A 144,179-nucleotide genomic window follows, 5' to 3' on the forward strand; every position below is an offset into this window, starting at 1 on the left:
AAAATGGTTATTATTTTTAAGTACTTGAAGGGCTATCATGTCTAAGAGGGATTAATTTTGTTCTTCTCAACTGTAGAGGACAGTAGAAGTTGCAGAGATGCAGGTTTCAAAAAGATAGAAGGGAAAAATTCCTAGTATCTCTTATTGCTTTTCAGTCATTTGCAGTTGTGTCTAACTCTTCATGACCCATTTTGGGTTTTCCTGGAAAACCTCTAGAGTGGTTTGCCATTTCCTTCTCCAGCTCATTTTACAGATGAGGAAACTGAGGCAAACAGGGTGAAGTGACTTGCCCAAGGTCACACATCTTGTAAGGGTCTGAAGTCAAATTTGAACTCAGGTAGACGAGTCTTCCTGATTCCAGGCCTGACACTTTATCCATTGGGCTACCCAGCTGCCCTCCTAATATTTAGAGTAGCCCAAAATGTGGGACAAACTACACCAGAAGGAAAAGAGGTCCTATCACTAGAGGTTGGAAGAGCAGCTGTCACACAGATTATAGAAAGAATTACTGCTTTGGTTTGGGTTGGTCTAGATGTCTTCAGAGATTCCTCCCAGCACTGAAATTTCAAGATTCTAGGATTCAACTCAATTCAACTCATTCAACAAGTATCTATGATCATCTTTACTCACTTGCTAAGTATTAGAGTACTTCAAAACTTACAAAGATGAACCATTCCATTCAACAAACATTTGATAAGTGCCTACTAAGTATAAGGAACTGTGGGATCCAGAGACGAAAATAAAAAAGATCCTCCTTTCATGAAACTTATTTTCAACTGAGGGAATGCAGCATGTGCACAGTATGTAGGTATATACACACAACAATTTCGAGAAGGTTCCAACACCAACTGGAACTGTCTAAAAAGGCTTCCCAGATGAGGTGGTACCTGGGCTGTATTGTGAAAAACACTAGGGATTCTAAGAGGCAAAGGTGAGGAGGGAGTGTGTTGCAGATATAGGGGAACACCTTTGTAAAAGCATAGAGATGGAAGGTGATATATCTTGTAATTTCTATATCTGGTTAGAAAATCTAGTCCAAGCCTGACCACGAATTAACTATGTGACCTGGGAAATAATGATAATAATAAATGATGTCACACATAAGGCACAATGCTTTCCACAAATTATTTCATTTAATAATTTGGGTAAGTTACAACTTCTCTAGACCTGAGTTTTCTCATCTGTAAAATAAGCAATAGGTGATACCTCAAGTCCTTTCCAAATGTACAATTCCACGACTTTAGAACAGGAAATGACTATGGTAGCTTCATAACTTCCACAGACCTTACTTTTTATTCTCTAAGTATGTGTTTTATGGATCTCATACTCAGCTTAGCAATAAAACTTAGTTTATTTTAATAAGACAGAAAGAAATAAAATTCAACCAACACTTTATGTATAGAGCTTACAATAGTAACATTTTCCCAAACCATGTAGTATGCTTTTATTGTCTTTTCTCTTCAGAATCAATCAAATGGTCCACAAAAAGCACCTTTTACGTGTCAGACATTGGCCTAGATGGTGGGGATAAGAAAGAAAGAAAGAAAGAAAGAAAGAAAGAAAGAAAGAAAGAAAGAAAGAAAGAAAGAAAGAAAGAAAGAAAGAAAGAAAGAAAGAAAGGAGAAGCAATCAGGGTTAAGTGACTTGCCCAGAGTCACACAGCTAGTAAGTGTCAAGTGTCTGAGGCCAGATTTGAACTCAGGTCCTCCTGACTCCAAGGCCAGAGCTCTATCCACTGTGCCACCTAGCTACCACTGGAACTGTCTTTTATGTTTCTTTGTGTCCCCAGCACAGTACCTGGCACATAGTAGATGCTTTATAAATGTTTATTGACTGACTGAAAGATACATACATTTTCCAGACATGGCTAATGTGAGAATTTGTTTTGCTCAACTTTGAACGCTTACAAGGAGGGTTTTGTTTTTATTTTTGTTTTTGCTCAATGGTGGGGAGGGGCACAGCGGAACCCAAGATTATAAATGCTTGTAAAAATACATAAATATATTTTTAAAATGTGAGTAAGTCCTCCAGGAATGGAGTCAATAGGAGTAGCTCATTCAATCAGGGAAGGAGGAGCTCCAGCTCTTTCTGTGTGAGCTGCTTTTGCTGTTGTTGAGCCATTTCTGTTGTGTCTGACTCTTCTTGACCCCATTTGGGGTTTTCTTGGCAAAGACACTGCAGGGTTTGCCATTTCCTTCGCTAGCTGACTTTACAGATGAGGAAACAGAGGCAAATAGGGTTAAGTGACTTGCCCAAGGTCACACAGCTAGTACATGTATGAGGCCTGATTTGAACTCAGCTCTTCCTGACTCTAGACTCAGCACTCTATCCATTATGCCACCTAGCTGCCCATCTTTCCTCAAACTACTATTTTTGAATAATCTAGTTAAAGATTCACTGAGTGAACCTATTGGTTCAGGATCAGTTACCACTGGCGTCCATGCTAAGAAAGTGCCTAGATACAGAGAGATGGATTTAGCCAGTGTAGTTAGGACAAGTTACAAGAAGGGAATAATACCAGATGATGATTTCTTGCCAAATAAAACTACAAGAAAACATCCTACAAAATGATTGATTGGGACCAGGTAAAATTAGCTAAAAGGAAATGTGTGATGTAGATCTGAGTTCAAGTTATAGCTCGAACCATGACTTGTATAACTTTGGTCAACCCACCCATTTCATCATCTATAAGATGAGAGGTTGGACTAGGAGTCTCTGAGGTCCTTTCCAACTCTAGAGCTTTGATCCTTTGCTCCTATTGACCTACAATTTATACATTAGTACATATTGTAATTGCTGTGTTGGATTCCATAATAGCCATTACTTCTCTTGATATAATGGTGCCACACTGACACGTGCTCACTCTGTGACCCTGGACAAGTCACTTATACTCTTGGTTCCACAGATAACTCTCTAAGATGACAGATTACAGATGAGTCACCAACCTGCAGTGGAAAAAGGGATTTCTCGTCAAGGGAGTTCTCTATGCCAATAAAATTATAGGTCTAGTTCTTATCCTCCTTAGTATTGAGATGAGATAAGAAAGTGGATGTGGGAGGAGGTCAGGGAATAAGGGGGGAGACTAAGGTTCAGACATACTTTATCCAATATGATTGCCATCTGCACACTCCACATTCCAGACTTATTTCTGTCTCCCCTGAACATTCCCAAATTTTCCTGTGCTTTTACTCACCTCTTTCCTATACCTGGAATGTCCTACCTCTCTGTTTTTACTCACAGAATTCTTAAAGACCACTGGATTTAGAGCCAGAGAATCTGCATTCAAATCCCTGCTTTGACATTGTTCTAGCTAGGTAATATTGGACAAGTTATTCAACTTCTCTGAGCCTCATTTTCCTTACTTGTAAAACAAAGGGATTGGACTAAAAACCTTTTAAGATTTCTTCTGGCTCTACAACAATGATCTGTAAAACCCAACTAAAGTACTACCTCAACCACAGTGCCTTCCCTGATCTTCCCTGTTGTTTATGACTTTTTCTCCCGCATGCCACTTGGTTGAGACTACAAAAGACCTTCCCTTAGAATCAAAGAAGCTCAAAGTTGGAAGGGTACTCAAGGAGGCAGGTAGGTACCACAATGGACAGTGCTGGACCTGGAGTCAGGAAGAACTGAGTTCAAATCTAGGCTTGGATACTTTACTAGGTAGGTAACCATAGGCAACTCTGCCTCAGTTCTTCATCTCTAAAATGGGGATAGTAATAGCATCTGCCTCTCAGGGTTGTCATGAGGCTAAATAAAGATAATATTTATGAGGCACCCTGTAAATGCTACTTTTTTACTTCTCTATAGTGCATTTGTCATGTAGTATTATATTCCCTGACTTGCCTATAAGTTCTACAAGGGCTAAACTCTGTTTCTCCCTATTGCTTAAAGTAGTGTTCTCTATGGAGTAAGTGTTTAATAAGTGTGTGTTGAATGTATGATAAGTAAGTGTGTGTTGAATGTATGGATTGAACAAGTGGGATGTTCAAGATAGCTATATCACCAAGGAACTGTGATCAGCACTGAGCAAAAATGTTCTCCTTGCCTGGAGATTTCATGCCCTTATGACCCACTGGGATCTGCTTTTGGTCATTCTCAGCAAATAAAAGTTTTCTTAGTTTCTTAGAGTTTATACCAAACTGATCCAAATTTGGCCAAGGGTTCACCAACCTTACGGTAATTCTGGGCCAAGTTTCAGGTTCACAGAAGAAGCCAAAGCTAACTGGAAAGTTTTGCTTTGCTTTCAAATTTCCTTCAATGTTTTTCGCAGCTTGTCTCCTACCACATTATTATTTAAATTCTACACCTTAAGTGGGGAAAATGTATAATATGTGAATATTTACATTATAGACACTTTAATAATATTTCATTTCTGCATGAGCATTGCCAAGATAGTCAAGCCAGCTTTTTATTTATAAAGACTTGAATATATAAATCTGAGTGATAACTGTTCATAAAATGATATATTAATATTTCTTTTACTTACCTCATTGGATTATTATGAGAAGCAACAGTATGATTTCCCCAGCATCCTCTGAGTGCGTTAGAGAAAAGCTTATCAAGGTAAATACAAAGGATGATTCTTTCGAGCTGTTCCCCATTACTTCCTTGCCCTCCCCCATCTGCCCTCTATTTTGGCATATTTTCCTCACATTCTGTCCCACATTTGGCCCTGAGTCAGTTGAAAGCTGTGCAAGTTGTTTCTTCATTCCCATCTGAATTTTAGCTTAGCTGTGGAGCTGTTTTCCATGTGCTCTTAATCATTTGTCCATGTGTTACAAGATGAAAGGGACAATGCATTTTGCCTGAGCAGGATTCCTTGCGCATGCAGGGACTTGGTGGAGTAGAGGAAGTCTTTGGGGTCCTCCAGTGGGAAAGCTCTGTTCAGACAGGTACCCCCACCCACACTCATGACAACTGAGAACACTGCACTTCCATCACAGAAGTGACAGGGGAAATTGTTTCCCAGCTACAGAAAGTGGTGGTCTCATTAGTTTATATTTCAAAGGAGAGTTAGTATTGGCAGGGAGCTACCAGTATGGTGATATTCATAGACTAAGTGAGAGAATGTGGCTAAGTTCAGAAAGGGAGGTTCTTGATATATGAATAATACAATGTATATTTGTTAATTTTTATATTACTATTAATTTTAATATTATGGGCAAGGCACTACAGTAGGCACTGAAAAAGACATATCTATTTCAACATCTCACAATATCTATGTCTGTCTCTCTATCATCTATCTCTGTCTATCTATTTATTGAATTCCTACTCAGCCTTTAAAGTCCAGCTCAAGTGCTTCCTTCTCTCTAGAAACCTTCGCTGATCCTACAGTCAAGAGTTGTTCACTCCTTGAACCTCACTATTTGGACCACTTTGATGAACTTTTGTATATTTTATTGTACACTGTATTTGTCCTATTCCCCTACCAGACTGTAAACTCCATGAGAGAAGAAAATATATCTTGTCTAAATTTGGTAACTGCTTCAACCACCTAGCACAGTTTCCTGTCCAGTAATTATTTAGTTAATGTTAGTTGAATTGAATTGGGAACTAAGACAAATAAGGAATAGTCTCTGCCTTGGGGAGAATTTGTAATCTAATAGCAAGTTATTCTGATATCTCGCTAGATCAAGAATAATTCAATTTTAAAATAGAATGCATACCCTTTGATCCAGTGATACTGCTACTCTGCCTATATCCCAAAGAGGTCAAAAAAAGAGGGAAAAGACCTACATGTGCAAAAAAAACTGGGGGGCTCTTTTTGTGTTGCCAAAGAGTTGGACGCTGAGAGTGTACCTATCAATTAGGGAATGGCTAAACAAATTATGATACATGAATGTGATGGATATTATTGCTCTGTGAGAAATGATAAAGGGGATAGTTTCAGAAAAACCTGGGAAGAATTGTGTGAACTGATATAGATCAAAGTGATCAGAACCAAGAGAACAATGTATGCAATAACAATATCGTAAAGACAAAAAACTTTGAAAGATTTAGGAACTCTATTCAACACAATGACCGTCCACAATTCCATAGGAAGTCATTAGTTGCTGATGAGTCCATACCTGCTGGACTCACAGGATACCACACACAAGTGATGGTGAAGATTGAGAATGTGGAACATACTCCTGTACTGAACAATGGATCACAAGCGACAGTTATGTTTCAATCATTTTATGAGACACATAGGAAGAAAATACTTTTGTAGGCTGTTATAGGATTAGGGCTTTGTGGAACAAGTAACAAAGAGTACCCATAGTGGGGATATATCCGATCAAGTTGGAAGGTTCCTAAGGGAATTAATGGTGTCAATGGTGAAGGAGGACACTGGGGCTCTGGTACATCCAGATCTACTAAATATTGTTGGAGGATTAGCATCCCTTAGAATTCATTCAAATCTATCTAAAATACTAGTAGTATATTCTAAGTAACAAAGTGGGACCCAATACCTAGCATTCATGTAACCTCTGCAGAAGCTTACTGAAGAGTAGAAGGAAATGACAACACTCAACATCAAGATGATCTCATTATCTTCCCCACCCTGTCCCCCAGTTTTCTCACCTCTCTACATGTTCAGAAGACTTCCACACCCTTCCAGATGTACACGTTGTTTCCTCTTCAACCAAGATGAGAATAAGTTTTCAACATTACCAGCCTTTCTCCCTGACTTGTTTCCTCTGTATTAGTTCACAACCCATTTTGTAATATAATTGCTCCCTTTTACCTTTTCCCCTTCAGTTTTGTTTTTTTTTCAGAATCACTCCCCATACATACATAACTCAGCTTCAACCTTTCTTTCAAACTACCTTAGTAATGATAACTGTTTTAAAAATTCTGATAACATTTTCATATAAGTAAAACAGTTTGACCTTAAAGAATGTCTCATAATTAGTCTTTAATGTTTTCCTTATATTTCTTCTCAATCTTTTATATCAAATACCTGAAAATCTTTCAGTTCATCAAATGTCCATTTTTTTCCATTCCAGATATACTCGACTTTGCTGGGTAAATTATTATCTTATTGGCCTTTAAGACTGAGAAGTAAAGCCTGGGAAATTTGATTGGTGACTCTTCAGAGGTGGAAGAATTGGTCAGTCGAGGCAGAAGTTCAGAAATAGCATATGTAGGTTATTTAGAATCCTACTTACTGACTTCCACTTGAGAGGTAACACTGTAGGAAGATTCCTCTGTCTTTAATGAAAAATCTTGGAAACCATCTAAAAGAACTGCTAATCAGTGGCATTATCACAGAGTTCAACAGCCCACAAACATCAGCCATAGAAGTGGTAGGGAAGAAAAGTGGATAGATATAACTATACATAGAGTATCAGATCCTGAACAAGAGAATTAACATAGACAATTTCACCATGCTAAGACATCTCTGTTAGGCAGTCCCTGGTTTTTGGTGTTTGATTTATGTAATAGATATTATCAGATTATTGTAGCAGGGGAAGGCAAGAAGATAGCTTTCTTAAGTTAGATTTTACTAGTTGCTGAAGGCTTCATGAAGTCATCTGCCAATTTCCAATGACTTATAGAAAAAGTAGATGAAGACATGAATTTCTTGGAAGTATTAGGGTACCTAGATGATTTCATTGTTTTTGAGAAAACACTGGGAAGAGCATTAAGAGAGAATAATGAATATATTAGTGCAGCTAGAGGAAACTATCAATTGATAAGTGTATGAATAGGCAAAGAGTATCCACTAAATCAACACCACATACATATGAGCATCATCTTAACAAACACATCATTTAACGTGTTAAATAGGAACAGCAATTACATACACTTCACATTTATTATCCTGTGGAATATAGTATGCTGATCATGAATGAAAGAATACCTATGGGAGGATTCCAAAAAAGGAGAAAAATTTAAATCCTGAATGGAAGCTCCTACGTATGGAGACTTGTGAAAGTATTCATGTGTTGTGATGCCAGACTATTAACACCATACTCAGGGGCAGTGAGTCTACCTGTACCCCGTAGTCTGCTACTGACCAGTCTTCCTATAAATTTTCTTTCACTGAGTTCAAAAGCAACCTAGTGGATAAACTCTTGAATAATCTCAGAAATTACCAAAATTGCAAACCTCACTAATTCATTCAATGTCTACTCCTAAGTAAAGTGGGTAGACATTAGTCTTTTCCCATGATCTAGTTTCCCCTCTCTCAATTTCCAACAACAAATATCACTTTTAATGCCATGTACTTTATTAGCAGAATCAAGCAACAAATAAATATAAATAAACATTTAAACAAAGTGTAGAAATTACAGTGGGGTTCACAGTCACATCTGTTTTCTGGGAAAGCAGTACTGCTAACAGTGTTTCCCTATCCTTCACTGTAAATAGTTACTTTATGGGTTTAGCCTGCTCTCAGTTCTAATCCACTCCTCTGCTACATGTCCATATTCTCTCTTCTTTCTCTATGGTTCTCATACTCACATGCCTGCATTTTCCTCTTGCCTCTCAATCTTCTCAAATGGTACCTCCATGCTTGGGAAAAAGTCCCTTTCTTAAAATCACTGGAACCCTAAAGCAAACTGAGCTCTCCAGAACTAAGTTCTCTTTAGGATTTATGTTAATACAGTGCACCATGGATTCTCTCTCCTTCAGAAAAGTCTTCCAAGGTCTCCATGATAATATTAAAGGCACAATATTAGTATCCAAAGTCTGCAATGTTGGGTCTCTATCACAGGTAATGTCAAACAAGTTAGTGTGTTGGGCAGGTTTATGAAAGAACACAAATATGAGTCAAAGAGGATGAGTAGTTGATGGGTTGTTCTACGCATCATTACAAGGACTAGTCATATCAACTCATCATAGTATTGAAATAACATAACACATCTCTACAATGCTTGGAGGTTTGCAAAATGCTTTCCTCTCCAACCTTATGAAATAAGTAATATGAGAATCCTTACTATTATTTGACAGTTGAAAAAACTGAGGCCCCGCTAGGTGAAGGGAACTTGATCAAGCTTAATCAGATAGTAAGCATGAAAATCTCAACTTGAACTCAAGTCATAAGTTTGCCAGAATCTGTATCAGGAGATAACGTGTTGAGCAAAACTCACTAGATGATGAGACATACCGTAAATAAGGAGTTTGGTGTGTTTGTTGGATTAGATGATCTGGGATTTCTTGGGGATAGGAGGATTGCAGTGCGTCCTGGAAGTTAGAATCAGGGCAGACATGGAACTGGAAGAGAAAAGGAGGCTGGTAACTTTGCATAGCCCTCCCTCACTTAAATCCAATTCATTTGCATGTCATGGCATCACCTCCCCGATGTCATGGTTCTCTTCAAGAATGAAGGACAAAGAAGAACAGCAACAAGACATTGGTGAGGTTTTGGATTGGGGGCAACCCAAGGGAAGGTGGGATAGGAGGAGCAAACACGAAAGCCCTAGGAGCCCGAGTTAGCACTTAGTCATGAAAACAAAGTGAGAGGGTGCCAAAGCAAATTTTAATGACTTCACAGTTTTGCATAAGGGTTATCTGAGTTCACTGTGAGTATGCTGTTCAGTCATAAGTCATTTGAACCTGAAGTGAAATAATAGACACACACAAGTTTGGAACACCCCATAATGAAGTGACACTCAAGGAATGGGGTGTAGATATCTGAGAAGACACTGTCTATTACAGAATAATGGGAGACTGTCTCATGGTTCCATTTAAAATCTCAAGAATCATTCAATTTCAAACTGGTTTGGGGAGCCTAAGGGCTAAAAAGAACGAAATTAAGTGGGAGGGTTTGAGGTTAATCAGATTATTGTGGTATGGCTTTTATCCTTATTTCTTGTTGACTTATTATGCGCCTAGTTTTCCTTGGGTAGTTATTGAGACATACTGTATGGACCCATTTTCTTAGGATATACATGAGTGTGAGTGTGTACATATGTGTGTAACAGAGACACAGTGTAATGTACACATATATGAATCTTAGTTATAAGTATATGAATGACAAATATATAATGCATTAGAGTTCACAAGATACTTTACATAGATTATCTCATTTGATAATTTATCTCATGTAATATGTATATATGTGATTTCTATCAGGCTGTAAAGAAAACACTATTACTATGATTCCATTTTATTTACGTTAATATATTATTATATGCATATATATGACTTATTATATGTGCATATATATAGGTACAAACATGCACTTTACTTTCCAAAAGCACATACTTGCAAATCCTAACATACCACATTCTATATTTGGATTTCTGGTCTTTATGCAAGCTGTCCCACATCACAGTAATGCATTCCCTCCTTACCTCTGGCTCTTAAAACCTCTAGCTTCCTTCAAAACTTGGTTCAACGCCACCTCCTCCCTGAGACCTTTTCTAATCTCCTCAAAATTGAGTTGGGGGTAGGGGGAGGCAACACATGACTGCTCCTGTATATTTTGTATTTATCCCATAGAATGTAAGTTTCTTGAGGGCAGGGACTGATTGGTATTTATCTTTGTATCTGTAGCACCTAGCACACACAGTACTTGATGCAGACTACAACTCACAGTGCCAACCCATCCCATGGTACTCTCCTCCATGTTGTCCTTTAAGTGCACATAGGGGGTCTACCAAAAGTGCTGAATTCTTTCCTCACCTTTTCTTGACCTAAAAAATAATTCCAGTAGAGCTCAGGAGATGCCATTCTCTCTGCCTACTTACCCACTCATAAAATATTCTGCTTCTCAGTTCCTTAGATGTAATATGTTGAAGCCAGCTCTTACTCACTTAGATCATTTCCATTGCCATCCACGTAACACTAATTTTCATTTCTTTGGAGATGAGTGTTACACCACACCAGTAGAATATTGGTATTAAAAATATGGATTTTAGGTTTTTATTAGTTTCTAGGAGAATTTTGGGATTATTAACTTTGTGAATACACACGTCATGTTTTTTTTTCTGTCCAGAATGTCACATTAAAATAATTGCCTACTGCAAGATTTTATTGTTCACCAAATTGGAAATTCTAAAAACTAAAGGTGAGATTAATAAAATTGAATTGAAGAAAACCATTGAATTAATAAATAAAAGTAGAAGTTGGTTTTGTGTGGAAACCAATAAAATAGATAATGGTTATCTATATAATAGATAATGGTTAATACGATCAAAAAAAGAGAGAAGAAAATCAAATTACTAGCAACAAAAATGAAAAGGGTGAATACACCACTTATGAAGATGAAATCAAAGCAATTATTAGGAGTCATTTTGCATAATTATGTGCCAATTCATTTAACAATTAAGTGAAATGGAAGAATATTTATAAAAATATAAACTGTCCAGATTAACAGAAAATGAAATAGAATATCTAAATAAACCTATTTTAGAAAAAAAAAATGAACAGGCCATAAATGAGCTTCCTAAGAAACAAGCATCAGAACCAGATGGATTTACAAGTGAATTCTGCCATACATCTAAAGATCCACTAATTCTAATATTAAATAATTTGGAATAATAGGCAAAGGAGTCTTACCAAGCTCCTTTTATGAAACAAATATAGTGTTGATACCTAAACTAGGAAGAGCGAAAACAGAGAAGGAAAATTATAGACCAATTTCATTAATGAATATGGATGCAAAAATTCTTTAAAAAAATACTAGCCATGAGACTACAACAATATATCACAAAGATTATACATGGTGACCAAGTGGGATTCATACTAGGAATGGAGGGATGGTTTAACATAAAGAAAACTGTTAACATAATTGATTATATCAATAATAAAAGTAACAAAAATCATATGATAATATCAATAGATGCAAAAAAAGCTTTTGACAAAATATAACACTCCTTTTAAAAACACTCAAAAGCATAGTTATAAATGTTTTTTTTCCTTAAAATGATAAGAAGCATCTACCCCTCTGCATTTCGGTGACAGCAGAAAGTAGTAGGCCTTTATGAAAAACTGCCTTCCTCAGACTTTAGGGCAATTACAGTCACTGCAACACTAGGCCAAATGAAATCAATTCTCTTTCTTACGCATCAGAAATTGTTCAGCTGAAGCCTTCTTTAGGCTGACTGCTTCGAATTGCCACAACTCCAACTGGGCTGCCTTTCTGCCCCTTTTCAGTATCTCCAGTTCTTAGGTTCTTCTTCCTTTTCTCCTGTTGTCTTTCATGATTCTTGCCCTGTTTTTGCTGTGTTCATTGGCTTAAATGAGATCTTCTTGACTCTGTGATTCACTTTTTAACTTTAAAAATCACACTCCTCAAATTAACCCTATTCGATGGATAGTCTTTGTTAAACCCTAACTCCATTTCCAAGTGATTATATGGTTTTAATTTTCTTTGTTTTACTCTCCGTAATTGCAAAACCTGTAAATAAAAATTATTAGCCAAGCCCCTCATAACTCAGCTCCCAAAATCTCTACCAACTTGGTGTGGCTCTTGAAACTGTTTTGCTTTTTAATTTTTTTTCCAGTTTTTAATAAACAAAGGATCTTTCTCGGAGTTTTTATAATGTGAAATTACTCTTAACACTAGCAAGGCATTATTCCACCATGTTAACAAAGATTCAAGTCCTCAAATCCATGCAACAGATTATCTTTTCTCTGTAATTGTCCAAATCCCGTGTGAAAACCATTTCTTTATACATGTTTTTTAGCAGTTCATATTAATTTTTCATATTAAGTATCAAAATGTTCATCTATAACAGCAGCAATAACTACACCCTTTGACAATTAATAGAAAATTTCTCCTTTATACAAAATCACCTTTTCCCCCACCCTTTTCCATCATTAACAGCTCCTTAGGGAAAGGGCCTTAAAGAGGCAGATTACTTTACACCTAATTTGCAGGGTTGTTATGATAATCAAATGAGATTACCAGATGAATGCACTTTGGAAATGAAAGTGGTATAATCTTTCCTTTGTATTTGGTCAGCTGTGCATATATGTTCATGTGTATTGCTTGTGCTTTGTCAAGTGAAGTGGATGATGTCCAGGAGAAAGGCGTTATTGTCAACTTCTCATTGGTACCTGTGAACACTGAACAGACTCTCCAATATTGATCTATAAAAGATGTAAATAAAATGGGGACAGCAGTAGGGACTATGAATTTCTGATGTACCGAGTTCTAGGGCTCAGTTTTATTTCCCATATTAAATGTTGTTGTTCGTCCTTTGTCCTAGAAGTGGACCAATGACACTGTGAGGGTGATGTCTGGAATTTCATGTGAATTAGATTTGAGTGAGGCAGAGCTGTGCAAAGTCATCAGCCTCACTCCTTGATGGCTATTTGAGGTCAAGGTCAAGTTCTTCATTTGGTCTGTGTATCCCCAGCGCCCAGCACAGTATTCTATACATGGTAGGTGCTTTGTAGTGCTTATTGAATTGAATTGGATTGGACTAGTAGATTCTTCCTCATTTGAATTCTTTAAGCAAAGGCTGGATAACCATTGGTCAAGTACATTGTAATATATTCCTATTCAGGTACCGATTGGATTAGCCAGCCTCTGAGATTATGTAAAGGGAGGAAGGGTGAAATCGGTCTTTTGAATTACTTTAATAAATTACATTCTAATCAGCGGTTCTGATTACATTCATGTATATGTGCAATGTATACATACACGTCATGTGTATATGTATTCTATACATAGGTATTATGAGTGTATTTTGTGTATATGTATGCATTTGGTGCATTTGTATAATTATATGTGTATATGTATAGTACATGTATATATTAGCCTGCATATATATAATTATATAGAAATGCATATGTATAATATATGTACGTATTAGTCTATATATATCTTTTATTGGGAAAAGAAAGATAAATTCATGTACATACACATATCTTCTGTATATGTATGTATACAAATTATACATATATTTTAAATATTACTTGTGCGGACATTTATACATAATACATATTGTTTATATATCATCAACTAGGTGACCCAGTGAATACAGTGTTGGACCTGGAGTCAGGAAGACCTGAGTTCAAATTCAGCCTCAGAAATTTACTAGTTGTATGACTCTTGGCCAATCACTTAACCTCCATTTGCTGTAGTTTCTTCATCTGTAAAATGGGGATAACATTAGCACCTACCTCCCAGGGTTGCTGAGAGGATCAAAAGAGACAATATTGTAAAGTGCCATGGAAATACAACTATCATTATTAGGAACAAGGAGCAAGCATATAGTCAGTGGAAGGAGCATGGGAGCTAGAGTCAAGAGACTTGGGTTCCAGTCTTGACTGTGTCACTAGCTAGCTTTCTGAACTTGGCATGGTCCTTTCCCATCTCAGAACTTCAGTTTTTCCATCTGTAAAATGAGAGGATTGAAGAAGAAAGTGCCCAAGTTCCCTTCCAGCTCTAAGATTTTATGATTCTTTGACAGAAAAATTAGCATTACCTTCGCTATTTCCTGTAGGCACAAAAGATGCCTGAGAAGCAGTTGTCTAGTTGTTCACTTGTTTCAGACTCTTCATGACCTCATTTTAGGTTTTCCTGGCAAAACTGCCATTTCCTTCTTCAGTTCATTTTTACAAATGAGGAAACTGAGGCAAACAGGTTTAAGTGACTTACCCAGGGTCACGCAGCTAGTGTGGATTTGAACTCAGGTCCTCCTGACTCCAGGCCTGATTCTCTGTTCACCGAGCCACCGTGTTGCCCGCTATTGGCGTACTACATAGTCGATACTGGCTATCATGGCCTTTCTTCTCTTCTGTCGTTAAAGTGCAGCATGGCGCCTAATTTTAAAAGAAAAATGAATCAAAATTACATTTGATTTGAGAATCTTGTGTGGGTGCGTACACATATGGGCCTCTGAATCTTGTGACATCCCAAAGAAATAATAGAAGATATACTAGGGTTTCTCAAAACCAGTGCCAAGAAGCACTGTAGAAATGAGGGACAGAGTCACGCTGAGTGTAGAACACTGATGCTTTCTAAACTCTGCGGTTGGTCCAGGGGGCAGGTTGACCACGCTTATGGCCACAGACTCAGGGCCTCCTCTCTCTGGAACGTCAAGTAGTAATTGCTCTCACAGCTGTGTTATTCTTTTGGACCAGACAATTTCCCTGATGTTTTCAGATGCTTCCCCCCTGGTCTGCTCTCCATTTGCCTTCACCAAATTGGGAGAAATCTGAATGTCCATATTAGCTATGGATCTGGGAGCTGATTGTTTTTCTTAGGGAGCTACAAAACGGTTGTTCCATTTTTTGGGTAATTAATGATGAACACGGTCAAGTGAATTTATTACCTACATGAGAGGAACATAGTGGTGAAGAATGATCTCTCCCTAGCAGTACAATATAGGTTGTCAAGGAAACTTGATGCTTTAGAGCAGAGGTGTCAAACAAGCCGCTTGTGGCTTGCAATGCTCCTGAGTGCAGGCAGATTAAAAGGTTCTCTCCAGGAGGACACCAGTCTGTGACACAAAAGACAGTACTGCAACGTCTAACCCTTGTTTTCCAACCTGAGCAACATGCCCCAAATGGATTTGCCAAGATACTTCTCCGTGTTGAAAAACGGGAGTTGAAGTTGACCAAATTCTAGAATTAAATAGAATTTAAATCGCCAAAATTCAATTTGACAAATAATTATTGAATGCTGCCAGGTAGAGAGCACTATACTAGGCTTTCGGGGAGGCATGAAATTTACGTAAAACTCTGAGAGGCGGCATGCCATAGTGAGCTGGTTTCAGAGTCAGAAAATTTGGTTTCAAGTCATGTTGCTGACACATAACTGGTTGTATCACTTAACTGCTCAGTCCCTAGGCAGCTCTCTGAAAGGGAACCATTGGGAATCAGAGAATCTGAGTTCAAATATCAGCCCTGCTATTTGTTACCTGTGTGACCTTGGGAGAGTTACTTAATATTTTGGGGCCTCAGTTTCCTCACCTGTCAAATAAGGGGGTTGGATTAGATAATTCTAAAGTTCCTTCCAGATAGAAATATATGCCCCTATGATCACCATGAAGCTTACAAGGGATATAACACACATTCATACAACCACAGTACATAATAATACATAAAGTATGTTTGAGAGCCAAGAAGAAAAAAAAAACATTTATTATGCACTCACAGTATACAATGGATTGTGCTCAGTGGTGCACATAAATGACAAAGGCCATGCTCTCAAGGGATTTATGATCTGTGGGGGAAATGACAAATACACAAGAAGCTATGATATCTTTCAGAATGAGGGAACGTATGTTAGCCCTCATTTTTATTGCATAACCTTCTGAGAAGGTACCTAGGAAAAAAAATCCCCACAGCCCAAGTACATGCTGAATTATCATGACAAAGAAAGAAATGCTTTATTATGTGGCTTTTTACAATGGTGATAGAAGGGAGGAGCAAAAGAACCAATCTGTGGCTTACATTTTAATGTATAACTCTGTCAATGGTGGAGTTGAAGGGATTCTACTTTGGGGTTACCTGCAGTCTGGTTTCCAATCTGACCATTCCCCTAAAGCTGTTTTTTCCAAGATTACTGCTAATCTCTGCTGCTAAATGTGATGGCTTTTCCCCCAGTCTTTATCTGCTTTAAGTTCTCAGCAGCTTTTGGCAATGAAAACATCCTTCCTTAGTTTCCATAACAATGCCCTTTTCTGATTCTTCTTTTGGTCTAACACCTGCTTCACTGTCTCTTTTGCTGGAATTTCTTCTATCTCCAATCCTCTAATCCTGACCACATCCCCCAAATCTCTGCCCTGGGGTTTCTCTTTTCTCTCTATTATTTGTCCTTTTACCTATCTCTTCAGCCCCTATAGCTTTACTGCTAACTCCCAGACTCATACAACCAGCCCTCATGTTTCTCCCAAACTATAGTCTTGCACTAAAAACTCCTGCTGAACAACTCTACCTGGATATCTCATAGACATCTCAAGCTCAACAAGTCCCAAAATGAACCCAATATTCTTCCCTCCCACAAACTTTCCCTTCCTCCATACTCCTCGTTTCTGTCGAGAGTATTACCATCCTCCCAGATTTGTAAACTTCAAGTCATCCTTAGTTCTTCCTTTCTCTTTGCCTCCCATATCCAATTACTAGTCAAATTTTATTGATTCTACCTTCACAATATCTCTTGAATGCACCTCCTTTGTTCTATTCATAGAGTCACCAGCCTACAGGCCCTCATCATCTCTCACCTAGACTATTCCAAAGGCCTTTTTCTTCCAATCTCTCTCATCTCCAATGCATCCCACACATACCTGTTAAAAATAACCTTCCTGAAGACTTACATCAACTGATGCTGAGTGAAGTGAGCAGAACCAGAAGAACACTGTACACAATAACAGGAATGTTGTATGATGATCAGCTTTGACAGACTTAGCTCTTCACAGCAACACAATGATCTAAGACAATTCCAAAGGCCTCATGATGGAAAATGCTATCTACATCTAGAGAAAGAATGATGGAGCCTAGATGCATATCAAAGCATACTTTTTCTACTTTTTTTGTTTTTTCTTTCTTGTAGTTTCCTCATTTTGTTCTGATTCTTCTTTCACAACATGACTAATGTGGAAATATATATATATATATATATATATACATATATAATATGATAGTACATATATAGCCTATATCAGATATCAGATTGCTTGCCATCTTGGGGAGGGGAGAGAAAAAAAATTTGGAACTCAAAATCTTATCAAAATGAATGCTGAAAACTAAGAAGAAACAAATAAATTTATAAAATAAAACAATCTTCCTGAAGTTCCAGATAGGCCATGCCATTTTCTATGTAAGAATTATTCAGCAGTCCTTCATTGCCTCTAGCATAAAATAAAAACACTTTAAGATGTAGTTCCAGCCAACCTTCCCTGGCTAATTTCAGACTACTCTCTTTCAAGTACTCTACACTGTGAACAAATTACACTGTTTGCTCTTCCTTGAGCACAGTATTCCGTTTCACAGATCGGTTTCTTAGTACAGGCTATCATGCGTGCCTGGAGTTCATGCTCTTCTCACCTCTCTGTCTTAAAATCCTTAGCATCCTTCAAAGCTTAGCTCAGATACCACTCCTTAAGGCCCTGGTTCTTAACCTTTTTTTTTTAAAAACAACAACAACAACAACAAAACTCCTAAAATTATTTTTTAAGATCAAAGCCCCTTTTGGAAGTTTGGTAAAGCCTGTGGATCACTTCTTTGGAAAATGATTTTAAATACATAAAATTAAATAGACAAGGAAACCAATTATACTGAAATACAGTTATCACAATATTTTTTAAACAAATGTAAATTCACTGTGTGACCCCGAGCAAGTCACTTAACCCTGATTGCCTCACCAAAATAAATAAATAAAGCAAACAAAAACAAAAACAAAAACAAACAAACAAAAATACCCCAACCAAACCCAAATTTAAATTCAAAGTCCTTCCTGCCTTAAAGGAGACTTTTCTTGATCTCCTGAATTATTCGTGATCTCTTCTTTTTCAAATCCTTGTGTGTTTTCTTAGCTGTTTCTTACCTCTAAGGACCTTAGAGAATGCTTTTTGTTCTTATCTTTGTAAGCATAATGCCTAGCCCTATACTTTGCATAAAGCAGATGCTTAAAGGGGGTTTGCTGAATAAATTGTTAGATAGAAGAGAGTTAGTTGAGCAAGGAGAGAAGCTTTCACTGAAGAGTTGGAACTGGAGCCAGGGCCTTGAAACAAGAGAAGGATTTTGACAGGCAGAGATAGGAGAGGCATGGAGAATGTGCAGAGGTGGAACAGAATGAGAGGAAATTAAGGAACAGTTTGGGTGGAATGTAGAATATGAAGGGAAGTAATAGAAAGCAAATCTAGAAAGGCAAATTGGAGCCAGATTATGAAAGAACACAAATGGTTTGGTGGTGTTGTTCAGTTGTGACCCCATGGGCCATACTGTTCGTGGGGTTTTCTTGGCAATGAGACTGGAGTGGTTTTCTATTTCCTCCTCCAGTGGATTTAGGCAAACAGAGGTTAAGTGACTTGCCCAGAGTCACACAGTTAGTAAGCTAGTAAGTGTCTGTAATTAAACTCAGGTCTTCCCGTCTCTAGGCCCAGTGCTCTATTCACGGAGCCACCTAGCTGCTTCCTAGGCAAACAAGTTGACTTGCCCAAGGTCACACACCAGTAAGTGTCTGAAGTCACATTTGCACTCAGGTCTTCCTGAATCCAGGCAGCATTCTATTCACTGCCATCTAGTTCTGTTTCTGTCTCTCTGTCTCTGTCTTTCTCTCTCTCCTCCGTCTCTCTCTCTCTCTCTCTCTCTCTCTCTCTCTCTCCTCTCTCTCTCTCTCTCTCTCTCTCTCCCTGTCTCTCTGTCTGTCTGTCTCCATATATATAACCACATATATGTATGCATATGGATGTGTGTCTGTTAAATAAAAGTATGTTAAATGAAGAGTTTATTTTTTTATCCTAGAGGCAATAAGAAGCCCCAGAATTGGTTGAGTAGGAGAATCAGGTGGTCAATCTGCTCTCAAAGAAAGTTACTTTGTTGAACGTATGTAGAATATACTATATTGGGGAAAGACTTGAGACTGGGAGACCAATTAGGAGTCTGTTTCAATAATCCAGGAAAGAGGTAATAAGGGACTAGCCTAAGGTGATAGCTTTTCAAGTGGAGAGATGTAAAACTTGGGCAACTGATTGGATATGTAAGGCAAGGAAGAGTGAGGAGTCAAGGATAATGCTTAGGTTACAAAACTGGGAGACTCTAAAAATGGTGTGACAGAAATAGGGAAGTTTAGAGGAGGGCAGGGTTAAGGGAAAAGATGATGGGTTCACTTTTGGACAGGTTGGATTTAAGTTATCTTTGGGACATCCAGTTCGAAATATCTATCAGGAAAATAAAGCTCAGGGAAGAGAATGGGGCTAGATCTAGAGATCTGGGAATTATATGCAGAGAGATGATAGTTAAACCCATGGGAAGTGATACAGTTTGCCAAGGAGAGTACAGGGAGAAGAGACAAGTTAGTAAAATATTCTTTCCACAATATCACAGTAATGTATTCAGATTTGTCTTAGATATTTTAATGATTAAAAATACTAATTCTCTCTCCCCCAATTGTTTTTAAAAATGTATTGATACATTTTGTAATGACACAAGAGATTCAAAAAGCCCACGCTGCAAAGTATATTTCCTGAGAAAAAGATAATTGATTCTTGAAGTAGTTCTCCAAACAGTACAATGCATAACCAACCAGCTGTTGATAACACTTCTTGGTTTAGAGTACGGGAAATAAAGCCCAACAATTAGTTGATTGAACCAATACACATTTTAGAACTTCTCTTAGCTCCTAGACAATAGCTAAACAATGCATCTAAACTTTAGCTAATTACCCCCTAGGTAATAGGCTTTCACTAGGGTCTTCGAAAATACACAAAACACAAGAAAAAAAGCAGGAAGCCATTAGCACTTCATAATTGAAGTCAACAAGAGATCTGTTTATTTTGCCAGACTCTAGGCCATCTGCTTTCCCACCACCACCAAGGAAGTCTTATATATAGCCACTTCCTCTTTCTAGGCAAAATCCACTGAATTGTCCTCGTCTTTCCTTTCCCCCTACCATCTTAGAAACTAGAAAATAACTTGAAGAAAAAAGCATGTATCTCCTGCTGCTTCAGCTGCTGGTGATCTCAGGTCTGGGAGAGTCCAGGCAACAAATGCTGACCGGCATAGACAAGAAGATCCAGCATCCCTCTCATGCTGCAGATGATCAGGGCTTCGGAGCACTATCGACAGACGTTTTTGAGGAGTCCCAAGAAAAGCCAGATTTGTTTGTAGCCATACCCCACCTGATAGACCCTGAGCTGACAGAAACTCCCAAAGAGCAGAAAGACATGTTATTCAGGTTCATGTATACCTCTGAAAAACAGAAGCCAGAGAGGCATCTGGACATAAGGGATCCTGCTAGAGAGGCCTTCAGACCTAGGACTCCAGCAAATGCTGAACCTGATGGCAAGGAAATCGAGAAACCCCATCTCCAGGAAGAAGCACAAAAATTCTGGCACTTCTTCTTGTTCAGAAAGAGCTCAGCTTCACAGGAGGTCATCCTGCCCATCAAAAGCAATGAAGTGTACCAGGAGACCTGCAGGACGGTACCCTTCTCCCAGGTAAGTACTAGAATGAAATAGAAGATCAGGATTGAATTTGCCTGGTCCACATACCCTTCTCTCTGAGCTCACAGTTTCAGGGTTCAGTCATAAACCAAAGTCTCTATTAAAGCAGTGACTTTGCTGATATAATGTATGGGAAGCGCTTTACAACTATAAAACTCTATATAAAAGAAAGCTATTAATACTACTACTATGTGTTATTGTTATTGTTGTTATTCCTTCATCAATTTCCTCCGATACTTTCTAGCTTTATCTTGATGAGGGGCTAATGGTACAACAGTAGGAATGATTACGATGCCAAAAATACTAATAATTAACATTACTGGAAATGGATTTGACTCTCTGAGCTCTTAGTTTTGGTCTTCAGTCATAAATCAAGGTCTCTTTTAAAATAATGACTTCGTTTACACAATGGGAAATGCTTTTGTAACTATAAAACTCTATGTAAATGTAAGCCATTACTGTTTTTACTATTATTAGTCCTTTATCAATTTCCTCAGAGACTTTCTAGTGTTATCTTGATACATAGCTAATGGTAAAAAAGTAGAAGAGATGATACTGAAAATACTAACAATTAACATTATTGGAAATAGGCTTCACTCTTCCTTTTGTGTTGAGAAGGAAGGAGAGAGGGCTTCTATTCGTATAAGACAGCAGAGAAACATACCTCCAAACAGCGCTCCTAATTGCTGTTATGTGAGCTAATTCATGGTTATCATTACTAGTCGACATTATGAAGATAAAATCACATTCTATGATCCTCTTTTTCCAATCTGGGTGTTCCTACATTCCGAATATTAAATAAAAAATGAGAAGTCTGAGTTACAGATGTGACAGGTTGGGAAGCAAGTTCTCAAAGGTAGGGATGCTGAACTGAAAGCAACACCATGTCCCTTAAAATTTTATAGTCTAGTAATGGTAGCCAATTAAAGCAGACAGTATTACAAGGTAATTGACTGTAGAAGGCATTCTGCCTGAGAAGGCAAGGGTATGTAACAATGACAAGTCAATTATGAAATAATAATGACCGCTTTGTAGCCTGTGGGCAATTAGAAAAATTGCTCATAAGAAGCAGGCAGTCAGATTCCCTTCTCAACTCTTATTTTGAATCTATTGCTAATTAAATTAAAATGAAAAAATTCAATATTTCCATATTTTGAAGGACACATGAGGCCAGGTAGACAGGATCACGTGGGGGCAAAATATTATAATCTCAGTGGGAATTTCCATGTATTTACAACATCTCTGCCACATGGTGAATTTACAAGCTCTTCAAAATAGAGGAGAATGAAGCTTGTTATGTTTTAAGCTTTAAAATTATGTGTTATAAAATAGATAATAGAATAATGTTGATTGGTACCTCCCAAATAAAAAGTCTAACACATTCAGTATTTCTGCGTGTGTTAAAAGGTAAAGTACAACATTTCTTTTAGTATTAGCTCTTTCCAAAGGCTAATTTTTACAAAATGATTTATTCAACGGAGAAAGCTGTTTTGAGCTAGTTCTAAAGTATAAGTCTATTCGAAAGTTGATGGGAAAGGCTTTTGAGATTTGGGTCTTTATTTCTCTGTCTTACATCAGAGGGTGTTTTTTAACCAGAGTGAAGCTATTGCTAGCTATCAGATCTATGTTAAAATGACTGGTTAATCAGTAATTGAAACCCATTTGCCTTTTTAGACAATCGTACATGACGACTGTGAAAATGTAGTCATTCAAAACAACTTATGCTTTGGGAAATGTCGGTCCCTTCGTCCTTCTGAGGCTACAGCTCATCACCATGCCTTCTGTTCCCACTGTTCACCTACCAAGTTCACAACAAAAGAATTACTGTTGAAGTGCACTGGACCCAACCCTGTGGCCAAGGTGGTGATGATTGTGGAGGAATGTCAGTGTAAAGTCAAGCAAGGTCAAGACGAGGAGCATCTTCATTCTGACTCTCATGCATGAAAATATAGCCAGAATTAATCTGTTCAAGCACGATTTTGTGAATTTGGGGCCAATGTTCTCCTCTCCCAGAAGCCAAAAATGAAACAAAGGTAAACAAATTGGCCTTTAATAGCCAACCACCTGTGACAATGGGGAGAAGCCCAATTGTATTCGGCCTTTGTCAGTTGACTGAATATTTCCATGGATATGAGGACAATTTGTCTGGTCTCTAGCTTGGGGTCCTTCTTCCCATGTTAAGTTGTCTCTCTTCTTCGAGAAGACTCAGATTGACTTCATGGGCTTCATATCTCAACTAACATGATCTTTTGTGACTTGCAGCCCACACATTGTTGCTTGTGTACCAAAAGTTACTTTTTTGCATATATTTGTATTTTTGTCTCTGTTTACATCACAGAATCTGGGGTCTTCAGACCATAGATTTCAGGGGAGATGTGAACTTGGGAAAAAATACATTTTTGTTTTCACTAACTTTTGTCTTCCTTTGTAATCCTAGATGTTTTAACTATGCATTTAAAAGCATGATCCTGAGAAGAAGTCAATAGGATTTACCAGACTGCCAAAAGGGTCTGTGACAAAAGAATGTTGAGAACCCTAGGTTTGCACAGTGTTCCCGCTAGTAGATTATAAGCTCTTGGAGAGCTAGGTCTAGTTTGCCTTTAACTTTATGTCTCTAGTGACTAGAACATTGCCTATCATACAGTATGCATTTAATAAATTCATCTTGAATTTAATTAAATGTTGAAATAATTCTTCAGAGTTTGTAGGTGAAAGGGGATTCACCACCAGTATCAACTACATGCCTGTGGGCAAATAAAGATTAAATGAAAGTAAGTTTTTAGAGGTAGCTAAGTGGCTTAGTGGATAGAGCTGCTGGGTCCAGAGTTAGGAAGACCTGAGTTCAAATCCAGTCTCAGACACTTGTTAGCTGTGTGACCCTGGGCAAGTCATTTAACCTCTGTTTGCCTTTAATCTACTGGAGAAGGAAGTGGAAAATCACTACGATATCTTTGCCAAGAAAACCCCATGGACAGTCGTATTGCCGTGTTATTAATCCATGGGGTTACGAAGAATCAGGTAGGCCTGAACAACAGCAAGTTTTTGATTTAGTTAGCAGATGGCATATCTAGGTTTAGATGAAGATTTTCTTCTAATGTAGAAAATGCAATATGTGTATATCAGTTATGAAGTGATGCAATTATAAATCATATAAACTCAATGAAATTGGGGGGAAATGGCCAGTATTGGAATCTGGAAAAAAAATTTGTTACAAGTTTTTAAACTTCTCATTTTATCATTATCTAAAATGTTAGAGCTAGAAGACACCTCAAAATCGTTTAATGCAATCATCACATCTTTATAGATGATCAAACTGAGACCAAGGAAATGACCTGCCCAAGATCACACAGGTATAGTCAGGGTAGAATTTGAACCAATTTATCCTGATTCCCTGTCCAGGAAGTAATCTTTCCAGTGTCCCAAGTTTACTGGCCCTGGCACATAGACCAGCACTTAAGTTCCAAACTGAGGGATTTTCCAGTAAACCATGCTGCTTTTCTGTGCCATTTGTAAAATAGCCCACATGTATGTGCTTAGTGCTATCACCCTGTACAAAGTTTTTTGCTTATAACTTCCCATTCGTTCATCTTTTTGCTCTTATCTCTCTCAGTCTGCTTTTTGTGATCTTGACAGCAATATGTATTCTCTGTGCAAAGTTTTTTGTTTTATATAATATATACCTATTGTACAGCAGCCATTCCCAGAGTGATGACTTGTCTTTGAGTTTGTGAATGATTTGTTTTCATTTATACCTTAATGGATCTCTGATACCTTCAATGTGGGTATCCCTTTCATTGGTGCAGATCACAATGCAGCCATGCCTTCTCATGCTGTGCAAATTTTTGTCCATGTTCTCCCATTCACCTTCCCTACAGGATTGTGCAGCAGAGACATTTCTCTAGGTCTTTTTATGTTTTGTGAATACCAGGGTAGTACCTGACTAGCTTAATTCCTTTTCCTTTAGGTAGTTCCTCCATGATATTCATTACATAACCACTGTGCAGAGCATCGCCACAAATTTGTTGTGATCTGCTTCTACATACCATGTGTCTCTCCATTGTTTCTTAAGGCACCCTCAATTTAAAATCTTTGCAAAATGTGGTTTTCTAGAAGCTACAGTGAAAAATGGCTTTTTGTCCCAGGGAGCAGCTTGTGTTTGTGGAAAGCCCTTTACAATTTCCCAAATCCAAACCATCATTTTCTCTTCCTTCTATGTAATTCTCCACCTTTTCTGTTTGTCCCAGATATATAGAAATATATCCATACATTTCAGTTAATATTGATGTACTAACTCAATGGATTGGCTGGCCATCCTACTATAAGACACAGCCTGCACATTAGATAGCTTTTCATACATTCAGCTTTTTCTTTGTAAATTATTAAGCCAACCTCTTTTGAATATTCATGTATCTCATCGAGGAGGCCCTGTAGTGTCCTGGGGCTTGATGCACAATAACAGTATCATCATAAAAAGGAAAACAAAGTATCCCAACATTAACAGAGAAAACTCTCTTCCGAAGTTCATCTATGCCTTTATCACTGACTTCCATCTTGCCCTTGTCTCATTTCTCAAAGAATTCACTTGATTTTTTGGATAGTTTTTGTAGGAACCCCAGGATTTAAACTGGCATAAATTATGACAGATTCCCCTAGTATAATGGCTCATTAGTTGTGTTTTGCTTTTGTTTTTAAATAAATCAGTTTATATTTTTAGCCTATTTACTTTGTAACTGAAAAACTAACAGGGCCTACTGAAGAAGCCAGTGCAGCCAGACAGGGTATATTCTATAACACATTTGCATACATATCATACTCACAACATGGCTATACATGTGACATTTATATCTGAAAATATTACACCCTTTGGTGTCCAAAGACAATCTAATTGGCCAAGATGTGATCATAAGGATAAAACTGTTCAGCGTTAACGACCTCCCAGCTGGTCAATATATTTTGGTGCCAAAAGCTATTGACCAGCTGTCCAGTCTTCAATTGACTATGCCTGATAATGTGGTCCTTTCTCAGCCAATTGGATCATGCTTTTGGTTTCAAAGTCTTCCATGTCTCCTGATTGCGTATGTATATATTTCTTCCACTAGCCTTACAGAGAGATTTTTTTTTGTCACACAATTTATGCCATATCTGATATTTCTTTTTTTAAATAGCCCATCTTTCACTTGTGTTTAAAAATCATAAGATGATTTAAAAAACTAAACAAATGCATATTGATTGCTTACCATAAGCAAAGTGCTACGGAGGATGAAGGATGAATTAGACATAGTTCTTGCTCTGATAGAGTTTATAGTCTTGCAGGAGGAGATGAGACTAATTTCCATAGCTATAATACAAAGAAAAATGTGACAATACAATAGGTGAAATACTAAAGGAGTTCAGAGGAAGGAGAAATTATTTCTGGCTTGTTGAAGAAGGTAGCCTTTGAGATGGTCCTTAAAAGATGTATAGGAGGTAAGCATGTTAGGGGGAAAGGGCAATGTGAGCAGTAGCACAGAAGTGGGAAAGCTCATGGTCCATCTGGGAAACAGCAAGGAGAATCCAATTTGGCTACCAGGTAGAATAAATGTAGGGAAATAGCATGAAATATGTCTGAAGAGAGAGAGCCTAAATGCTAAGCTAAGGAGTTTGACTCCACTTTGTAGGCAATAGGGAACAATGATATTTTTCAAGCAAGACATAACAGTACCATGCTTCTAACATTACGGACAGGCAAGGGAGAAATAGAATTAGTTTGGGCCTAGAAGATCTGAGCTTAATTACTCTGTCCCTAAAAAGTTACGTGGCAGGTAAGTAAAAATTTTCTAAAAAATGGAAAATATGCCCAATTCCTCTTGTACTCATTTAAATTATGATACTGACATCAGAAGCATCATCAAGCATTGGTCACCATATGCCTTCAGAGTAGACCTGTGCATCAGAAAAGTTAATCTGACTGCTGTCTAAAGAATGGATTGAAGAAACAATAGACTGTGGTAGAAGTCCAGTTAAGAGATTATTGCAGTAATCTAGGTGTGTGGCAATGAGGACCTGAAACAAGTGGCATGAAAATGAGGAAGAGAGAATAAACATGAGAGATAGGGTAGAGTTATGATTGATGGCATACAGTACACAAAGATATACCAGAATTGTCATAAGTAATGAGAAGAAGATGTATACGAGAGATGTTGTGGAGGTAAAAATGACAAGCCTTGTCAATGGATTGGTTATATGGAGTGGGGCAGCATGAGGAGTTGAGGATGACTCTCTCTAAGCTTGTCAACCTGGGTGACTGAAAGGATGACGATGTCCTCAATAGAAATAGGAAAGGTCAGAGGAGGAGTGCATTTTGTTGGAAAGATAATGAATTTTGTTTTGGACATGTTGAGTTTGGGCTGCCTAGTAAAGAGAGAGAAGAGTACCTATTAGAGAGAGAAAGGGAAGAGAACCCAGGACAGCTTTGGGGTATGCTCAAAGTTACAGCGATCAGAGAAGGCTTCCTGGAGAAGGCAACGCAAGCTGAGCCTTAAGTTGAGTAGTATTTTAGTAGGTAACCATAGGCAGGAGGGAATAGTGTTTTAAGTGGAGGAAACAGCATAAGGAAAAGAATGGAGACAGGAAAACAAAAGGTATATAATATGTTAGTTTGGTTGAAACGAAGGATTTATGTGTGTGAGTCATGGAAAAATAGCTAGGGATCTGATTGTAGAAGGTCATTGAGGAAAAAATACATATGGCTTTTAAACCTTATCTCGTACCAGGGTATGAAGGTAAATGCCTCACAACCACCTATCTAGGGAAAAAATGTAAGCAGGACACATTTTTAAGATTAATCTGTACTCTAAACACTTCCTTAAATCTAGAAAATCAATAAAACAATAAGTCAAACCCAAAGTTTAAATGTTCACATTAAGCCAGATTGAGCTGGCTCCAGCACACCCTTGTCTCTAGGAAATAGGGAGCCATGGTAGATTCTCAAGAAGACAAATGATATAATGAAAATATAGGTTTGGGAAAATGAATTGGCAATAGTTTGTTGTACAGTTTAGAGAGGACAAGGCTGGAGCCGATTTGGAAGGTAAACTTTTTAAGCACACAATGCCGAGGTGGCTAAGCTTTACACCTAACTTAGAATTTAAAGTTAAGTAGAATAGCTGAGTAATAAAACTTAAGTAAAGAAATGATCCAGTAACTTGTAATTCTTGTTTGCCAAAGGTGTGCCTCCCCAAATGTACCCCTATTCTTCTACCCTTCTTCCGTGAGGAGGGCCAGAGGTTTTCATTCCTTTGAGTTTTCTCTTTCTTTCCTCTGACAGGAATAAGCCACCAATGATGCATGCATTGGTAGGAGCATGAGCCAATCTCCTCTGAGGGAGTATTGCCCTTCCCTCCCTTGTGTCAGACCATGGAAAGATCTGTTCTTTACCCAACCTCCAAAGAACAAGAATTTCCAGTAACTCCTTTTTATTTTTACTCATCATTACATCATTTCAAGGAAGCCTGCATTCTGCCCATCCTTCGGGCAGAAAACAGGGGGAAAAGTAAGCTCCTATGTTGATCCCTAAGTCACATCTGGACCCATATCTCCCCTTCCCACATTCCCATTTCCCACAGATGGATGCCCAGAAAGAGAAAGAATTTGGTTTCATGGCAATTATTATTCTAACTAACATCCCAGAATAGGAATAACAATCCAAACTTTTGGGGTTACTATGGAATGATAATGATAATAATTATTATTATGATAAAATTCACATTTATATGGTGCTTTACAATGCATAGTACTTTACTTAACAGCAGCCCTGGAAGACAGAGGACCATTCTTAGCATCAGGTAGAAATGATATGGTACTGAAGGAGGTTTCAAATGCAAAGATGTCAGAAACAAATAATTCTATGTGTTCATTCACCCAATCATTTCCAAATATGGTTGTAGGTTCCAGGTTGCTTGATTCCCGACAAAATTGTTCAGTAGAAAAAATTAACTTTGTTGCCCTCTTGCCCTGCTTTCAAACCTGATTCTTCCCTTCTGTTTCTCCTTGTTCCCTCCAGCTCAGTGTCCTTGAAATGCCTGCAGCTACTAAGGATTCTTTAATTGAAACTTTTCCTGACTTTCTTCCCTACTAACTCAAACCTACCTCATTTGTCTTCCAAATCACTCAGAACTGTGATCCCTGCTAAATATGGAGCCAATCTGATATACAATAATGTTACTCTTCCTCAGTTAACATATTTATGGGGGGGGGACTCCGTTTTTTTTAAATTTAAATAGCATTTTATTTTTTCCCCCAATTACATATCAAGAAAATTCTTAGCATTCATTTTTACAGGATTTTGAGTTTCAAATTCTTCTCCCTCTCCTCTTCTTAAAGTGATAGGCAGTTTGATATAGTTTATACATGTGCTATCATGTAAAACATTTCCATATTCATCATAGTTGTGGAAGAAGAAACAGATCAAAAGGAAATAAAACCATGAGAAAGAATAAAGTAAGCGAAAAAAATGTGCTTCGATCTGTATTTTGAGTCCCATCACTTCTTCATCTGGATGTGGATAGCATTTTCCTTCGTGAGTCCTTCATACTTGTTCTGTATCATTGTGTTGCTGAGAAGAGCTGAGTCATTCATAGCTGATCATCACACGATGTTGCTCATTCAGTTAATTTATTTAAAAGGAGCTGTACAGACACAGTGCCTTAAGGAGTAACCTTAATGGTGAAAATTTCAGGCAACATGGCAGGCTAGTGGAGAAGATATTTTGGGAAGCAGATGGTGGTACTTTTGACACTCCTCAAATCATACTTTGTAGGTAGGCAGGCTAGGGCAAGCCTAGGGTGGATTTCACAAAAGATGAAAGGCCAAGACATTCATTCCATTTGGCCCACACAAGCCAAGGTGAAACAGACAGGTCATACAGCTTTCCTGGGGATCTCCCACGCATTCTTTAACTATGAGAAGGGTGAAATGTCCCTCCTTCCCTCCTGGACAACATCAAAGAAAACCATCCTCTCATTCTCACTATCCAAATTCCAATGATTATTATGAGCAAAGAGAAAACACATCATTAACAATAAAAATGGTTTGTGGAATAAGATTTACTCTAGGAGTAAGTGATCAGTAAAATTCCCTCCTGCCATAATTAAAGAGTTAAAATTGGAGCATAGCTTCACGCTTTAGGGGAGCTGTAAGAAATAGGAATCATGGGAGTTGTAGTGCAACACTTCTGTTGGCTTTCTAATATTGTCCCCATAAAATGGCATCAGCTGCTGCTACACATGGTCTGATTTTAGCATGCTGATTTAATATTTACAGGGTGCCAATAAAAGATTTTCATGATGACAGCTGGTGGCTCCCGTGACAATTCATAAACAACAACACAACACAGTGCCCAGGATGCTCTAGGAAAAAGGATCTGTCATAGAATGTTTTTTTCATAAGCCATGAAGGCACATGGTTTGTTTCCTGGCTACAGGTTTTTCCTTTTCTACCAAACCTGGTTTCTACAATGCTTTCCTATTTGCATGCATAATCCCTTGCTGCCATAAATCCCTAGGCTCTTCATCTAACAGGAAATGTGAAAGGAGGAGAAGTGAACAGAAAACAGCCAGGCTGTTTGCAGGGAGATGGCTGAGCTTAAGAGTGACATCTGTGGGAAATTACAGCAGTGGTAGTGAACAAATCTACTTTATTCCACACTGTTAGTCAAGGAAGAGAAAGCAGAAATTCTGTGTATTTGGGAATAGAAAGTCAAGTGATATGAAAAATCTAAGTAGCCAATTTTGCCTCAGAGGAAGTGGGGTCCTTTTACCATAGGCCTGACTGGATTGTGTCATTATGTCAGAGAATTTTAGAGCTAGAAGGACTCTTAGAAATAATCTCATCAAGCCCCTTGGTTTGTGACTCCTCCTCCCCCACTTTATATACAGATTGAGAGATAGAGAAGGTACAGGCTCTGTCCAAGATGACACACAGAAGGAGGGGCAAAAGAAGGACCAGAATCTAGATCTTTTGGCTCAGTTCCCTTTCCCCAGACCACACTGTGTTTGCAGTCATTGCTGCTTTTGTCTACCAGGCCACCATGCCTCTCCTTTCTCGACACATACTCTCTGGAGGTCCTTTAAATTTGTTGTTACCACAATTGTTAAGAGTCAGTGTGCTTAGGGTGTTAGACTTGGATTCTGGGAGATGTGGGTTCAAATCTCAGACACTTACTAGCTATCTGACCCTGAGAGGCCTCAGTGGCCTCATCTGTAAAAAGTGAATGAATAGTCATAGCGCCTACCTCACCCGGTTGTTAGAAGTACAATATATAAAAATGAAAGCAGTTAATGCATTGACGTATATACATACATACATACTGTAACGCATGTGCATAAAAGTATATCTGTATACATACATACATACAATACGCACATGCATACATGTGTGCATATGTATATATGCATCTATGTATACATAAACCAGGTAAGGCAAAGGCTTCTGGATGTGGAACCAGATGACGTCAAAGCAAATTCATGGTGGCCTGCATTTGTCCACGTGTGGTTCATTTGGGGATAATATTACTTATGTGCCCCCAAGAGGGTAAGGTGAATTAGTACATTTGGAAACTAACAGAAGTTAATTTGCTAAAGTGCTTTAGAATCATAAAACACAGCAGTAAGTGCTGTGATTATTTCCTCTGGCACCTGGGTTTTTCTTGAAGTACACGTGCTCTCCTCTGAGGCTATTTTGCTCCCTTAGCAAACATTATCTCCACATGAGTGATGGGGGCTGTCTCCTTATCCTTTGCTGGCTCAGATCACTCTCCTATTGCCTTCTCATCCCACCCATTCTTTTCTCCTTACAGCCTGTTGGCCTCTTAGGCAGTCTTTCCTAAGATCCCACCTCTTGCTACAGCCTTTGCCACGTCAGTTTGTCCCTTGCTAAAGAGTCAGAGCAGAAAGGGCCTCTTCCCTCACACATTTATTTGCGCTCAGGGCTTCAGACTGGACCAATCTGCCACTGTCAGTGGAAGTTTTTTATTTGATTTTCATATAATAACAGCTACTATTTATATACGACTTAGTATGTCTGGCACTGTGCTAAGTGCTGTACAATGATTATCTCATTCGACCCTCACAACAACCCTGGGAGGTAGGTGCTATTATCATCCCCATTTCACAAATAAGGAAACTGAGGCTAACAAACAAGAGTTAAGTGACTTGACCAGAGTCACCCAGCTAATAAGGATCTGATGCTAAATTCGAACTCAGGTCTTCCTGACTCTAAGCCCAATGCTGTATCCACTGTCACCTAGCTGCCCCCTGAAGCTGGAGAGGGTTATCTCCTTTTTTACATTTCCCTAGAATACTTTGAATTTTTTTCTTTGTCTCTATCACACTTTGGCTTGTAATATGTATGTGTATTTTATATTCGTCTTAGTGGACTGAAGCCTCTAGAAGGCAGGGAGGATGTCACCCTTCATCTTGGCATCCTCAGTGTCTCATGTAGTTACTTGTACGTAGCAGGTCATTAATAAATGTTTGTGGAATTGTTTTTGGTGGGTTTTTTTGGCTTTTAAAGTCCTTCATACATAACCTGGTCCCTTCCTACCTTTCCAGTCTTCTTACACCTTATTCTCCTCTGCAAATTCTGCTCTCCAGTGCCATTGACTTCTTTGCTGTTCCTTGAACAAGACGCTCCCAACTGTGAATGTTTTCACTGGCTATGTCACATGCCTGGAAAGCTCTTCTTCTCTGCTGTCATCCTTGACTTCCTTCAAGCGTCTGCTGTATAGAGTCTTTATCATTCCTCCTTAATCTTAGTGCCTTCTGTCTGTTAATTATTCCCATTTGTCCTCCACATATCTTGTTTGGACATAGTTGTTTCCATGTTGTCTCCCACATGAGACTGGGAACTTCTGGAGATCTGGGACTGCATTTTGTCTTTCTTTCTATCTCAATCTCTTAGCACAGTGCCTGGAACATAGTAGGCACTTAATAAATTCTACTTAACTGACTGAATTGAATAGTCTTTTTTTCCCCTGTTCTGTTCTCATAGATTTGATTTAGTGATAATTCCCTCCTGTATTATTCAAATAGATTCCACCTTTTTACTTAAAACAAAAAAGCGTTAACCTGTGTCTTGAAACTCTGTCTTTTCTCACTATTTTTCATTAATAAACATTGTCTTGTTCAATACTCTGCCCTGTTCCCTATACCTCAAAATAGTTTGTTCATCAGAAGAGTGTAGTGCCCTGTATTGGAAATAAGACTGAAGTTGGAGTCAGATGGTCTGAGAGATTTGAATCCTGCTTCAGACACTTATTTGCAAGTCACTTAACCAAGTTCAGCCTCAGTTTCTTCACCTATAAAATGGGGGAAATAACAGGGGATTATTGCAAGGATTAAATCAGATTTGTGTAAAGTGCTTTGCAAACCAACTGCTTTGCAAACCAACTACTACTACAACTAACCTAACAGCAAATGACATAATGTGTATAAATCACTTGGCAACCATTAAAAGTACCATATAAACTTCTCTTATTAATTAATCTAAGCTCCACTCTGTTGCTAGTAATTTTCCTAAATTGTAGGTCTGCCCAAATCACACCTTCTCTCTCCCTCTGCAGTCCCCCTCCCCCAGCTCCATAAACTACATCAGCTCTCAACTACCTCCAAGATCAAATATAAATCTCCCTATGAGTGGGAATTGTTTCATTTCCACCACCTAGCACAGTGCCTGACACACAGTAGGAACTTAATAACACCTGTTAATTGATTGATTGCTTAGAATTTAAGGTCCTTATAATCTGACCTCTTCCCTCCTTTCCAGTCTTCATATACTTTATTTCCCTCTACACATCTAGCCACAATGGCACCCTTACTGACTTTCTTGAACATGACGTTTCATCTCCCCTCTCCTTCCCTTTGTATTTGCTGTCCCTGGTGCCAAAAAAGGATCTGCTGTCTCACCTGCCATCTACTTTCTTTCTATATTGCATGCAGTCGGTTATTTAAATGTTGGCTTCCCCATTGGAAGGTGAGGTCTTTGACGGTGGGGGCTGGCTTTTGCCTTTCTTTGTACCCTCCATACTAGGCCCTGTGCCTGGCATGTAGTAGGAGATTAATAAATGCTTATTGATAGACTGTTATCCCTTCTTTACTTAGACCTATGATTTCGTCTGTGTGGATATTCCTTCTACTGACAGAGATAGCTACCCTTCTACACCTTAGGAGACAATCTTCACGAATTGCTAAGGAAAAATAATTACACCTCTGGTGGCCCAGCTTCTGATCCTCTCCAAACCTAATCTTCCGAGAGTGTATATACACTCCATTGTTGAACCTACCATTGGAGAAATCTACCAAAACTTGTGCTCTACTGGCATAACCTTTGAGAATCCAAGGTCTCTCTTACACTAACGCAAAGAATTAGAGTCTAACTTTAATAAAAGCATTTTGTTCCTAGCCTTCTGGGGCAGTCCCTTGTAGTCTCTACATAATCTTGCAGGCTGTCCCTCATATAGCCTATGAAGCAGCCTTCTATTTCGCCCTAGAAGGCAAGAAAGCAATATGATATTATTTAGGAAAAAACCCAACAACTTGTACCTGTTTCTCTTCATTCTTATAATCTACCCTTTGTTTATTATTTCCTTTTATCCTTTCTTTTTAAGCAAAGTAAGCCACAAATCCCCAGTTGCATAATTTTATATATTTAAACTTGGAAGGAACTTCATATATCATCTAATTCAGATGAGGAGACTGGAATCTAGAGAATTTAAGTTACTTCCCCAAGGTCACATGGGTCATACAGCCACTACTTTGTTGACTGCGTTGGGATATAATTATGTAAGTCAAAATCTTTCAGATAACACGTAGTTTTTGATCATGGTTTATATATGAATGAGGGAACTGGTTAATTAGTTCAGATTGTAACCCAGCTCAGATCCAATCCATCCATGAATCAAATATTTACTGACTTCCTCCTATATGTGTCTCCCACCACTAGTATGTAAGCTACTTGAGGGTAGAAATTTTCTTTCTTGTATTTATTTCCAGTATGGCACATTTGTTCAGTTATTGTCAGTAGTTTCTGGCTCTTTGTGACCCCATTTGGGGTTTTCCTGGCAAAGATATTGGAGTGGTTTGCCCTTTCCTTCTCCAGTTCACTTTACAGATGAGGAAACTGAGACAAACAGGGTTAGGTGACTTGCCCAGGGTCACAAAGCTAGGGAGCAAGTGCTTAATAAATGCTTCCTTCCTGCCCACACCTATTCCATCAGCTAAGACACTATGCTAAGTATAGCATACTTAAGATTCAATCCTTGGCGGCAGTTTTTAATCTAGTTATCTGACTACAGTCCTAACTTGGTAACTATTAACTAAGGTTGTAAGCCCACATGAATGGTAGAGAAAATAAGCATAGTAAGAACTCAGGGAAGGGAGAAATTATTATGGCTAGGTTGGTAGGTAAATGCTTCAAGGAAAAGATGAAATTTGAGCTAGGCTCTGAGGAATAGGGAAGATTCGGATAAATGGAAAGGAGGTGGGGGGGGGCAGAGCATACATTTAGAGAAGCGAGCAACTTAAAGTGAGGCCAGAATGTGAAAGGCAGCATTGAATAAACCAGCCAACTGAAGTGGAAGATTTATATTAAGAAGTCAGGGGTAAGGAGAAGGGTCACAGACTGAGGTTTGAATTGTGTCATACCATTTATTGTAATTGTTATTTTTACCTATTACTGAAGTCTCTAAGGCTCAGCATTACCTCAAATGTGCCCAGCCTTCCCAAGTGGGGAGGACTCCCTACAATGGACTCTCAGAATGCCTATGACTTAGCTTAATGATGAAGTCAACTCGTACCAGAGGAAAAGTGAGACTTTTTTTTTTGGTGAGGCAATCAGGGTTAAGTGACTTGCCTAGGGTCATACAGCTAGTAAGTGTCAAATGTCTGAGGCTGGATTTGAACTCAGGTCCTCCAGACTCCAAAGCTTTATCCACTGCACCACCTAGCTGTCCCGACATTTTTCAAACTTTAAAATACCTTTTATTTCATTGAATGTGAATACTCTCATCATTGGTGCAAATAGTAATTTCATCCTTACATTAATAGATAATTTCCTGAGTTACTGAGGCCAAGCTAATTATTGACCTTCAGTAATGAGACTCAGACTTGGTAAAGCTGGACCTCAGTAACAGACAAGCAATTCACCCTGAGGTGGAAGATGTAGAGATAAATTTAGATTTCATATTAGGAAAAAAATCCTAAAAATGAATCTGCCCAAACATAGAAGGGACTATTTAAGGAGGTAGACAGTTTCTTCTCATTGGAGGTCTTCAAGCAAAGGCTGATGGTAATTTGTCCAGTATATCAGAGAATGAATCCTTTTGGGGATGTGGCTTGGACAAAAGAGTCGCTGAGATCTCTCTTAACTCTTGACATTCTGTGATTCAAAGCCTTTCCAAGTGGGTCCTCCTGATAGAACTTTCATTTCACAGGCTTAGCGGCTCAGAGTCTACAGTTACCACAATGAGGCATCCAAAGAGGTTAAAAGTGAAGGAACTAGACACCCAGTCCTCCTAAATCTTAGCGGCTTCTCTTTGAGATTGTATCCAATTTATCTTGTATATATCTTGCTTGTACATATGTATTTGCATGTTGTCTCCCCATTAGATTGTGAACTACTCCCTCCTTTTCTTTATATCCTTAACACATATGTATATGCTTCTGGCGCATAGAAGGAGCTTAACAAATACTTGCCGATTGACTGAGAAACAAGAAAACCTGGTTGAAATAAGTTGTGCCCTGAATTGGGAAAGGCTAGGTTGCTTTTCTTGACCTTTGGCATATGGCAGAAGTGGGGTGGAAGAGGTAGAGGCTATGTGATATTGTGGAATGGGCAGAGGATTTGGATTCAGAGAACATGGGTTCGAATTCTGACTCTGATCTTTCTTGTCCTGGGTGACCCAGAGCAGGTCTATGGAGATGAGTGTCCTCTTCTGCAAAATTAGTGAGGTCCACTAGGTCACCCCGTGAGCTCCCTTCCAGGTCTAAATCCTGTGATGCTCCAAGTCTTTCACGCTTAAGATTCCGTGAGTGACCTAGAGAACCACGACATTAGGAACAAAAACGAAATCAATCGAGGACGTGCTAGGGGGTAGGAGACAGAAGAGGATCATAAAATTGGGATTTGAGAAACGCTTGGAGATGATATATTTCACTCCAATCATTTTACAGGTGCAGAGATTGAGACCCAGCTTGGAAAAGTGACCTCGACGCCTGAAATGGAAGAGAAAGTGATTCTCTCTCCAAATCTAATACTCTGATGACCGTCCAAAGGTTACCTGAAAACCCCTCGTGCTGAGTACCATGCGATGCACACCGTAGGCGCTTAATAAATGTTTGTTAGATTGAATTACCCAAAGCAAAAGTTACTTTTCGGGAATGTAAACAGGGTGGGTATTGACTGTTGAATGTGAAGTTGGTGGCACGGCCGGGGGGGGTGGTGGTGGGGAGAGGTGGGGTGCGGGCTCGATGGGACTGGGGGCGCCTTTCCTGCTTTAATCGCGTTTCCTCGCATCGCAGGACTCTTGGCCCTTGGCGGACGCCGTCCCCGCTCCCGGCTCGGAGCTCCAGCGGTTACGGCGGCGGCGGCGGCGGCGGCGGCTGAGGCTCGGCCGTTCTGCAGCCCTCGCCTAGCGGCCGCGGCGGCCCGGTCACCTGCCGGCTCGGGGCAAGGCCTCGCGGAAGCGGAAGAGGGGTGTGGACGCGGCCAGGGCGGCGGCGGCTGCACTAGGAGGAGGCGACTGCGGAGAGCAGTTAGTGGCCGCGATAGCTACGGAAGAGGCGGCCGAGCCGAGGGCCAGGCCGAGGGGAGCGCGGCCCCCGGCGCCCCCGGTGAGTGCGAGCGGGCGGGGGGCTGCCCCTGCGCCTCGCCATCTTCCTCCTGGGCCCCCATCCTCTCTGCCCCCCAATCCTCCTAGGCTCCCGTCCTCTCTGCCCCCCTTTCTTCTCCGCCCCCCGCGTCCTCTGCTGCCCATTCTCCCTTGGCCCCTACTGTTTTCTCTACCTGCTGTGTCCCCTCTGTTCTCTCTGCTCCTGCTTCCACTTCTGCTCTTTTTGCCTCCTGGGCCACACTGTTCTCACTGCTCCCCATTTTCTGGGGTCTCATCTTTGCCTCCTCTGCCCTTCTGTTTTCTCTGCCCCCTAGGCCGTTGCTGTCTTTTCGGCCTCCTATGCCCTCTCTGCTTCTCTCCTCTTCCCCTTCGCCCCAATCTCCTGGGCCCCCAGTCCTCTTTGCCCCCAATCTCCTGGGCCCCCAGTCCTCTCTGTCCCCTAATCCTCCTGCTGGGCTCCTCGTTCTCTCCACCCCCTATTCTTCCTCTTGCGCGCCTCCCCCTCTATCCTCCCCCCCCGCCTCTCTGCCCCCCTCTCTTCTCCGACCCCCCCCAGTCCATTCCCACTGGGCCCCTACCGTCTTCTGCACCTGCTGTGTCCCCTCTGTTCTCTCTGCTTCTGCTTCCTCTTCTGCTCTTTCTGCCCTCTTTGCCTCCTGGGCCCCTCTGTTCTCACTGCTCCCCATTTTCCTGGGTCCCATCTTTGCCTCCTCTGCTCCTCTGTTGTCTCCGCCCCCCCTTTCCCTAGGCCGTTGCTGTCCTCTCGGCCTCCTGTGCCCACTCTGCTTCTCTCCTCTTCCCCCTCCCCCCAATCTTATTCATTCTTTGCTTCCTCCAGTGTTTGGCCCATAGTAGGCACTTAACATTTATTTACTGGCTGACTGAATCTGTCCTCTATTCCTCCTTTACCTCCTGCCTGTATCCTCTTCCTCCTTTGCCTCCTTTTCTTACCTCTGTCTCCGATTCTCATTCTTCTTCTGTCACCTTTTCCATCTTCCTCTTCCTTTTCCTTTCTCCTCTTCATTTCTTTCCTAATCCTTCTGTTTCCCTTTTTATTTATCTTCATTCACCAGTTCCTATTCTTTTATCCTTCTATTCCTCCTTTTCCTTTTATTCCTTTTCCTTCTATTCCTTTTCCTTCTCTTATCTTAGCAGTATTCATATCCCCAGTAGTCTTCCTTTTAATGTACTTCCTTTTGACCTGATTCCGTCTCTCTTCTGATTTCTTCTATTCTTGACCTCTAAAATTATCTTCTCTTCCTCTTCTTCCTCTCTCTTTTCCTTCTTATTCTTTTTAATCCTTTACTTCTTTTTGCCTCATTCTCTTCTTTCTGTTCCACCCTCTCAGATTCCTATACCTTTTTGTTCTCCTGTAGCCTCAAACCTGGTTGTCTGTTCCCCCACCTGCCAAAATGCAGAGCCCTCTAGCTAGATTCCTTTCGCATTTCCCTCTTCACTCTCTATTCCTTCTCTTTCCTTTTTTTCCCCCCTTTTGGTCTTCGTCTCTTAATTTTTCTCTGCCCATGTTCTACCTTTTTAAACCTTTATCTTCAGACTGCTCCTTTTCCCTCCATCTTGTGTCCCTGGACCCTTTGTTGAAGAAAAGTGTAAAATTTTCCGAGGGCTTCCTTTTTCCATTTCTTTGTAGATATTTTCTGTAGTTTTAATTAAAATTTCAAAGGTTAAGTGTTGCCTGCTTGCTCTATCTCAGTCACTCTCAGGACACTGTGGTCTAGGCTTGATAAAATGAATTGAGCACTGGACTTGGAGACAGCAGTCACTTATTAACACTGTGACAACCACTGAGCCTCAATTTCCTCATCTGTAAAGTGAATATAATTATAATAGAATACGTATTATAATATATATGTTATATATATAATATAACTATACTCACTGGGTCATGAGAACAGTGTTTTGTAAAGTACACAGCAGTATAAAACTATGAGCTATTATTATTGTTAGTGCCATAAAACTTCTCAAAAATGTTTTTAACAGATATCATTTGGAAAGAAGATTTCTTAAAACTAATGAAGATAAGATATGATGGAGCAGACTAGGTGTTAGGAGGCCTAGGTTTAGTTTGAATTTAGCCACTGAGTGGAAGTGTGACCTTGGACAAGTCACTTAGGCCTTGGGGCTTTGGTTTCTTCATTTGTAAACTGAAAAGTGGGAGATGATCTTAGGAGCTCTTACATTTTTGATTCTGTGGTTTAACTTAGACCAGAAAATTAAGCAGTTACAGCCTTTTGAGGTATGTGCTGTTTTCTCCACGGGTTTCAGAAAGGTTAAGTGAGTTGTCTAAAGTAGTACAGGTGATAAGTAGTAAAGCTGAACAATTCATAGTCCTTGGGCTCTTGCCACTGCACCACATCTGCCTTCATGCCCTCTATAGCTCTTTAGTTAGCCTGGACTTAATCTTACTCTTTAATATAAATCATAGCTAGAGTTTCTTGTTCTGAAGTCTCAGTTACTTGTTAGTTTTCATTTGTGCTATGATACACACACACACACACACACACACACACACACACGTTTTCTTTTTGTGGGGCTGGTATTCTTGAGTTTTAGCTGTATTTCTTGGGCAAAGGAAATGGTTCTAACAGATAATAGTTTGCAAGTTATAATGATGAAAATGATTTTGAATAAGTGTTCAGGACTTTAGACTCAGTATGTGAAACATACAGCATATTTCTTAAAAGTTCAGAATTGTTATTTCTCATCAGGCGCATAGATGGAATTGAAAGGGAAGAAACTGGGGTATCAGAATGTGAAGTGATTGACCTAAAGTCCCACAGGTAATAGGTGTCTGAGGTAAAATCTGAATCTAGGTCCTTTGGAGTCCAGAGCCCGGGCTCTTTTCACTGCACCAGGCTGTTTTGTAGACAGGGAGAAAAAGAAACTTAGGGCCGGTCAATCAGCAAGCATCTATTAAATGCTTGCTTAGTTCGAGTTAGGTGCCAAGCACTGTGGAAAAACCCTGGGAATACAAGAAAAGACAAAACAGCCCCTGCCCTCAAAGAACTTACATTCTAATGGAAGAGAGAAAATCTAAATAACTAGGTACATGGAAGTTATGCCCAGTAGACAGGGGATAGATAATCTTCAAGGGGGAAAATATTTGCAGTGGAGAGGGTAGGAGATGGAGAAGATGGGGAAAAGCCTCTTGAAGAAGGTGGTATTTGATCTGATACTTGAAGGGACAGGGAAATCAGGAGGCAGAGGTGAGGAGAGAAAATTGCACACATGAAGTACATCCAGGGCAAAAGCTAGAGAGCAGGCCTCCATTCTAATGCTGTTGTACCATCCTACTGGCTGTTCCTTGCTTTCTCCCGAGGTAACAGGAGATGCCTGCGGCCCTGTCTGATAAATGGTATAATTAGGAACAGAACCCATATTTTATCTCTGGGTAGATTTGAACCAGTAGGTTACCCTGACTCAGGCTATGCTCATGAATAGTTTTGAACCCTGGATGCATTATATAGCGTTATAGCATTGGACATGGATTTATGTAAAATATCAATTTAAAGAATCATTATTAGGTTTCTGTTTTAAAATCATAATTTTTAGATTATAATTTTACAATTCTATCATCTTTTGTGTAATCTTTTGACGTTTAGCCTATTTAAATGGATAGAATTTTGAAGCTTTTATAGGAAATAAGAACTAGGGCATATTTGAAAAATAGCACATAATAATTACTGACATATAAACCTTTAAAAGTTGAAAAGCACTTTACATGGCATCATATTGTATGTACTGATATGTAACATGTTGACATCCTCTGTAAAATATTAAGATTCTTGGTGGCAGGAACTTTCCTTTTTGATTCTGCTTCTCCAGCTGTGTCTGATCACTGTAGGTGACAGCTAATAGGTGATTAATATGTGTTTGTGATTGATCAGCTCATTTTATGCTCACAACAGAGCTATGAAGTAGGGATTGCAGGTATTATGTTCATTTTGTCATACAGCTAATAAGTGACAAAACCAGGATTCACACCCAGGCCTCTAACTCCAAATCCGTTACTTTTCTTTTGTGTCACTCTCCCTTCCAGTGACAAATCAGAGTAAAACTGTGCCCATGGTGCCTGGTGGCTGAGATTTGTTTAATTTACCAAAAAGTAGTTGAAACATTTTGAAGATGTGGTTTTAAATTGACTTTGCTAATACGCTGAAAAATTGTTTGTCTGCAAAATTTTTCATCCTCCTCACATTCCTAATGCCCTAATAAAGATGTACGTCTTAGTACACTACTACTGTGAAATGACAGAATCTCAGAGTTGGAAGGTTGCATGCAGAACTACAACATTGTTCCAATGCTGTGAGTAATAATACTTACTTTTACTTCTTACTAGCCATATGACTTTGGACAAGTCACTTACCTTCTCTGAACCTCACCTTCTTCATCTATAAAATGGGGGTAATGATGCTTTCATTACCTGTTTTACAAAATATTCATGAGTTTTGTAAACTATAGACTGTTATTTAAATGTGAACTATTTTCATTATTATTGTTTATCTTCAGATTGATTTCTTTAAACTGTGGCCTAAACTCTTCCAGGTAATGATAGTCATGATAACAGACCTTCAGATTTAGCTTTAGGTTTTACAAAGCTTTTTGCATTATCTCATTTGTATCTTACAACGTTCCTGTCAGACGGTATTATGAATTCTCTTATCCCTTTGTTCACAGATGAAGATTCTGAAGCTGAAGAAGTTAAGTGACTTCGGCAGAGTCACACAGCTAGTGAGTGCCTGAGAGGGGTTCAAACACATATCGTACTGACCTTAGTTCTGAACTTGATCCACTATACCAACCTGCCTCAGGTAAGGTTCACAAAACTCATTGCAATGACCCAATATTCAAAGTGTTGTGGATCGAAATGAAGACAAAGAAGAAACTGATTCAGCTTTGGTAGTGTGTTATTGGAGCTTTCTTTTAGAGTTCATATAGGAGGTGGGTCGATGCAAACTTTCTTCCCTCAAACACAAATCTTTGTAATAGACAATTGTAGTTTCTGATTGGGTATAACAGACAGTGAACCAAAGTATCTTTTAGTAATGCATTGGTCGGCTGACTCTGAAAGTGAGGGAAATTACCTTTTAAAAAAATTATGTTCAGGGTGCTAATAAATATACTTTTTGGACTGTTTATAACCTTTTCTAGCAGTCAGTGAGTAGACATGTTACAGGAGAAATTGAATCATATCAACCTTGACAGTCTTACTATAAATGCAACTAGATAAAAAAGTTATAGGTAAATGGACAACAGGTTCTCCTTGGTCAGATAAGCAAAGGGATTGGCAGAGTTGTTTTCATTTTGAGTCTTTAGGCAACAAAAAATATCATGTTAGGGGACATTCGATCATCTTAGGTTACAGTGTTCCTGATATGAATTTGCAGAAAGACCAGCATAGATCAACTAGTCCATTAAAAAGCCATTATCAAGACACTGCTATGTGTCAAATGCTGTCCTAGGCACTGATATTATAAATATGACAGTAGAGAGCCCCTGCCCTCAAGGAACTTACATTCTACTGGGGGCACACATGTGTGCACATGTGTGTGTGCACATGCCCACATATATATACACAGAATGTTCACAGAGAAGTAAATGTAAGATATATTTGAAATGAATCCACAGTGATTTGGGGGTTGGTTTGTGGAGACTTGGGGATGTTGGGGGGGGGGTCAGGAAAGGCCTCTAAAGCAGGTGACACTTGGAGCTGAGCTTTTAATGCAAAATAATTGGAGCTTGTCAACATGTATTGAAGAGGATGAGCAAATTATGTCAATGCAAAGGTTGTCTTAGGATAAGACAGTGAAAATTATGATTCATGTATTAGAAATGAGAGCATCAAAGGCTTTCAGACAATAGGGCACCCTTATGCCTCTATGACATGACTTTCTTGGAGAAGAGAATTGTGGATGTGGTAGATGCCAACAAAACAATGAAATCAACTTTATTTTAACAGGTAGGAAATAATCTGATTATTGATGTCGAAGTCATTTTTCCAGATCAGTTTCATGTGAACAGTCTAATTATTGACTTGGTAAGGCAAAGATCAAAATCAGTATCAAATTAGAAGAAAAAAAAAGAAAAGATATAGCTTATAATTGAGCTAACTCAATTAAACTCAACAAAAATGAAAGCCTAGGAATACAAAGACAAAACTTTCTTGCCCTCAGAGCTTGCATTCTACTGTGAGTATATAGCTTATACACAGATAAGTAAATAGAAAATATATACAAATTTCCTCATCCATTAAATAGCAGTTTAGACTTGATAATCTCTAAGGCCCTTCCTGATCTCAATCTATGATCCTATGATGCTATAATTTCAAAAGTAAAAGAGTATTTTTATGTGAGGGGATCCAGAATGGCCTTGTGTTTGAAGTAGCACCTGAACTCACTTTAAAGAAAGCTAGAAATGCTATGAGGCAGAAGTAAAGTAAAAAAACAAGAACAACAACAGAAAGCCACTTCCTGAGAAGAACTTTGGTTGTACTGGGGGATACAATGTATGGCAAAGCAAATAAGAACAAAATGATTTGGAGAGGGATAGACTAGTAGTAACTTGTAAGATCAAGGGAAGGCTTCATGGAGGTGGTGGTACCAGAAGTGAGAAGGCAACAAGGATTCATAAAGGCAGACATAAGAAGGAACTTGCTTGAGGCATGGGGAATAGCTTATGCATGGGCATGGAGGGGAGAGATAGAATGCCAACTGTAGTGCATCACAAGTAGGCTAGTCTGGCTAGAGTGAAGAGTTTGTGAAAGGGTTTGGGGCTATATTGTGAATGCTGGACTGAGGAGTTCATATTTATTCTAGAGGCAGTGGAGCCTCACTAAAGATTTTTGAGTCAAGGTGTGTCTTGTCTATGCCTTGGGAAGATTATTTTGGCAGTTATGTGGAGGATGGATTGGAAAAGGCAGATATTAGAAGCAGGGAGACCAATTGCAGGGAACCACTCCTGTGATTTCATTGTTTTTTGAGAACTCCTGCAAGAGAAAATTTCCTCTACCAATACATGTTGGCTCCTTCTCTGCAATTTACAGTCTTACTTGCCTAAAGCACTGAGAGATTAAGTGACATGCTTAGGGTCACACAGCCAACTTCTGTTAGAGGCAGGGCTTAAATTACCTAGATATGACTTCAAGGCCAACTTTTTAGCCACTCTACTATGGCTGCCTCCCAATTGGGAGGTTTTTCTAATAGTCCAGAGGAAGCTGAAGGCTTCAACTAGGGCAGTGGCTGTAAGCAAAAAGAAGTAAAATCGAGAGGTGTTGTGGTAGTAGAGTTGAGATGATGTGGAGATTATTTAGATGTGGGAGAAGAGGGAGAGGGAGGAGTCCAGTATTATTCCCAGGTCACCATCCTAGCCCCTGGCTTGGTAGTAATGCCTTTAAAAGAAGGAGGGTCAGGGAAGACAGTGACTTTCACTTTGCCCCTTGTGAATTTGATGTTTAGTTGTCTAGCAGTCACTCAGTAATGTGCGACTGGAGTTGGAGAGATTAGGGCTAGATATATAGATGTGGGATTAATCTGTATAGGAATGATAATGAATTCTGTGGGAGCTGATAAGCTTGCTAAAAAAGCGTCAGGAGAGAAGAGAGCCCAAGACAAAAGTTTTGGGGACACTTATGGGGCACAAGAAATAGATGGTGATCCTGCAAAGGAGCCTCAGAAGAATTGGCCATAGAAATAGGGAAAGTAATGTCATGAAAACTCAAGTGGGAGAATATAGTATTCAGAAAGGAGAGTGGGTGGTCATACAGTGTGGAAAGCTGCTGAGAGATCAAGAAGGAAGAAGATTGAGGAAAGTCTTAGTATTTGAAAGATTAGTTACCTGTGATAGAGTAGTTTAACTTAAGGGGTTTCAGAAGCCAGATTTCAAAGAGGAGAGATGAGAGTGAGAAGTGTGGTAACGAAGACAATGAATGTAGTTTTTTCTTTTTTTTTTTCCCCTATAAGTGTGACTGTGAAAAGGAGAGTTTCAGGGTAAGGAATAGGAGAAGGGAGATAACTGAAGGAGGACGTGGTCCTGTATATATTTATTACAGTTGTATAATTGGGCAGAAGATGGAGGAAAGCTCGTTAGAATATAATTCCCTAAACATTGGCAATCAAGAATTTCAGGGGAGATAAGGAGACTTTTTTGGTAAAACTACAGAATTGAGTCATCTGTTCTTCTTAGTCTTGAGGTTAAAATCTCTACACCTGGTATTTTCATAGAACTTTTAACTACTACTTCATTCATTCTTGTGAGGCATGATTTTTTTTTATTAAAACATTAATAGGCTTTCATGGAGAACTGTTATTGGATATGGATCCATTTGGTCAGATGTAGTATTAAAGAATGAAGAAAGAAAAAATTCCTAATTAGTGCTACAGACATTACAAGTAATTTCCACCTCAGCAAATTTGCTATTGGTAAGTTTTTGCAAGTCAGATATTTATATTTTTCAGTTGATTATTTTTGTACTCTTTTTTGATCAGAGTCATCTTTGATTGGTGTTTGTTAAGTTAAAGACTGAAAAAAACAAATGAATGGGAGGACATGTAAACTGATAACAATGGAAATAAGCAGGAAACTGGGAAAACAATATAGGGTATTGTAAAAGTCTTAGTGCAGTTGTGAGCTTTAATAACTTAAGAAATATAAATGTTACAAACTTACAAAAACATCATTTGAAAACTTAATTATTTTAATTAATTTAGTTTTTTTGAAATTTTGAATAGCACATTTTAAATTTAAATTTTAACAAGACCAGTTTCCCTGTTATTATCGCATTGTGTGTGAGACAGTTTCTGGATGACACTTTCTTAGACAGGTAAAGGACTTCCTCTTGTTTGGCTATCTAAATGACATGATTTGTCTCCTTTAGACTTTTTCTCATGTCACATTTGTAGTATATATATCAAAACCTCTTCCTATGAATGTTCTTAAGACTAGGATGCAGCTAGGTGGCACAGTAAATAAAACACTGGGCTTGGAATCAGGAAGATTCATCTTTGTGAGTTTAAATATAACCTCAGACACTAGCTGTGTTGCCCTGGGCAAGTCATTTAAACCTGTTTGTCTCTGCTTCCTCATCTTTAAATGAGCTGAAGAAGGAAATGGCAAACCACTACAGTATCTTTGCCAATTGTTGAATTTTAATAAGAAATATCAATATTTTAAATAATTAACATTTGCAGTATTATTTTGAGAAATTTGCAGCATTTATACTTCTAGGATTATTAAAGCTTAAAACTGCACAAAGAATTTTGGGATACCCTGTATTGTTTCCCCAGTTCCCTGCTTACTTTTCATTGTATCAGTTTATGTCTTTCCATTCATCTGCTTGTTCTCTTTTTATCTTAAGTTAGCATTTTGACTTTCTCATTTAACACATTAGAAATGAGGTGTTATGGTCCAAACTGTCATGGATGATAAAAACAAATGCTTATAGAAATGTTTGACCTTTCTGTTCTATTTTTGATGATTATTTGTTGACCTTGTGCTAGTTTTACCTAAGAATTCACGTGAAATGATGTGAGTTTTGGGGGTCTCTTACCACACTTCTCAACACTCACTTTTACCTATGTTGCTTTCCATTGTTTTATGAAGTGGTATTTCTTATAATCTTCTGCTGTCCTCCAAAGTGTTTTGAATTTATATTCCGGAATAGTTGCCCTCAGGTGCCATGTCTCTCTGCATGGCAAGTATTTGCAGGCTTAATTAATTTGTGAGTTCTTTTGGCCTCCTCGTTATAGTGATTGCTTTGCAGTCATTAAATTTTTTCAGGAAAGATGATCATCATTGATCAATATCTTTACCTTTTTTCCATTTCCCATTGTTTAGCATTTGATTTTATGTTAAAAATGTTGGAATTGTACTTACTGTTTTCTCATAATTATATTTTCTTCTAAATAAATCTCTTTTTTTGACCTGAGGAGAATCTGTTGTTGTGAAATGTGGTTCTCTGAAAAATCAGAAGGAAAAGATCTAGTCATTAAGAAGAGGTCAAATAATTTATAAATATTTACTCTAATTTAGAAGAGTTGAACTGTAATTTTTTGTGTTGTAGTAATTTACATGTTTATGAAGTGAGTCATCCTATTAATGTAAAGCGACCTGATAGCAATCTTAAGAAATGTTGAAATGCCAGTTGGGTGTCTACTAGTTAAGTAAAAGTTTGAGTTATGAGCTCACCATTTAATTTACAAATTAGTATGTTGGAATCATAAGAGCTAATGAAAGTATTTTATGAATGCTACTTCTGCTTCACTTGCTTAAGATGAGCTTACAGCATTGTATGAAGTTCTAGTTGCTGCCTAGAATGTATGATAGTTTCTGTTTAGGCACTGGCCACACCTAATAGATGTTAGCTGAGTGGAGAGACCTTCCAAATTTACCTGTTATATGTTTGTTCCTTAATCTAATTTAGAGCTGGTGGAGGACGACTGTTTCTTCTCATACACCCAAATTGGAAGGATTATGCTGGGCTACCTTCAGCTAACCAGGTAATTTTTCTATGTGCCATTTTTTTCCTCCCTTTTTTTTCTTACCAGGTTTTGGTCAAAAATAACTATTAAGACCTTTCTTATTTCCATGCTATGTGAGGCAAATAAAAACCGATATAGGTATGCTATTCACTATTTTGTGGGGCTTCTCACCTTAGTGATGAAAAACATTTGCTTTTCTGTGGAAATTCAGTTCATCCATTTCAATAAAGAGAAGAGAATCAGAATGGATTAATTCCACTGAGAAGGCTGTTCTTTATTATATTTTGCTGATTTGAATGTATTCATGTTTCTGATGATAGTGAATTTAAGAATAGGAGATTAAATTAATGTCCTGTGTAGTTGTTAGGAATACTCTTAGTTGTTTAAATGTAGAGAGAAGTCAAACATCAAAAAAAAAAAAGCACATGAAGGTAATTGAAACTGCTGAAAACTTTCTGCAGCCTGATTTTTAACATAAAATGATTAAGAATATTAAAAAGTTAATATGCTTAAAAATTGTTCTTACAGCTCTTTGGGATTGATGTTATCTATAGCTTCTCTAGATTTAATGATGATGCAGAACAGTTTGTAGCATGTTTCATCCTCCAGAGCTGCTCTGATTTTAATCAGATCAGCATATATTTTAGCCTTTCTGATACAAGGATAGTGAAATTCTTGCTTGTTTTTTGAAGGACTGGGTACTGTTGTTATTTTTAGAACGAATATAAACGTGATGCTCCTCTTTGTCTCCAGTATTCTACTAAGAGTTTTTGAAATTTGATCAGTTGAGAAGACTTTCATTCTAATCGTTTGTATTTTTTGGCTTCATCATTATTTATATGTTTATAGGGGAGATCATTTTTATAAGAAAAACATTTACTGTAACCCTTCATCTAGAATAGTTGCTAGCTTTAAAATTCATTGACACAGGCCTGCAGTCACATATTATACAGCTTTTTATTTTATAATATATTCGAGTGTGTCAGCAAGAAATGTAGCAGAAATTATAGAATTCCACACAACCCCCTCCTCATTAATATTGTATTCCCAGTAAAACTCTTGAGCTTATTAATTTACTGCCAAGAATTTAATCTTACAAATTATATCTATGCAGTGTTTTTAAATGCTTAATTTGGTACCATGCTTCTAGTAGGAGCATCTAATTGCCAGGTCAACCAAATGGTACTTGGTGGCATAGTAATAAAGCTAAATGAAAAAATTATCCAGAAATATTTAATAGGAACATTCTAGTATTGATTTTTTTAAACCTAATTCATTTTCTTTGGCATTTTGAGAGAGTTACTTTTCACTAATAGATTATTTGTGGTTTTTACTTCCATGAATTGAAATGTATCTGGTTATAGTTTCTCTTAATTTGAAAGGTAAAGTTTTAGTCACCTCTCTTAAAATATTTTAATGATTAAAAATTTAAGGTAAATAATTTTATACTTATCATATGAATCAGCCTGGTGTAAAAGGTAGAGAATTGACCTCAGAGTTAGGGAGATGTGGGTTGTATTGACTGAGTGACTTTGGGCAAATAGTTTCTTTCCATGCCTCAGACTAGCACTATAAATGCAGAGCAGTTGCTGATCTGCATTGATAGTGGGAGATTCTTCATTCCCTGTGCCAGTGAAATCATGACCCTTGTTCCTACTCACCCCAACTCCTAAAAAGTGGTTTCATGTCTCCTTCCTCCTACTTAGTGGCAAAGTTTGGATATACTGACTCTATTTGAATTTCATTTTCAAAGGAAATATTAAATAATAAATATGGAAAGCTCTTGATGAATTATTTCCAGTGGAGCAGAAATACTATTCTACTTTTTCACATATAATGTTTTCTTTTTTCTCCTTTAGGATCACCTTCCCTTGTTGACTAGTAGTCATAAATTATACAATGGGTCTACGGATTCACTTTGTTGTTGACCCACATGGTTGGTGCTGCATGGGTTTGATTGTCTTTGTCTGGTTATACAATATTGTCATAATTCCCAAAATTGTCCTCTTTCCTCACTATGAAGAAGGACATATCCCAGGCATATTAATAATATGTAAGTCTATGTGTCTTTTTTTTTTTTAATATAACAACCTTTTTTTCCATGTAAATGTGTTCGGGTAATAATGCCTTTGTGATTGCCCTACTGATAGTACCAGACTAGTTTAGTAAAGAGCATTGAGAAAACGTTCAGAACAAATGGGCTCCTAAGATTTGTAGCATGATATAGTAGATAGTGGCCTGGACTCAAAGTCAGGAAAAACTGACTTTAAATGCCACTTCAGCCACTTACTGGCTGAGTGATTCTGGGCAAGTCATTTAATCTGTGCAGGCCTCATTTTCCCCATTTATAAAACAAGGGGTAGTAGACTTAGGGACTCCTTAGTTCCCTACCATCTTTCAATCTATGATCCTATGAAAATATCTTAGTAAATTTTTGTTTTAATCTTGCTTTAAATTAAGTTGTCAGCATGAGGGAAGAGTTTTAGGAATGGAACAGGGAAAGGTAACTAGGAAAAGAACTGAATGATCTACCATTCCCCATGTAGGCTTCCCTAGGATTGAATTAGATCTCTAAGGTCCCTGTCAGTTCTAACATTTGATCACTGTAATAACACTGAGGCAAGATTGAACTTTAGAATAGCTTGTGCAAGTTTGGGAGTCCACTGTAGAAGTTTTGTTCATGGCAAAGGAGTAAACAGAATTCTTTCTTTGAATTATGGACTATTTTAAAAGAAGTGCTGTTTTTATTATTTTATAATTGTATACATAGTAATAGTGATAAATAACACATTTATATAGTACCCAGATTGAGTAAATGTTGAAGCAGAGATTCAGGATAAGTCTTTTCCCTTTGATACCACTTTGCTAATGTATAAAATAGATATAAAATTTCATAGGCTGAACTTAACTCAGGTGAAATTAGGAGTATATTTGTTTATGAGGTTTTTTGCAATGGCATCTATCTCTTGGAGAAGCAATGCCATGTGAGTGAAGCCTAGATAGACAGATAATTCCTACAAATTCTTCCAATCAGTAAATCATCCTACAGTCTACTACTGTTCACTGGAGCTTTGTGGTTTGTGTTCTTTGTTTTTCTATATATTTGAATTCTGAGATTGCCATTTTCTTATTTTCCTTTAACCCTTTTTTTGTTTTGGAGGTAGGTTGATGACAGAGTAAATAGATCACTAGACTTGGAGTTAGGAAGACCTGAGTTTGAGTCCTGCCCTCGACAGTTACTAGCAACGTCACCCTGGGGAAGTTACTTAAGCTCTTGGGGCCTCAGTTTCATTATGTAAAAAATGAGGGAGCTGGACTCATTTGGCCTCTAAAGTCACTTCCAGCTCAAAATCAATGAGCTTTCTTTCTTTTTTTGCTTTATTGCATCATGTTGTGCTCTACTGTCTTGCAGTTTCAAAAGAAACTCTTTAGTCCTATGTGACTGGCTTACTGATTCACCTACTTATATTATTATTTGTGGATATGGGAAGTGTATACAAACTTGCCTGATTTTGAATTTTAATTCTGCGTGGATAAAGAATAGATTTTCAGAGGCTACAAAGAATAATTGACAACAGAAAGATCAATGTACCCCATGAAAAATGGAGTAATACTAGTTCTGACCTATATCTACAGCACACTTCTGTCATCAGAGAAAAAGATGATGAAAATATTTCTAAGCTTTAAAATTTTTTATCAGCTAAAATAATTTACTTGGCACTGGTATTGTTGGAAAGATTTTCTCATACACCTGTTTGTCAATTGCCACTGTTTTAATAATGCTTTGTGTTGAGATATTTGATTCTTTAGTTTTGTGAAACTTTATTTTGTTCTTATGTGATAATAGATTTTCTGAAACTGTAGTTTTGCATTTCATTATCAATTATAGCCTCCTAGATATGTCTTATTTGGAGAATCTATAGATTCTGAACTTCTCTACTTTCATGTAGAATCATGTAGAATATTGTCATTTGAGGGGCTTGTAGAGATCATTTAGTACAGCTCCCTTCATTTACAGGGCAGGAAACTCAGGGAAATGAAGATACTTGCTCAGTTCACTCACCTCATAAAATTTATATGTGATGACAAGGTGCTGGGGCTCTGTGTCAGATGAGCAAGATAGACTTTTGTCTATAGCCATAGTATATATTTGTTTTAAGTTTGTGTTATAATGTATTTGTACTAGGAGTATTAGTATTCAAATTCTTGTTTCTCCCCCCCCAAACACTTGTTAATAAGATTATAAATCTCAATAAACTGCATCTCACCTGTGGATTTGATTAGTAGTATGTAGGTAAGTAGTAGGCAAGGAAGAGCTGAGGATGGAGAACTTAACCTGGGATTGGATGATCAGAAAAGGGTTCATGGAGAAGGCAGTACTGGAAGACAGTTCTTGTAGGATAGGTGGGGAATTTATAGGCAAATTGGAAGGGAGAAAGTATTCCAAGCTGGTGGAAGTGTGTGAGTAAAGTCATAGTAAGTAGGTCAGTTTGTATGGAGCAGATAGGTTATATTGATGTCAGATTGCAGAGGACCTCTAAAATCAGGGTGAAGAGTTTGGGTGTTGCACACTAGATTATGGGAAACCATTGAAAAATTTTGAACAAGGACTTGAAGTAATCGAGTCATATATACTGGATTGGACTAAGGGAAGATCCTACAGATAGGAATATTCATATTAGGTTATATGATTATAGTTAGGTGTGAGATGATAAGAAATCTATTTAAAAGTGGAGAACTTAAATTAACCCTGTAATACATACTGTTAGTGTGAATTAGTCACCAAATAAAACTTATTTTATTGATTTGTCTTCTTGGAAGCAATTATTATGTTTATTTTTATAACATATATTAAAGTACATATTTTACGATGTAAATGTAGTTAATGATAAAGAAGTGTCTTTAAGGGTAAGTGGTTGTCTCTCTTTTTTTCAGTCTTCTATGGTATTGCCATGTTTTGTTTGGTGGCCTTAGTGAGAGCCTCAATAACTGATCCAGGAAGACTCCCTGAAAATCCAAAGATTCCACATGGAGGTATTCTATTCTTCAGAAATATTGTACTTAATTCCTAGCTCATAAGTTTTTTATGATATCCTTAGTTATATTTAACATGTTGTATTGACACCTTTTATGCCTTTATGGCATAGCCATTTCAACCCTCCCTCTCTCCTCCCCCAGGCTTAAATCTTCTTCTGACAAAGAAAAGCAGTTAAGCAAAAACTTTGATCTGAGACAATGACAATGTCTGAGACTGTATACAGTACTATATAATATTTTTACCTGGTAGTCCTCTTATCTTTTTAGCCATGGGGGAAGGTACATTTCATTATTTATCTATAACCATCATTGGTTTTCTAGTTACTCAGTCATTCCACTTACCTTTTTGTCATCTTTTCATTTACTTTGTTGTCAGTGTTGATACTATCCTTGGTTTGATTTATCTAACTGCATCAGTGCACAATATCTTACTTTTTTTCTCTAAATTACTCATTTATAATTTTTTGCTCCATATTTATATATGCCATAATTTTTTCAGCTCTCCTCCAGTAGATGGACATCAACTTTATTTCTGGTTCTTTGCTACCACAAGAATATTTTGGTGTATATCAGACCTTTGTTTCTGTCTTTCCCTCCTTGTAATCTTTTCCTGGTTGTGGAATTGATGAGACAAAGGATATGAGTAGTTTGATGACGTTTTGTATGTACTTTGAAATTTACATTCAGAATGGTTTAGATAACTTTATAACTCCACAAGTGTGTCTGTCTTCCCATCTTACATCATTGCCTGTTGCCATCTTTGCCAGTTTGTGTGATATGAGATGAATCTTCTAAATTGTTTTAGTTTATATTTCTCTTACTAGTAGTGATATGGAGTCTCTTGTCATGTGGTCATTTATAGTTGCAGTCCTTTATAACACTACTGATTTACTTTGATCACTTGTCTACTAGAATGACTCTTGGTGTTACACTTTTTGTCAGCTCTCTGTATATCATGTATATCAGTAATATTTGCTGAAAATATTTTCCCCCACTTCACAATTTCTTTTTAATTCTATCTTCATTGCTTTTTTGTGTGCAAAAACTTTAAAATTTTGTAGTCAGAATTATCTGTCTTTTATGATTTCCTCTGTCACTTGTTTCTTTAAGAATTCATCCCTCAGCTGTAGTTATTAAAGAAACCTAATCTCATTCTCTTCTAATTTGTTTTATGGTATGACCTTTTGTATTAGGGTTATGTTTCCATTTTGGATTTATTGTGGTCTGTGGTGTAAGATGTTGGTCTAACTAATTTCTAACAAACTGATTTCCAGTTTTCCCAGTGGCTTTTGTCAAAGAGAATTCTTCCCCCAGTAATTTATGTTTTTGGGGTTATTAAACAGTGGGCTACCTTTTTCAATTGCTTCTGCTTCTTACCTAGGTTATTAGGTTTTTTTAATCAATTAATCAATGAACAAGTATTAAGCAGCTCTTATGTACCAAGTACATTATTGGGCACTGGGAATACAAAAACAAAAATGGAAGAGTCCTTGCTCTCAAGGATTTTACATTCTTGAGGGAGAGATAATATGAGCATAAGCATATACAACAGAAATCCACAAATGCAAGATATTTTGAGATGGAGGAAGAAGCCACTAGCATCTTGGGATCAGGAAAGGCCTCATGTAAAGGTTAATGCTTGAGCTGAGCTTTGATGGAGACAAGCAATTCTTAGAGGTAGATAGATAGGAAAAGGGAGTGTATTATAGGCTTGAGGGACAGCCTTTACAAGTCTTTACCAAAAAAAATGACAGTTTTACCTAACTAATCTACTTACTCAATGTCATCCCAATTACTAAAACAATTATTGTACTGAGTTAGGAAAAAATAGTAACAAAATTCATTTGTAAAACAAAAGGTCAGGAACTTCAAAGAAACGAGGGAAAAAAGATTTAAGGAAGAAGATTCAGCAGTATCAGACCTTAAATTATATTAAAAGGCGAGAGCATTGTTGAAGTGTAAAAAGGATAATTTCAATTATTTCAAATTAAAATTTTCTTGTATAAATAATGCCTATGTAGCCAAGAGTAGAAGGGAGGCAGAAAATTGGGGAGAAAAACCCTCTCATAGACAGTCTGTCAGATAGGATGTGACTGGGTGGTACTGTAGTTGTGGTATAGGAAATGATGAGCTAGTTGATTTAGAAAAATATGGTAAGATGTGGACTTATGAATAAAGATGCTATCCACCATTATAGATACAAATGATAGGAAGAAATAAGCATATTATGGTCTTACATATATGTGTATGAGTGTGTATGTGTATATATGTCTATATTTAGATATCTATGTATATGTATATATATATTCACACTTAATTATAGCCTTCTTTGGGTGGTGGGGGATGGGAGGTGGGGGAGAAAGGAAGCAAAAAGTGTACAGTAAGGAATAAGGAAAACCAAGAAGGGAGCAAAGAAAAGCTGGGCGCCTTTGAAAATAATGTGTAGCATTTCTTATATAGGTTTTCTTGAAAGGGAAGTTTATTGTTTTATATTGAATCTTATGGTCTGCTGGGCACATGGCAATGCTTTTTTTTTTCTTTTCTCATTTTATATTTAAGATAATTTTTTTTTTTTTACAAAACAAAGACTACCCTTTCCAGTACTGGTTGAATTCTTACTAATATCTCCTAACTCACTGGTTGTAGTGGGTGAAGTGGAATATTCCTTGCTCCTCATTGCCACTTCTAGACATTCCCCTTTGCCACCGTCACTCAGTAACCTTTCCTTCTTTGAGTTTTTATCTACAGATCTAACTTCTCAATTCCTCCTTTTACTTGTTTTTCATTATCTACCCTGCCATCACACTATAGTTACACACAGAGATTATCCTGTCTTCCATCTTGCCATCACCCACTCTGAAATTTCTTTACTTGATGCTGATCGGTGGTCATTTCATCTCCACCTCTGCCTTTTAACTCTAAAGCCTGCACTTTGCCCTCAGTGTAACCTCTAATTGCTCCACCCCTGTGTTCTTTCCCAGTCTATCACCCGTAGCTCTGGTTGTACTCTCTTCCCTTCTCCGTCTTGACACTTTGGTGAACCAGTTTATTTTTTATATTGTTCACTTCTCTGAATCCCTTGCTTCTTCATCCTGTCTTGCCTTGCCAAACCATATTCTTGGGTGACCCCTACAATCTCTCGTCTTCACTTTTACTCGTGTGCTGCTGAAGGAAATCACAGACAGGATCCCTTACAAGTTGATGATACATGATCTCAACTGGGTTCTTACTGCAGTAAGACAATTCTTTTACTCCCTCCTTGATTCACTGTCCTGCTCACCACAGTGGGTTTTCCAAACCTTTTCATCCCTTCTCAAGCATCCTGTAGATCCTCCTTATCCTGACACTCTCAACTGACAGTCTTGCCTCATATTTCACTGAAAAAATTCAGGCCATTTGCAGAGAATGCCTTCTTTCTCCTTGTTCTTCATGAACATAGCTGAGGAATTCCTTGTAACTCTTGCTTCTCAGGTGGGGGAGACAGCTGAGTCTTATTTAAACTAGATAATGTATATAAAGTGCTATTTAAATAGCACTTTTTGTACTATAGTATGAATATAGTTTTCTTATTTATCATATAGATGAACTAGTTGAGATCTTTTGGGTATGATTGCTGATATTTCTGCCATTTTTATGTGGATATTAAAGATTTAGTGAAAGATTGAGCCATTTTATTGTAACTTGTCAGTCAGCTGCCATTTTACTAACAATTAGTGATTGAAAACACTTAACTAGTGGTGGTTGAAAACATTTAAGGGTTAATTGTCTTGTTTAAAGGTACTCAGTCTGAATTTTAGGAGTGATCAACCGTCTGAATCTCAGTTTATCCAGGAATTTTTGCTACAGAATTGTTAGCAGAACTCTTTCTACAGAAAAAAATAATATGTGTACATGTCCTTTTCTGTGGTGCCACAGAGGTCCTTGATAATAATTTATCCTTGGAAAAGTAGCAAAACTTACAGGACAATAGAAGAGATTCTTGACTTTGTGTTGCTTTCATTATCATACATCAACTTGTTGTGTATACATGCAGTTATTTAGAAAACCTTAAAGTGCCTGATTGATAGTTAGACTAGATGCCTATCATGGACCCTTTCAAGTCACTTCAAATTCTGTTATTAATGACAGACTCAAGAGGACTAATGATGAAACATGCCTCTCTACTTTTGGCATAGAGTGATGAAATATGGTTGCAAAATGAGGTATATATTGTCAAACTTGGCCAGTGTTTGGCCAGGTTGTTTTGTTTTGCTTAACCATACATTCTTGGTTACAATGGAGGATGATATTGTTGGGAAGAAGGAGGAATCATTGGGAGCTGGTGTTGATGTAAGAAAAATCACCAATAAAGCTTTTTTTGCGAGAAAAAAAGAAGAGAGGCTATTTAAACATGTAAGATAGGTTAAAATGGAAATGATGTTGATGGCTTTCTGATGTCCTGGTTTTTTATTCCAACTCCTTTACCTCCAACCCACCGTTTTCTACATAAGGATCTAGGTCTAGGAGCTGGTAGATAGAGTTTTGTCCTGGTAGCTGTTTATAAAAATATATATTTATAAGTTAGGGGACCTCAGTGAAAATAATTTTTTACCTTCTACAACAATAATTTTTTTCAAACAGTTTAATGTCCTTTATAACATCTTGTATAACTAGCACAAGTAATTACTTTTAATTAAAGCAAAAGGAACATCTTCTCTGTTTAGGTATTTATGATCCAGACCACAAAATTGTAAGCTTTTGTTTTTTTAATATACCAGGGCCCATTGCATAGTAGATAAAGTGTTGGACTTGGAGTCAGGAAGGCCTCAGTTCAAATTCTGTCTCAGACAGTTAATACCTTTGTGCCCTAGGACAAGTCAGTTAACCCCTTTAGCCTCAGTTTCCTCATTTGTAAAATGGGGATAATAGTATCACATATATGACAAGATTGATGTAAAGATCTAATGAGATAACATGTGAAACCTTTTACCAACCTTAAGTGCTATATAAATGTTACTTATTATCATTATTATGATCATTAATAGTAATTGTAGCATTAATGATAAAGTTTAACATTGAAACATTTTAGAGAATTTAGCTAAAGTTTAAGAAAATGATATATTTGTGACTCCAATTTTAGGTTGACATATTGTGAATGAATTTCAGTCTGGTGTTTGTTATTAGTTTTAATTCTTTCATATTGAGCTTTTGTATTGTTGCTATGCCATATTATGTGAATTTTATCAACACGAACTGATAGGAACTGTGAATTTAAATAGTAGTTAAAATAAACATTTGAAATTTCATATGAAAGTAGAGAGTTGTTCAGTCCTGGTATTGAAAAAATAAGCTGACTCAGATAAATATACGTTTTATCCGTGTTGTGATTTATTAACAATTTGGAAGCTAAAACAAATTATTTTTAAGGTAATCAGTTACTATTAAGTCAGTTTCTTCCTGAAATAAAGGCCCATCTTTTAAAAATTAATAGTATTTTATTTTTTTCCAATTACATTTAAAGATAATTTTCAACATTCATTTTTTTGGAAAGATTTTGAATTCCAAATTTTTCTCCCTTCCTTCTCTTCTGCCCGAGACTAAGGCCCATTTTTTTTTAACAGTGTTCTTTAGGTGATATACTATGGCTGTTAATCATGGAATACTGTAGTCTCCAAAGAATTGAAATTGAGGATCACGCTAATGGAAAATTTTGGGGGAGGGCTCATGGTGGGCACTAGTAAGCTGTAACACTATACAGATGAGAAGAACTGTTATAAAAGATGTCATCAGAGAAATGTTTAATATAACTAGAAAAAAAATGATTTGATGACATGGCTGACATCCCTGATTTCCATCTAGATTAATTCCTCTAAATGCTAATGTCTTCCCCCCTCAAAATGACCTGGTTTTTATTTTTCATGTGTTTTATATATGCTCATATAGGTGTGTACTGTCTCTTCTGATAGAATTTAAGCTCCTTGAGTGCAGGGACTGTCTTGCTTTTGCTTTTTCATCTTTAACACTTAGCACAGTGCCTTGCACATTTAATGGATGCTTGCTGATTAATTGCTAGAGGGATAACCTTTAACTTTATGTTCCGTTGGCATCCATACAGTACAAAGAATACACAAAGAAAGCCCCTATCATATTCCTTGGATCCTTTCAGTCATATGGATGAAATAAATCTCACAGCATAGGCAGGCATGGTTTACCATCTTCATTTCTCAAGGGAATACAAACATCATTGAGATCACGGATTTACTGGATTATTGGAGTATCAAATCTACTAATGTTGTTAAAGATTGGCTTCCTTTTACTTTTATTCTTGGTGAAGAAACTTGTATTGTTCCTTATTAAGAAAGTAGCAGGGGAGCTACGTGGCGCAGTGGATAGAGCACCGGCCCTGCAGTCAGGAGGACCTGAGTTTAAATCCGGCCTTAGACCAAACATTTGACACTTACTAGCTATGCGACCCTGGGCAAGTCAGTTAACCTCAATTGCCTAAAAAAAAAAAAAGTAGCCGTTTTAAGCATAATTATTATGAATTTCTCAGGGGTTTTGGTGGGTTCATTTTTATTAATTTTAATATCTTTTTAACCTCTTATAGCTAATGCAACTACATGAAGTTGGCTTTGTTCTTTGACTCTTATTTTGTCCCTTCAGCTGAAAAAAGAGTCAAAACTAAGAAACAGAGATGTGATGGAAAAAATTTCAAAACACAATATCATTAGAAAAATGATACTTTTATTTCACATTTTCATAATGATACTTTGCATTTACATGCCATCTTTTATTTGAGATTGGTATTTGGAGTGATTTCCTTCATATTTATTAATATTGTTAGGTTTTCATTGTTATTCTTATTGCATCAGTGAGGAAACACTGATGAGGTTTGTTTTTTTTTTAATCAAATGATGAAGTAAGACTATTTAGTACAGGTAAAAGTTCATTTGTCTTAATATCATAATAAAGAAGTATCCTGACTGGATGGATGAATGGAAGAGTATTTATTACACGTTTAATATGTTCCAGGCCCTCTACTAAATGCTAAGCATACAGATACAAAATTGAGACAGTCTTTGCTTTCAAAAAGCTTATATCCGAATTGGGAGACACAGCATCTATGAGGGAAGTAGTGACCAAGCAAGGGTATTTTGGTCTGAGAAGTCACTGGATTGATGAATAGTATAACAGGGCATTTGACTGATGTGGTCTTCTTGGAAACAACAGTAGAGTTGATTTGACTACAGTTTCAGAGCAAGAAGTAAAAAGAGAAGTGAGGATGCATAATAAGACCCATGGCCAGAGGATGGCCTAAATAAAGCATGACAGGTCTGGGGCTAGATAGATTTATCAAATGAAGTAATATTTGTAAAAACCATTTGGCTCAGTGCCTGGCATTTATAAGTGCTTATTATATAATGCTTATTATATATAGTATAATAATTATACAAATGCTTATTATAAAGGCATTATATAAATGCTTATTCCATCCTGTTCCCCTAAATACAGTAGGCTCTCCCCAGTCAGGGTGAGATCCAGGGAAGGAGCTCAGTAAGTAGCTTAGTTCTCCCAGGGCATGATGTTTGGAGGTCCTTATAATAGCCTTGCAATTGATCTCCATGCCTGATGTTTCTGACTTTACCAATCCAATCTTCACATAGTTACCAAAATTTTACAAATATGTTATTATTGGCCTTACTCTATTACTTCACTGCTTGAAAAACTTTAAATGGCTTCCCCGTTGCCATAGGATAAAATATAAATTTTTTAACCAAGTAATTAAAGTTATAAGATCATGAGATCAATCTACCTTTCTAGCTTTATTTCATTCTCATCTTCTTCATGCACTCATGTTTTAGACACACTAGACAATTAGTCCTTTCACTATCTCAAGCTGAAGTCTTGTGGTTTCATATAGGCCATTCCCCACATTTGGAAAGCTCTTTGTTCTTAGTTCCCTGACCACTGAAATTCTCTTCTTTCAAGGCTCAGTTCAGGTGCCACCTCCACCATGAAGTTTTCCTACTCACTCTGATGAAAGTGATCCTCTCTCCTAAATTTCTTACAGAATTTTATCTAAATTCTTTCCCTTATAAGGGCTAACTTGTATCATACTTATGTCTGTCTTCCCTATTAGATTATAAGATCTTTGAGGCCAGAGACTGTCATTTTTCATTTAGCATCCCTAGTAGCTACCATGGTGTCTTTCAGATCACGATTGCTTAATGAATATTTGTAGAATTTGAATTAATCAGTTAATTTTAGTTGACACATCTGAATAAATAAGCTGTTTCCTTTAACTTGGAAGATGACCCTTAATAAGTTTATTGTTAACCAGTTACATTAAATTCTATACAGAATAACACTGTACCTGCTTTTTCTTATCTGTGTCCATATAAGTGTCAGAGGACTTGAGAAAGTAAGCAGTTTTTATTTCGGATTAGGAAGAGGAGCTGAGATATAGCTAAGCTCTGTAATTTATAGTTCTTTACAGGTGTCATTTTAGTTACTACAACAAACATTTCTACCCTCTAAACAAAATTCATTGACATTCTCAAGCTTCCATTAAAACAAAACAACAGAAATAATTTTGATATAGGATAGAGTTGATGTGTACATGTTCTCTTTCTTTTTTACTAATTAATTCAAAACATTTCAAATTATTCATTCATAACAGATATAGAGAGGGAATCAGCTGTTTCATTTTGCAATTTTGTAGGAGCAAAATCTCATTATAGTAAAAAAAAACCTTATATGTCACATAGAGTTTATCATTGGCTATTACTTCCATTATAGTCCCAAGCAATTGGGATGAAGTAGTATTTATATTCTGTACTTTGACCATCATTTGCCTGTCAGTGTTTTTTAAGAATAACATTTAGAAGTACAAGTAATCTGAAACAAAATAGGTATCATAGGGATTTGTTATCATTCATTCATTCATTCATTCATGTCCAACTCTTTGTTACCCCTTGGGTCATAGCACACCAGGCCCTTCTGTCCTCCACTATCTCTCAAAGTCTCTCCAAGCTCATATTGCTTCCGTGGCGCTATCCATCTCATCCTCTGCCATTCCCTTCTCCTTTTGCCTTCATCACAGGGAGCATGGTTAGAAATTACACCTCCTACTTTTGGGGCTAACCTATATATTTGTATATTCAAATCAGTCTCTTATAGATCTCTTAGAATTTGCCTTCCTATGAACTCTTGATAATAATTGAAATTTGAAGTACTGTCACTAAACTTAAATTTTTTTTTTTGTAGAAAGGGAATTTTGGGAATTATGTAATAAATGTAATTTGATGAGACCAAAGCGTTCCCATCACTGCAGCCGATGTGGTCACTGTGTTAGGAGAATGGATCATCATTGTCCGTGGTAAGAGAACATTAATTCATTTTTAATCACACTAGATCTTATTATATGTTGATTCCCTCATTGATGTGTTAAATTTTCCTCATCATAGCTAGCCTGTAAAATAGGAAAGGTTCTGTGTTGATAGCAGACATGCAGTATCTAGACAGTGGAATGACCAATTCTGTCTCTTTTTCTAGACCCCCAACCCCCCCCCCAAACCCATTACCCTTTTCTGCCCCTTGAGATTTATTTTTATCATATTAAACTTTTATCAATATAAATATCTAGTTTGAAAATGACCGTATGTTGATCATGTACAGTTCTCCCTACTTCTAAAATTCCATCATCATTTAGTGAGAATTGGAGGTGTGGTCGGGGATTAAGTGTAGAACAATATTGACCTTTTTGGTCAATAGGGGACTCTCTTGCAACAGCTAAATACTTTAAAGAGAATATACTTTTGAGCTACATTTTTTTTTGAAATTTTACAGGATTTCTACATTGTATCACTGTAACAAAACTTGCAAAATCTATGAAAAACAGGAATTGTATGTAATTCTGTTTTCTTTGTATTGCTTTATGTCAACATTTATACTTGGTATAAATAGGTATGTGTAAGTTTGTATATATTAGTATGTATACATATGCTCTCACAGATTTATATGAATGCGTTGAAGTGTACACAGAAAAAGACAAGGACCACAAAATGTATGTGGTATTAACAGTTATTCAGAAATTGAATCAAAGCTGATCTTGCCCTTTTACTTAACAATAGAAATCAAAATAAATTTATTTTGGTAACGTTGCCTGAAAATTGACTGGACAGTGTCTTTAAATTTAAGACTTATTTAAAGTAAATTTACTGAAATTAGGAAAAATATTAAAAAGCTCTGGTAAAAATATGTTATTATAGTACCAAATCAAAAGTTTGATCTGTGACAAATGTCAATAGTACTTTTTTCCCCAGTGTAATAAATTGAGTTAAGACAAAATAGTCATTATCATTATCCTCTGAGAAATCTAATTTTAAGTGCAGTTTCATATCATATGCACAAAAAGTTAACTCTAATTGCTTCACACATTTGAGTTCTAGTTCCTGATTATTGAATATGAAAATGTAGAAAATGTGCCAGCTTTAAGTTAATCCTTTCTTTAAAAAGAAAACAAAATTTAAATCTCATGGAGAATAAAAGCACAACAAAACTACCCATTTGTAAACTTTCTGAACACTAGAAAACAATGTTATGTTTTAAAACAATGAAAAAATAACTAATTTTGGGTGACAAAATGTCTTCATTTCATCAGTTATAGAGGTATAGAACTTATTCTCTATTTGTAATCTGCTTCTTGGGAGAGTGAGGAAGAGTAAATAGATTAAGGATATTTTATTTAGCCTTTTTTGTTGAGAGCTATTAAGGCATTCAGTATATAAAGCTATATATTTATTGACTGACACAATTGGATGGGGGCATGGGAGAAGAAAAGATGATAGGGAAGGTGAAGTGAGTTAGAGAATAGAGTTAGAACGATTTGGGGAAATCTTTCCTGGGCTCTTTCATTTCATCTAGCAACCTTAAGATTAGCAGACCAAAACTCAGGTGGCTCTTTGATTTTACTATCTTCATTCAGTGTAAGTATCCTAGGTTTTCATTGTTTGTGTCAGATGTTTAATAAATCCTTTCTTTATAATCAGTCAGGCAGTAAACATTTATAAATGCTTACTATGTGCTAGGCTCTGTGCTAAGTGCTGTGGTTACCAAGAAAGTCAAAAAATAGTCTCTGTTCTTAAGGAGCTCATAGTCTAATGGGGGAGACCACATGCAAACAACTATGTACAAAGAAGATTTTTATTTATGCACACTTATTACACGTATATGAATATATGCATGTGTATAAGGTACCCAACACATGTCATTTACGGTTTATCATGTGTGCACATGCATACGTAACACACATGCATACATGTATGTATGTGTATGTGCTTATACGCATATGTGATTCATTGCACATAATTAACAGAGGAAAGGCACTAGCATTAAGGGCAGTTAGAAAGACTTATTGTAGAAGGTGGGATTTTAGTTGTGACTTAAAGAAAGCCAGGAAAGTCAGGAGGTAGAGATGAGGAAGGAGAGAACTTATAACTTCATAAGTAGATTTCCTGGTCTACAGAAATCTGAAAGTAAATACTACAAACATTGCCACATGACTGTTTGGAAGGGGAGGTGGGGATGAAAATAGAAATATTTAAAGGACCAGGATTTTAAAGTGTTTTGTAGGGTTAAAGACTGTATATATACACACTTTTCTGTAACCTAGCCCTTTAAATTATTTAATAAAATTTAAATTTATTTTAGAGGTAAATTGTAATTTAAATTTTATTTTATTATTGTGATAATTTTTACAAATATCCATTTTTACTAGATTATTCTGTATTTAGATTAGAAAATGAAATTGTAGAAAACTATTTTCCTTCTCAGAAAGAACAATCAAAAACGATAATTCATCAAGAATGTGATTCTTCAGTATTGGTTTCTATTGTACCATTTTTTCCCCAGATGGTAACAAAGTAATGTTATTTTGATATGATGAAATAACTTAGAATTCTTTATCATATTGGCCTCAGGGTCTTTGTTGAACAATTACAATAAATTGAGCAATTGCTACTGATAGTGAAGAAATTAACTAGATTTTTAAAAATTGAGAATGTTTAGGATGAAAAATATTTAATTTTGTTCTAAACATAAAAATCTTTTCTTCTTTTAAAGTGTGTTTTGGAAATATTTAGGATTAGCTTATTCATATAAGCAGATATATTCTAGAAATATTTCTAACTAAGATCAGGAAAGATGTAGTGAAGATATGATATCATTTTTCCTATTTTTTGCAACTAAGGGTGTGTTATTTTTGTAAGGAAAATGAGTCAGAGTGAATCACTTCTGTTAGGCTGAAGAGTTATCAGGCTTATAATTTCAGGGGAAGTTATAGTATATATTATGTCTAATTGGCCTTGAGTTTTATAGTAGTTAATATGTATAATTGGACTTGAGCTTTGTAGTAGTCAATATGTTTGATGCCAAGTCTTTGAAAAATTTTCCAGGTTTGTATTTATACCTGTAATAACGAAATAGGCAGCTTTCCTTTTTAACTTTTTAGATATACTATTCGGTAAACAATACATTTTAAAATAAAATTCCTAAGTGATACTGTTCATCAAAAAGTTAATGTGATACGGTGAAATCTCTACTCTCTCTCTCATTCCCTCTCACCCAGAGTAAACTATGGGCAGAAAAATTTGTTGATAAGATAATCTTAATTTTTAAAAATAAGTAAACAATGGGGAAAAAAGGCTTACCAAAATAAGAAAAGTTATGTCTAGATTTGACAATGTGCTTTCTATCCCAAGAAATAAAATTGTCAGACAACAGTTTTGGAAAAATTCTTTTTTCCTGCATTAAAATTGCCCTCTTTTACTATAATGTAGAAACGTGTATTATCATAAAGAAAACCAATGAAGCAGGAGTCAAAGGAACTAGATCATAATCCTGGTAATGTCACTCACTCATGTCACTGTGTGAGCTCACCTTCGGTTTCCTTGTCTGCAAAACGGGAATGAGACTTGCCATGTTGACCTCATTGCATCTTTGTGAAATAATGTATGTGAAAACATTTCACATACACCATTATTTTTTGAGTATAAAGTATGTAAAGTACTGAATGCTCTACCATTGTATTATTTTGTATTGTAGTTTCTTGTATTTTCTACTTCCTGTTTGTATTAAGTGGTTCTAGCAATCACATGTCTAGTTGGAATAAAAGTAAAATTAGAGCTTTTTTTCCCCTTCAGATCCTGCTTCTAAACATTTCAAAATTGGCCTACTTCCAATTTTAAAATTTAGTCTTTTCATTTGTTTTTGTTTTTGTTTTCTCTGCAGGATTAATAATTGTGTTGGTGAAGATAATCATTGGCTTTTTCTGCAACTATGTTTCTACACAGAGCTTCTTACTTGCTACGCATTGATGTTTTCTTTCTGCCACTATTACTACTTTCTGCCATTAAAAAAGCGTAACTTGGTAAGAAATTTTTTATCAGATATCAAGAGGGCAAGTGCATCCTATAGCTATTAGAATGTATTTTTTAGACATCCAGAGGAGTTTTAAAAAATCTTTAAATGGTATTTGGGTTGGGATGGCAAAGGATATTACCCATAAGTAACTTACATTCAAATAGTGTTGAGACTATCTGCACTCTGTGTTATGTAGTCAAACATTGTTGTCACATATATTATGGAAACATTGAATTTGGTAGAAAACGCAGCTGCCTTTTACAGTAAGGGAATCTGGGAAGAGCAGTTAGATATTAGCTCACTTGCTTTTTGTAATGCATGACTTTTTTATGTAATGGAAGGATGACATGGCATAGTGGATTGAGAACTGGTATATCCCAGAGTATCCGAGTTTAGGTTCTATCTCTGATATATATTGACTGTGTGATACTTGTCAATAGGCAGTTAACCTCTCTGTGCTGTAGGCAACTCGTTAAGATTTTAAGTTGCAGAGACTCTCACTTTAATCCCCACCACCACCCCCATTTTATTCCCTCCCCTCCCCTTTTTTGCCTTCTGTATTCTCTAGAAGGTTCTCTTTTTGTTGAGAAGCTAGAGGAATCAACATCCCTATGCCATTTATCCATGGATTCGATAAGGGTATATCACCTATTCCTCTTTGACATACACCCTGACTCCCTATTTATGTTCCTACCACTCTGCATTTTTGTCCCAAAAGGTATATTGATTCCCTATAGGGGAATTGGGGGGTTTAGTTTATGGTGTTTCATTTCTGTTCCTTCACCTTCTCTTCTCCTATTTCCTTTTTCTGTTTACATTTTTATTTCTTTGTGTACTTATAAAAAAAAGGCTCTTGGTCCTTTTACCCTATGTATTCATTTATTCTTTTTCCCTTTTTCTTTTTTACCTTTTTTTCTAAGGTAACATTCAAACATTGGGGTAGTTTATTCCTTATTCTTTCATTAGGAATTTTAGTATTCCAAATCTATTTACTTCCCCAGCTTCTTTGGAGAAAGTCTCCAATTTTTTGTTTCAATTTTTAATGTTTCAGTTTTTTTCTAATCTGCTAATTGAGTTTTACTTTTGCATTGATAGCTATAAATTTTGACATATTCTATTCATTACTTATGTCTCTTATTTATTTTGTTTCTCTTTTGAACCATTTTGGAATTTAAAAAAATATTCTATGATCTCGGAATTTCACAGGATTCTATGTTTTATCAGTCATAAATTGGTTTTCTTTTGTCTACTATTATTTTTTGAGAACTTTGTAATTACTTGGCAGATTTAGTACTCAATTTCTTCTGCCTTCTTCCTATTGATATCTGTCTTGTTTGAGCATTTTTTCCATATTTTACTCTGTTTCTTACTTTCTGATTCTACCTTCTTTGTTGGTGGATATACACTCCCAAGGCTGAGGTATAATATACTTCAGCTTCTTTCCATTTTAGGTTGTTTAGTGTTCACCACTAGGTCTTTGCGTTGAGGAGTCTGTGATGGCATAAGACAAGTTCAGCTGTGTTTCAATCTTCTTTTCAGGTTCACTGGAGTATGCCGTTTCTCTGTGACATTTTCTATTTTGTTCTTTTTGGGCTGATATTAATGAGTGCCTTCCACTTTTTGAAAGAAGGGGGTATCCCAGGTATAGCCTTTGTAGTTTTGGGATCACCAGCTTAGGGGCAGCATCTGGCAGAAGGCAACACAATTTCCTGTTGTCCTTATTCCTTTGGCGGCTGGCTAACTAGTGTCCCCTGATTGTTGCAGGCTGGTAGGTGAGGTTGGATAGTTGGGGGTAAAGTATGACACATCAAAGTCTCTGCAAAGAGAGGGCCCAGTATAGACTCCATACAGGAGTTTATGGATCAGTTTGTAGTCCCTGCTAGAAGTGCACAGGCTAGTAGGTTAGGAGTTCTGAGTGAATGCTTTAAAGATCAGTGCTCTCTAGTATTAATTCATGAGGATTTTATCTGGTTGTGATTCTCTCTTTTTTGTCCTGTGTATTCACCTGCAATTGCTGTATACCTGGGGTAGATTTAGTGTTTTGGGTTTCAAAATTTAAAAGTTGATAGAGTCTGGGGAAAGTGACTAGTATGCCATCTTGTTGGTCCTAGGACCATAAGTCACCTCATGTATGTAAATTACTGAAGAACCGTGACTGCTTAATTTTTTTTTGTCTTTGTATCCTCAGTACACTTAGAAGAATGCCAGACAAATAGTAGATACTTAATAAATGCTTATTGCTTGATTGATAACAGTAATAGAGTTGATTATGTAAGTATTTGGAGAAGTCTAAACAGAATGGTATAAGAAATTAGGAGAGATTATTTCTAGGTGTATGGCAATAGAAGGAAGACTTCACAAAAAAAGATGAACCTGTGCAGGGCCTTGAAAGATAGGGAGGATTTTAACAATTGTATTGGGTGATATTCCAGGTATAGATATAGAGTAAATAGAGGCACTAAAGTAAGAAAATTCAACAAGAGGACATAGGTGAATGATGCATCGTCTAGTTCAGATGGAATATAAAGTATGTAAAGGCCAGGGAGAAGGCTAGAATGGTAGATCAGGACAAGATTATTGAATACCTTAAAAACTAGATTAAGTAGCTGGGTGCTTATTTGGTGAATAATGGGGAACCATAGGAAGATGTAGAACAGGGGGTGATATTTTCCCTCTACTTTAAGAAGATTGTTCTTAGCCTTGTGTATAGAGGCTTCTGCTTTATAGGGAAGATGCAAGTAGAGACGCAGGAAGAAAATTACTTAAGCTTAAGGGAGAGGTGATAAGGGCCTGGATGAAGATGGCTGCAGTGGGAAAGGAGAGGAGAAGAGAGGACGCTATTGCAGAGTTAGACTCAATGTCACTTGTTAAATGATTAATATGGAGGATAAAGTAGAGGGAAGAGGCAAAGATGACACCTAGGTTCAGCTTAGGGGAAGTTTTGGAGAGGAAAATATTTTTGGGGAAAAGATGAGAATATAAGCTCCTTATGAGTAAGGATTGTTTCTTTCATTGTATTTGTATCCGCAACACCTCTGCAGAGTGCCTGGCACATAGTAGGCACTTAATAAATATTTGTAAGTTGATTGAGTTCAGTTTGGGCATATTTAATTTAATATGATTCATTACAGGACATCCCAGTGGAGAAAAGTTACATAATTTGTTGTTTGAAATAGCTCAAGATTGGAGATAACAGGTTTAGCAGTCACTTGCGTACTTCCCTAATGTCTTTGCCCTTGTTTTCCATGATGCTATACTGTCATAAATTTCCTACTATGATTGAGCCTTTTTTCTTTTTCTTTATCCTGCCCTCTAAATGTTGGCATTCCACTAGGCTCTATCCTTAACTGTTTTTTAGCTATACTCTCTTTTCCTTGGTACATGCAAATCATTCAGTAATCATTTATTAAGTATCTACTATGTGCTAGGCACTGTGCTAAGTGTGTTAACAAATATTATTCTATTTTATCCTGAAGTGGGTGCTAGTATTATCCCCATTTTACAGTCGAGGAAACTGAAGCAAAGAGAAGTTAAATGACTAGCTTAAATGACATTTAGTAAGCGTCTGAAGTCCTGACTCTAGGCCCAACACTCTCTCCACTATGCCACCTAGTTGCCTATAAGACAATTTCTTGAAGGATATCGGAGGGAGTGGAATCAAAATTATTATCTAATTCAATTTGTATTTATTGAATACCTATTAAAGTACCCTAGAACTTTGTTCAATATGAATACATTCTTTTTACAATTAGTTTATCTAAAAAATATAATTAAAGGGGTTTCTTTATTGGAGTGGAAGAGACCCTATTATAAGACAGTGGCGTCTATGTTACCCAATAAATGAAACCTCCTCATAACAAACATTTTTCTTTCCATTATCCAGTTCTGTTATTTGGGGTTTTGTTTTGTTTTTGAGTAACTTCGTTCTGAACAGTAGGTTTTTCTTCATTTCCCTTTGAGCAGATGTGCAGGCAAATACACATAAATTGAAACTTGCATAGGGTATCTTAGCTTGAAGACTTAAATATATATCAGAATAGTCTTAGAATGTATTATCATTCTTATTTAGTATAGCTCATAGAAAATAGTATTAAATATTTTATTTTGATGTTTTAAATTTATTCTTATAAATTTGTCCTCTGTTGTTTTGAAAGCACTGGAAACTCTTCTCCCCGTAACCTTAAAGATATCATCTGTTATCATTTCAGTTCATTCACAGACCATATAGTCTTCAAATTAGGAAAAGTGGATTTCTGAAGTTAGGAAAAGTGGATTTCTCAGTGACTTGTTGAATGATCTTGGGCAAGTCCAAACATCTCTATGCTTCAGATTCAATATGACTATAATTATGTTAACCTCCTTCTTTTCCTCAAATGGATGTTGTGAGAATTAATAGGATAATGGGACAGTTCCTATTTGACAAGCAATTGATTCCTTGGGAGTAACTTAGATACTTCTGAGTATGCATGATTCTTTCAATTCACTAAAACTATCTGTAAATTTATTGCTTATAAGTACCTAAATTGTAACTAACATAATGTGGTAAATTATTTTTATTTTCTTTTGTATTTTTTATATATTACATGAACAGTAAAAGGATCTGTGATTAAAGACCAACCACTGAAAAGGTGGTGACCTCAAAAACCCCATTTGTATTGTCATGTTGTCTGCTTAACAAATAGAATTGGTGGCTCCTGAAAAGGATTAAATTCCTTGTTTGACTAAGAAAACCACATTTGACCATTTTTCTAAATGGTTGTTCTTACTGTCTTATATTTAAATGACTGAGGTTAATTGATCATAGGAGCATAGATTTAGAGCTGGGAGGAAACTTGGATACCATTATTATAGAGAAATTTTGTTTTTGTTTCAGGATGGTTTTGTTTTTGTTTTTTGCCTTGACATATATTAGAAAATTATAGACAGACATTTTGATGACATAGGCTTTATGAAAAATCTATAAAATATTTATAGTGTCAGACATTTTTTTGGAAATATAGTTTGTGATTTTTGTTTTATGGTTTACTAATATTTTAGGCACACATGTATTTTCACTCTAGCTTGTGGAAAACTTTCAGCAGTCTCCCTAAAGTATGTTTTCTTGAAAGAAAAAGTAAGTTATGTGGGGGTGGGATGGGAAGGAGCAAGGCAGTCAGTAGATTAAAACAGTTTAGAAATAATTTTCAGCATTCAGACTATTGGCCTGCTCACATTAAATTAAAAAAGCAACTATTCTTTTTTTAAGTTACCAGTAGTTTTTCTAATATAGATCGGCTCCTGTGGTTGATAGTTGTGCCTTTTATCTCTTTAAGGTCACATATTGAATAAAGATTTCTAAATGTGTGCCTGCTGGTAGCTTTGTACTGTAGCATATTTATTTTTTCTCTACAGGGCTAAATGAGGAAAATTTTATCAGTCATATTGACTTTTGATAAAATGTAGGTATAGATGCCCTATCTAATTTACAGATTTGTTTTGAGGATTAAATATGTTACTAGATGTAAAACTGCTTTGTAAAAGAAAGAATTGTACAAAGAGTAAAAAATTGTTGTGATTATTAATATGAATGGTAGAACAGGTACAATGGTTTCTCTTTCACAGTCATTTTTAGGATATTTAATTTTAAATTGGAAAAAATTTTAAGTTGGTCGTTTCTGATTGATTTATTTTTGTATATAGGGCAGCTTACAGGCTAGCTACATTTCCGATCCTCAATTTAGGTTTTTAGAATAAAGGACATGGTGCTGATATTCAGGAAAAGGAAAATAAACATTGTTTGGGATCTCAGCCAACTCTTCTGCTAGGAAGATATTGACATTATTGTCCTCATTGGCTGATTCTAATAGCGTTGCTAGGGACTTGGTGTCAAATATAACTGGCTTACAAAGAAGAGAAGCAGCAAGAAGATTTGGTTATAATTAGCTTGGAATTTAGGCAAATCTACAAAATTCATTTTACTCTTTCCATATAAATTATTCTTAAAGTACATTCCAAAGACCCCATCATACTTACCTTTTATATTTATTTTTTTATTCAGTCCAGTTTTGGCTTTAATCAGTAGATTTTGTTTACTTAGTGTCAATAAGGGCTTATATTTATTATGATATGGAAAAGTGGATGAAATTACTAAAATAGGTGTTTGACCATCTGGAATTTTAGCATCGTGTTGCCATGTTAAGAATAGTCATGAAATTATGACTGCATGCCATCAGATTTATTTGTATTCTTCATTGTATGTGGTGGAGGGAACAGAAGATAAGGATAAAACATTATTCCTAATCTTGTTTTTTAAGGAAAAATTGGTTTTTTATTTCTGTAAATAATACTAACATTTCAGGTCTTAACATTTCTTTTTCATTTCATTTCATATTTTAGCTTAAAAGGATCAAATCGTAAGTCTGAAGCATATAGTTAAAGTAATTTACTAGTATCCAAACTTTGTTAGAGTGTGTGTGTGTGTGTGTGTGTGTGTGTGTGTGTGTGTGTGTGTGTGTGTGTGTGTGTATGTGTAGGCAGTTGGGATTAAGTGACTTTTGCCCGGGGTCACACAGCTAGTAAGTATCTGAGGCCTCATTTGAAGTCAGGTCCTCCTGACTCCAGGGCCAGTGCTTGATCCACCGTGCCACCTAGCTGCCCCTATGGTATTTTTCAAATGTGTCTCCCATGTCCAGAGGGATGGACAGTATAGGTAATTGTCTACAGAAAAATCTATATTGTATCTATCTTTGTATACCTAGTGCTTAGTTTAATACTTACATGGCATAGTTACATAATAACTATTTCAACTAATCAAAAGTGGTTGATTGATCTTGAATTTCCAGCAGATATGATGTGGCTGTGGCAGTGGCAGTGGGGTGCCTGAGTCTTATGATCTTGTGGGAGTAGGATGGAGAGGGTCAGTGAGTTCTACTTCTTAGTTTCCAGGTGATCTGACCCATTTTCTTGTCTCTGCTGGACCAGCCTGCCCCAGGAGGTCAGTGTTACCAGCTTATCTTCCAGCCACTGCTCTGCCTCTAAGGCTGGGTATTTCTGTACTGGACTAGTGAGAAGGCTGTCAAATACCTCGTACCTGGGTCTGCTCCCAGCTGCCTGTCTGTATCCCAGCACTGTGGTAGAGTAATCACTGCCTATAGTCCTCTCTCTCATAGTCACTGGATGCTTGGATAGGTTATTACTGACTTTATCAGAGACATATGTTGGGGAAAGGAGGCAATGCAGGTCTCTTGGTGCTGTCACCCTTGAATTCCACGCTACTCTGTTATTTCAGTTACCATGATGTTGGCATCTGCAAAGCTGTTGTCATTCTGTAGATGAACTCTGTCATCCCTGCTATCTGCTAGGGAAAATAAACTCATTGCTTCTGCTCTATCAGTAATGATGAAAGGAAAGTAGCAATGAAATTCATGTTGAGATCTCCCCTTTTCTCCTGTCAGGCACACAGTCATTTCAACATTTGGTATTTGTAAAGAATGTAATCCAAGAAGGACTTGATTATGGAACTTGAGATCATTAACGTGTGTCCCAAGTATTGATGAGTCACTAAATTGTCTCTCAGGATTTCATGAGTGGATACAGTGCTGGTCCTGGATTCCAGAAGATCTGAGTTCAAATTTGGCTTCAGATACTTACTAGTGTGACCCTGGGCAAGTCACTTAATGCTGTTTGCCTTAGTTTCCTCAAATCTGTAAAATGAACTGGCGAAAGAAATGGCAAATCACTCTAGTATCTTTGCCAAAAAACCCTCAAATATGGTCATGGAGAGTCGGATAGGACTGAAACGATTCAACATCATACCTTGTATAACTCTTGTTAGCTGACACCTTTTAATTTACTGATATCTTCAGAATTCAGCTATGTGGCTATTATCATTGTGATTGGAATTGTTCAGCAGCCCTGTCCCTCTTATAATACTTCTTGTTTTGGTGAATACTGATAAAATGGAAGGACTTTTCTGGATTCATGTGATAAAAAATTGCAAGAAATGGAAAAAATAAAATTTAATAGGATTTTACTTTCTGTTTAACAGAGCAAGTGTAATTAGTAGCTGGACTTGATATGGATTATGTAGGACATTTAACCCAATAGTAAATAGCCTAATTTTATTTTAGATATAGAGATCTAAAATATTTTGTTTTTATTTAAAGAGAGAGAAAAGAATGAAATCATTTCCAGGTAGTATTAAAGAACACAGAGAAACATCTCACTTGTATCTTGCCTCAGTATGAACACCAAAATATTGAGAAACACAGAAAAACTGCCAGGTTCTAATGAACCCATGAATTTAGATGGTCAGTTAGGTTTGTAAATAATTTTTGTAAAATAGTCTTTTCATACTGATTGTTCATAGGATCATGGGGCCTACAGTTGAAAGGAGCCTTACAGATCCCCTTTTTCAGTTCATTTTTTTGTTTCAAATGATCAAACAAGTGAAATGTGTCAAACAACTTGCCCCAAGGTCACATAAAATTAAAGTAAGTAGTAATACTCTGTATTCCAAATCCTTTGAAAACATCACATCATGGTTTACAAAATGCTGTGTTTGATTTTCAAAATAGTTGGAACAGAAATGTCATGGATTTAGAGTTGGAAGAAATCTTTGATGTTAGTCTAACTTCTTTAGTTTTAGTTGAGGGAAAAAAGACCCAAACAGAAAGAACTTTCCCAGGGTCACATCTGTACATGGCATAGCCTGCATTTGATACAGATCGATTTGATACCAAATCCAGCACTCTTCCCATTTGACCTTGATGCCTGTGAATAAAAATCACGTAATTAATGGAAACCCAGATAACAATGAAAATGTGACCATCTTATTTATGCCAGTACTTTGAAATGCAGCATAAATTGAAAGTATTTAGTGGCATTGTCCTAAAAGAGCACAAAAATGGAGTGAGGGATAAGGGTAGAGGAGAAAGATGGTCATTCCATGGAAGTCTGTTGCAGACTATGGCTGAATATACCATTTTTGTTGTGTTTTTCTTCTTGTTGTGTGGCTGGGCCTGGGTGCGGTGGAGGAGCTGACTTTTGTGCTGTGGATTTCCATTTTCTTTGTCTAGCTGTCCTCTCTTTGTTTTTCTGGTTGCTTTTATCTGTTGTGTCTCATTTTCTCTTCTTTTTTACCCTTTTGGCCATGCCTGTAGTTCATCTCCTTTTCTCAATATGTCCCACGTTTTAAAAAAATATATAATTTGATATGTTCTTTACATAGTCTTGTTCCTTGCTCCCGAATTTAAAAACAAGTTGATGGAGCATTTTATATTTTTCTCAAAAACAAAAAACCCAACCCTGAATAAATAAGTTTTTACCATGTGACCCTCATTAATTCACACAAACTTACTCCTCTTCCCTCTCTGATACCTAATGTAAGACAGGTTTCCTATACCACCAGCCAGGTGGCACAGTGGATAGAATGCTGGACCTAGAATGAGGAAGAGTTCAAAATCTGCCTCTCATGTTTTTACAATCTTCATAACCCTGGGCAAATCAGTTAACCTGTCTCAGCCTTACTTTCTTCATTTGGAAAATGGGAAAATACTAGCATTTAAATACCAGAGTTTTGAGGATCAAATGATGTAATATTGGTAAATCTCTTTACAGATCTTAAAGCAGTATATAAATTCTAGTTATTATCTATCGTAACAGAAATTTGTAGACATTCCTGATGTTAATTGTACATTTTGCCAAGATGGTAAATCATCAGGTTTTCCAAACCTTTGGAGGTTCAGAATTGCTGTTGTTACCAGCCTAATTGGGTGAAATTATGAAAAGGAAATTTTCTTTTCCAAAATAGGAAAGAGATTTTGGGAGAAAGGTAGAAAGTGAGTAAATGTGATAAAAATAAAACCATTTACTCATTGTAATAAGACAGCAAATATTATTATAAAGTTAAAATTGGTATTCCTTTACGTTAGTTTAAGTTGCTCAGCTTAAGCTGTAAGAATTGTTCTTAACTCTTAGGGCAGTGCCTGGCAAAAAGTAAGGACATACATGGCTTGTTTGTTGATTGGAAATCAAGTGTTGGAATGAGGGTCTAGCAGTGGCTGTGGGGGGGGGGTATAGCCCTCTAGGGGGCACACTTTCATCAGAAGTCCACTTTTGTAGCTAAGCAGCTAATGTAGTCTGGCAAGAATGCTTTCCTCTGCCTCTGGTAAGGTGGGAACAGACAAGGAAAGGTGGGTGATTACAGGCCTAGAAGAGACTTACGTTTACCACTGTAGCCGTTATCCTTTAAAAATCAATTTAGCATCAGCATGAAATTCCTCTTGTTTGCCTATAGTAGGCAAAAAGGGTAGTAGGTTGATTATCTTAAATGCTGCTTTTTTGTTTAAATAAACATCAGACCAAAATTTTTTTTTCTTCTTACACAGTACAGTTTCTTTTTAATGTAATTAACACAGTAGATTTTTGAGCCCTTTGTTTTATGAGGAAGATGGATAAGTTTGATTTCATCATATTTTAAAAATTATATCTTTTGTCATTATGTATAAATATTTTTCTTTAGGTTAGAATTTAAATATTGGCCTTTATTTTAGCTAAATTATATAAAAAAATTTAAATAAATAAATTTTCATGAAATAAAATAGTTATATATAAAGTATGAATATTTGTTTTTAGTTTAGAATTTAAATATTGGGCCTTTAATTTAGCTGTACTATATTAATCTTTAGAATTGACAGAAAAAACTAAAAGCAGGAAGCAAAAGGTGTTGATACTTTTCTGTATGCAGTAATGAAAGACATCTTCAAAATGCTAGAATTGGGATGCATGAAACTGCATTACATAAAAATCATTCATTTTTATGTTCTCAGTTAAATTCCAAGTCTGTTGGCTACAGAGGTGTGATTGGCATTTGTTGGAGGAAATTAAATGGGTTTACTATCTCCACTGTAGACAGAATTATGGTTTTTAATATATTATACTTACTGACCTTATAAGGAAAGAAAGTGTAGGGTGAAATGCTTCATGTTTTTTTCTATATTAATTGAAATTTCTTTTATCATGAAATTTGTAAAAATTCAAGGTTTTCTTTACTATAGATTCAGCCATAAAATTAAAAGCAATTTTTCCACAACGATATTCATAGAGATCTGATTATTATTATCTGATCATTGTAACTTCCATAACAGTTGATAAGCAAATTTGATGATTAAGTTTTATCAAATAGTAGTAAAGTAAAAAGTGTTCATAAGAAGAAAAATAACTTGTGGAGGTCATTCCTATAGTCATAGAAAGTAGAGGTTTACATAATCTACACATGTATAAAAATTAATTTTGAAAAATCTTAAATCCCTAGTATTCTAATATTTCTAAAATAAAGGGGTTGGCCATAGAAGATTTAGAAGTCCTCTAAGGGTCTCTTCCCACTCCAACTCAATGATCCTATAATCTATGAACCTTTGCTGCTGCCTTCTAGTGTGGAGAGTGTAGCAGAAGTGATGGAGTAGAGAAATGAACTTCTGTGAACTGGCTTCAAAATTTACCATGCTATTGCTGTTAATTAGGCGGGCTATTAGGTTTACCATAGCCAGAATTTAAGCATTATTCTTTAAGTTGATCGCTTTTATTGATGTTGACACAGGGTCATTGAAGTAAGGATCCTAGCTCTCAGCCACTAAAGTCCCAGTGGGTTAGTTAATAACCTTTTTGTGTTGTACTAGAGTTCCTAAAACTGGTCAGTCAACCAGCATTTATTAAGCACTTAACTCTGTATCAGTCACTGTGCTAAGTACTAGGAATACAAACAAAGGCAAAAATACTGTCCTTTCCTTAAAGGAGCTCACATTTTAATGGGTGGGATGTAGTTATTTATTACGTACATAAAAGATATGTACAGAATAGATGGGAGGTGGTAATGAGCAGAGAGGGAATATGGAGCAGTGGGGTGCAGAAGAAAAAACTCCTGTAGAAAGTGGGAAATTAAACTGAGTCTTGAGGGAGGCCAAGGAAGAAAAGAGGCAGGAGGCTTAGGGGACAGAATTATTCCAGGCATGGAGCCTGCCCATACAAAGACATAGAAGTGGGAGCTCGATGGCAATGTGTGAGGAGTAGATAGCTGCAACTAGGCCAGTATAGCTGGATTCTAAAGTATTTAGAAGGGAGTAAAATATAAGAATATTGGAAAGGTAGGAAGGGACCAGGGGCTGTTAACACTTTAAATGCCAAATAAAGGAGTTTACATTTGATCGTGAAATGAATAGGGAAGCTTTGGAATTTATTGAGTGGGGTAGGGAGGAGGCCTTGATCAAACCTACACTTTAGGAAAATTGCTTTGAAATCTAAGTGGAGGAGGCTTGGAGTGGGGAGCTTCTTGAGGCAGGGAGACCAGTTGGAATTGGAATAGTCAAGGCATGAGGTAATGAGTGTCTGTACCATGATGCCAGTGTAAAAGGATAGAAGAGAACATATACAAGAGACTTTGTAAAGGGAGAATTGGCAGTAATTGGCAGCAGATTGGATGTGGTAGGGGTAAGGGGAAAGGTTGAAAGTGAGGAGTCAAGGAAACATCTTTTGAGCCTGATTGATTGGGAGGCTGGTGGTGCCTTCAACAGTAATAGGGAGGTTAGAAAGAGGGGAAGGTTTGGTGGAGGTGGGGAGATAATGACTTCAGTTTTGGACATGGTGATTTTTAAGATGTCTACAGCACATCCAGTTTGAGATGTTCAAAGAGTTGTGAGACTGTATGTCAGAAGAGAGGCTGGGTCTGGATAAATAGATCTGAGAATCATCTGTGTAAGGATGATAATTGAATCCATGGGAGCTGTTGCAATCATCCACCAAACAGCATATTATAGAAGGAGAAGAGAAAAGGGCCCAGGCCTGAACCTCAGGGGATATCGCCATTAGTGGGTGTGGCCTGTATGAAAATCCAGAAAAAGACAGAGAAAGAACAGCCAGGAGCTTAACTAGGAGAGAAGAGCAATGTCATAAAAACCTAGAGAAAAAAGAATATTGAGGAGAAAAGGGTGATAGATGGTGTCAGAGACTTCAGAGAGTTTGAGAATAATGAGAATTGAGAAAAAGGTTATTACATTTGCCAGATTAGATTTGGTGGGAGAAAACAAACAAAAATATTAGTGTATCACTTAATTATAGGATTTAGAGCTGGAAGACCAGAGAGATCTTAAGGAGAAACAGTTTTATGTAGTGGAAAGAATATTGAACTTGGGGTTGGAAAAAGACTGTGTTCAAATCCCACCTCCTACACTACTACTTATGTGACCTTGTGCAAATCACTTAACTTCCTTGTCTTTTCAATTTCTTCATTTTTAAAATGTGAATAATTATATGTATGCTGCCACACTCACAGGACTGTGAGGCTAAAACTTGATATAAGTATAAAATGCATCAAAATGCATCAAAAAAACCCTTAAAGTACTAAATATCAGCAGTTATTATATACTTTATACCCCACTGCCCGTCATTTTATATTTATGGAAGCTATGACCCATAGAGACTAAATGGCTTATTTTCAGTTACACAAGTAGTAAGTCTGAGTCAGGATTTGACTCCTAATCTACTATTTTGCATGCAGTTGTTGATTTCTATGTTTACATAAATGCACTTTTTTCAGGTACCATCCTATGAAGCTCAGCTAGGATTAGAAACCCTTTTATAGTATAATGGGCTATTTATTACCTTCTAAACTAGGACTTCAGTGATCATCTGGGAGTGAGGGTCACATCTTTAATGCTATTTGCCACTGTAGAAAATAAACATTAACTGAAGGAAATAATCCAAAGTCTAGAAACTTTAAGCCTAATCATTGGTAGGAGTATAGTAAAATTTGAAGCCTACTTGAATAGGTTCATTTTCTTATCAATTCTGATGTAATTATCTTAACAAGTATGTTATACCACCCCTGTGGTATATCAGTATATAATTTCAAGATAAAAGAGAAATGGCCAGTGTGATACACTTTTTACGTATTTTTCAGAATATAAAGTAGTGTCAGTTGGCATATGCTTACATTATCAATATTTACATTGTAGATATCTAAAGATTAGCATCAAGCTATTTTCTATGAAGGTTTAGAAAGCTACAATCTAATCTTAGGCTATTATATCAAACATTATTATTTTAGTAATTATGTAGGCACTGATCATTGCAATTATAATTCCATATTGGTAAGTGATTATTGAGTAGATCAAGTTACTTATCTCTCAGTCCCACCTATAGCTCTTAACACAAGCCTTCCTAGTCCATGCAGGCACAGATAGTATCACATGTATTTTGTAGTGTTGCTACTAGGTAACTCCAAGTCTGAGCTACAGTAGTGTCCATTAAAAATATGTAGTTGACCTACCTCCATCCACATGCTTCTTTTTTGATAGAAAGGGAAGTCTTACTTCTGTTTTTCATTATCATCTGTTTGGCTTCTTGTAGTAGAGGTGAATGAAATACTGCTTCTTTCTTACTGTCCTTAAATGGAGTTTCTTTGATCTACTTCTTACTTTCTTATCCAGGAGCCAGGGTAAATGGGCCTGAGTCCTGTCTTCATGACTAGTAAAATTCTAGAATATATATATTTATTGTGTGCTAGGCCCTATGCTGAGTGTTTTATAATTTTATCTCATATAATCCTAACAATAACCCTTGAAGGTAGGTGCTTTTATTATCCCCATTTTTCAAATGAGGAAACTGAGGCAAACAGAGTTTAAGGGACTTGCCCAGGGTGATGCAGCCAGTTTCTGAGGTCAAATTTCACCTCAGGTTTTCCTGACTCCAGACCCAGTGTTCTTCTATTCACTGTACCACCTAGCTGCCCCTAAAGGAATAGTCAATGAACATCTAAAGATGGAAGAGATACCATAAAGAGCCAATATAGCTTCATTAAAAATAGGTCATGTCACACCAGATTTCTTTTTTTTAAAAATAAGCTTATTAGATGAGTAAGTGAATGGAGTACTGTAGACATAGTTCTTCTAGATGGAGAGATATAGGCTAGATGATATTATCGTTAGTTAGAGTTAGGAATAGATAAATAGCTGGACTCCAAAAAAGCCGTTAATGATGTGATGTTGGCGTTGAAGAGGAAGTCTCTCATGTACTGGCCCATGGATTTGTACTTTTCATTGTGCCATTTAACATTTTTATGTCTTGAGTGGCATGTTTTTATTTTCAGAGGAAATGATGGATAACAAACTGGATGATAGAATCAGGGTCTAAAAGGATCTTGATAGGAGTAAGGTCAAATCTAATAAGATAAAATTTAATTGAATATCTATAAAGTCTTGCATTAAAAAAATTAAACACTTCGCAAATACAGGATGAGGAAATACATGGCTAGACAGCATTTGAGGAAGAATTGCAAATTCAATACGAATCAGCAGTGATATGGCAGCCACAAAAGCCGATGCAAGTTTTCATTAAGTAGAGAATAGTGTTCAGTAATAGTCCTACTGTTCTCTGCCTTGTATAGCCTCTGGCTAGAGTATTATATTTAGTCTTGAGGGCTACATTTTGAGAACGATATTGATAAACTAGAGAGCATCCAGTGAGGGAGACAGCCATAGTGGTAAAAGGTCCTTGAGATCATGCTATATGAGGGTCGGTTGAAGGAAGTGGTGATATTTAGCCTAGATAAAGAAAACAATAGGGTGGAGGGGCAGAATGAGAAGATAGCTATTTTAAAGTATTTAGATGATTGTCATATGGAAGAAGAATAAGACTTGCTCTTCTTGGTACCAGAAACAGTACTAGGCACATATGCTAGAAGTTGAAAAGAAGCAAATTTAGGATTTATGTAAGGAAAAACTTCCTACCAACTAGAATTATTGGAAAGTGGAATAGAATAGCTCAGTAGATAGTGGGTTCTGTTCATAAGAGGTCTTCAAACAAAGATGTTAACACATATAGAGTAGAGAGGATTCTTGTTCAAATACATTTTGGTCTTTGAGGGCCCTTCCAACTCTGAGATTCTGTGATTATGATTTGGTGACCACGTTTTTATATTTCTTTTCTGATTTGTCGTGAGTTGTAATATCACTGGGTTTCAAATTACTTGAACTTAAATAATGTGAATTATTATGTTTGTAGATCAATCTGTTAAAGTCTTTACAACAGAATATTTTATGGCATTTCCTTGTGTGAATTAGATATTCTTCCACTAACGACTGACTATTCCTCATCATACATTAGAGATGACTCTAAAATTTCATTCATTCAATCATTCATTCATTCATTCGTTCATTCATTCACTTACTTATCTGTTTATTTATTTGCTTGCTTGTGTATCTATCTATTTATTTTTTAAATTTATTTATTAGGATAGGCAGTGGGGTTAAGTGACTTGCCCAGGGTCACACAGCTAGTAAGTGTTATATGTCTGAGGCTGGATTTGAACTCAGGTCCTCCTGAATCCAATGCTAGAGCTCTATCCACTGCATCATCTAGCTGCCCCTTGTTCCACTGCACCACCTAGCTGCCCCTTAGAATTTTAAAGGCTATGACATTAGAGCATAAAATCTGTCTGGAAGCTTCTGTAATCCAGCCTAGCTAACTGTGGAGAGCCTTATCAACAGAACATTGGTCTCCTGGTGATATTGATGATGATGATGATGATGATTTTTTTGGTGATAGCAATTCACAAAAAAATTTAATATTTTATTTAAAAAATAAAAATTTAGCCATAGCTAAATTGCTGTATGCTTTCTTGGAGGGAGTGCCTAGACAAGTGACATCACAAATCTTTTCAAGTATTAAGAATTAAAGAATGCACTTAGTAACCCTTGTTACTAATAGGTCCAGCGTGAGAATGAGAATGAAACGTAGGATCGTACATTTAGAGATAGAGGGAAACTGACTTGTCATCTCATCTAATGTCCTTGTTTTATAAATAAAGAAACTGAGGCTCAGGAAGATTGATTTGTCAAAGTCATGTGTGGGTAAGTGGCCAAGATAGGATTCCACAGCCATGTTCACTTATTGTAGATCCAGTGATCATTCTACCACACTGTACTGGATAACTCTCAGCTTTTGGTTTTGGATTTATATTTTTGGCACAGTAATATTGGAAAAAATCACAATTTTTGTCTGCCACATAGTATAATTTGAGAAGATTTTCAAACCAATTTCAATTTTTTTGTATGTTAACATGGTAGAGCCTAATGCATAAAATAAAATGTTGCTTTAAAATAGTCAGTAAAAGTATTAGTGCTACTTTCTGTGATTCTTTAGATTACTCTTCTGAAGTGTTTTTCCCTCTCCCATTCTTTTCAGGATCTCTTTGTAGTTAGACATGAATTGGCCATAATGAGACTAGCTGCTTTCATGGGAATAACTATGTTAGTTGGAATAACTGGACTCTTTTATACACAACTCATTGGCATCATCACTGTAAGTATGATGAAGTTTTTTTTTTTGACATATGTTTTTCCAAGTAAAATAACTTTGAGAACATTAATAAATGAAAAGCTTTATGTAATTTACATTTTAAAAATTGACTGAGTTTTCTTTATTAAATATAGATTTGATGGATTACATTCTTAACTATAGAGTTACCTGAAAAAACAAATTGGTGATAAAACGTCTTAGTAAATAATAAAAGATTATTGATTCAACTGATTTGATAACTTATTTGATTATTTGTCTTCATTGATAATTTATTTCAGTTCAGCTTGAACAATTTAAGGTATAAATAGTGGTGGATTGTTGAATTCAGAGTTGTTATCACTCTTATACTTTGTAAGAGTATATTTTCCTTTGTGATTTTTTTCAAGATAGCATGTTTTTATTTCAGCTTACTTTTTTTCCATATAACATGTTTTTCAAAATGCTGTCTCTTTTCATTTATTCTCCAGTAATTTTAAAGGTCCTATATGAACAATATGCTAGATACTAGAGGTGATCAGAGATGATTAAGAGCTCTCTTGGCCCTCATGGAGCTTATAGTAGGGAAGATAAAATGCATGAGCAAATACATAATGGCGTACAATAACTGTACCACAGATTAGAAATAATAAAAGGGTGGAACAGATACAAAACCTCTCACCTGCGCACTTCAGTTCTGGATCACGATCACCTATTTTGTCCCAGAGACATCTCAAACTTAAAATCTTTTCCCTCTAAACTCTCTCCAGACTTCCCTGTTTCCATCAAAGGTATCATCACCATCCTTCAGTCTCCTAGGTTAGTGACCTTGGCATTGCCCTCCTCATTCTCATTCATTCCATGTATCCACTCACTTGCCATTTCTGTGTCTACCTCATTCTTGCTTCCAATCTGTTCTTTCTAGTCACACAGGTACCACCTTAGTTATCATCTTATCACCTCACCTAGATTATTGAAACATCTTCCTTTTTTTTTTTTAAGGTGAGGCAATTGGGGTTATGTGACTTGCCCAGAGTCACACAGCTAGTGAGTATTATGTATCTGAGTCCGCATTTGAACTCAGGTCCTCTTGGCTCAAGGCCAGTGCTCTATCCACTGCGCCACCTAGCTGCCCCTTGAAACATCTTTCTAATTGATCTCCCTGTTGCAAGTCTCTTACCATTCCAGTCCATCTTACAGACTTCTGTCAAAATGTCTTCCTTCAGCGTAGATCTGACCACATGACTCCTGCCTTAAGGAACTTCCTATTGATTCTAAGATAAAATATAAACTCTTTAGTTTTTAATTCCCTTCACAACCTGACCCCAACCTATCTTTCTAGCCTCTTTGGATTTGCTTTCCTGTATTCTGTGATGCCACCAAAATAGAATTCTTTTTGTTTCTCACACATGATAGCCCTACATGCCTTTGCAGTGACCATCCCACATTCTTGGAATACACTCCCTTCTTTCCCTCTCCTCCTTATAGATTCCCTCTATGACTTTAAGAAGCAGCACAGGCACCATATTCTTCATGAAGCCCTCTCCTAATTGCTAGACCTGAAAAGTAGAAATAAGTGGACATGATGGAACTTCGCCAGGATTGAGAAGTCCCTAGGTCTTATGGCAGGAACCTCTGAGTAGCACTATGTAACTATTAGATATAATTAGTGGAGAGAAGAAGGTGAGATGTGTTGTAGATAGAAGAAATTGAATGAGCTAGTACCCTGTTATTTGATTTAGCAAGTCAAATGATACTTCAGCAGACAGACTTGAATAAAAATACTAAATTCTGGAGTAAGGAAATGAAAAAAGGTTTGAAGGGAAATCTAAATATATGTTGGAAATAAGTTGAATGAACTATGATAACAGTAATCATTTTGTGTCTCAGCCTCTAGATGTTTTACATAGAAAGACCAATCTTAAAAGATTAGTAATTATCATTCACAGCACAAGAGTTTAAAATTCAAATTCCTACATGATTTATAGTGTATTTATTTTTAAATAATAGAGATAGTGTGAAATAGTGGATAGAGTCTGAAGCTAGGTGCCAAGGACATCCAGATTTAGATCCCACTTCTGACAGTTACTGTGTGACCTCAGACAAGGCATTTAACTACTCTGTGTTTCAGACAGTTTCCTAGAACTTTTCTCCTTAATCTTCAAGAATAGAATTTCCACACTAGGAATTCTCAGACAAAAATAAAAAATCCTTCAGGTATTCTTAAGTACTAAATTACCTCAAATGCTTTAGTGCCAAACAGTAATAAAAAGTGTTCACTTGAGAATTAAGAGATGTGGTTTCAAGATCCAGCTTTTGATACTAGCTGTGTGACTATGTGCAAGTCATTTAATCTATGTTTCAGTTTACTGAACATTAAAATGTGAATAATGATACTTGCATGACCCATATGGTGTCACATCACTTAACCAAATAAATAAATAAAGGAGTGAAGGAATCAATAAATAAAAGCCCCTTTTTAAAGTCAATTTCTTACTTTATGTGAATTTTTTTTGTAAATAACCACTTGGTATAAGTCAGAAATTCTCTCTTGGTATAAAAGCAGGAAAATACTATCTTCCTATGGCTAGTGGAAGGTAAAAGGGAAATCATTTGGGCAGTGATCCTTTGATGTCATGATATGACCTAGCAAAAACAGATTATCTGTGACCCAGACTAAATAATTAAAAATTGCTCAAACTTTAAAATAACAGATTTACTAATCTCCTTTTCAAAGTTAAAAAAGGTCTGTCTCCACATAATGCTGCCAGATGTTTCATTTTATCTGCATAGACTAATCTGAACCCCAGTTTTAAAGGATTACCTCTGATTATTTTAATGTTTAAATACTAAATAAGATTCAGGTTTCATACATTCTTATTAAAGCTTAGTAATTTTTTTTACACATTTTCAAAGTAGTCTGAAAATCACAGTATTATGTTCTACAAACATATTCCTTGTCTTGTTTAGTGGCAATTATTTCTGCTTTGCTATTCTACTTACTTTTGAATTTGTCTAGAGTTAGAATCATAGATCTAAAGCTATAGCAATTTGCTTCTTCTGTTTAGCTGTTATTTACTAGTTGTGATGTTTGATGGCTGTTTATTACCATAAGTGGAACCTGATGGTGGTGTTCACAAAGTAATTAACACTGTCAAGCTTTTTTTTTTCTAAATTAAATCCCAATCTGCATAGTGTACAGTAATAATGTTAATACTATTGAATAACAATCCTGAAAATGTAGAATGGATTTAGTGGTTGTTTTCTCAGTTACTGAGGTAGGAAAGGAACAGTGTAAAAACTTAGGGGGTTTGGGAGTTAGTGGTAGAACAGCCTGATTATGATCTATATGACATTGAATTCTTGTGTAGCAGGATTCTGCTTCTTAAGCTTTCTTCTTTGTAGAAGCGTTTAGTTTTCAGTACAAAGTGAAGTGTATGTTGGAATGTCTTTTTGTTACTTAGTACTTTTTGCAGTGATTAAAAAACAGAAAAGGTGTTTAGTGTTCACTTTGTCAAAACCTAAATTTTCAAAGATAGATAAATTTTTGACATTTTAATTTCGTGTCACTTGGACAGGCTCTCTTTTGGATTATTAAAGATGGTCTTATTTCTTCTCTCAGTTCAACTGAGAATTGTCAGTTTCTCTTCACTGAAGTTGGTACCTAAAGAGCTCAGTAAATATTTTCTTAAGGAGATATTAAAGATATCATCTATATACAAATGACTTAACATTGGCTTGAACTTTTCATAAGTGGGCTACTTGGCTTTTCATACACATACACACACATGTACACAAGTGTGTAATGTAAACATTATTAATCCTCATAATTAGTTACCTACCTATACCACAGGATTAGGGTGGTAAATTATTAACATTCATTTGGTATAATCTCTGTAAATTATGTTGGGCATGTTGAAGCCCATATTAGTTTTACAAATATGAAAAGCATGTTTAATTATGTTGAATACAGTTTACCTGTACTATTGTGAAGTATGTTCTGCACAGTTCTTTCATTTAAAACCTTATAAATATTTTAGAACTAGTCTGTAATGATTTTTTATGAATTATAGTTTTCTTCTACAAAAAGAAAAGAAATTTCATGACCCTAGAAAACCCAGGAAAATAGATGAGGCTGTGAGTTTTAATTTTTTTGTGATATAGCAAAGATCAGAATTTTCTATGTCTTGCTTTTACTCTGTTTAAATTTAGAATGCCATATAAAGTAATATGCATAATAGTTCAAGGATTTTCACTTAAATTTTATGTTACCTTGCCAGTGAAAAATGTAACTGTAAATACTTGCATTTTCAAGTATTTCTATTATATACATGCATTTATAGATGTATGAAACTTTATCACATTCTTATGCTAGTACCAAAAATCATTAAAGGTTGAAGTGTTTTTAATCTGTATTAAAATATTTCTATGTAAAACTGTATTTAGAATGCCTTTGTTTGCTCAATGTGATAAGAAAATATTTTTCTGATTAAATGATAGCTAGAATATAGCAGTTTACAATTTGCAAAACACTTTACACATGCTATCTCATTTGATTCTCATGACAACCCTGTGAAGCATGTGCTGTTATCCCCATTTTACAGATGAACAAACTGAGGCTTAGAGCATCACACAGTAAGTGTCTGAGGTGAAGTTTGAACTCAGGTCTTCCTCGCTCTAAGTCCACTGCTCTATTCGCTACACCATTTAGCTGCCTGTTTAGAAAAAACTAGAATAATCATTGATTTCATCTTATTTTTTAAGATTTCTTGCAATAAGTTTTAAAAAAACACTTGATTATCACATGGCTTAATTGGATAGAAGCTTTTCTGTAAGAAAGCAAAAAAAGTTTTCCTTTTTTCTTATAATTTTTTCAAATACTGTTTTTTAATATGAATCTTAAATGCCTATATGTAAATTTAATTCAGAAATTGAAGAGTGGAATGAATTTTATTCTTGTCTGTCATTACAAGCCCATTTTTAGAAAGGTTCACATATTTCCATTCTGTGATACAGAGGAAAGAGTGCTAGATTTGGAGTCTCAGTACTTAAGTTTGAATCCCAACTTTCCTCCTTAGTACTAATCTTTGTGTTTCTTGGCACATAACAAAATCTTTGTGCCTTAATTTGCTCATCTGTAAGATGAAGGGGTTGGACTATATGGTATGAGGGCCCTTCCAGTTCTTATTCTATGTTGTTATGACCCTTATCAATTAATAAGTGTTTATTTACTAAGCATCTGCCTTGAACCAGACTGATATTTCATTATTAGCTATATAATTTTGAGGAGGCACTATCAATTCTGTGCCATAAATGCATATTAAACCTTGTTACTATAAAATAACTTCCTGTTCGCAAGAGCATTTATAATCAAAGGTAGAAGTGGGCTGTAGTTTTTTCCTTGTTTTTTTAAGTTTGAAAATAATATAAAAATAATATAACATAAATATAATTTGAAGTCAGTTTATTATTTTAACCTTATACTCTTCACATCCCATTTTTTAAAAAGACAAAATTCCAGATCAGAAGAAAAGTACGTGAGAAAGAAAATCATCATGGACAAAAGAAATAAAGCCAATATTATATGCTCAGTGTTTTCATGCTTAATTTCTGGAGAAAAAAAATCAATATTAAATTAAATAAAACACTTCTGATTTATGCAGAATTTTTTAAAAAAGTAACCTCTATAACAGACTACTTTTTTTTTGTATGTACCTGAATTCAAATCAGATTCCTGCTCTGACACTAACCATGTGACCTTGTGATCTTACCCTTTGTGAGCTTCCATTTTCTCTTCTGTAAAATAGAGATAATACTGCTAGCACTATTAATCCTCTTGTTATGAGGAAAGTACTTGAATTTTGTCTCCCTTTCACTCCCCCCCCCAAATAAAAATAAAGAAAAAGAAAACCCTTGCAACAAGTATGTATAGTCAAGCAAAACAGATTTGTAGACTGATCATGTCCAAAAATATAGGTCTCATTTTCATATTGAGACTATTATTTCTCTGTTATAAATTATAAATAAATTCATTTCAATTTTAAATATGCAACCTTCTTATGGGCATTGCCATCTTTTAGTCTTTGTATTTCCTAGGGCTTTGCATAGTATCTGGCACTTAGTGATGTTTATTGAATTTATTAAGTACCTATAGTGTTCCAGATGCTGTTTTAGGCATTGAGAATACAAAGAAAAAATGAAACAGCATTTACTCTTAAAGAACTTTAAAATGATGATGAGGAATAGAATCAGGAAAGCCGTTGTAAGAAATGGCACTTTAACTGAGCATTAGAGAAACTAGGGTTTTCTAGAGGTAAAGGGGAGTAGGGGAAGTGTTCCAGGAATAGGGGACAGCCTATGTATACAGAGACCAGCAAGAGGGCTAGCCTGGCCAAAGCATAGAGAGTATGAGAGAGAATGAAAAAATGCAGACTATAAATGCAGCAGGATAAATAGCTCATAGATAAAGAAAAGCAGTACATAATACTCTAAACATGATAGTAGGGGACAGTTTTTGTCCTCTCTTTGTACTGTGAGCCAGCAGTTTGTGCTCTAAATTTAAAGGTTATATTTTCTTATTTCCTTTCAAAAATCATACTTCCTCTTCATTCTCAGTCAGTGAGTGAACATGGACTAAGTGCCTGCTGTGTGATGGGTACTGTGCTCATGAGTGCTAGGGGTACAAAGAGAGGCAGAAGATGGCCCCTGCCCTCAAGGAGCTCCCAGTCAAAAGGGGGAGAGAGCAAGCAAGCAAACAAATATATACAGACAAGCTATGTACAGGATGAATAGAAAAGAATAAAAGACATAAGGAACTAGAATGAAGAGGAATTGGGGAAGGTTTCCTGTAGGAGATGGGTTTCAGTTGAGACTTGAAGGAAGCCTGGCTACTGGCTGCTAATGTAGCCAGAGTTGAGGAGGTAGAGCATTTCAGAGATGGAGGACAGCCAGAGAAAATACCCAGAGCTAAGAGACTGAGTGTTTTGTTTGTGGGACAGCCAGGAAGTCAGTATCCTGGATCAAAGAATACATGGTAAGGTATAAGAAGATTGGAAGGGTATAAGGTATAAGAAGGTGGGAGGGGGCTAATTGATAAAGGACTTTGAATGCTAAACAGAACATTTTATGTTTGATCCGGCAGGTGATAGGGAGCCGCTGGAGTTTATTTAATAAGGAGGGGAAGGAAAGGGCACCAAGTGACAGGAACCTGTGCTTTGGGAAAATAGCTTTGATGACTGAATGGAGAGTGGATTGGAGTAGGCAAGCCCACCAGCCGTAGTCCAGGCATGAGGTGGTGAGGGCCTACAGTGTCAGAGGAAAGTAGAGCGCATACTGGAGACATGATGCCGAGGTGAAATCAACAGGCCTTGGAAAGAGTTTGGATTTGTTTAGCAAGGAATTGAGAACAGCACCTAGATTGTAGGCCCGAGGACCGGGGGGTGGTGTTCCCCTGTATAGTGATAGGAGAGATGATCCGAGGGGGAGGATTCAGAGGGAAAGTTAACAAATTAGATTTTGGACATTTGAGTTTGAGATGTCTGAAAGGCAGTTGGAGGTCAGCAGAGAAATTAGGGAAGGATACATAACATACATTTGAGAATTGTTAGCCCAGAGATGGTAATTAAATCCATGGGAGCTGAGATCACCAGCGAAGTAGTTTAGAGGGAAAATTCATTGATTCACTGAGGTTTTGGAATTAACGAGTATGGCAGTGTTTGTGTTCAGTTTTTCACAGGCATACGTAAGCTTTTTACTTTAGAGTTAGCCTTCAAAGAAAAAGATGATTTCAGTGAAAATGCATTACCTTTGTACAATTGTAAGATTATATATAAAATGTAAATACAGTGTAAATAATGTAATATAAAGTTAATATATAGCAATAGAAATAGAATAAAATGTTCTTTCTTCATTAAGTCTTGGTTCCTGATATTGTTCAGTTTCCTATCTGCCATATGTAATACTTGTTTAATTAAATAAAAAAATATCACAGTAATTTTTTAAAATCAGAGACCAGAATCTAAAAGATCTAAAAATCTAAATCAAAAGTCATATGGTCCAACCTGTAGTTGACCAAGAATTCCTTCTGCAGCATCCCTGAAAATAATTGTCCGGCTTCTGCTTAAAGACTTCTCGTGACTAGGAACTCAGCTACTTGTAAAGGAAACCCATTCCATTTTTGGTCAACTTTAATTGTTATTGGGGTTTTCATCAGCTCCCAAACTGATATCTGTAAAATGCATATCTGATGATATCTGGCCACCCTTGCTAAGTAGCTTCCTATCACCTATAGGGTAGTTTACTTATCTAGGTAAGTGTTATGCTGCCCTCCTCCTCCAATAGAATTTAAGCTCCATAAGAATAGTCTGTTTCACTTTTTATTTTGTATACTAAGTATCTAGTTTAGTACCTGGTACATAGCAGATGCTTCTACTTACTTGTTTAATTGAATTGAACCTTTCTAAACATTAGTTTATCTGTAAAATGGAGATAATAAACTTGCCTACCTCACAGGCTGTTCTGAGGAATGGCTTTTTGTAAACTAAAGTGCTATAAAACTTTATTTGTTAATGATCTCCAAATTGCCAAATCAGATTCTTCTTTCATACTTCTCATCCTTCTTGACAGTTGTTCAGTATTTGACATCTTTTTTTATATCCCATCTTCTTTTACCTCCCAAACATGATACTTTTCTGATTCTTCTCCAGCTTCTCTGACCATTTTTCCTTTATCTCCCTCATTAACCCTTTTTTCCTTTAATTTTAGACATTCTCCAAAAGCTTTGTTATTTTCCTTCATTTCTTCTCTATCCAAATTCTCTATTTTAAATATTTCATCCATTCCCAGAGTTTTATTTATCAGCTGGTTGGCTAACTCTCAAGACTCTGCTCTTAACCTTACTCCTTAATCTATATAACGTACATTTGGAACTGCCTGCTGCATATCATTAAACTTAGCCCATCTCCAAAGTACTGATCATCTTCTCCCTGAAAATAACTTCTCCTCCTGATTTTCCTATTTATATGAATGAGTCACATCCTTCTAGTCACGTCAGGATCATTGCTAATTTCCTCCTCTTCCTTCTCCCTTCGCCACATCTAGTCAGTCATTAAGCCCTACCTAAGTGTGTTTGTCACCTAAATGTCATTCATCTGTTCCCTGCTTTTCCTTGTTAAAATTGTATGAAAAATAATGCTAAACTCTGTTAGTTAACTATGCCTGTGAGAACCTCAGCTACATGTATTACCAGGCTACAACCATGATGTTCACTTATTGGCATAATTATATACAAGTACAATAAAATCTCAGTTATTTGGAACCTTTAAGGAGTGTTGTTCCATGTAGCCCAATTTCCCAGATAACTGATGGTATTCCTTTAAGCATTAGATCTTGTGTTTTTATTATTTGGGATAAAAACCTTTATTAAAAATCATACATCTATCTGCCTTTTAAAATAGAATATATGTGGGGCAGCTAGGTGGCGCAGTGGATAGAGTACCGGCCCTGGAGTCAGGAGGACCTGAGTTCAAATTTGACCTCAGCCACATAATACTTCCTAGCTGTGTGACTCTGGGCAAGTCACTTAACCCCAATTGCCTCACTAAAAAAAAAAAATAGAATATACAAAACATAACTGAATATTTTCATAAACAATCGTTATGAATGTTTTACGTTATTATATTAGATTATCAGCTCCTTGAGAGCAGGGACTGTCTTTTGCCTCTTTCTGTATTCCCAACAATTAGTACAGTGGCTGGGACATAGTAGGCACTTAGTAAATGTTTATTGACTGACTAACATTGTTTATTGATTGACTGACTGTGTTATAGTACTCAGATACCTTTGTAGCCTATTTAGGTAGAACTATTTTATTCATCCTTTATTCAGCCACCAAAGTGATGTTCCTAAAGTACTCAGTCCCTTACTCAGTAAACTCTAGTGACTACCTGTTGCCTCCAGCATCGAATCCAAAATCCTCTTTTGGGTGTTCAGAGCCTTTCATAGCCTAATCATGTTCCATTCCCTCCCCTGTCTCCATTTCCAGCCTTCTTATATCTTACTCTGTGCACATGTTCATTCCAGTGACACTGTCCCCTTGGCTGTTGTACAAACAAGATGTTCTCAGCTCTCAGCTCTGGGCATTTTCTCTGGCCTTTCCCTATAAGCCTGCAATGCTCTCTCTCTTCATCTCTGCCTCCTGGCTTCCTTTAAGTCCCAAATAAAATCCCATCTTCTATAGAGAGCTTTTCCCAGTCTCTCAATTCTAGTTCCTTGTTTCTTTTCATTATTTCCTATTTATCCTGTATATAGTTTACTTCTACATATTTCTTTGTGTGTTTGTTTACCTCAGTGGAATGTAAGCTCCTTGAGGGCAGGGACTATCTTGCTTTTTTTATATCCCCTTAACATAGAGCCTTGCACATAGTAGATGCTTAATAAATGTTTAATGATTTCACTTATTGACTGTCCTTACTCATCATTCTTGCACTGTTGCACTGTTTTATTTTTATTTTTGTCTGCTTTAGAGTTTTTCATTTGTCTTCCATGGTCTCAGCTGCTATCAGTTTTCTTCTGTTATCATACCTGCCTATGTCAGCCTCATTTCCCACTTATAATTTTTTTTTCTTAATCTCTTGTACATTTAGAAGCCGGACTCCAAGTTTATTAGAATTATACATAAAGTATGAGTAAAATACTTGCTGATGTCTAAATATTCTATGAATAAGACACATGTACTGTGTGGTACATGTGAGCTCAAAGTCATTGTGCTTGTTACTTTCCTTTTACTTACAGATTATGTCAGCGTTAGCATACTTTAGGTTGTCAGGTTCCATTTAGGTAAGAGGGTACTAGTTACTATACTTAAGAAGAAACTAGCATCAGTTTGAGTTACAGCCTTCAAGACTCACATCCTATAATGTGTTGCAGATATCTCGATACTCTAAAACTTAGCTAGTTACTCTTAATTAGTTTGTTGGTGATTATCAGGGTATGTTTATTATCTAAGTCCCTGAATGTGGTTGACCACATGGCAGGTACATATTTCAATTAGACCAGCTATTTTCAACCTTTTTGGTCTCAGGATCTCTTGACACTTTTAAAAAAGTATTGAGGACCCCAAAGACCTCTTATATCTTTTGATATTCAGTATATTAGAAATTCAAAGTGATAGACTTTAAAATTATTCATTCATTTAAAATCGTAAACCCATCACGTTAACATTTTTATGAAAAATAACTATTTTCCAAAACAAAACAAATTTAGCGAGATTGGTTTGTTTTACATGTTTTTGCAAATCACTTTAAATGTGTGCCTTAATAGAAGACTAGATTCTTATCAGCTTCTGAATCCAGTGCATTGTTATTTTAGTTGAAATAAGTAAAGAAATCCAGCCTCACACAAATAAGTAGGTGGATAAAAGAGGAGTATTTTAATATTCAAATAATGTATTAGTATTATTGTGAAAATAGTTTTGACCTCAAAGACCTCACTTTGAGAACTACAGAACTAGACTTTTTTTTTTGCTCATGTCAAAAACTTAAAGTTTTTGTATTGGGGAGTCATTAAAATGTATCCTTTTTACAACATAAACAGCTAATTGAATGACTCAGTCAAATTGGCCAGTCAGGGTTCTACCTTCCCAAAATTTCCCATTATAGTAGTTGTTTTCTATATTACAATTTTATCACTCTCTTGTGATATGGAATGGCATAAAATTAAAAAAGAAACAACATTCCAAGCTACAGGCCTTAAAATTCATCCTCATTTCCTAAAAGTATTATTTGACCTCATTACACTTTATCCCTTGGCTCCAGAATTTGACATTTAACCCAACACCCCCATTTTACAGATAAGGAAACTTTAGACTGTGAACTCTTTGAGAGCAGGGATATCTTTCTTTGTATCTCTGTGCTTAGCACAGTGCCTAACACATAGTATGCACTTAATAAATGCTTATGTACTGACAGAGGTTCAGAGAAGTTAATGATTTATCCCTGTTCACAGTGGTTGTGGCAAAGCTAGAAATAGAACCTTGGTCTCCAAGTATGAAGCCATTTCTTTAACAATACTCTGATTCAATGCTGGAGGAGATGAAGAAAATTTGGGACATTACTGCATTGTTGGTAGAGTTGTGAACTAGTCTAGCCATTCTGGAGAGCAGTTTTGGATCTATGCCCACAGGACAATAAAACTGCATACACTTTGATCCAGAAATATCACTATATAAATCACTATGTCTGTATCCCAAAAAGATCAAAGAAAAGGGAAAAGAACCTATTTGTACAAAAATATTTATAACAGGTTTTTGTGGTGGCAATTATTAGAAATCAAGGGGATGCCCATCATTTGAGAAATAGGTGATGGAATATACTGTTGTTCTATAAGAAATGACAAGGAGGATGCTTTCAGAAAACTTGGGAAGACTAATGTAAAGTGAAATGAGCAGAACCAGGAGAACATTGTATGAAGTAATAGCAATATTGTAAGGATGATCAGCTGTGAAAGACTTAGCTGCTCTGATTAAGACAGTAATCCTAGACCTGTGATGAAAAATGATATCCACTTTCAGAGGGAGAAGTGATAAATTCTAAATGCAGATTGAAGCATACTTTAAAATTTTTCTTTATTTTTATTATTTCAATTTGTCTTTTCTTTTACAATATGGCTAATATGGAAATATGTTCTGTATGACTTCATATGTATAATCAATATAAAATTGTTTGCCTTCTCAAGAGGGTGTGGCAGCAAAGAGAGAATTTGGGACTAAAATTTTTTTTTAATAATTGTTAAAATGTTTACATGTAATTGGGAAATATTTAGCAATATAATTTTAAAAAATATACTGATTCTCTCTTGGTGTGTGCTGATAATGTATTAACTATGAGAAGCTAAGTATCTTAGAACTTTTTTTTTTGCAGTTAATTCCATTTTATTAGTTAGTATACTTGCCTCTTATAAAGAGCTTCTGAAAGTTAAAGGTCTTTTTATGAGTACTGTATTAGAAGGAGATAGAGGGGGGAATTATCCTTACAACTGCATAGAAAAACTTGAGTTTTGTATTGTGACCTCGTGTATTGTTGCTGAATTGTGTTATTCTGCAAAATTTGGTTGGAGAGTCCACATTATACCAAGTCTTAAACACATTAGTTGTAGAAGCATTCCCACTGTAGAGTAAATGAAGGAGAATTAGAAAGAATACATCTGAATTTTAAATACATTATTTTATCATTTTAAAAGAATGATATTATTGCTGGAATATTTAAATGTAATTATTACAGAGGATATAGTGACAAAGAATGGAGTAAGGGAAATATACTTTGCTTTACCAAAGAAGTTTGTAGTAGCAGTTAATGAAATAAAATAACTCTTTAAGCCATAAAAATTACTGTAAAGGATAATTATATTTTATTTAAATATTTTTAAATTACCTGTTATCATAGTTCATCTGGCTAATTATAGACCCACTGCCAATACAGATTAATTTGCATACCTAGAATGTGATATCTATTTACTCCTAGAGGGAACTTTTTTCCAAATATTTATTAGAACTACCTGATGGCACAGAACAAAATGTATTATAACTCCATGATAATAAATTTCAGGTAGGAGTAAGATATATTCTATATCAAAATTGACTGTCATATTATCAGTGTTATATAACTCTGAGATTGACCAATTATTGAATAGATGTTTGAGGAGTTTTTTGTTTCATTTTATTAAGATTTTTACTGTTAACTATCTCTTTATAATTTTATTTACAATTTCTCTTTTAAAATGCAGCTATAGTATTTCTCAAATTATACCTACTTATTATTTTCCATAGAAAGCACATTTTATTCCTATAATTTTAGAACAATATTCAGAGAGGAAATTTAGTAAGAGATTATACCTTAATAATGTAAGATTTAGAAATGTCTTAAGTCTTTTTATGTGGCTATTTGATTGTAATCATATTTTATTAGTTATGTTCTTTAAATAAATTCACATTGAATAGGTAGCATTTAAAAAATCTTTGGACCTGCATTTAATTGGTTTAAGTCTCTCAATTTTTTTAAAGGTAACAAAAACATAATATATATAGTGGATAAAAAAAAAAACTTTTTCGTATATGAGTACTTTGTAATTTTACTTTTCAAAATTTCTTATAGGATACAACATCTATTGAAAAGATGTCAAATTGTTGTGAAGAAATGTGAGTATAAAAGTTTCCATCTTTAAAAATTTAAAGGACTAGCAGTTTGAAAATGTGCACGTGGAGATAAAATGACAGCTTTTTCTTGCTGCCCTGCCTGAGGTCTGAGCTAGAGAAGCATATCTCTAGCCCTCCAGTTGTGATATTTTTTAATACAGAGTAAATACTGATGATTTTTGTTCTTTATCTAACCAAAGTAAGCTAAATTATTTTGTCCCCAAAGTACATCAAAAGACAGTTGCTACTGTGTTGTTGACATGCATTCTGTTAATCGTGAGATTCTCCTCTGCTTCAAAAGTTGCCCTCGGTTGATTGACGACCCAGATACAATATCTGGTATCTAGAGTTAAGTCTCAGCTGCATGCCATAATGAAAGAAAAGCTGTATTTGTGATGCTGGGACACAATTCATCAGAGTCCAGTAATGGATCCCCAGCCAACCTGCATTGTTTTAGCTGACTGAAGTGCACCATGGGAGTGCTGTCTTTCACTAATAATGCTGTCTTCTGTAGATCGAGGCCCCGAAAGCCATGGCAGCAGACCTTCTCAGAAGTTTTTGGCACTCGTTGGAAGATCCTGTGGTTCATTCCTTTCAGGCAGAGGCAACCACTGAGAGTTCCCTACCATTTTGCCAATCACGTCTAAACAGATGGATGGTGGGCACAGATGGGTCCTCCATGCTGGAAATGCGTTACAGGTTTTATGATAATAGAACTATGACAGTCTTCAAGTCAATTAAAATCCACCCACCAATCTTAGGCATCATAATGTGCCCCAGGCTTTATTTTAATAGTGATCTTGATCCTGTTGTGGGACTGATACAAGATCTATATTTAAGTTTTAAAGCGTGTTTACTTTCACATTAGCTTTCCACAGGGATTTCTTTAAACTCATTTGTTGTTAAACTCAAAAGGTAATGATTGAGATGAAATTGTACACAGTTTTTTTTTTAGTATAAGCTATTAGTAACTTTATTTTGTGCAAAATCACAGATGTTTACTTAAATTCTGTATTTTCAAACCGTATGACCAGATCTGAACTTCTTCAGGGTTTTCTTTTTAAACAGACCTTCTATGCAGATTTTCTTTTCTGATGTAATTGTAAATCGTTAATGCCTCCTTTTTCTTTATACTGCATGATATTAACCATACAGCAAAGCCCTGAAAACAGGCAGTGTATTTTATAAGAAGCAAATTTCTTCCTAATGGTCTCCTCCATATTTTTCCTACTTCCTTCCCCAAAAAAAAGTCTTTTAAAGGAAAGACTTAAGATTCTCATCTTTTAAGCAGAGCATTTCAAGAAAAGAAAAAAAATAACCTACACATTTTTACTACTGAGATTATCACTCTTATGTTGATAAAAGATGTTTAGGGCAAAGACCCAAAGGAAATATGTGACTAATACGTATATTTTCCTGTTTTCCACTGAGATTTGTTTTCTTTATTTGTTTCTAATAATTTATAATAATTTCATTTCTACCTTTTCTCACATTAGGATTCATACATTTGAAAAGTCCATTTGATTTTAATATATAATATATAGTATATAGAGGAATATATGTGTGTAAAAATAGACTCCAACTTTTATCTTCTGATAGAACTAGAATTGCTTTTTGAGTGTTTATATTTAAGAATATTGACCAGTGGAATATTTTAAGGTATTCTTTTATACACTTACTGTTGTTACAGATAAGTAACCAATTTCTGGTGTCAGTAAATGAAATTGAAATTTAGTTTTTATTGGCCGACTGAATTAGGGCTTAAATATTATTTTGTTGTTATTGGGGTCCCTTTTTATTGGCAATGGCTACTGTTATGAGATGGCCTTAAATCGTTAGGGAAATTTAATTGTTTGCAAATTTATATTAGCCTTTTTGATTTTACCAAACTAAAATGGGATCATAATGATGGTATTTTTGGAAGATAGAGAATACGTGGGTAAATGGGCAGCATGTTTTGAGGAGTTCATCTATTTTATTATAGCATTCAGAACTTTTAAAAAATCACATTTTACTTACAGAGTAAATTGGAGGTTTTTGGCATTTTCCACCTGTTTACCTTCTAATATGTTAGTTTTTTGCTTTCTCTTATCTTACTGTTCAGGTAATCACATCTGGGAAATAATGAAACAGAAATTTGGCATAGCCTGGAAATTTTATTATAGACATTGTTTTGAGATATTGTATATAACCTTTAAAAATATTCTGTAGTAATAGAGTAAGAGCCCAAGAAATATTGGCATCATGTTTTCATGGTCTGAATATAGTGTTTTAAAAAAACTTAAATATTTAATAGCAGCAAGTGAACGTATTTATTGGTGCTGACAGGGTACATAGTTTAATATAAAAAATAACCTTGTTGCTCCTGGCCAAGTGCTAAGATATCACTTACAAGAACTATTTAAATACAAAATTCTTGTGAAACCAGGCACATAATCAGGATTCTCTACATCTTATATGCTAAACAAATTTTACCTGATTGATAATTGGACACTTGGAGATGTGAAGCCAGTTCTAGGCAATACATAAATGTCAGTAAAACAGATCTTTGTAAGCCAGGACCATAAGGAAGCAATAGGTCCTCTTGGAGAGCTCACAAATATAGGAAGTAGGTTATGTTTGTACCTTGTACACTGAAGGGAGCCACCCAGGAAGATGCCTAGGAGAGAGCTACCATTCCTACTTCTATATTAAAGTGAAGAAGCCAAAGCATCACTGCCTTCTCAAAGGACAAGGGCTTGGGCTGGTTGGGTTTGGGACTCAGAGTAGAGAAGATAAGCATTGCATTATGTTCTAGAATAGAATTCAAAGCGCGAAATGGAAGACCTCTCACTCTTTCCTCCTTCTTCCCTGTTCTTCTGTCTATATAACTACACTACCCTGGCCTTACACTATCTCTGCCAGACCCATGGAACACAAATCCAAGGACCAGGCAAGGGATTATATTATTTATTTCAGTGACAGATACATTGCATATCAATATATGTATATTTTACATATATACACATAAAGAATACATGCAAATGCTATAGTTTTCAGCATTCCCAAATTATCCAATTAGCACACATTTATCCTGTGATTCTTGATATTCATCTATTAGAGAAAATAACTTGAACGGTCTCCAAGGTAGAGCACAAACTCTGATGTTCTCTATGCGCCCTCTCTTGGCTAACTGTTGAAATTAAATTTATTGACAAGAGATTTATTGTTTTGCTTTGGTTGTGACAACTAAGAAACCAAATCTTTTCAGTGATGGAAAATTAAATTTTAACAAAAGTACATAAGGAAAACATAAAGTCTTTAAAAAATGAATGTGTGTATGTATATGTCAGTTTCCAGTTCATAAGTTATTATGTCTCATTTAAATATATTTTATATTATTATTTAGTAAATTTTCATTATAAATTTTCAGTTAATATTACATGGGCACAATCATGATTTTTCTTTTTGAGCTACATGGATAATCTATTCATTAATTTTGTTTGATAAATCTATTTGAGTTAAAGATGAATACTGACGCTGCAGTTAAATTGTTAAGTATAGGCATTCAATGCTTTAAAAATATTTAAAGAATTTTTTTAAATCTCTTTTTAAAAGGCTACATATGTCTAATAAGAGTTTATTTTGTTTTTCAGTTTTGTCTTTTCATTGAGCATCTCAGTCCATTTAATACCTTTATCTTTAGTATTCAATTAATTTATTGTGAGCTTTATATAAATATTGAAACAATAAATATGTTGAGAACTGAAAAGAATTACTGACAGTGGAAAAGATATGATGCCATTAGTATTGTGGCTGATAGACTCTGCATGTTGCATAAAAGTAATTCTTTAGAAATACCTCATTTTTTATTAAATAGAATGTGTCAAAGGAGGTACTAGCCACAGAAAAGTCATTGGGGTTGTGGAAAATAAAGTCTTTACCTTTTTCCAGTGTTCTAAAAATTGGAAACCACGCCTCCTGAGGAACAAAACTTATCTTTGTTTTTTACTTGCAAACAGATTTACTTATGTAAGATATAGTGCTTAGCTTAGCATTTACATATTTATATGGAACTTCACTGAAGTATTCATGGTATGTTATGTCTCAAGTTTAGTTTAAAAATACTTAGAAACCAGCATTCTGTTATGAGAAATCTGTTATTTTGCCTAAGAATTACGCAGGAAAAAATTTATTTTGGTAGACATAAAGAATTTAAAATTTCAATTAAATCTTTAATCGTTATTTTTCTGCAGAAAGCTTCGTTTACTTTAAAAAGTAACAGGTATTGAGTATGAACAGAATTTCAATATTTTTAACTTAGTAAGTTGTTTTGTGGCAGAGTTAAATTTAATGCCTTTAAAATGCCATGTCAATGATGACTTAGTGATGGCATGTTAATTACAACTTATATTTGTTAAACTTTTCCAGGTCACTTTTACACAGATTACTAGTTTTCACAAGCTATGTATTTGTCGACTCCATTATTTCTGAATGAGGATCATGAGCTTTTGTCTGACTGCTTTCCTAGGTAGAAAGAATAAACTACTTTAAATAATGGTGGTATAAACAAATTTTAGGTATGCCATTGCTTTTGCATGTATAGGTGTTGAGATTTTACTCTGTATCAGTGATTAAAAATATATGTTGTTACAGAGGATAATACGGCATTAATATTAATTAGCAACATTACTGATCTCTCTGGGATTTTTTTTCCTTCTTTTTCTTGGCTTTCTCTGTGTTTGCTGTGTGACCAAGTTACCAGGCTCACTTTATTGAGCCATAGCTTGTGTAGGTTTGAAACATCCGTTTGAGAATTGATTTATAGTTAGAATTTACTTAGAATTTTAGTGCTTAGGAACATCACATAAAACACTTATAGACATAATCATCATTTGTTTACAGTTAGATTTTTACCTGGCTTTCTGTGAGCTTTCTATTTTTCGTGTATAAGATATTGGCACTTTGAAAAATAATACCTTAAGTATTAGCAGCTGTGTACATATGTTATATTTTTACTTTTTGGTATCCTTTAACCATTTTACTACATGATAATGTACGTACTTTTTAAAGGCTTATGTTTGTCCTGTTGAATTCCAGAGTCCATCTTCAATTTGCTAAATTGTATTTTCTCTTCTAATTAGCCATTTTCAGAACACCACCAAGGTGTTCTACAGAAATATCTGAGAAGGGAGCAGGATTAATTTTCTAGAATCATTGTGATCATTAATTGGTTGCACTACATACCTCACTCAATATTGGCATCTCTGTTTCCAGTGAAGTGGCTGTCTATTTAGCATAGTTCTGCCTGGAAAGGGCCTGTTTCCTCAGACATCTGCCTTTTATCATCCTCTAGAACACAAATGCATCATGACATTTAAGGCGCAAAATTTGTTACTTTTATCTAGTCTTCAGATGTTGTAATATAGTGAGCTAGCAGTTATCTGTGCTAATTTGGATCAGGAATAGCACTGATATAAGTGTACAGAATATTTCAGTCTTTTTAGCAGTCAGTTTTAACTGCCTGTTCCATCAAGTCTTTTACCGTTGCTGTGAACAAGTGACAAAATTTCATGACTTCTTTCTGTACCTTTCCACCACATAGAGAGGAAGAGCTAATGAGTAATGAATATTCTCCCCCAAAAGAGGGGTAGCAGGGTTGGAGGAATCAACAGTAAGGAAGATGAAAAGTTTATGTCTCTAATAATCAGCTTCTCAGTAACAGGCTTGTCTGTACTGTTTTCTGTTTCACCAGAGAATTTAGTAATTTTACTCACTATGGAATTCCTTTCAGTTATCCTTCTGTAACATACTAAAATTAGGAATTACCAAGCCAAATATATATATATTTACCATTGTGTGGCACTTCAGTAATATATTCAAGAAAAGGCCTTCCACTAGTGCTTTTTCATCACTGAGCTGGATAGACTTGCTGCTGATACCTACTTGACTGTCAAAGTTCTTATTGCATGTGAACTCCTTCATTTTGGTTAAATTTAATGTGAGGAATTTTTGTTGTTGTTTCTTTCCAGCTGGATCAGGTATCTTTTAGAAATTGTTTTATACTAGACTGTATATATTGTAGTGCTGTGTTTCTTTACATGAATTGTGAGGAATAAAAATAATGTGAATTTTCAAGCTATTTTAACAGAGAAGAATTTAGTAGCTTCCACAAAGGAAACAGTGAGACTGTTTCCCAAATGCCAGGGGTCCAGCTTATATCCTGGTTTAGATACTTTTTCTGATCATTCTAATGAACTCAAAAAGCCCTTGTCTCTTGTTCTGGCAGAGGTAGAGTCACCGGGTTAGAAACATTGTGATTATTGCTTACATTTTTTTTCTCTAGATACTCAGTACCTCAAAATCCCTTTTCCCTTTGGTATGTTGTAGTTACATTGTATGACGTCAGGGCTGTGGTTATGAGAATTACTGAACATTCTGGGAGAGGCTTGATTTATTGGTAATTTTATACAAATTAACATATGGAAAAATAACGTTTTTGTGTCTTGGTTTACTCTGAATAAATGCAGGGTTTTGTTTGTAGACTTGTAAAGTGAAATCAATGCATACTTCTGAATCCCAAGCATTATATATTTGCCAGTATGCTTTGTGTATTATTTTAACCTGATGGTACTCGAAGTCTCCCAACCTCAACCACTTAAGAGAGATCCTGGTGCTACTCGCTTGGTGTTGTGCATCTGATATTTCTAGCTCCTGCGCCAAAGAGTTGAAATGTTTTGTTGTTGCAGACTGAAGGATTTTTCCCCCTGTGTGAAGTGACGAAAATATGTATTTAATTTTATAAAAATTGAATTTAATGTCAGATCGGTTTCTATTAACAGATCCTAATTTATACTCATTGTGGCATTGGCATAATAAATTTTAAATAGCTCTTCTTTGTATTTTTCCCCAATCACGCCTGATAGTGATATATGTTTTTGAATTTAATTTGATTATTCTAATGTAAATTTACTACCTTACAAAGTAATTTAACAAATGGCTTTTAAAATAGTAGAAGCTTTTCATAAGAGTTATACTTCGCTTTTGTGTATATGAAGAACTTAATTTTTATGAAAAGAATCATACCCTAGCAGACCTCTATTAAATTATGATGGAACAGTGTTGTGTCATCCAAAGTTTTACCTATCCATAGTTGAAGGTCACTTTGAAGTTGTACCATTTGCTTTGCTATTAAGGAGAAAAATTAACTTATACTCTAAAAAAAAAAAGGCTCATGTTTCCCTTAGAGGTACCCAGGATGTGTGCCTTGAGTTAAAACAAATATGGCACATGAATTCATTTTTTACACAGGATATAAATTTGGGAATGGTTATTTATTTTACAAATGGATTTACAGTGGAGTTCTAAGTGTACTGCTTTCCAACCTGTGTCCTCCCTGGCCTTGCTATGTGAAAAAGGAGTTCTGTGCAGAAAAAAAAAATAGGGTCACTGAAGCTGCAGTTAACTGACCACCTCATCCCTGAAAGAGGGGCAGAGCCATGGGTAAAGATGGTGGAGAGGACCCTTGGCTAGGAGCTCACGGTAGTCTGAGCGAGACTTTACTGGCTTGAAGGGGAATGGGGCCATGTGTGAGCCATGATCCAGAGATCCCCAGTGTTCCATCCTACTCCAGCATACTTCAGGTATCAAAGTGGAAACCTATGCTCCATAACAGTGTTCCCAGTATGACTTAATCCTGTTTTCCCTGACTTTATCACCTGCCCCCCTCCCCAAGACCATAGTGCCCAGCATTTATTGTTTCTGTATGAAAGGTTTCTGGGGCCAAATTATTTCAGAAAGCAAAACCTTCATATACTGAAAGATAAGATTAGTTTTATAAAAATTAGATGATACATAAATTTCTGGAACACATTTGTAGCATAAAAAAGAGATATATTGTAAATTAAACAAAGATGACATTCTTTACTCTTCATCCAGGATAAGTCATTACTTGAACAGGACAAGTGCCCATTTTTTATAACATTATTCTCCTTATTTTCTTTTTTCTCTGTTTTCTTCATACAACCAATTAGTCTCTTAAAAATTTCAGCTGAAATGCTAAATCATTCAGAGAAGGTTATCACTGTTAATGTTAATAAACTAGACAGTCAAATTTAATTACTGTTTTACATTGTCCTTGGTTAAAATTAATCTTTGCTAAATATCTGTATGGTATGTGGTATTGCCATGATTTTCCCAGATACCTACATGGAAGTATCTAGTCATGGATTGGAAATACAAACAGAACCTGTGAATTAGAAGCATTTTAATAGAATCTTGACATCAAGATACATGCAGCAAAATTCTAGCACAAAGTAAGAGCAAGCAACTTCTCCAGGTTGCAGTGTTATGTAGAATGTGTTGCCACTATGTTAATTCCAAGTCAGGTGATTTATTTCTGAATTGTTTGATGTGCCCTGGGTGAGTGTGAGGATTTGGGCTAACGTTGAGCACTGCAGCAGAAATTGCTCCATAATAAGGTAGGGGAAAAAGGACATTCCCAGACTTTAGCCAAGGGTAGGTTAAATGAGTAGAGAGATGCAGTAGGACCAAATTGAAACATCATAACAAAGGTACTGCGACTCATGCAGAGTTAATTTAAGGCATAAGAAGAATGGTCTCTGTCATGGGGCGGAATAGATAGGCCAGTTTATTTGACCATGCCCTATGCCTTTAGAATTTGTCATTTCTTTCTAAATTCTTAATGCCCTATGCCAATCAAATGTGGTTGGGAATTTTTAGTGATAAGGCCAAATCTGTGCTGCTATGAAATACAGAAAATGTACGTCCACTCATAGTGTGTGCATATTCCTGAGACCATGTTTTAACCTTTTCTATTTTCTAAGTGTCATACAAAAGTCCTGTTGCTTTAAATCCCTAAAAAAAATAATTTACCAGTCTTATATAAAACACTTTGTAATACATTTGATTGTAAATTTGTGTATTGTTTCGCTGCTTTGTTGTTATTATTATAACATGACTGTTATAGGGCATTGTACAACAAAAGTCTGTGCTGGCAATTACTTATAATGCTGATGAACAAGGGAGAGACCTGGTCAGAGACTGAGACCTGGTCAGAGACTGAGAAGCAGGGAGAGGTGGAAGAGAAGAAGGAAAATGGAAGAATCTACCTGAGACTTACTTGTTTAAATAAGCAGTCTGCACTGGTTCTTTAAGAGAAAAAGCAAAATATATATCTACCTTATGAAAAATGATTTTTGTATTTTGTTTTTGTTTTATTCATGTAATATTTCTATTTTTCTTTACAGATTATTTTAATTTAAATTGTGAAATTTTTACTTCTATTGAAATGTATTATGTATTGTATTTTTAGAAATATTATTTTTAAATAAATATTTTTAAAAACAAAAGTTGCAGGGTTTTTCCATTTATTTAAATCAGCCTATAGTCTACATTGTAGTGCTGTGTGTCTGATGTTTGCTGTTTGCTTTTTATACCCATGGCACTACCTTCTGAGGGTAATTATTAACCAGGAGGCGTAGAATTCTGTTGGACCCGTGAGCCATTAATACCATTAGCCCTGTGGGGAAATAATTTCTGAAAAAAATACTTAGCCAGCCCCAAATTGGGAAATGTACTAGGTGATGGAAAAAGAAAATACCAATAAAAACACATTTTTGCAAAGCCAATCCAAAGAATTCGAGAGAAACTAAACCTCTATATACAGACTTGAAATCAATGAAAATTATACCTGAGCCTATATATACTTCCATGAAGGTCCCCTGTAGGGCCTATTGCTTCAGTATCTTCATCTCAAGGGCAAAACAGAAGAGCAGTGTGGAAAAGTTCAAAACTTAACCTTTAAGTCCTGAAAAACCAATCAAGTATTTGTACTGAAAATAAATCTTTTTTTTTTTTTGGTGAGGCAATAGGGGTTAAGTGACTTGCCTAGGGTCACACAGCTAGTAAGTGTTATGTGTTTGAGGCCAGATTTGAACTCTGGTCCTCCTGACTTCAGGACCGGTGCTCTATCCACTGCACCACCTAGCTGCCCCTGAAAGTAAATCTTAAAACATCACCTTTTTGTGCAAAAGACAGGGTCACATTTTAATTTAAATTTCTTTAAGACTTTATGAAGTCTTTAACAAAAGATTAACTACTTTACAATTTTATTTCCCATTCTTTGTTATGAGTACTTATATAATATGGTTGTGTTCTCTCTTCTTTTTTTCCAAATCCATTCTCCACATAGTTGCCAAATATAATCTTTGTATGAAACAAGCCTGATCTTCTCAGCTTTCCCCAAAGCTTTAAGGGCTTCTCCCCATTGATTATAAAATACAACGTAATTTTCTCAGTCTTTAAGATTAACTTCCACAATTTGGTCCCATCCCACCTTTCCACTTTTATTCCACTGCCCTTTATGCAACACTTACGTTCCCATCAAAGAGGCAGTTTGGTGATGCAGTGGACAGAGCACTCAGCTTGGAGTCAGAGGAAGACCCGAGTTCAAATTAAGCTCAGACATTTACTGTATTTCACCGCAAAATTGTTGCCACCGCACAATTGTTACACCCTGTTTTTTCCAGTCCAAAAACTGATTTATAACCATTCATCACGTAATTGTTGCATGGTATAATTCTGTTTATTATGCTGCTTAAAAGATAAACAGAGAAGCAGTGTATTCACCAGTGGCATATGGATATGCATTTATCTCATGCATTGTGAGCCACGCGCCTAGAATTCTCAGCGCACATGCATTGTCAGTATTCACTTTTGACATATGTGCATGAGTATTCTGTGTATCCTAATCTTAACCAAAAACAGTTTAGTAATAAATGATTCTTGAGTAATACTGGCACAATTTTTTAGACACTTTCACATAATGGTCGACCCCACTTTTTTGCAAAAAATTTGGCATAAAATCTGTGATGATTATGCAGTGAAATACAGTACTATCTGATCCTTGGCAAGTCACTTCACTTCTTCACCTCAGTTGTCTCTACTGTAAAATGGGGATAATTATAGTTCTTCTCTCCCAGGATTGTTGTATCAAGTGAGGTAATATTGGTAAAGTGTTTGTCACAGTGCCCAGCATGTAGCAGTTACTATATATATATATATATATATATATATATATATATATATATATATATATATACATATATATATGTGTATATATATATGTATATATATATACGTGTATATATATATGTATATATATATGTATATATATATACGTGTATATATATATATATGTATATATATATATATAATGGCCCAATTTGAAGAGAAGGGAAAGGGAAGAGAATGAGTATATATATATAATATATATATATAATATATATATATATATATATATATATATATATATATATATATATATATATATATATATATATATATACTCATTCTCTTCCCTTTCCCTTCTCTTCAAATTGGGCCATTAGTTCACTAAACAAGATATTCATTTTCTGCCATCATCCCCATACCTGGAATGTACTGCCTCCTCATCTGTAGATCCTTTTTGAAATTTTAACTTCAAGGTTCAACTCAGGTGCCATCTCCTCCACGAAGCTTTCCCTGATGCCTCTTGTTATCATTGTTCTGTCAGTCAAATTAACTTGCATAACACTCATCAGTCTATAATCAGAGAGGTTCCCAAAGTGGGTGATACTGACCCTGGACGGCGCTGGAACGATCCAGGGGGGTGGTAGTAGCCTCAGATGCAATTGCGAGGCATACCTAACCTTACCCCAGGGGGGTACTGAGTAAAAGGGTGGTGGGCCACGTAAGTTTGGAAATCTCTGGTACATGTTATATCCCATACCTCCAGTAGAATAAACATTCCTTGAAAGGAGGAGCTCTATTATTTCTGTCTTGACTCTAGAGCTCATCATCTAGAATACAGTAGGTACTTAATAAATATTGAATTCTTTCAGTACAGATAAGTTTGATGACTTTTTTTTTGTAGTCAGCTTATGGAGTACTACCCAAATTGTCTTTACAATCTAAGCTCTTTAAGAATTTGTTTAGAAAACAATCTTCAAGAAATTGTTTTATTCCTATGTCATTGTATCCTCAGCACCTCGCCAGGGCTAAGTGCATAGTAGGTGCTTAATGCTTGTTGACTGATCATCATTTTTATTGGAAAGTAATATCCTGCCTGCTAAGTTATGGTTTACTTTGGTTACTCAAAGTAATTTTTAAAAAATGCCACCTAAACTTTGTATCTCTTTTAAAATTTCCTTCTTTTCTCTCCTATGTGGCCTTGACTTACAATTATGGTTTTTTGGCCAGAGGTGTGAAGGGGCCATTAAGGTTGTACTTGTATATGTGTGTGTGTGTGTGTGTGTGTGTGTGTGTATAATATGTGTATATGTATATATGTCATAGTTGCAATACATGTAATTTATGTATGTATATATAATTCATATGTGGTGGATAGGTGTGTGTGTATGTGTAGGTGCATGTGCATATATGTATACACACATGAATATGTACAAGATAAATACAATATATGTATATGTCAGGGTATAGGTATATATCTCCATACACGCATTTCTATGTATATATGCAGCAATCCAATATACATGTGTGTGTATAGTGTCTGCACATGGATATATATGTATATGTGTGTGTATATAATGTCTATACATGGCTATATAAGTATATAGATGTAGATGTCTATATGCCTATATACCCATATGCACATATAATGTATAAAACACACGTAAATACTATGTACTGTTTATGTAGGTATGGAGCTATAGATGTATAGATTTTTATATCTATATCTCTATACATATATATACCCCCCACATATAGACACTACATTTACAGAGAGAGAGAGTGAGAGATCTATATACATATGCACCCACATATTTTTGTTGTTCAGTTGTTCAGTCATGTGCAACTCTTTGTGACCCCATAGACTGTAAGTATGCCAGGCCCTTCTATCCTCCAGTATCTCCCAAAGGCTGTCCAAGCTTATGTTAGTGGCTTCCATGACACATCCATCTCATCCTCTGCCATCCTCTTCTCCTTTTGCCTTCAATCTTTCCCAACATCAGGGTCTTTTCCAATGAGTCCCATCCTCTCATTATGTGGCCAAAGTAATTAAGCTTCAGTTTCAGTTTTTGACCTTTCAATGAAGTCTGAATGAATTTAAGTATAGACCCACATGTATATTGCATATATACATGATACATCTACATATACACACAAATACATATCATCAGCATCATAGAAGTAGAATTTCAAGCTCACGTGGTAACGGAAGTGAATGTATATTGAAAAGAAAAGGAGTCACGTAGATGGTTAGGGGACAAAGGAGAAATAGGATGGGAGGAAGAAAAGCACAGTGAAAAGAATACATAGGTTTTGATTCTGGTTGAGCTACTTATTTATCTGTGTCCCTTCTAGCTCAAAATCTGATAGCCCTATGTCCTCAAACTTTCTAAAACAAACAAAACCACACCAAAGTGTTGTGAAAGTGGCATTGATTTCTTATATAAATGTGTTAAGTCAACTTGTGAAATTACTTTCAGTACTAATTTTTTTTTATTCTCAAGGAAAAACGTATTTTTAAAATCTAGAATTGTAGCAAATCTGTTTAATTTGGCTCAGTTATTTGACACAAGGAAGGAGTTGAGTAGAGGCTTATGTAATTTGAAATAATGTGTATGTTACTGTATTTTTAAAAAAATTTTTAAAAGCTCCTTTAAAGATTTATTGGGTTGTTTAGCTTTTATGTGAGGAGACAAAAACTGAAAATCCATGCTAGTGCTATGAGCCTACAAATTCATTTGAGAAGCTGCCAGATACTGCAGATGAGCAAATGCATACAAACGCTGCTGTAGGCTGACCAATTACCCATATGAGCAGCAATTATATTAGTGTGTGAGGGCAATTGGAGGGAAAATTGGACCCTGTGGACATCCAGCTGAGTAAACAGGGCTAAGGAAGGATGGAGGATGTGTGTTAGTTTGAATAAAATACATTTAAGCTAATTAAAAAAAAACAGACCAGAACTTGTATCAGTCACAGCACATTCTTTGTGTGTCCTCTAGTCTCACAATATTTTTCTCATTAGACTTCTCAGAACAGAAAAAAAAAACCCTTTTGCTTAAAGATGAGGCATATAAACTACCACGTACATTGTATTGCAAAAAGCCTCAAACAGAGTAGGAAATACTGAACTATGTTGAATAGACAAATTGAAATAGACAGGTGCAACTAAAGTAATAAAATGAGCTTTCCAACTTTCAGCGTCTGCTTGGTATGATACATAAATATGTATCCAGGTCTGGATGACATGCATTTTTAATACCAACAAAACCAATTCCAGTCTTTAAATAAGGAAAGCTATTATTCTTTAAAATATCATTGTTCTCTAGCACTAACCTCTGCTGATTCTTGGCAAAAGTAGTGAGTGGCTCCATTGAGAATTTGAGATAATATTAGGTTTCATAGTTCCATTCTGACACCATGGATGGATAATCTTTGATGAATTAGTGATGACCATTTCTAGTTAATGAGACATGTTCTTCTATAAAATGTATAAGCTATGTGCCAAGTGCACTCACAATTCTATTTAGCAGGTTCATATTTTACTGACTGGTAAAATGACCAATCCTGAAACTTCTTTGTTTCTTTGTTGCTTTTAGGATAGAGGTTTGAGTGATCTCTTAGGTGCTCTAAAAATATTTGAAATAGACTCACAATGTAAAAAATGAAGCAAAAAGTAAAAGCATTTTAATGACTCCATCCAATGTGGAGTGATTAAATATTATGGCATAGCCTATAGGTGGGCATTATGAAAACATGCCTTTTAAAACTCATCTGGAAGCAAATAATTAAGTGCAGATACTAACATTTTAAAAAATGACAAGCAGATTTAGTATTCATCTTTTAAGCTCCAAAGTCTAATTACGTTCTTAATAGAAAATGTATACTTATTAAGCAATAAGCATTTATTAAGTGCCTGCTATGTGCCAGGCATTGTAGGTGAATAAAACAATGTTTAAATAAATGGAAGAAAGCAGAAATTGTTTTCTGGACATGCTACAGAAAAACCAACTTCAAAAAAAAAAAAAAGAATCTATGGTTTCATTGGTATAAGAAGCTGTTAGTGAGGATCTGACTTTGCCACTATGGTTCTGTACCATTTCAGCAAGTTTTATCTTAGAGTGTTGCCTGGGAGCAATAAAGGGCTAAGTAATTTTCCCACGATCGAACAGCCAGTATCTGTCAGAGGTGAGAGTTGAACTCCAAGTCCAGTGTTACGTCTAATTCACTTACACTAATAACATTTAATATATGTTAATATAATAATAATTCTATACTTTTTGCTCTTGTGAGACAGGGATAAAAAGAACAAGTTAAATCTACAAATAATCTAAAAAGCACACAGCTAATAATTTCAATATCACCAAACTTTTTACTAAGAGGCAAAATTGGCCAATACAGAGTGTGTGTGCCTCGTGTCACCCCTTTCCCCATCCAATGTTCTGGTGGAGGTGCCAGTGAAAGTTATGTAGGATAGATAAGTAAATTTTAGGAAATGGGGTAGGAGGAAGAGGAGTGAAGAGAAAGTGAGAATTCTAGATAGCCCTGAAATGAAAGGGTTATCCCCTGAAAATTGAATTGATTGTATTCAATGGAGTAGCGGGCACCAAAATAAATGCCTTGACCTTAGAAATCACTTAAGCTTCTCAGTTAATTAATACTGGAACAGAAATTGGTCTTTTATTCTTTTGTTCATCTGCTTTAATTTTCTCAGTCTTTCTAATGACTTAAACCTTTGTCCAATTATGGTACATGAATGTAATGGAATATTATTGTGCTGTAAGAAATGATTAACATTATAAATGGAGGCAGTGGAAGACATGGGGATTGATACAAGGTGAAATAGTGGAAACAGGAAAATGATATAGAAGGGCTACAACAATATAAGTGGAAAGAATAATACAATAATCAAAATTGAATGCTTCAAAGTTCTAATGAGCAAGTTAGTCCCAGACGAGGAGTTGTGAAAAGCACCTTCTCCCATTCACTCTGCGTTTTTGCAGAGATATGAGACTCTGGGTGTGGAACATTGCATAGAATGTCAGACTTTTGTTATGTTCGTTAGTGTTGCTGAATTTTTTTCCTTCTTTTTTATTCTTTAAAGGATGGATTTCTGAAAGGGGAGGGAGAACACAGAGAGATACACTGGGAAATATAGGTGATAGGAAAATAAAAGATGATTTATTGTAACAAAATTCAGTTGTGACGATTTAAAATAATAAAAAAGATGACAATCGCTTTTACAAATACTTTCAATTAGATTACAAGGCCACATCAAACTACATATACATACACATTTGTGTATGTGTATAGATAACGTATATAGAATATATTGTCCATTATAGTCATAGTTGGCCTACTTCTATGACTGTCCGTTCTCTGTCTCCTTTGCCCATCCTTCTCCTGTCCCTCACCTATATTGATGGCTTCCAAGATTTTGGTTTTGACCCTCTTCTCTTTTTTTGGTTATTTTCATGCCTTCAATTTTCACCTTTATGTAGATTATTACTTCTAAATCTAGATCTCTACTCCTAAACTCTTTATCATTTATTTACTACAGTGTAAGGGATATCTCTACCAACACATAAGTATCTTAACCTGAACATGCCCCACTGATCATCTCTCCAAAAGCTGTCCTTCTTCCCAGCTTCTCTTTTTCTGTCAATAGCCTCACCATTCTGCCAGCCACTCCAGCATATAACCTTGGAATTTTCTTTGGATTTCCTCCTTATACCACCCAATGAATTGCAAAGTCTCTTGAATTCTAACATAGCAGTCTAGCTCCTATTCATCTCATTTTCACTTCCAATATAATCACCACAACTCAAGACCCCATATTTCCCCCCATTATAATATCTTTTTTTTTTTTGGCAATTGGGGTTAAGTGACTTGCCCAGAGTCACACAGCTGGTAAGTGTCAAGTGTTTGGTCTGAGGCTGGATTTGAACTCAGGTCCTCCTGACTTCAGGGCCAGTGCTCTATCTACTGCGCCACCTAGCTGCCCCTATTATAATATCTTCTTAACAGTTCTTCCTGGCTCCATCACACTGGCCTTTCCTAATTGTTCTGTCCTTCTCTCTAATATGCCCTTCATATTAATACCCAAATAATCTGAAAACAGCACTATGATCATTTTACTCCTCTACCTGAAGGCCTTAGTGGCTCTCCATTTTTTAATGAATAAAGTATTAGCTATCCTGGGTATTCAAGGCCAACTGTAATCTACCTCCATCCTTCCTTTCTGGCCATGTGTTATCATATTATCCCCCCTTATTAATTCTATGCTGCAACCATGCTGGACTCTACCCCCAATTTCATATTGCCATCTCTCCCTCTCTCCCATATGCATGATTTTTCTCAGCCTATACCCCTTGCCTGCCGTGGACTCATTCTCATTACCCTGCCCCTAATTCAATGTAAAGAATTCTCAGCTTCCTTCTATGACTAACTCAGTTCTATTCACCAGTCTTCTCCCACCCTTCCTTCCCTTAGCCTAAAGTGATCTGACCCTCTTCAACTTTCTTACTGCTTTCTGTCAGGATTTCTTGCAGTTGTCATGCTTTCCTTGAGAGCAGAATTTGTGTCATATTGATCTTGTTTCCCTATTTCCTAGTACACTACTCTGCAGATCATAATAAGTGCGTATTGAATTGATTAGGACGAGAAAGAGGATAGATACCCCCAATAGATTGCAAGCTCCTTGAGGGCAGGGAGTGTCTTTTGCCTTATTGATTGATTGATTTTTTTTTTTTGTATCCTCAGTGCTTAGCACAGTGCCTAGCACATGGTAGATGCTTAATAAAATTGATTAATTGATTGAGTTAGGAAACCTAGATTTTAATTCTGGCTCTTCTATTTTCTAGCTGCTGTGATCTTGGTCAAGTTACTTAAGTTCTTTAAGGCTCAGTTTCCTCAACTGTAAAATAAGGGGCTTGTACTTGACAACAATCTCTAAGGGCCCTTGATCCTATTAAGCAGATGTTTTGTGATGACTTAGAAAGGAAATGATCAAAAGGATCTATAAAGGGTTCATTAAGAACAAGTCATGCTCAATTCACTTTAACATTTTGTTAAAGGAACCTAATTTCTTTTCAGTAGAGTTATTACCCTAGTTCATCAGGGAAGAATACTGTAGCCATAGTGTCTGACTTCAGCAAGGTATTTCACAAGGGCTGTCAAGCTGTCTTCATGGATAAGATTGAGAAATGTGAGATGAAAGTAAATGGATTTGTAGCTAACTAAAATATATAGAAAGAATTTTTAATTAGAATAATTTTAATTAATATTTTAAAATTATTTTAATTAACATTAATTAAACATTTTAAATTAACTTAATTAATCTTTTAATAGTGTGGGCTATTGCTATTGGATTCTGTCCTTTGTTCTGTTCTACTCCACATGTTTCTTAATGACCTGGTTGATGATGCAAAAGGCTCACAAATCAAATTTGTGTTGACATAACATTGGGAGGGATAGGTAATATGATGAATTACAAGATCAAGATTCAGAATGATTTTGATAGATTGGAATCTGCAAGATGACACTAACTCTAACACTTTGATGGACCTATGATTTCATCAATGTGTATTCCCCTCACCAATGCAAGATTGCAGCCCTTTCTATACCTTCTCATTGTGGATGATCCTTATCCTTTTTATTTCCATACGTTTCCCATAGTGGATCCACTCGACATGCTATAAGTCTTTTATCTGATTCTTTCAATTCTTGGGGAATAGTGTAACATTTGGGTTGTCCATCTGTTGTCCATGTTTTTGGCAGCTAAGTGGCTCAGTGGATAGAGCCTGAGCCTGGAGTCAGGAAGACTTGAGTTCAGATCATGCCTCAGACACACTTACTAGCCTCCATTTGCCTCATTTCCTCATCTGTAAAATGAGGATGATAGCACCTACCTCCCAGGATTGTGTACAGGATAAAATGAGATAATTGTTAAGCACTCTGTAAAGCTTAATATTTGTTATGTTTCTAAGATGTTGTTGTTATTATTGTTCTTTTTTGTGGTCATATTGATGTATTTTATGACACTATATGTTTAGTTGTTTTTTTTTAAAATTAGTTGTTCAGTTACAGGGAAGGATAGACCTAGCTTGATAGAAGTTTTCAGAAAGAAAAGATTTGAGAATTTTAATCGACCACAAGTTCATTTTGAGCCAAAAGTGTGTGATGGCTGAGAGTTCATGTAATTTTTGGCCATGTCCGTAGAAGTCATGTTCAAATCAAGGGAGCCCCACTACATTATGCACCATTCAGACCACATTTTAGTTATTGTGTTCAATTGTGGGTGCCACATCTTTAGGAATCTTTCATTTTTCAAAGATAACCAATGACATCATAGGATGACGTACTGAAAAGGGCTCAGCAACCCTCACGTCACAGGTGCTGGTCCTCCCTTAACATCCCATATATCTGTGGTCAAGATGATGAGGAGTGTGAAAAAGGTTACATGCAGACCAACTGAGGGAGCCAGGAATGTTTAGTCTAGAGAAAGGGAGACCAAGAAGCAGAGGGTGAGACATGATTGCCATCTTCCAATATTTAGCGTGCCGTCACGTGGAAGCAGGAGCAAAGACAAAAGCAAGGGAGAATCATTGAGGGGAGACCAGTTTCAGTTCCACATAAGGAAGTGCTTCCCAACAATTAAATCTGGCCAGCAATAGGAAAGCAATGAGAAGCAATATTTAATAAACGGTTGGTAGTAGGACACTGGGGATACAGACAAAAACGAAACCATTCCTACCCTCTCTGGGTGCTTTCTTCGGGAATGGGGCAGCCTTGGCAAAGCGGTGAGCTTCCAGGGTTGAAAGTTTAGTAAGAGCGTTGGACTTAAAGCCGGAAGGGACTTTAGAGACCATCTGGTCCAGCTTTCTCATTTTACAGATGGGGAAACTGAGTCTTGGAAAGATTAAATTAAATTGGCCGAGGCCACATAGCAGCCCAGAAAGGTCTGAGAGGGATTGAGCATGATTATTCACAACATGAAAAGAGGGGAAATTATTTTCTTCAAACCAGGGGCCAGAAAAAATATCCCTTAGCCCTTCATTCTTTTTCCCCCTTGTCCTCTGTACATCATGCCTCCATGAACCCTATAAACACAAAGCAGAGTGCAGCATGTACTAATAATAATAATAATAATAATACTAATAATAACAACAACAACAACAGCATTCATATAGGGCCTACTACGTGTCAGGCACTGTGATAATAAGTACTTTACAACTATTATCTCATTGGATCCTTGTAACAACCCTGGGAGTAAGTGCTATTATTATCCCCATTTTACAGATGAGGAAACTGAGGCAAACACAAGGTTAAGTGACTTGCCGAAGGTCATACAGCTAGTAAGTGTCTGAGGTCATATCTGAACTCAGGTCTTTCTGACTCAAGGCCTGGCATTCCTTCTTCTGGGACACCTAGCTGCCTCTGTCTGAATGGCGTTAACCATTTTTTCTCTCCGAGGAAAGAATGAGGCTCCTAAAGGCACTCATTGGCATGCATGCGTGTGTATTCGTGTATCTGTATGTCTGTACTATAGTTCTAAATTCCATTTGAAAATAAGAAACAAGAGACAATTACCACCATTGTGCTAACTCACCAGCCTTGAAATGTTTAACAAATGTCTTTTTTGTAAACCACAACGTCTCCCTAAAGTCACCCAGCCAAGGTGGCTGGCTACACAGTATTCTTTATGGACAATGCAGAGCACCTTAAGGGGAATCCTACACTCTGCCTCACCCTCAATTCTTCTTTAATGAAGGGAATAGGGAACAAGGATACTGTCTTTGCTTATTGTGTTTGGAAAGTGCCTGCAGCAGCAGCAACCCTGTGAAGAAAGAGAAAGAAAGTGAGGGGCTGAGGGTGGGGGAACAGGAGAGGGTTCTGTTACATCACTGGACAGCATTCTGGCCCAACTCATACTAGGGGAGGATTTTTAAATTTAGAGACAAGGTCAAACAGTGGTCAGCTATTGAAGGATCCATTTTCCTGGAGGAGTTCCCCCCTTCCTCACAGACAGAAGAAGGGGAGAGCCATGGGGGAGGTTGTATACAGCCGGAGAAATAACGCTGCTCCAACACTTGTCTTTCTTTGCAAGGCCATTTGTGAGGGGTTTCTACCTTCGTTGGTGATTTCCTTGACTCCTCTTCCTCCCAAGAGACAAATAAAGCTTTACTTCTCCCTCCCCAGACTTCTCATGGAAGGATTTGCCAACAGTTTCATTCTGTTGCATTACTTCAACAGCTCAGAGATATTGGACAGTAGGGTAAATTAAGGTTATTAGTTGTATAGTCTATCCTTAGAGGACAGGTGGAGAGTAGGGTAAACTGGGAATTAATAGTATAGTCTACTGAGGAAATCATAGGCTTTAAAGATATTAGCTTGAAAAATGGTTGTGAGTCCAAGCCAAGTTGTGAAATAAAACACCCTCCATTGTGTTTGCGGTGGCCTGATTCCAATTAAATGTTAGACTTGTTAAAAATTAGAGACATTCTCTACCAGAAAGGGTTAGCTTCCCCCCTGAAATATTGCTTCCCAGGAGTAGGTGTATAAAGAAGGAATATAAATGAAATTAGAATGAGAACAGACATTCTTTGTGGGGCAGCTTATTAAGAATAAAATTGAGCAGCATAGTCAACAGAGACAAGGAAGATCTTGTGACTGACAAAAGCATACTATGGAATGAAGTACTTAGGCGAAAGAGAGATAGTGACTTGCCGGATCAGCAGATCCTCTTATAAGATGGGGCTGATTCCAGGAAAGGTGGCTAACTCCTTCCTTTGTTATTGTCATTGAGTCGGGTCCAACTCTTTGTGACCCCATTTGGGTTTTGCTTAGCAAAGGTGCTGGAATGATTTACCATTTCCTTCTCCAGCTCATTTTTACAAATGAGGAACTGAGGCAAAGAGGGTTAAATGACTGGCCCAAGGTGACACAGTTATTAAGTGTCCGAGGCCAGGCTTGAGCACAGGAAGATGAGTCTTCCTCACTCCAGGCCTGGCACTCTATCTACTGCACCACCTAGCCACCTGGTACTTATACAACTTTTTTATATGCAATCAACAAAACAAGAACTAAAAACTTATCATCAACTAATTCAAGTACAACAAACTTTGATTAAGTACCTACTATGTGCAGAGAGCTAAGATAACAGCCTCTACCCTCATGTACCTTAAAAACTACCAGGCCAAATTCCTGTTATAGTTTATATAACATATCTGACAAAATTTAAGTTAAATGGACTTGGTGTAAATTTGTATTCTTGATATTTATTCTTCACAGTTATTTAATTTTCTGCCTGTTTTTTAGCTATCCAATCCAATCCATGAGTATTTATTAAGAACCTACAGTATACATGGTGCTATGCTAAGGGCTAGAGATACAAACACAAATCCACAAATAATCTCTGACCTCAATGAATTTATATTCTACTTGGGGCAGGAGAGAGAACGTATAACATGCAACAGATCAACATGACCGGAAGCTGACTTAACAAAAGGAAGTTGAAGATTTTCCCAAGGCCTCCCATCTTGGAAGATCTAATTTCTCCCATCCCATGAATGAACAAATAAATGAATGGAAAGAAAAGAATTTAACAAGTGTTTACTATGTGCCAACCCTAGAGATTGAAACGTTAAAGCAAGACCTTGCCCACCAGGAGATCCTGGAACAGCCAAGTGCAGTGTGGAATCAATGCAAGAACTATGTTTGGCCAGTGTCATACAGCACAGGCATCACACTCCTTGTCTCTGATCTGCAGGTTGCCTGAAGTATTCCCAACTGCAGCCTGAACCAGATTAAAATGTAACTGGGAAATGTTTAACAAGATAAATAAAAATACAATCGAACTTAGATAATGTTAATTTTCAGTTTCCTAGGTCAATATGCTGCTGCCAACTGGGGTCTGTTTCTATTTGACTTTGACACTACTGTCGGAGAGGATATCTAGCAAAAAGTCAGAATGGAAGAAGGATTCCCTGTGGATTGAGGGCTCTTAAACTTTTTTGTGTGTCGTGGACCCCTCTGGCAGTCTGGTAAAGCCCCTCAGTGCTTTGGAGAGAGCTGGGCAGAGGGTTAATGGAAGAAAGAAGGTAACAAGTATTTGTGAAACATCTAGTACCTGCTACATGATTCACAGATATCTCATTTGATCATTGCAACAACCCTGGGAGTTACGGGCTGTTGTTACCCCATTTTACAGATGAGGAAACAGAAGCCAACTGAAATTAAATGATTGACCTATGACCTCTGAAGCTGGCTTTGAAATAAACTCTTCCTGACTCCCTTTCTGAAGATCTTTCTGAGCCACCTCGCTGCCTCTTGACAAGGACAAGAATCAGACTGGGTTGTGGTCTATGCTGCTGGACGAAGAGGGAGATCAAGGATCTATGGGGAGTACTGTGCAATACAACACAGTAATACAACACACGTTAACACAATATCCTCTTTGCCTTAAACACAGATGTCAGACAAAAGACAAAAGTATGGTGATTTCAAGTTAGGTTGGGGTATTCTAGTCCAGGTCTTATTTCCTTTTTGAATTCTAATTTCCTTAAAACTGTACCTTGCTATTGTGTGTTTACTGCTCCAAGGTCTTGGCTCCCAGTTCCACTGCATATACCTTGTCACTTAGGTAATGCTTGGAAAGTACTTTGAAGGAAAGCCTAGAGATGCTAAGTAGAATTCCAGGACCCTGCTTTATTCAGTCTGTGCAGAGAGCCATTTAAAGAGATAAAAACTTCAGCCTGCTTTGTGGATAATTTTCTCTGGTAAATTTTATGGAGCCCTCATGAGTTGTACTGGAAATAAGTTGGGAAATAAAATTTTTATGAGCAATATTTATGCTGGATATCTAAAAGAATAACTATTAATGGGATGGAATATTTTCATTCACTTGGGTGCAATAAAAACAGGGTGTTAGAAATTATGGATATGCTGCTTTACATTATGTAATATTTTTAATAAACCAAAGGGTTAGAAGATGGGGGGAAGTAAACAGGGCAGGGACCAACTTTAGAGGGGTTTCCTGTGAAGTAAAGTGGTCCTGGAGAACTGAGAATTCAGTCTAGAGAAGTTTCATAGGAGGATTATTGCAAATATATGGGTGAAAAGTATGTAGCTCCAAACACCCTTTATTAAACATACCTTATTGGCGTTTTTAAGTAGTTTGTCACCCTCTCAGTTTTTGGTACATCACAGGCAACTTGGTGCCTCTGCTCAGACCAATGCTGCCTGCCTGTCTTGTATGTCTTTTGTTGCCTCCAAGACTAAGCGATGGGATACAGGCCCTACGCAGAGAGGGATTATGTTTATATTTAGTTTGGTAGCCCTGTTAAAAGTAGTGCTTAGAGAGCTTCATGGACAGCATTTGGAGCAGATATGCAGAAAGTAAAAATTGCTATTAGGAATCTTGTTGATGCTGTAATTAAAAGTGTTGTTTCCTTCAAAGGGCATCAAGTGATACTCCACATTAGAAGCAAACAAAGGCAATGGAGCCAGTTTGGTTACTTCAACAGCTCGTTCTCGAGTACCTGCTTATAGACAAGACATTATATTCCAAGATGAAAAGGGAGCTGTACCCTAAAGAGCCTGAGCTTTAGTACTAGGCAGATCAAAAAGGCCCAGATAAATATAACACAAGATTAAATGTGATTGTTTAAAAGAGTTAATGGGGTTGAAAAGAGGTAGAGAGGGTTCAGGTTCTGATTCTGCCACTTATTACCTGAGTAACCTTGGGTAAGCCGCTTCTCTTGAAGCTTACATTTCCTCATTTGTATATGATTTTTGACTAGATGACTTCTAAATTCTATTTCCCAGGCTGATTTCATATGCCTTGTGAGTTTACATCTGGTTGTAGATATCAGGGATGATATCTTAGGAGAATGGGTAGTATAACATAGTGGACTGTGACCTCACTATCGCAGGGCCAACCCTTCCCGAGATTATCCAGGACCCTGAGGGAGTGGAGAAGTCTCTTTCCTCTGTCAGGCTCAAGATGCCACCAGTCTAGCTAGGCATGTACCAAATCCCCACTACGGGCAATATTTTGATAAGTAGAGATGAAAGGAAGGACATTATAGATAGGAGGGACCACAGAAGCAAAAGCAAGCAAAACATGCAGAGGAAAAAGCAAGAAAACATGGGAAGGAGGAAGGGGTGTCTAAGGCACAGTAAGTAGTTCAATTTGGCTACAGCATTAAACACATGTATGGGAGTAGTCAGAGGTATGCTGGAACCAGCTCAACCTGGTTCTTAGGAATGTATTGTTAATATATAGCTTGAGCATTTATGCCTCAGAAATCAGCAAATGTTACAAACCAGAGATTGACTCATTGTTTCATTGATTGTCAAGACTTTAGAAAGTGATGGAGAAAATATTAACAATACAAATTAAATATAGAAGTGTGTTTACGTTTTCCCCCAGACAACCTGTTGTTATACATTTACTGGCACACTCCTTTGAGTAATTTTGATATAAGGTTAGAAAGACAGATTAGAGACATTTTAAAGATCTTGGATGCCAGGAGGAGGAGTTTTAACTTTATTCTCCATCATGGGTAATGGAGAGACACTGAAGGTTTATTAGCAGTGGAATGGCATAGTTGGAGTTATGATTTCAGAAGATTGATTTGGCAGTGGTGTGAAGGATGGAATGGAGTGGGAAGAGTATAGTGATGGGGAAAATAATGGTTAAAGCCCATTAGAGACAGACTGAGAAATAATCCAGCTGAGAAATAATAAAGGATTGTACTTGGGTCATAGTGTTGGGAATGAAAAGGAGAAGATAGATGTAAGAGCCATCAGGGAGTGGCTTTTGATTGCGTGGCTCAGGACAAAGGAAAGGGAGGAATGAAAAATGAATAAGATTTGCATTCTGGTCAATTGGGGGAATTGTGGTGCCAACAGCCAAATTGGGGACATCAGAGAGAAGAACTAGTTTGAGTGAGGGAGAGAATGAGCTCAGTTTTTGGCATATTGAGTGTGAGGTATTGGCAAAACATCCAGGTGAAGTTGTCCAGCAGAGAAGTGGAACTGGAACCAGGAAGAGATTTTGCAGCTGGCCCTAAAGATTTGAAAGTCATATGCATAAAGGTGATGGCTGAAGTCATAAGAGTAGATGAGGTGATTGAGGGAAAGAATATAGAGAGGAGAGGAGAGGCAAAAGGATGAATCTTGGTGATTGACATTTAGTGAGTAAGAGGAAGAGAAAGATGAGTCAGAAAAGGAGTTAGAACAGGGTTAGGAGGAGAACCATGGAGTATTGTGTTATAGAAGAGATTACAAAAAAAGAGAAGGTTGTTGACAGTGTCAAATGAGGTAGAAGTCAAGAAATGTGAAGATTAAGAAAACAATTGTAGGCTTAGAGCTGAAAGAACCTTAGAAACCAGAGTCCAACCTTCTCATTTTACAGATTGGGAAATTGAGGATAAGAGAAGTTAAGTGACTTTTGCAGTGCCATACATTGAATTTGATCATAAGAGGTCACTGGTAGCTTTTAAAAGAGCACTTTCGGTTGAGAGGTAGTAGGGCAAACCAGATTACAAGGAATCAGAAGAGTGAGAAGGCCATAAGGAGCTAGAGTGAATGCAGATAGCTGATTCGATAAATTTGGTGCTAAGCAGGATGAGAAAGATGGAATGATGACTTGAGAAAGTTGCAGACTTAAAAATTAAGGGTTGAGGACTTGGCAGGTTTTTTAGGCTAAGGTGACCTAAACGTGTTTGTACAGAGGGGAAGGAGATAAGAGGCGGATCTAGGGATTGAAAATCAATTCAGCAATCATTTATTATGCACTCACTGTGTACCAGGCCCAAGATAGAAATGAGAAAAGGGATGATTGATAGAGTATAATACTGGAGGGGGCTCAGGGATAGGGAGGGGAGAATGGATTAAGGATGTAGATGGAGAGGTCAGCCCTGATGAGTTGGAAAGAACGTTTCTCCTAAAACAGGGAAGAGATATAAGGAATGTAAAGCAACACAGAGATTTTTGGGGTGAGGAGGGAAGATCCATAAGACTTAGTACTGGAAGGGGCCTTAGAGACAATCTAATCCTTTATTTTACAAATGAGGAAACGGAGTCCCAGAGAGGCTTCAAATCCAGTGGTCTTTCATTACACCAAACTGCTTCAGGTCAGATAGCTTCAATCTTCTATGTAAAGTGAAAGGCGAAGTAATCTCCTGAGGTTGAAATAAGAGGGCAAGGGCAATGGGAGAAGGGAGTTTTAGAAGACTGGGAAAAATTTGAAGCTTCTGCTCTGGGGCGTGTGATGTCAAAGAGAGTGAACAAGACTCCTAGGCAAAAGTGAGTGACCAGCTGAGCTCAATGTAGTAGATCCAGTGAGCACAGTTCACATTCAGTATGATGAAGGAATTTAAATTGAGGGGAAAATGTTCTGGATTCTTCCTTGTCAGTGATACCCACCTCATTTGTAATTTTGCCTCTCTTAACTCTATATCAAATTTGGCCTAAGTGTTGGATGGTAACTTTAGGTTCTAAAAAGAATTGAAGGGAGTAAGTGTTTATTAACCGCCCACTACGTGGCAGGCGCCGTGCTAAGTGCTTTACAAATATTGTTTATTTTCCTCCTAAAATATCAGCAATGCAATTTTGAAATATTTCTATGTATGTATGTAGAATATGTATGTTATGTCACACATAATATGCATTTAAATGTAAAATATACATATGTATTATGCATGCATCTGATGTCTATCATTAAATTAAAGAGAATTATCATTCTCTTGGTGGCTGTCATTGTGCTGATTGCATCAAGTCCCTTCTCTCCCCCTCCCCCCTGGAATATTATGAAGTCTCCTGAACTTGATCTAAAAAGATTCAAAAGAAATAACCTGAACAGTTCACCCAGGGAAAAACCAAACAGATGAAGAAAGCCTACTGTTTGGATGATGACCTAAAATTTGATGGTCAGTCCATCAAGTTAGTTCAACAGCAATATATCTCAGATGGGGTATATGGGATGTTCAAGAAGGATTATCAACTCTGGTGGGAGGACTTGCTGAGCCCTTTCAGGGCTGCTCATCCACCTTTGGTGTCCGTCTGGAACTTAGCTCTCACCTGTGGCTCCAAGAAGCTGTAGCATGAGCAGTAGCCACATCCCAATAATCTGTCTTGTAGACGGATTGAAGGTAACTGATTGAAGACCAGATTGAAGGTAACTGATAGGTCACAGACCCATCAGGGAGTTAGGGGGATGTCTACCCCAAGCATGTGAAGACTTCCCGCAGTGGAATGGGTGAATGAGAAAAATTTGTTCCAATGATCATGTAGGCGGTTGAAGCAGGCACTGTGAAGGGCTTAGAGCTTGGTTATCCACTGCATCCTGGGCCATCGCCAGTCATCTTGACACTGGACTTCGATGACTCTGGAAGAGAGAGTGAGGTTGACGATTTTGTGTACCTCTGCCTCACTTAAATCCAATTCACCCGCAAGTCAAGACATCCCCCATGGTGTCATTGGTCCTCTTCGAAAATGATCTCAGATAGGCACTGTAGATGGGCCCAGAGCTAGGCCCAGAACTGAAGAGCAGGAGAGCAAACTGGATTGCAGATAGGAAGCTGCATCATTTTCAGTGATCCCAAACTGCTTTCTGACATATGAGATTTAAAATCTTCTCATGCAGATTTTAAGTTAATGTTCTAGTAAAACAATATGACTGTGAATCATAGAACACCACAGTCCCTGAAAAATTAAAACTACGGTGGCTTAAAGGGCAATAGAGAAATACATGGGCACGTTAAGTTCTAGTGATAGAACTTACACAAGAAATGGGGTAAAATATAATTCAATTCAGCTCATGAAGCCCTTATTAAGCTCTTCTACACCCAGACTAGTAGTCCTGCTTCCAGCCCAGCCACAATAGCCATTATCCTGGAATTAACCCCTCTGAAGATGTGACTTGGTAATTCCTTCTGCTGGTGCTGAATGCCCCATTTTCTTAACAGCCACAACTATGAGAGAAAATCCAGAAAAGGCAAGTTCTCAACACCAAAGTCCTTGGCACTGTCAGATGGTTCAACATCAGAAACGTGATTTGATCAGTGCAAATGGCAATAAAGAAACTGCATTGCCATCCGCTTTCTTGCTGCTGCCTGTGGGTGGTAAGACTTCCACTTGATTGGTAGCTCAAATTTCCCAAGTGTGGTCTCCTCCAATTAGAATGTCAGCTTCTGGAAAGTAGGGACTCCTTCTGCTTCTCCAACTATACCTCTAGCCCCTAGCACATAGCTTCACATGCATTAAGGGCTTACTAATAACGTTTTTCAACCATTCATTCATTCTTACTATATAAAAGGCACTGGCTGAAGTGCTGGGGATTCAGAGACCGAAATTGAAAATTGTTCCTGTTTTTACAAGGACCTTCCTCAGTGTGCTATGCATGTATGAATTGAGCTTTCCGCAGAGTGATAGCATGGACTTGCTGAGTTCATCATAAGACATTAACTTTTGAGCACTTGCAGTATGCATAGCACTATTAAAGCAGTGTCATGATCATCAGGTTAGGTAAACAGCAGTTTCAGACCTTACATCTTGCTCAGCAATGAAACCAGATCTCCTAATGCCAGTCCTTTCTAATCTAGGCGGTGGACCCATGTATTTGAACTTATTTTTAACCATCCTCTGCTAAATCTCTGTTCTGATGCCTTATGGTTATGTGAAGGTGACTCGATTTTCAAAGGCTACGGCAAAGCTAGTTCTGGCCAGTCCTATTAATCTGGTAAGCCTTCAAGAGAGTAGACCTGGCAATGGGCTGCATGTTTTGTTTTGTTTGTGTGTGTATGTGTGTGTGTGTGTGTGTGTGTGTGTGTAAGATCAGCCTAAGTTCACAGCAGCTCACTAGTAGGCTGGATAATGAATTTTTTAACCACAGTGGCTCACAAAGAGACTCTTACTGAGGAGTAGAGGGATTGTGATCACTGGCCGAAAGACCCACAATGATGAAATCAGACATCTGTGAAGTCTGGAAATAATCTTAACCAAAGTAAAGGGTCCCTATATTTTGATAGTGCTAGCCCTCAACTGTCTCATAAACACACGTCATCACAAAGCCTCAGCCAACTCCCAAAATGCTTTCTTGATCCCAGCATCTATCCCCTCCCCTGAAAACCTTTCACGAGGTCTTTCAGTGAAAAGAAAACTTGACTAATTGGAGTTTTGCTGTTTGTTCATCCTTTGGCCTTTTTTTGGATGGGAGAATTAATGATATGGCCAAGGGGTTAAGAATAAAAAGAATGTAGAGAGGGTTTGAATAATTCACAACTGAATAATCAGTCTTTGGATAACTGGAAGCATATTGTATTTTACGTACTAGAAAAAACAAAATCCTAGTTCTTTGCTTAGTCCCAGATAACACTATAGTCTTGCATAACCGATTGTATCTGCTTTGTCATGGTAAAGAAAATGACATCTTTACATGTCATTATTCTCACAGAAAAGCAGGAGAGCCTAGTAATCTCATATAACAAAATTGAGGTAAATTCCCAATTTCTTAATGGCAAAGAAGAAGCAATGGGGTGAATCAATGTTGGGTAAAGGAAATAATATCCATCATATCATCCCGTAGAACAGTTCAACTACCCTGTGCCTAAGTTATTACCATGATGATGGCATTATTTCTTTCAGAGATCTTTAGTATCTTATAAGAAAAAATGTGTTACCTGTGCATATACCCATATTATGAATAGTATCTGTCTAGAGGGAAGAGTTGAGTGGTGGCACTGGTGGTAAGAGCATGGACACTGGAGTCAGAATGCCTAGCTTACAGTCTTGGTCCTGACACATCCTTGCTGTATGACATGAGACGAGTCAATTTCCTTCTCTGATCCATAGTTTCCTCATTATCTATAAAATTGGGAGGGGGCCATCTCTAGTCATCCTGATCTAGATCTTGCTACTGGGCCCAGATGGCTCCAGAGGAGAGAGTGAGGCTGGTGACTTTGCACAGCCCTGCCTCACTTAAATCCAATTCACTTGCAAGTCATGGCATCACCTTTCTGACGCCATGGTCGGGGGAAGGAAAAATAACAACAATAAAATGGGGGATATTAACCCCTCTGTTGATCATCTCCGATTTATCTTGTCTATAGCTTGTGTGTACATAGTAGATGGCAAGTGGTCTCCCCCATTAGACTGTGACCTCCTTGAGGGCAGGAACAACTGATTTTTTTACCTTTCTTTGTATCCTCTGCACTCAACACAGTGCCTGGAACTAGTAGGTACTTAATATATGCTTATTGACTGATTATCTCACAGAGTTAGCATGAGGAAAGCACCTTGTAAAATGTCCTTAAATGGATCTACCTCCTCTATTTTGGGTCTTTCTCCAGTAGAACAGATTACAACTTATCTGTATGTATTTTATTAGTTTGTCAACAAGCATTTAATCCATGTCCTCCTATAATTTCTCTACTGAGTGTTTTTCTCTACTTCCCTTGACATAGCTAGCATTTATTTATGTAAAGGATTTAAGATTTGTAAAGTGCTTTACAGATATTATTTCATTTGGCCCTCATAGCAACCTTGAGAGATAAGGTGGTATTATTCTCCTCATTTTATAGATGAGAAAACTGAGGCAAACAGAGACTAAGTGACTTACCTAGGGTCATACAGCTAGTAAATGTCTACAGCAGGATTTGAACTCAAGTATTCCTGACTCTTAAGTCCAGTGCTCTATCCCTTGTGCCACTTAGCTGCTGTGACGTTTCACAGATACCAGTGAAGTAGACCAGCTATCCCTCTCTCTCCTTATATGACCAGCCCACGTTCTTTTCTGATCATCCATCTGCGATGGCAGTCTTTATACTGCCTTTCCTTTTCAGTTCTTGGTTGGTAATGTGCTACAGCCTGCTCATGTCCACTAATTCCCTCTTCATGGCCCTCATTATCACTTCAGCTCCGATTGTTTGTAGGCTCCAGTATTCCATGACTTACAGCTAGCTGGAAAAATTACATTGAATTAAAGATTAATTATATTTCAATTACATTGAATTGAAGAATTCCATTGCTGGAGGAATATTGTTGTTTAAAAGATGACCCATTTGTTTCAGGATTATTAAAAGCACAATAACATTTCCTAAAGACATTCCAGATCTATTTTTTCATCCTGTTCAGTTCTGGGCCCAGCACATTGTTCTGAAATCATACATCTGAGGTGTATGTGTTGATGGACCAACTCTATGAGTTGTACAACTGTGTGTTATAGCCTGGGCAATAGGCATTTTTCATCCACTTGTTTTTTTTTCCAGTGTGGATAGTTAAGCCAAAGTCTTTTTATTGATTGTGATCCTCATTTTGGAGAATCTACAAAGTTTTGAGGACTGATGTACAGTAATTAACATGTTATCCTCAACCAGAAAAACTTGGAGAGTATACATACCATCTATTGTAGGGGTTATTAACCCTGGGTCTGTGAACTTGGTCTTTTGTTGTTTTTTTTTAAAAAAATAATTATTTCAATGTAATTGATTTCCTTTGTAAGCTTATGCATTTTTTTATGCTTTTAACAACATTTTTCTATGAAGAGTTCCATAGATTTTACCACATTGTCGGAAGAGTCCATAATACAAAAAAAGGGTTAAGAACCTTTGATCTATAAGGAATATCTTTTCCATTCAGACTTTTTGCTAGTAGCCCCTGTGACACTAGAAAACATGTTTGGGGCACATCTTTCTTCCTGTTTCATATCTCACTTAATATTATTCACCAGAAGATCGACAACCAAAGGTTTTTCCATTGTTACATCTTTTGAGAAATTTTAATTTGTTTTTGCCATAGTCACAGGAGTCACCTAGTTGAAGAATAGCCTAAAAGACAATGTTTTGCTCTGCCCAATCAACTGCTTTTTGATGCTTAACAAGCAATCAGAACAAAGAGATCTTGTATTTTGTATATCTTTCAGTCAATATATGATGGCCAAAGATGTGGTATGCTATAGAATACCGTTTGCTAATAATTAGTATGTTATGAATTATTATTATGTAACCACCCTTTGAAACATGAGTTTAATTTCTCTTCAGAGACTGATACTTTGCACTATTTTCTGAAAAGTAAAGAAAGGCATGTCCAAGGATGCATTGACAAGTATTCTGATTAAATTCCTGAGTGTTCTGCCATTCTTCAAATATATGAATTATGGATATTAGAAAGTAGTAACAAGTTGCCTTTTGGAATTAAAATCCCATGTTTTTCTCATCCTCATGAGCACAGATTATAGGTGACAGGTTGGAGTGAAGTGACAGGCAAGGCTGTCCTCCGTTGTTCTGCAGATTTGACATTCCTATCTAACCATCTTCCCAGAACCTTTTAGGTCTGGCAGGGAGCTAACTAATAGCACAGTTATTTTTATCACTTCTCTTTATCATGTCCCTCTCTACAAAGGACAACAGTACCCAAGTCTGGAGTGCATTTAGTATGGAACAGATCATTTTGAAATCAGGTAAATTATTGGGTGAGCAGGAAGGTGGGAGCTGGGGCAGGGGGAAGGAATGAATGGGTTCCTTTTGCAGACAGAATTGGCTTAAAGTTCCCAGCACTCATCTCAGAAAATAAAACCTCTATCTTATGACATAGAAAACTCTGAAAGCAGTTTGCAAAGCCGAAATGTGTACATTTTTTAATAAGCTTAGAATTTGAGTTTATGGATTTGATTGATGGCTCTATAAATTGCAAAGGAAAGACAGAGGGAAAATGTGGCTGGGAGGTGAGAGGAGTAGAGGGGGACTTTTTGTCTAAAGCAGGTACATTGTGCTCTTCCAAAAGAGAAACAATGGGACCTTTATGCACCTCTCTCCACTGGCAGCTCCAATACTGCAGTGGGAGGGAGTCAGGGAAATGTTTTTGTGTGAGGGAAAGAAAGAACAATTCATAAGGGCCGCAAAACAGGAGACTTGCTCTTAAGTCGGCCTTGAAGCTTGGCTTGACGGGTAGTCATGTTTCACTTTAAGGAAAGGCGACCTGCTGGAAATAGGGACCTGAGGGAGGCTAAGGTTCACATTGATGTGGAGGAACTCATGTCATGGAAGGAAGATATGTTCCCTCCCTGAAAGGAAAACCCAGCTCAGCTCTGGCAGACACCTGCCCAGGAGTACTTAGGGTGGGGTACGGGGGGAATGCAGGTGGTGAGAGGCCGGACTCGGCTGAACAATGCACAATGCAACTTGGCCTGCACATGTCCAGGGCCAAGTATGCAGAAAGGGTCTTGTGCCCCTCCCCCCCATCCCCATTGCTGTTTCTACAGCACAAGGAAGCCACTTGGCTCATTTGGGAGAGTTTGGGGGGAGGGAAAGAGTATTGTTTTTATGAACAATTTGTTATAACAATATTAAAAGTCAGTGCAGCCAATTGCACTTGTGTTTACATTTAAACTATTTACATTTAAATCAATGAATTTCCAACACATCAAATGTCATAAAAGCTTTCCAGTGCATTCCCTCTAAGTCTCCACCCATCACCATGCTTTGTCCATTCATTCCCATTCATTCTTATATACTAATGGTGTGTACTCTTCGGAATTTTTTACTTTTCATTGTCTATCACAGTCTTCCTATGTTTTAATATCCCTCATACGTATTGATCTTAACATTATAGTATTGTATAGCATATGTAAATGCATATAGTATGTGTGCATGTATGTATATACATACATGCGTACATATATTCATCATCGTGTTATATGTGTACTGTACATATGCATGTTATATCTATGTATATGCACACGTATATAGACATATATGCGTACACACGTATGGAGGAGAAATAGCAGAGAAAACTGGGGAGAAATAAAAGGTGGGGAAAGAAAAGAGACCTTAGAAGCCATCTAGTCAGACCCCATCATTTAACAGATGGTGAAACTGAGGGCCAGGGAGGTTAGATAATTTGCCCAGGCTCACACAGGTAACAAGCCTCAGAGGTGGGATTTAAACCGAGTTCCTCTGTCTCTGGAGCTGGTGCTCTTGGGTCATATTCATTATCAAGATCATGGATTAGAGCTGGAGGTCCCCCACAGGCCAACCAGGTGCAGCTCCCTTATCTGATGAAGCATGGGCTGGAAGCAATCCCCACCCCTTTAGAGATGAAGAAATTAAGGCCCAAAGGCAGTGACTTGTCGAATGTCACACAGCTAGTAAGTATGATTTTGAGTGTAGTTGGGGCCATGCTTTAACATAAATGCCCATGGGCTCATTAGGTAGGGAAGTGGCTGGGGATATATTTAGAAATAAAAGTACTGGAAAAACCAAAGATATCAATAAAAAATAAGATTTTCTTAAAAAAGAAATGGATACCTTGGATTTACCATGCAATATTTGTTTGTTTTTTTTAATTACCCATGCTCTCAGAATCACAGAGTTTCAAAGATGGAAGTGAGCTCAGTAGCCAACTAATTCAATCTGTACTGAAAAAGAAATCATCACTCCAACATACCTATGAACTCCTGGGGCAATTAATTGGTTTCACTTTTTGATTGCTGTAACTTAAAAAAGTCTCTCTACATATTGAGCCTAAATTTCCTGTGTGTGTGTGTGTGTGTGTGTGTGTGTGTGTGTGTGTGCGCGCGCGCGTGTGTGCAAATTTTACCCACTACTACTTGCTCTGCCTTCTGGGGCTGAACTGAAAACCTTTAGATTCCTTCAATCTTGTTTCCCCTCACCTTCTCGGCTCCAGGTTAACATCTCCAGTTTCTTCAAAAGATCTTTAAAAGTCACAGACTCCAGGCCCTTTACCCATCTGAATGCCATCTTCTAGATGCTCTCCATTTTATCAATGTCCTTTTTGAAATGTGGTGTCCAGAACTGACAGGATACTCTACATATGGTTTGGTCAGGGCATTATTGCCTTCTTATTCCTAGAAGCTTTGCTTTTCTTATCATACAGCCTAAGATTGCATCAGCTTTTACTTTCTCCAGGTTTCTCCCTAAATCTGGGCAGCTAGGTGGTACAGCAGATAGAACACCAGGCTTGGAGTCAGGAAGACCTGAGTTCAAATTCAACTTTGGATACTTCCTAGCTGTGTGACCCTAGGCAAGTCACTTAACTCTGTTTGCCTCAGTTCCTCATCTGTAAAATAAGCTGGAGAAGGAAAATGGCAAACCACTCCAGTATATCTTTGCCAAGAAAACCCCAAATGGGGTCACGTAGAATTCTATATGACTGAACAATAAAAAAAACTCCTTGAAACTATATTTGAGAAATCGATGTATAAGACTAACTGGCGATTTTTTCCTTAACCCAGATGTTGAAAATAATTCTTTTCAAGTAATTGATTACACATGGTTTATTACGCTTATTATTATGTTATTTGCTTACTATTCAGTTGGTTTTTTTTTCCTTCATCCTCTTTGATGATTTCTTTCAGGTGAGTTTGTACTCTAATGTGTATTCTTTGAAAAGTGTAAGGCTATATAACTCCTGAATGCTAAATTCAGGGTAACAAGGTGGGGCAGTAGATAAAAGTGTTGGGTTCAAATACTGCCTCAGGCACTTGTAGCTTTTCCTATGTCAACCTCAGTTTTCCCATCAGTAAAGTGGGGATAATAAGAGCATCTAGTTTACAGAGCTGTTAAGCTCAAAAGGGGTAGCTTGTGTAAAGTGTGACATAAATGCCAGCTTATTATTAATAAATGAAAAGGTGTCTGTAATGGGAAGCAGGGTTCCTATGTCTCCCAGATAAAGCCACTTACTGAAAATTAGAGGTAAGATTGAGTAAGCTGGAAGGTAGGGGCTGAGGTAGGAAAATGGAACTGGATTAACTTCCTCCCCCCTAAACTTCTCTCCTTTCCTGATTCTCTAGCACTCCAGGTTTGGGTTGAGGGAGGGAAGGAGAAAAGGTCAGAGGTCCCATATCCTGACGAAGGATCCCCCAGCTTGCTTCCCCCTTAGAGTGGAAGTGAGGGTGCCTCTACAGGAAGGTGAGGCATGCCAGGCCCCGGGGTCGCTTTCCAGAGGAGTTCACATTTGGTGTCTCAGTGAAGGCAGTGGCTGGAGAGGTAGCAGGAACAGCAGCCTCTCCTGGGAAATGCAATTCCAGCTGGAAGCCATTCAGTGACTAGAGTTTATTCTGCTTGGAAGCAAAGACCCAAAAGTGTGTGCAATTGCTTTGGCCTCTGCACTGATCCATGGGCTGGTCTGGGCTCTGGGAGAACCAAAGCTTAGAAAAAGGGAGCACATACTGTGCACCAGGCACTTTACAAATATTATTTCATCCGATCTTCACAACAACCTTGTGAGGTAGGTGCTATTTTTACAGTTGGGGAAACTGAGGCCAACAGAGCTTGCTGCTTGCCCAGAGTCACAGGCCTAGTATGTGTCTGAGGCTGGAATTGAACTCAGGTCTTTCTGACTTCAGGTCCAGGACTCTATCCACTGCACCACCTAGCTGTCCCTAGGGTTGCAGATCTAGACACCTCCCTCACCCTCCTTGAGGGTCACAGATCTAGAACGAGAAGAGACCTCTGAGGCCATCTCATTTGCCTCTCCCCTCATTTTACAGCTGAAGAAATTGAAGGCCAGGAGAGGTTAAGTGACTTGCCCAAGGTTGTGCCCCTAGTAAATATTAAAGGCAAGATTTGAATCCCCAACTCCAAAATCCATGTGCTTTCCATTGTACTGTGTGGCCTGCTCATTTATTGATATGCTTCATCCCAGTGACTTAAGCTTAGGTCCGAGATACTAAGAAAATAATGGCCTCCTATCTCCTTCTCCTTCTTTCTCTCCCTCTCCCAAGGGTGCACAGCCCAGATGTTCCAGAAGCAGGGCTTGAATCCAGGGCTTCACCGAGTTCTTACAAGGCCAGCTGTCTACTATACCACACTGACTCTTATGGTTAAGAACCACCTTAACTTTTGTTAGGTGCAAAATAAACATATAATCTCCTTTTGTGGTTCTCTCCCTCCTGGGATTGGACACCATGTATGTCTGTGGTATTTTCTCTCACTTGTATAGTTCGCTATCTTTCTTTTTTTAAGAGGGAGAAAATAATTAGAGATCCTGGGGTAATTAAAGCTACAGAGTCAGTTAACAAGTATTTATTCATTTATTTTCTGTCAGGCACTGTGCATGCAAAGAAAGGCAAAAAAAAAAAGATTCCTGCCCTCAGGGAGCTTACAGTCTGATGGAGACACCATGGGAAAAGCTATATACAAACAAGATTCATACAGGATAAATTGTAACTAACTTAGAGGGAAGGTACTAGCATTAAGGGGGATAAAGGAAAGACTTTTTGAAGGTGAGATTTTATCTAGGACTGAAAGGAAGCCAGAGTGCAAGACGAATCAGACGTGACTGGGAAGGAACAAGCATTTATTAAACACCCACTATGGGCCAGACGCTTTACAAATATTAGATCGATTGGAAGACCTACGTATGCATCCTGGATTTACTTACTGCCTGGGTAACCCAGGACAAGTCACTTAACTTTGGGTCTCAGCGTCCTCATATGAAAAGTGAGGGAATAGTGCTGATATAGACTAATAGTCTAATCCAGTTCTAAATATTGTGTCCTGAAGACCTTGCATGCATCCTATGTATGTCTAGAATACCGCAAGATTACCACTGGACTGTAGGCTACTCTCACATCTACCTTTCTGACTTTCTTTCATAACTCTGATCTTTCTTATTATGGTTATCATTGTTGTCATTCCAGTTAGTAATATTTATATAACACCTTGAGGCTCAAAAAGCACTTTCTCCACATCAGTCATGTGAGGCAGGTCGTTTACACCACTTATCATTTATTATCCTAATTTTACAGATTAGAAAAGCCGATGTGACTTAAATTACAGTGATTAAATGTGATGCCTGGGTCTTAAGCTCAGGTATTACTCCAAGATCAGAGTCCTTCCCACTATACCATGCCCCAGTTTTGACTTGAATTGCTTAATGTGTAGGCCTGTAAGTCTGGAAAGTGTGTGTGGGGAGACAGGGGCTCCCCCTGGGTGGGGTTGGTAGTCTATCTGCTACTCAGATTCGCTGAAGTGGGGAGATAATTTGTTGTTGTCGTTCTGTCGTTTTTCAATCATGTCTGACTCTTTGTGACCCCCATTTGCGGTTACGTGGCAAAGATATTGGAGTGGTTTGCCATTTCCTTCACCAGCTCATTTTAGAGGAAACTAAGGCAAATAGGATAAAGTGACTTGCTCAGGGTCACACAGCTAGTAAGTGTCTGAGGTCAAATTTGAACTGAGGTCTTCTTAACTCCAGGCCCTGTGCTCTATCCACTGCACCATGGAGATGCCCTGGAAGATAATAAAGATTACTAAAAAATTCAAAATTGTAACTTATCAAATCCCTCCATGTACAAGGCACTCTGGGTGCTAGAGCTTCAGAAACATGTAAGACACAGACAGTACTTTTGATAGAATTACAATCCAAATTAGGGCAAATACCTATATGTAAATAAACAGTGACACATGGGAAAGTATGATCATCTTTGAGTAACTTTGAGCTGAGGGAGGTGGGTTCAGGGAAGGCTCAGCAGAGGGTATGATACCTGAGCCGGACCTTCAAAAAAGAAGGCACTTCAACAGGAAGAGATGAGGGGAGGTCAGGGGGCATAGCTGGGGAAGTCCGTCCCAGGCAAAGAATCTGCAGTAAACAAAAGAATGGAGAAGGGAAGACAAAAAGAGGAATGAAGAGTAGCTCAGTTTTGGCTCGGTCATAGATTATGTGAAGCAGAGTAATATGAGATGAAGATGGAAAAGCAGGCTGACGTCAGATTGTCAGAGGCTTCACATACTCTATTCAGTAGGCGATGGGGAGCCACTGAGTATTTTTGACTACAAGAGAGATGATGTAATTAGAGTGGTACACTTAAGAAGACTATGTGGTCAGCAAAATGAAGGATGCATTGGAGGATTAGACTGAAGGCAGGAAGAATATTACAAGGCTATTACAGTAGTCTAGAAAAGATGGCAAGGGGGCTTGAACCAGGTTGTAGCAACAGGTGAAAAAAGGACAGATGGAAGAAGTGATAATGAATAAAATCAACAAGATCTGACAATTGGTCAAGATAGAGAGTGAGGAAAGAGACAAATTAACGATACCTCTTTCCACCATGCTGATCATCTACAAACATTAACAGACATTAACTTAATTGTTGGTACTCTAAATATGATATTCTTTTCCAAGACCAATGAGTCTTCATCAACATCTGTCCTTTTGCCCATTTTCCATTTTTCAGCCATCATTAGCTCATTTTTAAAAAGGGGTTAAATTGGAGAATGGGGAGCTGCAGCTGCTGAACGTGGTATTACATGGACAGATGTGATTGACTATTTTCCTTATAACAGCAAAGGGCTTTGTTTAGAGGGCATTTATGGAAATGGTTGTGATATAAAAAACAAAGAAATAAAACTTTTAAATAAAGAAAGCATCTTGTAACTAACTTGCCACTAACTAGTTATGACCTTGGAAAAGCCATAATATCTGGGCCTCAGTTTCTTCATTTTTTAAAATGTGAAGTTTGAACTAGGTGTTCAGTAAGTCTCCTTCCAGCTGTAATAATGTGTGACTCTTAGATTGCAACAGAAATTGTCACATATTTGTTATTAAATAATTAGAGTCCATCTGAATACACCTGAAAGAAAATATACCTGAAAGAAAAACTTGGTACCAGATGTAGATCATATAAAAACCAAGGCAGCCGCAAAGACTTTGCATCTGATGAACTGGATGATGTGAAGAGTGTCTGAGCACTACTTAATGAGAATTTCTGGAAGAAAACATCCATCTTAATCTGATACATTACAGAGAAAACAACTTGCTAAAGAACAATAATGGAAAAGAAAAGAATGCTGTTCTTTTACTGTAATCTGTTAGAGGAGATGAAATCAGTGCTTTGAAGTGAAGCATTTAATAAGAAAACATTGAAAACAGTGTTGATGTGAGGAAGCTTGTTTATCTACAAAATAAGGTCATGTGTGACCAAGCTATGTTACAGACTGTGTTTCCATGGCCTTAATGTTTGGGTTGGAAATGGCTTGCAGTCTGAATCTTTTTTTTCTTTAAAGCTAGAGACAAATGATAGTCTCTTCCAACTATTTGGAACAATTTAAGAAAGCTGCTGATGTGATGTTTTTTATGAATTAAATTTCTATCAGTTTCCATCATTACTTTATATAGTAAAATCATGTTAGCATCACATCTGTTTAAGGTTGTATTTATTACTCATCCTCCCAGGAATGGATTACTATACAAATTTTCCCACATACCAGCTATTCCATGTTCTTTTTGAGCCTTATTAAATTTCCTGATGAAGGAGATTCATTTCCATGTACTTTCTGTCTATTTTTGCCTCCTCATATGCTCATGTGATATTCGACATTGTTCAAATAAGATTGGATTAGCCAATCACAGTTTCTCGAGTTTATATTTTACAGTCACAGCTTGCAATTCTAGTTCACCCACAGGTGAGATGGCTCTGTATTTGGCTCCATAGCCAGGAGATCACAATATGGAGCCCCTTAATTAGAAACAGTTAAGGTAAGCAGTGATCAGTAATAAGTAGAATAGAGTTTTCATACCACTCTCTTAGGCTATGAAGCTGTTCATGTTATATCTCTTCTTAGGGAAAACCATCCTTGTAGGTTTTACCTGTGGGTGGTCTTGAGAGCTCAGAGCAGCCTTTGAAGATAATAATAATACTAATAATAATGCATTCCATCTCTTGATTTTCTCCAATTCATCCTGTGTATATCTTGTTTGTATGGGATTGTTTTTATATCATCTTCCTCGTTAGACTGGAAACTCTATAAAATCTGAAACTGTATCTTTGTGTCCCAAGCCCTTAGCAAAGTGCCTGGCATGTAGTAGGTATTTAATAAATGCTTATTAACTGGCATAATAATAGTGCTTTTTAAATACAGGGGTTTAAGGTTTACAAAGTGCTTTTTACATGTTAATTCATTTGGTCCTCAGAACAACCCTGTGACGTGGGTGCTATTCCAGGAGGAAACTGAGGAACAGAGGGGGTTAGTGACTTGCCCAAGGTCACATAGCTCATATATATCTGAGGCAGCATTCAAACTTAGCTCTTCCCAATTCCATGTTCCATGTTCTATCTACTATATTGCTTTTGATTTCATCTCATACTTGGGTTTGAGAGGTTGTGGCTATCCAGGGTGGGGAACCACATAAGGCCCTCTAGGTCTTCAAAGGTGTTCTGTGAAGTTTGAATTCAGTCCAAGGGCCGCATCTGAGGATCTAGAGGGCCACCCTTGGTGTCACCTGACTCAGGAAAACCTGAACGGAAGTAATTATTTTCTTTGACACATGTTGGCTATTTGATTCTGGACAATTCACTTAACCACTCAACCAGACTCCTGTCTAAAGACCACAAGAACAATTGTAGATCTACATTGGAAGAGAGAGTCCCCTCCCCATGTAGTTGCCTAGATGTTAACTCTTCATTCGGGAAGAGCATGTAGAACACAGAATCATAGAAACTGGGTCTGAAAGGACCTCGGAAGTCACCTGTTTTTATTGATCCATGCCTGAAATCAGAAGGCCATCTACAACATTCTAGACCAGGGACTTCACAACTTCTACTCATTACTTATTGAGGCAACCCATTCCATCTTTGAACAACTCTAATTATTAAGAAAGTCTTCCCCAGAAAGAGCCACATATGCCTCCTTCTAACTTACATTATTCCTTACAGCAAGAATTTTGGCCCATTTTTCTTTATCCATTCTGCTAAAGACTGGGGCTTTTTCTACCAAAAGGATCTTTTTACCTTCTTAGGACTCTTGGAAAGCTGAATAAAGAAATAATTTTGTGTGTGAGGCAGAGAGATATTTAAGGGAGACTAGAAAGGACAGGAACTTTTGAAAAAATTAAACAAAAAGAGCCCAAACCTGTAAATTCATCAAAAATGACATCTATAAATTGAGAGTATTATTCTTAACAGCAATCCTAAAGATATGACACAGGAGCATTTCTGAAATGAGATTAGAAATCTATTACTTATCTTAGATCCAGCTATTTGTGTTATATGTATGTTTGTGTTTAAAACAATGCTTAGCCCAGTGCCTAGTATACAGTAGGCACTATATAAGTGCTTATTCCCTTCTCTTCTCCCATTAGACTATAAACTCCTTGAGAGCAGGGACTGTTTTTTACCTCCCTTTGTATTCCCAGTACTTAGCACACTACTCATTATATGTGTTGTTTAGTCATTCAGTCGTATCTGATTCTTTGTAACCCTATGGACCATACTGTTCATAGGGTTTTCTTGTCAAGGATACTATGGTGGTTTGCTATTTCTGTCTCCAGTGGATTAAGGCAAACAGAGGTTAAGTGACATGCCCAGGGTCACGCAGCCAGTAAGCGTCTGAGGCTGAATTTGAACTCAGGTCTTCCTGTCTCCAGGCCCAGCACTCTATTCATTGAGCTGCCTAGCTGCATTCGCCTGTAACATAGTGGGTAAATAAGTGCTTGTTGATAAACTGATTTTCATTAAGGAGTTGATCATGTTTTCTAGATGCTTAACGCAAACACACTTCAGAATACAAAGAACTGAGAGATGTTACAAACTCTGTTTTATAGATGGGGAAACTGAGGCACACAATAAGTCACTGGGAAGTAAAAACTTAAACGCCATCTCTTGGCTGCTAAATTCTCTGTACTCTCTCAAACAGAACATTTTTGATGGACCAACAGGTATTTTAAGTATTTTCCTTCTCCAAATTCTCAAATACATTGGAGAAATATCTATCTCCTCCTTTCTCTGTAATCATTCATTACAATTAATCTAAGTTGGGAAGAATTTTAATGTTTGTTTGTGTTTCTATAGCCATCATGTATATTGTTCTCTTGGTTCTACTGTTTTTGCTGTGAACCACTTCATAAAAGTCTTCTCATGTTTCTCTGAATTCGTTCTGTTTGTTTCCCATGGTACAAATAACATTTTATCATGTCTCTCTACTACAGTACTTTTTAGCCATTTCCTAATTGATGGGCATCCTCTTTGTTTCCAGTTTTTTGCTACCATGAACAGTGCTACCATGAATGCTTGCAACATATGGGAACTTCTTTTTGTTAATGACGTCCTTTGAGGTATATGCCCAGTTTTAGGATGGCTAGATGAAAGCTCATGAATAATAACTTTTCTTACCTAACTCTTATTTGGTTTTACAAACAGCAAGATTAGCTTTTTTTTTTTTTAAATTGGTTCCACACCATATTTTCCCTTATGTTGATGAATGATTTGAGGCTTGGAGTTATTAAATCTGCTTAGTGAGGGGGTAATCCTGCTCTGGCTGAAAAAACTGCAAAATATTCTGCTACTTATAACCTGGGTACACGTGGGCACACTGATGTTAACTAACAATAATTAAACTAAATTCAAGTAAGGTTGAATTGAATTATGATTATTATTATGATTGTTGAAATATTTCCTTAAAATGAAGACAGATTTGTTTAAGTTGATTAATATCAGTTTTATGTGTGATGGTCTTATGGTGTTTAAATATTGCATATGATATGACTAAGACTTTTAAGTGTCTTTTTAGTTCTATATTCTATTGTAAATCCACCCATGTTTTAAGAGCCTTGCCTGACTTCCATATTTTTATATGTTTTTGTTTCTCCCTCTTCTCATTTCTAAATCTTAATTTGCAGAACATATGAGCAGGCACCTGGGTGAGCAGAACAACCATGTTAAAAGTAAGCACAACTTGCTGTGTTAAAACAGATTGAAAACATTCAGGAGATATTTTGTTCCCTATTCCTGGAATGTCTTCCTCCTCCCTTTTGAACTGTTGCATTCCTATTCATTTTTTGAAGTCTAATTCAAATGCCTCCTCCTTCAAGAAGCCTTCCTGGATGTTCTGCCTCCTAATAACAACCTTTCTCTCTAAAGTCTCACTTAGGACTTCATGCAGTTCTCTGAAGTACTTCTCTAATACTGTGCATTATATGGGTCTATGTATGTACAATCTGTCCTAATACAATTACTGTTAAACTCTGTGAGGACAAGGATGCATCATGGAACAGTGAAAAGAGTCTCTGGAGTCAGAGAATCTAGATTAAAATCCTGCCTCTGATCCCTGTGTGACCTTGGGAAAGTCCCTGGGATTCCTTGGACATCACTTTCCTTATCTTTACAATGAGGAAGTTGGATTAGATAATCTTACAAACTAAATTCTTGAGTAAGCTTTGGAAGAAGGATGGCCCATGGTCAGTGGTTTTTGAACGGATAATCTATCCCATACTTGACACCTTTCTTTCCTTGTAAGAAAGGAGATAGTGGAAAGTATGCTGGAGCAGTCAGGACATCTGAATTTGACTCAGCTTGGCTGTGTGACCTGGGGTAGATCTTTAATTTCTGTTTCTTTAGCTGTAAAATGAAGGGGTTGGACTAAATGATTCCTAAGGTCCAGGCAAGCTCTGACAAATATTTCTATCTGTGAAAAGAGGCTGTGGACTTAGCTGCTTAGAGTGCAAAGGGATTTAAGGGTCTATATGGGTGATGTAATCAGAGAGAGAATGGAGGATGTAGTTGGAATGCATGAGGCCTAATACAGTGACCTGTACCTGGGATAAAACCTGTAGTCCTAGAATTTCAAAACATGAAGACATCATAGGATCACGAGCTAGGATTATAGCATCATAAATTTTAGAGCCTGGAAAGAAAATACTAAAAATTGCACTAATTAGTAAGATAAAAATAAAAAGTAATAGTAATTAACCCTCAGTTTCCTCATCTGTAAAATGAGCTGGAGAAGGAAAGGGCAAACCAGTATCTTTGCCTTAAAAACCCCAATGGGGTCAGGAAGAGTTGCACACGATTGACCTAAACA

The 144,179-nt window shown here is 36.9% G+C and overlaps 2 protein-coding genes across 2 annotated transcripts; both read left to right on the plus strand.

Moving 5' to 3' along the window:
- Positions 1–20,540: 20,540 nt before the first annotated feature.
- On the plus strand, positions 20,541–23,168 carry CER1 (cerberus 1, DAN family BMP antagonist). Its single transcript, XM_020969772.2, has 2 exons — positions 20,541–21,050; positions 22,731–23,168. Exons 1-2 carry the CDS (start codon positions 20,541–20,543, stop codon positions 22,998–23,000), a joined length of 780 nt encoding a protein of 259 aa, XP_020825431.1. The 3' UTR covers positions 23,001–23,168.
- A 19,480-nt stretch (positions 23,169–42,648) lies between these two features.
- ZDHHC21 (zDHHC palmitoyltransferase 21) lies at positions 42,649–102,603 on the plus strand. Its single transcript, XM_020969756.2, has 10 exons — positions 42,649–42,749; positions 46,223–46,355; positions 48,356–48,431; positions 50,273–50,466; positions 53,349–53,447; positions 62,697–62,808; positions 66,720–66,858; positions 84,069–84,185; positions 98,306–98,349; positions 98,861–102,603. The coding sequence occupies exons 4-10, from the start codon at positions 50,313–50,315 to the stop codon at positions 98,991–98,993; spliced, it is 798 nt and encodes a 265-aa protein (XP_020825415.1). The 5' UTR covers positions 42,649–42,749; positions 46,223–46,355; positions 48,356–48,431; positions 50,273–50,312; the 3' UTR covers positions 98,994–102,603.
- The last annotated feature ends 41,576 nt before the right edge of the window (positions 102,604–144,179 follow it).

The sequence above is a fragment of the Phascolarctos cinereus genome, unplaced genomic scaffold (genome assembly GCF_003287225.1).
Source record: "Phascolarctos cinereus isolate Bilbo 61053 unplaced genomic scaffold, phaCin_HiC Scaffold_4;HRSCAF=312, whole genome shotgun sequence".
NCBI classification, from domain to species: Eukaryota; Metazoa; Chordata; class Mammalia; order Diprotodontia; family Phascolarctidae; genus Phascolarctos; species Phascolarctos cinereus.

What these genes read in the sequence shown, in the direction of transcription:
- CER1 (XM_020969772.2), top strand. Translation starts at nt 20,541, where the DNA reads ATGTATCTCCTGCTGCTTCAGCTGCTGGTGATCTCAGGTCTGGGAGAG. An exon ending in GGACGGTACCCTTCTCCCAG is followed by an intron (nt 21,051 to 22,730) that starts GTAAGTACTAGA and finishes TTGCCTTTTTAG; the next exon opens with ACAATCGTACATGACGACTG.
- ZDHHC21 (XM_020969756.2), top strand. Translation starts at nt 50,313, where the DNA reads ATGGGTCTACGGATTCACTTTGTTGTTGACCCACATGGTTGGTGCTGC. An exon ending in TCCAAAGATTCCACATGGAG is followed by an intron (nt 53,448 to 62,696) that starts GTATTCTATTCT and finishes TTTTTTTTGTAG; the next exon opens with AAAGGGAATTTTGGGAATTA. An exon ending in ATGGATCATCATTGTCCGTG is followed by an intron (nt 62,809 to 66,719) that starts GTAAGAGAACAT and finishes TTTTCTCTGCAG; the next exon opens with GATTAATAATTGTGTTGGTG.